This window comes from Pteropus vampyrus, unplaced genomic scaffold (genome assembly GCF_000151845.1).
Source record: "Pteropus vampyrus isolate Shadow unplaced genomic scaffold, Pvam_2.0 Scaffold326, whole genome shotgun sequence".
Lineage (NCBI taxonomy): Eukaryota > Metazoa > Chordata > Mammalia > Chiroptera > Pteropodidae > Pteropus > Pteropus vampyrus.
In genome coordinates, this window is record NW_011889107.1 from 2133927 (window position 1) to 2257509 (window position 123583).

At 36.2% G+C, this 123583-nt stretch overlaps 3 protein-coding genes and 4 pseudogenes across 5 annotated transcripts in view; 3 read left to right on the top strand and 4 right to left on the bottom strand.

Annotated features, from left to right (window-relative positions):
* ZMPSTE24 (zinc metallopeptidase STE24) overlaps positions 1-31465 on the bottom strand; it is a 34829-nt gene extending 3364 nt beyond the window's left edge. The window contains exons 1-9 of the mRNA XM_011377974.2: positions 31220-31465; positions 29263-29409; positions 21505-21591; positions 18992-19108; positions 18444-18596; positions 16935-17076; positions 11635-11819; positions 5107-5211; positions 2292-2435 (exon numbers count right to left, since the gene is read on the bottom strand). Of these exons, the coding sequence (XP_011376276.1) occupies positions 2292-2435; positions 5107-5211; positions 11635-11819; positions 16935-17076; positions 18444-18596; positions 18992-19108; positions 21505-21591; positions 29263-29409; positions 31220-31342 (1203 nt within the window). The 5' untranslated portion in view covers positions 31343-31465. The remainder of the gene's footprint in view (positions 1-2291; positions 2436-5106; positions 5212-11634; positions 11820-16934; positions 17077-18443; positions 18597-18991; positions 19109-21504; positions 21592-29262; positions 29410-31219) is intronic.
* A 5200-nt stretch (positions 31466-36665) lies between these two features.
* Positions 36666-39365, bottom strand: TMCO2 (transmembrane and coiled-coil domains 2). The gene is made up of 2 exons (XM_011377975.1): positions 39046-39365; positions 36666-37066 (listed from the first exon to the last, which is right to left on the bottom strand). Exons 1-2 carry the CDS (start codon positions 39280-39282, stop codon positions 36749-36751), a joined length of 555 nt encoding a protein of 184 aa, XP_011376277.1. The 5' UTR covers positions 39283-39365; the 3' UTR covers positions 36666-36748.
* Positions 39366-43876: 4511 nt separating this feature from the next.
* On the top strand, positions 43877-43995 carry LOC111730649 (annotated as a pseudogene).
* A 1360-nt stretch (positions 43996-45355) lies between these two features.
* On the bottom strand, positions 45356-111939 carry RLF (rearranged L-myc fusion). Of its 3 annotated transcripts, XM_023521971.1 has the most exons (9): positions 111670-111792; positions 102463-102510; positions 91658-91812; positions 90060-90141; positions 85756-85888; positions 79745-79947; positions 60635-60771; positions 55245-55386; positions 45356-50473 (listed from the first exon to the last, which is right to left on the bottom strand). In XM_023521971.1, the coding sequence occupies exons 2-9, from the start codon at positions 102472-102474 to the stop codon at positions 45824-45826; spliced, it is 5514 nt and encodes a 1837-aa protein (XP_023377739.1). In that variant the 5' UTR covers positions 102475-102510; positions 111670-111792; the 3' UTR covers positions 45356-45823. The 3 variants fall into 3 exon arrangements, with proteins under 3 accessions (XP_023377739.1, XP_011376278.1, XP_023377740.1); XM_011377976.2 differs by lacking the exon at positions 102463-102510 and having other exon boundaries at positions 111670-111939; XM_023521972.1 differs by lacking the exons at positions 85756-85888; positions 90060-90141; positions 91658-91812; positions 102463-102510; positions 111670-111792 and adding an exon at positions 80471-80561.
* On the top strand, positions 58146-58263 carry LOC111730667 (annotated as a pseudogene).
* On the bottom strand, positions 90332-90450 carry LOC111730673 (annotated as a pseudogene).
* Positions 111940-115589: 3650 nt separating the features above from the next.
* On the top strand, positions 115590-117887 carry LOC111730645 (annotated as a pseudogene).
* Positions 117888-123583: the final 5696 nt, after the last annotated feature.

Below are 123583 nucleotides of genomic sequence, written 5' to 3' on the forward strand. Positions count from 1 at the left end.
CTTGCTTGAGGTCACACAGCCAGGTGGTAGTGCTGAAATTTTCAGGGACTCCAAAGCCCATGCACATCACCTTCCTCAAGAGTCAGAGTGAAGTCGTGGTAATTTATATTCAGACTCTTTTTCTTTTTAAAAAAATATTCATGATCATTTATCTACCTTTAAAGGATAATGACAGCCTTTACTGAGCATATTCTAAAAAATATGCTATAGCTTTTAATGACAATCTCAAAATTAAATTTTCTAAAATGTTCTGAGCTCTGCAGCATTGCCAGAATAAAGATCCAGTCTCCAAAAGAATAATTTCTTTGCATACTGAAGTACTGTAGGTTGAATGATAGATATTATCTTAAAATACTTAAGTATTAAAACAAAAAAAGGTTAAAAAGTCTCTCATTTGTACTTCTTATTGCCGCTAGCAAATATAAGAGTTTCAAAGCAAAGTTTGAGAGTTCTTGCTACCTTCTAAGATATGTTCAAACTCAGTAACTGAATTCTGCCTGAAATTTCTTTTCAAATCTTGAATATACTTTTAGGGATAGAATCATTAACTGGTATGTGTTTGTGTCTCTCTTTCTTGCTTGCTCTCTCAATACTAAGGCAAATTGTTTTTTGAATCTCACTATAACAAATAAAGACATAAGCAGATACTAATATGCACCTACTGCTCTTATATAGTTTTCCAAACTCTTCTTAGTAATTTTCCCCATAAAATCTCTTTCCTATCATGCCCTCTTCAACACTGACATTAAACATAAGATTTTCTTTTTATATATCCAATCTTTTTAAAACAAATCTTAAGGGCTCTCTAAGGTTTTAAAAATTATCTCTGTGGATTAATCACATTTCAAATTACTCTAATGCTCCACATTTATTTAGACATGTTTTGAAGTGAACTCAACTACTCAACATAAGGAAACAAACAAAACAAAAAACCCTGAATAGCCCAGTTAGATGCCACAAAGAGTAATGACTAAGACTAATACTACTTACAAGAGGACCCTTCTACTCAGAATCTAGTGACTTTTACTTAATAAGGAGGATTATCTGATTTTCCTGTCTATGGTAGATTAAAGAAGAAAATTAGAAAGGAATAGTGGAGTAATGGAAAGTCACGTTAATAGTAGCGAGGATTATCAGCCTGACTGTGAGGGAAGAGACAAGAAAATTAGTCAAACAAACAAACAAACAAATAAGTAAGTAAGTAAGTAAATAAATAAATAAATAAATAAATAGTACAATCGCTGAAAAAGTAGAGCAGTCTGGATTCAATAGTACACCTAGCTCAGTATCCTTAAGGCATTACTGAACTATGACAGAAGACAGAAATGACAATATTTTAAAGTGGTCTGTAGTCTCTAAGCAGTAATAAACTGTGTAAGGCATTTTACAAATATTTTCAATAAGTTAAAATACAAAATTAAAATATTAGAGTTTAAAGATCTATCTCAGTTCTTGGAAAAATCTGTTTAGTTTATGGGACAATGCTATACAAGTATGATCTATTCCTCTCTATTTTTCTTTTCTGGTGCCTTATCCTTCTCTCTCTTTTTATGAACAAATAGGATTCATTCAATTTATCTTAAAACCTTAACTCTACAATCTGTTCCAAGAAATAATTCCGAATGGCGATATCTCAAGCTCCCCAATATTATTTCTTGGCTTAATTTGGAAGTCGTATCAAATATTACAACATGTTGTCATCATCGGATTTGTTAATAGTCTCATTAATCCATGTCTTATCATATGTATGAAGCCCCACTACTAAGCAATTCCAAAGCAGTGGTTCTTAAACTTCACTTATCATAAAGTACCCAAAATTCTGATTTAGAGGGTCTGGAGTGGGATCTTAAGGCAATTTTGAAGCAGGTGGTCAGAGAACACAGTCAGAGGAACACTGTCATACAGTCTCCCTTATCTAGCCATACATATACTCAATTATTATTTGTCTTGCTCTCTCACACACAGATTTTGAGCATTGGTGAGTATGTGGTCTAGGCCATAGCATTCCAACAGTTAATCTCCATCACCAAGTCTCTGAGGTATGTGTTATTTCAAAGTTTATACTACTAAAGTCTAATTCTTCACTTTTTTTTCCCCCAAACAAGTTTTTCTTTATTTGGGCTTGGGTTTTTCTGCTCCTGTCTTACACTGGCCAGTAAATCAAGGGACTAAAAGACTTTGTTTCATCTCCTTGTTAAAACTATAGTTCTGTTTATTTCTTTTCTCACTACCCTAGGGGTTCTAGATTTGAAACAAGACATATGTGAATAACTTGAAAGATTATACATTACCTCATTGTAAGGTGAAAATATAAACTGGAAAATGATCAATAATCCAATTAGAGTGGGCTGGCTGTCATAAAAACCAAATGCAGCAAAAAGCTCCTTTCGACCAATCAACACAGCAAACAAGAAGAAACACAGGAATGAATTCATCTAGAAAGAAGGACACAAAATTTCTAAGTTATTACTGAGCTGATTTCACTGCAGTACCAAAAAATTAGAATAAGACATTATGGCGTTAATATGGGGGCCAAAAAAAAGTTTAGGTAGTTTCATAGTTTTTAGTCTAGAAAGAAAAATAAAATTTCCCCAAAGGTATAAACTATATAGTTTTCTCTAAGGACAAGCTTAAGTAGAACCTCCTATAATTGACAGTTTAAAGTAATCAACAGCTATAGAATATTTTCTTCTTGTAAAAAGTTAAAGAGCTAGAATGGATTCGGGCATTGTTTGCACTAGACCATAATCAGACACAAGGCCTCCCACTTGACGTTGATTGGCAGGCTCCAAAGAAAACAGGCATCCCTTGAATTCCCTTTAAGACCACTGGAGCTTTACTGAATAGTTACAAAGGCCCAAGAAAAAAGTAGGTCTATCTTTAATAATACATAAAAGAGAAAAATTATCAAAAGTCTGTGCCAAAATACTAGTAAAGGGGTACTGGAATAAAGCTGGAGAACAAATACTATTCTTTTTCCTTAGCAGATGAGGATCTCAGAGGTATACCACATTTAGGTGTGTTGCTCCAAACCATTTATCAGGTGACTCAAAAAGCTGCCAGCTTACAGTGGGGCTCAGAGAATAAAAAGGCTCACCAGCTGGCCCAGGATGAAATGCAAGCAGCTCTGCCACTCAGCCTGTATAACTCAGTGGATCCAATATGACAAGCTCCAAGAGAAAACTTCACTCACAGTGAAGGCCCCTAGAATCACAAGCTTTGATGCCTTTTCCATCAAATAACCACTGTCCTTTTGAAAAACAACTTTCAGTTTGCTCCTGGGACCTACTAGAGACTGATTCTTGGCCACAGGACATCATTATCTCACAATCTGGGCTGCTCCTCCTGAACTGGATGCTATTTTGATCCATCTAGCAAGGAAAGTGGTATGCTTAGAACTCCAACATCAGGTGTAAGTGGTAAATATAGGAGTGGGAATGAAAAAAGTCTTGAAGGCAGAAGTTTAATGAGCAGGTGGCTTACACTCTTGGTATGCCAGCTCCTGATACTCTGCCACCCTTCAATGACCTTTACTCATGAGACGTTCCCTATAATTATTTAATTAAGGAGGAAACATTTAAGGCTATTTTACAAATCACTTAATATGCTGGCACTAGCTAAAAGTAGACTGCTGTGGCATTACAGTACCATCCTGGAAGACAGTGGTGAAAAGAAATACTCTCAGTAAGAAACTTTAAGCAGTTTACCTCATCGTGCACTCAGACTGGTAGGAGAGAGGGCCTGAGATGATTATATACTAACTAATTATTATATACTAATTAATTGGCAGTGGACAACTAATGGTTTGGCTGGATGATCAGGGCCTTGGAATAAACTAGAGTATGACTAACAGGGAGATCTGGAAAAGAGAGATGAGAAAAACTTCCAAAATTAGCCCTGAGAATGATAATATTTTGGTCTAATGTGAATGTTCACCAAGAGTCCCTAGCAGAGGAGGCTCTCAGGGATCAGGTGGAGAAGATGTCTGCTCTGTGGATGTTAGCCAGCCTCTTTCCCCAGGCACTCGAGGACTTGGTCACGAACCAAGTGGCCAAGGTGACAGGGATGGAGTCAATGCATTAATCAATAACACAGACATCCCCCCACTGGCTCCTACCAGGTGCTCAAGCTATCAGAATTGGCAATCAACCCCAGCCCTGATGAGGTAGCACACCTCAGGGACCAGGCCAGCAGCTCATGGTAGGCTGACTTCATTGGACTCCCACCTTCATGAAAGGGTCAGTGATTTCCTTGTTTGATACAATATTTACTTTGAACTTAGATATGGACTTGTTTAATGTTTCATTCACTGCCGTGTACCCATACAACATAGCTTCAAGCCAAGGAACTCATTTTTATACCTACAGATGTAAACCACCAGAAAATGCCTATAGGGGTTCACAAGTCTACCCATGTAATCCAGCACCCAGAATCAGCTGGTCTTTTAGAAGGGTATAAAGTCTCACTTAAGACTCAGTTAAAGCTACATATGCTCAGAACCAGTCAACAAGATAATAGTGCTATTTCACCCAAAGCCTGCAACCTGTGGTCACTCTGTAGGTTTAGAGCTATTAATGCCCAGAGGAGGAATGTTATGGCAACTGTTATTTTCTTCTTTATATTTAGTACATTTTCCAATTTCTTTTCAAAAGATGTATGATGACTTTTAAGAGAGAAAAAGATGTTTTTTAAAAAGCATTTTAATGTCCAAATTATCTAGGCTCATGCCTTTTGACCTTACAGCTCCCATAGCTGAGTAACCCAGGTGGTAATGATGATAGTGGTAACAATAATAAATTTTATAGTACCTACCACATTCCAGGTACTACTACAAACTCTTTACATGTATTAATTCATTTAATTCTTACATCAGTCTTATGAAGTATTATCATTAATTAAGTCATGGAGGCAAAGAGAGGTTCAAGAATTTGCCTGAGGTCAAGTAGGTAGTGAGTCACAGGTAGTAAGTCAAGGAGCCATGGCGTAAAGCCAGGTAGCCTGGCTATAGCATTCGTCTTAAGCTCTCTACTATAAGACCTCTCATGCCTGCCATATTTCTCATTTGACTACCATGCCATAAAAGGAGAAATGTCACTCCAAACTTACCTGGCTAATAATGATATTTTTGACCGTGTGTCCCAACTTCCAATGTCCCAGTTCATGGCCTAGTACAGCAAGCACCTCCTCATTTTTGCATCCTTGTTTCTTATTCTGAATCAAAGAACAAATTAAAAATACATTAACAAGAACTTTTAAAAAGTTTATACCTTTTAACCCAGTAAGAGCCCTTCTTAGATTCTAACTTAAGGAAACAATTAGACTTTTGTGCAAAATTATTCATTCACTTAACAAAACATTCTCTGAACCACTCCATGTTAGACACTGGGTTAATAAGCATTAAACATAGAATCATGTACAAGACAGACATACTCTGACTTCATGAAGCTTACAGTCTAATTTAGATTAGGAAAAAAAGTGGAAAAAATATAAATCTTTGTCAATAGGGCAATAGTTAAATAAATAATGACAGTCATATGAAAGCCATATTATAAACCCACTAGAAATTTTGTTTTCAAAAATTATGTTTTGATATGGGAAACTGCTCATGATAGATAATGTCAAATAATAGTTATGTTATACACCCATTAGAAATGTTTTCAAAGATTACATTCTAACATAATGGTTTATTAGGTGAAGAAAACAGGAAACAAAACTAAAAACATAGAGTATGATTCTAATTACAAAAAAATGTGAATATGTATGCAGAAATACACAAATATAGAAAACAGACTGGAACTATATCAAAATGTTAGCAGTTTTTCTACGTGGTATAATTACAGTGATGTTTATTTTATCTTTCTTATATTCTAAATTATTCACTAATAAGTACATATCACTTATGACCTCCAAAAAATACACCAGGAATTGCCATTTTAAAAATTGTGACTTCCAAGTTAAGATGGCAGAAAGAACATTCACATCTAATTTTATTCCCTCTAAAAACTCCAATCAAACTATAGTCAATGGCTATATATTTTTTAAAGATATAAACTCACAAGGATGGGAGAAACAGTAGAGATGATAACAGTGACATTTTGCAAGCAAAAAAGCAGACGGACAAATGATAAGACTAAGCAGACCAAAGAAGGCTGACTCATAAGCCAGTAGTAGAGAAAACGGAAGCAGCCTGATTTACACCACAGTGTCTTCAAAGGGCTTGGGAAATAACAGCGTCATGTACTTCTGGAACTGGGGGAAAAGAATGAGGTGACTAAAATAAGAATTGGGTGAGAGCTGTTTGAGAAATGGTTAAAACTCCAGATTCCTTCTCCAACTCCACACCAAAAGGCAACTGCTCCTCCCTCATCCTGGCAGAAGCCTGAAAGTTTATTCTCCCTGGAAAGGGTAAAAGAAGAGGACCTTTCAACTGGGGGTTTGCTAAGCTTGTCAATAAAAAAAAAAAAGTGACTGTCAGTTTGGATTTAAAAACAGCCATTACAACGAAATCCATTGCTATGCTATGTACAAGATATCTAAAACATAAGGATGTTAAAAGGTTAAAAGTAAAAGAATGAATGATAGTGGTGATGGTTGCACAACATTATGAATATACTAAAAACCATTAAACTTTACACTTTCAAATGGTTGAAATGGTGAATTTTATCTCAATAATTTTTTTTAAAAATGTAAAATGATGACATGACTTCTAGTAAACACCAATCAAAAGAAGGTGGTATAGCTATATTAATAACAGACAAAATCAACTTAAAGGAAAAAAGTATTATTAAAAGTCACAACAGAATGCTAAAAGGTTCAATTTACCAAGAGGATACATTAACTCTAAATTTGTATGTTCCTAATACTACTTCCACAGAATATATTAGTTAAAAATTTTCAGATTTGGAAAGAAAACCTGACAAACCTATCATAATAAAGGATGTGAAGATACCTCTCTCAATAACTGAAACATCGAGCAAATAAAATATCAATGATTTAAAGATCTCAACAAAATAATATACCAGCTTGATCTACTGGAGACATATTATACTTGTAACATTAGAGAATATAGATCTTAGAAAGTGAAGACTTAAGGTTTTGAAAAAAATTCCAGCTACTTAAAAGGGTGAAGTACAAAAAAACAGACGAACATGGAATTGATTTTGTTTTATACAGTTTAGAAAAATGCAACCTAATGGGAAGCAAAGTTTATTGGAATCTAGATATTCTATTACTTTCCTCTCCTTTACTGATTCCTCATTTTAAAGGAACATGACCACTTAAAGAAAAGCTGGGTAGATACATGAGAAAAAGGGATCAATCAGAGAGATTTACAAGATAGTATGTACATTTATTATCTTTTCCTTTCAAATATTAGAATTTAGGTCAGAGTACATTTGGTAGAGAAAGAAAAAAATGAGATAACTAACCCAGTTCCTTAAATGGCTAAGAGACACACACATGCACCTGTACCTTCAGGACATGGCCGTTAAGAGGGAGTTATGAATTAAAGCACCAACTAATAGACATCTACTTAAGGAGGAAAAGAGGTGCAACTAAATATTTACACACAAAGATATTCACTGCTAGAATATTTTTAACAGAAAAAAATTGGGAAACAACCCATATATCCAAAAACAGGAAAATGATGAAAAAAAAATATTTTAGAAAGACTAGAAATATATATAGTACGATGTTTATGGTTAGTAGGATATAGATGATTTTGTCATAGATATTTTTTAACCCTCTTATCTATCACTTTATGATAAGCAAAAGTATGTCTTTTTGTTTTATAATAATGATGTTAATAGCTCCTACTCATTAATGGCCTACGTACCGGACATTGACTATATTAGGTATTGTACATACAGTTCATGAATCTCCACTTCTATAAGGCAAGTATGATGAACCTCATTCTATATAAATTAACAGTCTTTAGGTTTCCATTTTCACAAGTTATCTGCTTCCCAATATGAACTATAAATTCTTTTATAAAACAACCAGTTCTCTATTAGAGCGCAGAGGCTCCTGTCTTTTGATTGACGTGTGGGTTTAGGAAGCTATTCAGAACTACACTGAAGTCATATTCAAAGATATGGAATGAAGAGAGCTTTCTACAAAAAGGAGACTTGCTTATTTGTGGTAGATTCTTAGGCAGAACTGGATTTTCTTTTCTTCCCACACACATTTCACATGAAAAAAAACAAAAATAAATAAAATACACATCTTTACTTTTCTATAGCAATATTTATAAAAGTCACACACTGATTCACTTGATCCTCACAACACCAAGCTGGGAAGGATGAAAAGTATTATCTTCATTTTAGAGATGAGGAAAAGGAAGCTGAAAAATTAAAATGTCTTGCTTAAGATTATCTTGCTAATAAGTTGTGGGTAAAACCCCAACCCACACCTTTGGAGCGTGTGTCCTTTCTATTATACTTATCAGCTGGGAAAACTTTCACATAACCTGAGCACTTGCTGGGGAAACACTTGTTTTCTTCTACAAAAGGGCAGCTTTTCTATACAGCTTTCATATACTTTTAATTTTCTTTTTACTTAAACTGCTTTTGAGACAGGTTGTCCCAATTATGTTCTCCATTTGTCTCCTCAAGGGTTACTCCAGACAGTAAGTTCCCTAGACATCTTTTAAAGTGTCAATGGCCAGTATAGGGACATTCATCGAAACGTTCATAGTAGTTACCTCTAAGAGGAGGGATTTCAAATAACTTTAGTTTTCTTCCTTGAACTTCTGTTAAAAATGAAACACTTCATCTCTGCATCATGCAGACTTAAAACCATAGTAGGTGGTCAGTAGCAGATGCTGAATAAATCACTGTTTCCTAAACTTTTGCCACATTTGTGTATTCTCTATGTGATTATTTACTTAGTATCTTTCTTTAAACCAATTTACTTTTTAAAACTTAACCTTATCCTAAATGATAACATTCATGAAACGTTCTTATCTTTTTCCTCATATACATTAATATATAGCTATTCAAATCTAAAATACTGATAAACTATCTAAAATCATCTCACCAGTGGTACATGCACTGGAAAGTAATACAGTTAATGAGTGCTGCTGAGTCAATCTTTGACCTTCTCCTTCACTCCCCATAATAGTGATGACCAAATGCTTTAAATCCATCTTTTATCGTGACTCTTCCATTTATTCTGACCTCTCACTCTAGTACATGCCTTCATTATTTCATGTTTATCTTGGATATCTTAATGCAATAGGCCCTATTAGCTTCCCTGCCTCCAATCTTTGCTCTATCCTATATGCTGCCACCAAATTTTAGCCTTCCTAAAACAAGCTTTGGCCTCTAACCAAGTCAATCTAAACTTTCCAGGCCACTGGAAACAACTACTCGAAGTCTTCAGAAAGAAGTATTTACAAACTAGTCCTGGCCTACCTTTATATCCCCATCTATAAGAATCTACTTAATCAGTCTCAGAATAGCCAGTATGTAATTTTTCTATAGCTTTATTCATTCATATCTTCAACATGAAAAAGCCCATCCCCAAGTCAAAATTCTGTCTAGTTCAAGTATCTTCTCTCTTAAGAAATCTGTCTGACCATTAAGATCTGCATTAACTTACTAATTTCTAAAAGCCACATTATTTCAGCCACTCACGATCTTTACCACACTGTGCCTTAAACAATGGGCTATTTGTGTACATATTTAGTCTCCTTTACTATAGGTTCTTTAGGGTAGGACTATGTCTAATACATTTTCATCATGTAACTTATACATAGATGCTAAAATATTTGTAGTTATCAACAAAATAAAGCAGGCTCTTCAAGACACCAGGAAAATAACTTAAACTCCATTCAGCTCAATCTTTTTAAAGATTTAAGCCAAAGAATACTGCTCTCATAGATACTAAGGTAGGTAATTTCATTCCATTGCTTGAAATTAGTGGACCACTATCTAATGTCTAGGTTTGGCTATAATGTAATCCACGCTGTACGTGGATACCTCTTAAGCAAGTTGACTTACTGAACTTGTTTGATTCCCCAGTGTTGTCTGTCACTTGTTTACCCTTTCTAGACTTCAGTTTTCCTAGCTATAGAATGATCTTAAGATCTCTTACTAGCTTTAAATCCTGATTCTTGGTAAGACCAAAGTGACTTTTATTCCAATATCCTAACTGGCAGAATAACCTCATTAAAAAAAAAAAAAAAAAAAAAAAACAAAAAACAAAAAACAAAATCAAAGGAGTTAAGCCTCTCCCAATGCTATTTAACCTCATCAGAGAATTTTGTTCCATCTACATATTTATAACAGGTTAGGCACTGTACTAGACCATCTTTTTAGGGTCAAAACAGATGCTCAAATGATGAGTTATTTTCTAGTACTCAGAATATATAAAATGAACTACAAAGTACTTCACATGTATTATTCCGTTTAATCTTCACGACTCTAAAAGGTTGGCATCTCTTAGCCCAGTGTTTCTCAACTAGCAGTGATCTTGCCCCATATGTCCCTGCCCCAGGGATATCTGGCAAATTCTAGAGACAATTTTGGTTGTAAATTGTTGGGTAGGGGAGCTGATGCTGGTATCTAGTGAGGAGAGCCAGGGATGCGACTTAACATCCTATGATGCACAAGATACCCTCTCACAACAAAAAGTTATCTGGCCCAAATGTCAACAGTGCTGAGGTGAAAAATCCTGCTGGCATCATCTTTTAGTTAAGAAACCAAAGATTTGGAAAACCTTACTTGCCCAGAGTTGCACAGATCCAAAATCATCTCTGAATGATACCGAAGCCAATGGCACATCACACACATACATACTGGTGACTTTTCTGATTAAATTTGTGCCATTTATTATCATTGTTCCCTCTTCCCCATGTAGTCTTGATACTTTAGATTTTGCTCATCAGCACCAGCTGACCTCATCCAGCAACGGATTCAGGAAAAGCCTTCTCAGACTCTCAGGTCAGATTTAAGAAATGTCTTTTCTAGTGCTCTCACTGCATCCAGTTTATATAGCTTCCTTCTGGCAATTACCATATTCTCCTCTTTTAACTATGAGTTCCTTGAGAGCAATGTATGCCTCTTTATTTTTGTATTCCTAGTGCCAATCAAAATATCTCAGAACAGATTATATGTTTCATAAATATCTATTAAACAAACAAAAGAAAACTAACCAAATTATATAACGTACCCAAGGACACAAAGCTACTAAATGACAGAACCATGATTCAAATCCAAGTCTCTCCATTGCCAAAGCCTATAATTACTATGTCTCAACGAAGCTAAAAATTACATGTTTATCTCTTCTTTATTCTGTCTGTGGGAATTCTCTGATCATAAAGGCATCAGGAATACATATAAAGTCCCTGTTTTAAAGATAGTTTATATTCATAGGAATTTTCCTATCTTATGCTTCCAATTTTAATGTGTACATTATGGAAAAGGTTATTAGCATGTAATAATAGTGACAATCATTCCCAAATACCAGAATTATAAAGGGGCCATGGTGTTTGTATTTGACAGTCTCAAATTCAAAACTGAATTTGAAATCTGAATTCAAAACTCACTACACAAAAATTGATGTTATTTTGAGTTGTCCCAGGAAATGTTTATAAAAACTAAACCAGAGTCTCTTAGGAAAAGAAGAACTCACTTTAACTTTAGCTTTTATTTCTTCACTGTCCCCTTCTCCATCATTGCGGGGTTCCATGCCAGACTCCTCCTGGATGTCTTTGTTTAAAACAGAATACTCTTCTAGTAGAGTGTCAAACAAAACTATTCGCTTGTTCTTGAAGAAGCCATAAAAATAAGCATTGCTGTGGGAAGAGCGTTTAGATCCTAAGGAAAAGACAGTTCAAAGCATGGAAAATAATTAAAAAGTCTGGGGTCCTTTGGAGAGACTCCTAGAAATTGAATTACTGGAAAGGACATTAACAATTTCAAATTGTTTAATACTTGAAGAAAACGGTATCAACATAAATCACCACCAGCAGTGGAGAATGTCTGTTTACCTGAAGTCTTGCCAACAAGTATTTATGCTCATCACAGCTGTGTAGCAATAAAAGTAAGTAAGTAAAACCTAAATATCCAGCAGTACTGGAATGATTAAATTATGGTAAAGCTATGAAATGGAAATTTAAGCAGCCCCCAAAACTGTACTTTTGAAGAATTTTATCTAGATAGGAAAAAGCTCACCAATATACTGACATAAAACTTCATGTATATAAAGTTCCATTATTGTCATAAAAAAAAGTCCATGTAAATAGAAAAGCATAAACACAAGCTTATTAAGAAATATACCAAAATTTTGAAGTGTTTATCACTAGCTTCTAGAACTATGAGTTTTTGTTTCCTCCTCTATACTTTTCTCTCTTTTCCAAAGCTTTTAAAGTATACTTACTTCTACACTCTGAAAAAAATTAAAGCTATTTTTTAAATGATTGGAAAAAACATACCTAGATTTTTAACAGTGGCTAACAGTAACTGAGCTGTGGTTGATTTTTATTTTCTTCTTTATAAATTTTTTTTTTTACTTTCTAAAGGTTATACAATGTGCAGTGAATTTCATGGTTAAGAGCAGACTTTGGGTTCAAATCTTGGCTCTGCCATGTATTAGTTGTGTAAATGGGAGAAACTTTCTTAATTTCTTTAGGTTTTATTTTCTGTTTATATTGTGAGGCTAGTATCTATCTCATTGGACTAGATGAAGGATTATAAGAAAAGTTATAAGTAAATCATATAAACTACACTATTACTCATATGTTTGTAAAAAAAGAATGATAAAACATTTGTTTCTCTTGAAAATTTAAGATCTCTCACAGAAAATATGAATTTTGTTTTTACTCGAATTTCTAATAGAAGGTATGTTTAGAGATACATTTAAAATATTGCATATTTTATGCATATAGCAGTATGTTTGGCAGTACCTTTAGAATATAGTTAAGACTTTGATAAATAGTGGCATTTATTTATTTATTTAATATTTTTTTCACTTTTTGGTTGGGTTGCCTGGAAGTTAAGAGCCAAACATGTGGTCCAGTTTTGCCAAAAATATAGGACCTTGGGATCCGGAAAGCTGTGTACCATTTTGAGGTCTTTACTTCTATCTCATTTTTGTCTTCCCTGATTCTAATTTTTTAATTAATTTAAAAATATTTCTTAGAAGCTACCTGAAGTTATTTATGGAAGTAGGCAGACTGTATACATATAAATAAAATAAAATGACCTGTCTTCCACTGGTCCAAGTACCTCAGAGTGTGACCCAAGGAACACTTACACCAAAATCACCTAGGGGTGCTTCTTAGAAGTAGATACTAGAAATCCTATGGGGTCAGAATCTCTGGGAACGGAGCCCAGGAAATTGTCGTTTAACAAACTCTCCAGGGAATACTTATGTAGTACTCACTAAAGTTAAGAGTACCTGCACTAGATTGATCTACAAGCTTTTTGTATCCCTGTGCCTAGTATGTAGTGTATATTCAATAATGCTTATTTGCCAAACGGATTAAGGATACCACCTGAAGTATGAGGCAATGTATTTGAGAACTCTGAAAATCAAAATGTCCTATGCAAATGTAAGGCATTGCCATCTGTGTCTTCATCTTTTGTTTGATATTTGATCTTAATCAACTTTCAGCAACATCTGCAACAGTTGACCACTCTTTCTTTGAAACATTTTCTCCTCCTATCTCAAAAGAAAACAATATTTTCTCCTGTTTTTCTTCCCTGAATGGTCTCTCCTCAGTTTCCTATGCTGGCTCTTCTCCCACTGCCAACTCTGACCTGAGCCCTTCTCTTCTCTAAGTGCCATCATCCATGGCATCGAAAATCATCTATGTGCCAGATACTTCCACATCGATATTCTTGGCCCTGACCTCTTCCTAGAACACCAGATTCATACATACATCTACCTATTTGACATCCTACATCTCCACATGGATGTCTATAGTGCATATTTGTTATTTCTATTCCTTTCAGAGTTTAGGGAATTCACACCATGTAAGTCTTGTGAGAGAGTGCTTCTTATTTGAAAACTATAAAAAGCCAGATATTTGCTTCCCCAGCACTTCTGGCAGCTAGCCCCATGCCCTGGCTCAGTCAACCAGATGCACCTACTGGGGACTCTGAATAGTTAGCTAATCTGCAAAGAAGCAGGGCAGTGAGGAACTAATTCTGTAGATGCTAGTGGCAGGGAAGTTAGGGGTGCAAACTGCCGCATCCAACGGTAGGAGGCAATAGCAGTGACCTCACCAGACTGGTTCTGCAGTGAGATTCTTCCTTGTCTCCCCATGGAATAGCCCATTTTCTAAGCTTGGTAAACTTAACTTTCCTGGTGATTTTGTAAGCTATCAAATATTTTTTCAATAAGCAATTTTTTCCTGCTTAAATCAACCACAGTTGGTTTATACTGCTTGTTTGCAACTAACTACTGCCTGCAGAACTCTAATTCAATGTTCAATAGATAAGTCAATATGCGACACATCCAACAGAACTTAAGTCCTCACAAACCTACTGTCCTCTGTTTTTCCATCTAGGTAAACTACTATTTATCCAACTGCTCAGGTAAAAAATCTAGATTGTTATTCTTCATGTCTCCTGTTCTCCCTTTTTCCTTTATATTATGTCAACACTATCTCTAAAGCATATCCCCAATGCATCCACTTCTCTCCCATCAATTCCTACCATCTTTGTTTAAGCTACCATAATTTCCTCCCTGGACTGCTGCAACAGCCTCCTAACTCCTCTCCCTGCTTCTGCTCTTGCCATCCCTACAATCTATTCTCCATACAGCAACCGAAATATTTAAAAATTACAAACCAGACCATGTCACCTTCCTGCCTAAAACCTTCAATGGCCTTTCTCTCTGAATTTAAAATAAAATCCAAGCTCCTTTCCCTGATTTACAAAGGCCGACATGGTCTGACTCTTGCCTGTGTCTCAGATTTCACATGCTTACTCTCTCCTGGTATGTGGCAGCCACACTGGACTTTTTTTTTTTTGATAGTAAATTCTACAAGGTTTTCCCCACTGATCTCAGCATGGATGGCTCCTTCCTTCAGCTTTCGGCTTAAATTCATTTGTTCAGAGAGGTCCTGCCTGATGACCCAATCTAAAGTATCTACTCAGTCATTCTTCATCACATCGCACTAGTTTAATTCTCTGCACAGTACCTGCTGTCGGATATTTTTTGAGAGCAGAAATCTTGGCTTCTCACTATAATATCCCTATTAATTTACAAATCTGTATTGTGTGTTGTTATTGTTAGTAACAATATTCATTTATTCAAAATATTTTTGAGAATTGTTACCATTATTAACAATAAAAACAAACATTACAGATTTATACTGTACATTCTGTTTAGCAAAGTTAAGTTGCCCAAAGTCACACAGGTAACTATGATAGAGCTGAGATTCAAACCCAACACTATTGACTACACAGCCTGACCCCTGAAAATCTACCTCTCCACTTACTCAAATCTTGATTTTCCATAAAGTTCCAGCTCATGTTATAGCCTTCCATAAAGCCTATTTCATCTAAAATCATATAGCACTGATGGGTATGTATTGCACATCAATTACCTCTGTTATATAATTAGCTCTCATTTCATGTTATCTCATTATAACTTAAATGATCAGCAACTTAGGTTGCACCTTCTGCAAAAGTCTCTCATACACTATTCTACTGTACTGATTAGTGTGCTAGTAGTTTAATATTAACTAAAAAAGTAGTGATCTCAGAGGCTAAAGAAATAGTATGAATCAGCTTATTCTTCTACCATTTCCCCGTAAAAATGTTTCAGTTTTATGCCTTCAGTTGGGCTGTATAACCTCAGAAGCAACCAAATGTTTGAGATTTCTATACTCTTCTAGATTCTGTTAATTTATTCTTTCCAGTGTGACCATTTCTGTTTCCCCCTGATGCTGCAATTACGTACTTCTGTTTCTACTCCATCCAATATAACTGCTTCTTGCTGTGATATTTTTTAGTTTAGGGGAGGGGTGGGCAAACTATGGCTTGCAGGCCCAATCCAACCTGCCACTTATTTTTATAAATAAAGTTTTATTAGGACACAGCTATGCTCATTTATGTATTATCTATGACTGTTTTTGTACCATAATGGCAGAGATGAATAGTTGTAACAGAGAACATGTGGCCTGCAAAGCCTAAAATATTTACTCTCTATGCCTTTATAGAAAATGTCTGCCAAACCGTAATTTACGGGAAACAAAACTGAAACCTAGGTGGATGAAGTGATTTGTTCAAGATCCCACAGCTGGTAAGTGGCAGAGGCAGAACTAGTCTCATTCATTTACATGGATTTTAATTTACAGATTCTGAAGTCATGGTACCATACAACAATTCTACTCTACGTCTTAGCAAGCTTCCTTGAGACTTCAGTACTTTTACGTAAACTAATAGTTTAACTCTCAAAGCAGAGTATAACTAATCGGAAGTATCCAATGGTACTACAGTTTTTGGTAATCTGTAGGTGAAATCAGAGTACTCCAGACAATGGAAGTTCTGTTAGAGGAGACAAAATCAATAACACTGGTTTTTGTTTATGAGCCCTCAAACTAGTGCTAAATGAAATTTGACTATGCAAGAGTCCAACTCAATTAACTAAAGAAGCCAGGCAGTTAACAGAAGGATATAAATCAGTCTAATATACATGATATAACAGGAAGTGATAAAAAGTCTTCGCTCAAAATTAAAAACAATACTGTAAAGCCAACCAAACATAGCTGCAGGCAAGAGCAGGATCTGGCATCAGGCCACCCCCTGAACTATGTCATCAATTCCCATAAATCTTAAAAAGCAAAAATGTAAAATCCTAACCTTTCGATGACAAATTTTAAAAAACTAATTTGTTCTTTTATTAAAAAGTTTTAAGAATAAAGTACTCAAATAAAACAAACCACCCAGATAAAATCTTCTTACCCATAGTAGCCTTACCTTCAACAACATACACTTTAGTCAAAGGAAAGTCAATACTCTTCGCCATTACTTCAATCTCTTGTTTAAGCTTTCCCTCGGGCAGAGGTGTGAATTTGTCAAATAAAGGGGCAATATAATCAGCATAGATTGTGACAAGTACCTGAAAAGTAAATGTCAGAACAACTTATGAATATGTTCTTACAGAAAAACTACTCTTTATATAGATCCAATTACATTAAAACAACTATGTGATCCCGGCCTTGGGAACAGGGACTTTACTTATTTGCTCTGGTATTCCCAGCCCCAAACAGTACCAGATAGTAAGTGTTCAATCTGTTTGATGAATTAATTCAAAGTGAGTAGTCTCTAGGTGGTAACAGTTGCAAAGTCAAATAGTACATTCAAAACTATTGTGCGTATTTCTGATACTTCATAAGCTCATAATAACTTGGAATTCTGCCTTTCAAAGTAATCAAGAAAGACCTGAAGTCTTTGCTAAAAAAGGATTACTAGAGCTTGACAGTGGCTGTTATTTGGTTGGTCTGCTAAAATTAATTACCTGTAGTTCACAATTGTACACTTTGGTTGAGAGGGCACTTCCTTAAGCATTTTTAGAGTATTTCTTCTGCTCTCTTTCCTCTTGCTTCAATTTGCCATATAACAGATATTTGTCAATTCAACTACTGCCTATTTTCTGACCTGATCTTGATCCCACTAGTGGGAAGTGAAGCGATGGGCATCATGGTTAATTCAGACTAAAATAAACCTCCTCATCATTTGAGTTAAGAGATGATAGATGATATTTTCTGAGGGCTGTGAACAGACCACTTTGATTGTGTAGTGTTTGTGCTGTGAAGCAGTTTAGAATATGGGAAAGAGAAGAAGAAAAGAAGATGTGAGGGAGGAAAAATGAGGGAGGAAAAACAGTGAGAGAAAAAGGAAGGAAGAAGGAAGACAGGAATGGAGAAGTGACAGTGGAGGAGAAAAAGAGAAGGGAATGCAGGAGGAAGGCGGAGAAGGGAAGGGAACAGAAAAGAAGGGGTAGAGAAGGGAGAGTAGGAAAAGGGAGAAAAAAGGAAAAGAAAGACAAGGGAAGAAGGACAGAGGAAAACTAGGTAAGTTTATGCTTTCTTCTTGTCCCTCTTAAATCTATTCTCTTCAAAACACCCACAATTTTTAAGCATTAGAGCTTAAAGCATCAAGAGTCATTAAATTATCAAACTTTACCACTTATTCTGGTGGCAACTCATAAATACACAGCCCAAATGTGCCTGACAACTGGATCATTAAAAGTAACTAACAACTAGCTTCTAGGTTCTCTAAGAGTCAACGTAAGAAGAAAATCTATGGTCAGAGTCAACCCTCCTATTTCTATACTCAAAAGCAGAAACCAAGAGGGGAACTTAGGAATACTTATTTATATTTCATCTGCTTCTTAAGAACTATTTACATGCTAATGAAGATTAAATTAGAGTTATCACACCAAGGAACTTTTGTAAAAGAAAATAAAACAAAGATTTTACTCACCAGAGAAACAACTAATGTGAACAGCCAGGCATAAATAAAAAAATAGTCACCCCCAATTTTAATAATGTAAAGTAGAAGCGAAGACACAGGCAATAAAATGCACTGAGTCACAATAAATTTTTTGATTGCATCTTTCATGAAGAATCCCAAAGTCTGAAAAAAGAAAACATCATCACAAGAAAGTGAGAAACTGCTTTTTAAGTAACTAATAAATGAATACAAATAGTATATTATTAAAGTAATTTTAAAAATTAAAAAGTAGGGAGACTATTTGACACTAGGTGGCCTAAGACAATATGTAAACGTCTTGTATTTTACAGTTTAAAATAAACTCATTTAAATGTTATTAGCTGAAAAACACTAGACATTCGTGCTAGAAGAGTTTATGGCAAGATTTTAATTATGATCTTTACCATATCTGCAGTTCCTTTTTTGTCCATAAGTTCATGCTTTAAAATAGCAAATTGTGTTTTAATTATTACTAGGAGAGGACAAGAGCACAGAAGATCTTCACATTTAAAAGACAACATTTGCATTCTCTATTATACCTGCTGATTGAAACCATGTTTTTCTTCTATCACAAAAGTATTATAAAGACTCCATGGCAAGCCAGTCAATGCACTGAAAAGTGTAGCCATCAGTAGAAACACCAAGGACTGAGTGATCTAAATACAAAGAAAAAAATGGCAGTTTTTATAGTGTAATATTCAATCATTCCTAAAATGAATTCTTAGTGAACAAATCGACAAGTAAATGCTGAGTACTTACTATATCTCAAGCAATGTGCTGATTTTATGGGTAATACATGGTCTAAAACATCATCTATACCCTCAAAAGTTTGCTTCCTAGGGAAGGAAGCAATAAAACAATTCCTCTTTTATTATGCAGGCACTGTATGAAAGTTACCTGAAGTCGTGTAGACAAAATAGTTAAAAGATTTGAAAATCTAGATATTTGTAAATTTGTAATCTTCTGAAACATCCCCCATTCTGTTACCTAGTTTATCAACATATGCCATTGCAGAGCAATCTTAATAATCAATAAAAAGTGATCTTTCAAAATTTTGGCTAATATACTAAAGACTTTCCTACTGTCAGATCTAAATAATAGTGACATGGAAAAATAACAAAACTAATACTTATTTAGTACACTGTAATTTAAAAGATTAAAATCATTGAAAATTAGTGTTTTATTTCACTATAAAAAACTTAGGACTAGTTTGAATAATGCTTGCCTTCTCATTTTGTAACTTATAATATGAAGAGGGCATCTTTTCTCTGCCTTGGTGAACTGTCACACTCCTCTGAAAGGTTACATCAGCTTCAAACGTTTCACCCTTTGAGCTTTCGATATCATGAAATATCTTCAAGAGGTCTTTTAATGTGAGGGTTTTTGCCTGTAACACTACTTCTGGGACATCTTAAGCCACTTTCCTCATTTATTGCCAATAAGGTCACCTTCACTAAGTTCCTTTGGCTGCATATAGAGTCTCTCTAACGGCAGGAGGGTCAGCATTCCCAGGGTCAGCTATTTCTTCTGTAACTGTAAGTACATTAGGTTTGAATTTCACTGCTGGTGTTATCATTTTTCATTTCTTTGCTACGCTTTCATCTTTATTGGCCAATTCCCTTTCAATTATCCGTTTTTGTAAAATGTCATATGGATATTTAGCTGGGAGACCAGGAGGCAACACAACGCATACTCTGAGTAACCGAATAACAGATGTGCAGTGACCAATCACTGACAGACTTTGAAAAAAGTGACGTGGTTGGTCTTTGATGACTATGATCATCTGTTATGTGCAATGATTTGTGGATTGAAGAGCTAGCAGGGAAGTTTGTACTTCATGAAATTACTCACATAATATACTATGGCAACTGAAATTTGAACCGTGTTGTTAAGGGACTGGTGTTATTTAACTAAACCATAGTAACTGAAATTTGTGTATACTAGAACTGTGCAAAGCAAGGATGCCAATACCATATAGCCATTTAAGAAAACAAAGATCTATATAAATGGATAGGAGGAGATCCCTACAACATTGTTAAATGCAAAAATAATGTCTCAGAACATTATATAAAATATGTCCCATTAAGGTAAGGATATTTTTAATATGCATATGTATGCAGATTGTGTTCATTCATTCAACAAGTATTATGGAATACCTACTCTGTAACTAGCATTATTCTAGGCACTCGTGACAAAGCAGTGAAGAAAATATATAAGGTCTCTGTCCCTTAGAGCTTAAAATTCTTGTCAGAGAGAGATAAAAAGTAAATAAACAAGGTAAGTGCTTTTATAAAGAAAAGAAAATAAGGTGATGTGCTTCACCAAAGAGTGACAGGGAATTCCATTTTAGATGGAGTGGTCTGGGAAAGTCTGAGAAATTTAAGATGAGAACTGAGTAAGGAGCCAATCATGATGATTATATGAAGCCACATTACATCCTTTTTTAAACAATGCAGAGAATATGTAAGTAAACTGCAATACCGTATTTTGACAGGTCAGGAGCAAGAGTCTGTGAAGATAGACATCGCAAGAAGTCTTAAAAGAATTTGGCTGCTTCAGAAAAAGGTATACAGCAAAGGGACACAGGTGAGCTGACTTAAGGCCTAAGGTACCTATACATGCAGATGAGATTCATCATTTCAAATAAGAAATCAGAAAGGAGACAGACTTGGCAATTTCTAAGTATGAATCAGAAAGCAGTGTCCCAGCATCCATTATGGGTGGGAAGTCTCAGGTTTAAGGTTTTGCCCAGTATCTGGAGTTCCTGGAAGAGTAGGTAGTCAACTCAAACAGCTCAATGAAGATTCTACAAGACACTGTCTCTGAAATATCTGCTAAGTATGTGTGGCACAGAGTACCTGCTTAATGTAGGTTAAACAAAATTCCTGCTTTCCCTTTCATTTCATAGAGCTGTTCCCGAGAAGCAGCTGCCTAACCAGAGACTACACTACTCTTGCGTCTGAGACTAAATGACTGGCTCACCAACGAAATGTGCATGCAAAGAACAAGTATCAATTTGGAGCCAAAGGAGTTAAAAACAGGATGTACATACCTCATATTCTGGTCCAAAGCCAGCAGAGCCACAGAACCGTCCAGAAAGTCTCCAGAGATAAGGGATTCCTCCAAAGAGAAGAATAAGCTATAAAACAAAGTATACTTTGGTTATATTTGAGCAGTACTAGAAACTATCATATGAGTGCATGTTATAAAGAAAAAAAGACCTATCTCATTTAGGACAAACTATGCATTTAGACAAATACAAACCAACTGAGATACTAAATTTAGAATGTAAAAAGGTTTTTACCTATACATTTTATACGGATGATTACATGATGAATTATATCTCAATAAAGCTGTTTAAAGGAAAACAAACTTTTGCCAAAGACTACAACAAGACCTCAACAAAGACTTTATGAATCAGGAAATAAGCTTAGAAAAGCTAAGCAACTTGTCCAAAATCCCATAGCTAATGAGTGACAGAAATGGAATTTGAACCAGGTTTTATGGCTCCGTAACTGGCTTTTCTTTGAAAGAAAATAGCTCTCTTTTTTCGTCAGGACAAAGTATTATTATCAGTATAGGTGGAGTCATGGCCACTTACCAAACTGGGAACAAAATGAGCTAGCATGCTTTCTCTGAGTAAAGAAAAAAGGTGAAGCCTGAGATAGGAGTCAGGGTTTTGTGGAAATAGGCCTCTTCCTCAGCACACCCTTTGTCTAGGGCAGATAAAGTAAACACAGATATTCACCAAATCACCAGGACATTTGAATGAGGAAGCAGTTCTTAAAATTTGAGAAACATGATTTCTCACAACAGATACCAAGTTTGTGAAACTCATTTTGTCAAGAGGAATCAATTTATTGTTTCACTCTGTGGAGCCTCAGGAACACAATTAGCAATCACACTCCTCAGTTAGAAGCACAATATTCCCACCAGTTCAGACATGACTCCTTGGGCTTTGAGGGTCTGGGACACTATAATATAGTTCATGGGTACCCTCCCAATCTATTTTCCACTTTTATATATGTATTCATATAATATAGTGGTTAATATATGTTTTTAAGAATATATATAAAATGATATCATGTTGTACTTATCATTCTACAACTTGTTTTTTACACTCTACATTTTTTTAGATCCGTCCACAGTGTTTTAACTTTATTCAGTATTATCAGCTTGTTCCTAAGCAGAGTTTCCCAATCCTCCAGGGCCATGGACGGGTACTAGTTAGGAACCAGGCCGCGCAGTAGGAGGTGAGTGGCAGGCGAGGGAGTGAAACTTTATCTGTATTTGCAGCCTCTTCCCAGCACTAGCATCACCGCCTCATCTCCACCTCAGATCATTAGATATTAGATTCTCATAGGAGCACTGGTTCCTGGTGCCAAAAAGGTTGGGGATCACTGCTCTAGAGTGTTTATACTAAATTACACTCCCATCAGCAGCACTTGAGTGCTCTTGTTCCTCCACAATCTCATCCACTTGATGCGGTCCATCTTTTAGATTTTGACCAGTATACTGGATTGGTTTAATAGCATGGGTCTCAAATACTGTCTCTGGACAGCAGCATCAACATCACCTAGGAAATGCATTAGAAATGCAAATTCTCAGGCTCCACCCTGGAACTACTGAATCAGAAACTGAAGTTGGGCCCAGCAGTCTCTAGGTAAATCTGCTGTACACTAAAGTTTGAAAATCACTGTGTCAATAAAGTGCTTTTATAAAGACTCCCTTAGCTCTATGTCCAGCTATTTTCACTTTACTACAACTAACTCAATCTTGGATGTCAATCCTGTTTTCCCAAAAGACATGCTTTGGCATCTTCGTATGGTATAACTTCCATTTGTTGAACTAATTGATTTGGGATGACATTTCTTTCACCCTATTCCCAATGCTAATAAATTATGCAGAATTAAGGATTTATAACGCTTTTCGTGAAAGGTGGGAACACCTATTGTTAAAAGCCCAGCTTTTAAGTAAGTATCAAGGGTAGCTTTAAGGAGAACTTTATGCATTTATGAATGCATTTGGAAACTACTGTTGCAACTTTGTTTAGTATACTTTGGGGAATGAAAAACAAAGCACGGTGAAAATAAAGTTTCTCTATACTGACAATCTCACTGAGCATGCTCCTGGGACACCCTATAAAAAGAACTAGTGATCTCAGCAAAAACAAGTCTAATGCTTTTACGTACATTATTTCACTAAAGTCTTGAAAGGCAGGCAGGGCAGGAGCATAGTCATCTCTAATTTATAGATGAGGCAACTCAGAGAGGGTAACTTGCCCAAAGAAGCCCAATGACCAAGTAATTACGATGTGTTCAGCACTGTACTAAGTGCTTCATTTACAATCTCTTACTCAGTCCTTGCCGCAAAACATGTGAGGTATGATTTAATATCTATTTACTTCTATTCTTAAAGGGGGAAAATGAGGCTCAAAGAGGCTAAACTGCATACTTAGAAACACGCAGAAATTGAAGAAGCAACAATTTGAACTTTTCTACTCTGTTATGCTCTATTCTCCATCCTTTCCATTTCTTGAGAGGGCTCTTCATTGACATCTATGAGATATCAGGAAAGTCTGTTTCAGAGAGGCTGGACATTTTCTCTCTGGGTGCTCTGTCACATTTGTGTGAACAGTGGCACCTGTTGTCACACAAGGCCTCTGTTTATGTTCCCTTAGGTAAAAAGTACCAAGGCAAAAAAAAGTCTAAATTAACTTTTTGTACTTGTTCTTTGTGACCAAAGCATACAAACCTACTAATTTTAATCTACCCAAAATAGGAATTGATGAACTTATTTTCAATAGAACAGGATTTCAAAGTAACACATAATGTTTCCTATCTAATGATAAACATAGCTACTAATTCCCTAAGGTAAATTAAGGACATTCATGTTGTGGTCCCCAGAGTTTCAAGAATGGTTTATTCAACATAATTTTAAAGACTCAGAAGAGCAGAGTTGGAAACCCGGCTCTGCCATTTATTAGTGTCACCTGGCCATTAAATGGGCAAGCCATTTAATTTCTCTGAGCTATCGCTTTCTCACCCATAAAAAGAGAATAATAATGCCTCTACTTTCTACTTTAGAGCACTGTTGTAAACATCAAACAAAACAATAAATATAAAAACAATATATGAAGTGAAAATCACTACCCATACAATTACCATGATGATGACTATTACGGTTCCCAGCTTCTGCCCATCAGTACTACTTCTAGTTTGAGCCACAGCACATTACAAAGCTCTCATTCTATTAATGTATTCTCCCTACCTCCATCACCTCCTAGAACAAACTGAACCATTACCACGGTCGCCAACTGTAACAACCAAGCTATTGCCCACTTTTCCTGGAACTATTTACTAATGACGACCAAGGAGACTGAAAATATTTTTCCTGTCATTTTATAATGGCCCTGTCGGGGTAAGTCAAAGAACTTCAAAGAATCAAACATCAATGAAGAAAGATGACAGTATCTAAATTTACCACCTCTACTTCCATCTCTCTCTGAAGGCTGATTTCCTACTTAGGCCCTGTCCCTGACAAAAGAAATGCTTCAGACAAATTAACCAAAGTCAAATATAATCCACAATAATGCTCTCTTTCCAGGCTTGGTTGGAAGGCATCAAGTTTCTTTCTTTCTTTCTTTTAATTTATTTATTTTAATTAGTTTCAAGTATACGGTACATTGGTTAGACATCTATATAGTTCATAAAACGATCCCCCCAATTGCTCCCTCCCTCTCCTGACCCTACACTTAGCGAACGTATTGTTAACTGCATTCCCTATGCTGTGCTCCCCATCCCCATGACCATCCATCAGCTACTAATTTGTACTTCTTTAACCCTTCACCCCATTCTCCCAGCCCCTCAAACACCCCTCCTCTCTGTTACCAAATTGTCCATTATATTTGTGAATCTGTTTTTGATTAGTTTGTTCTTTTTATTCCTTAGATTCCACGTACAAGTGAAATCATATAGTGTTTATCTTTCTCTGTCTGACTTAAATACCTTCTAGGTCCATCAAAGCAATAACTTTTTCCATCCCCTTCCTTTTCATATGTAGGGGTCTTGTTTTCTTATCCTTTCAGCCACTCTATCTTTTGGTTGGAGCACTTAATTCTTTTCCACTTAAGGTACTTATTGATAGGAATATAGTTGTTATCATTCTTTATTCCTGTTTTTGATACATGGGAAGCTCTTTATCTGTCCTTCAACTCTAAATGATAACTTTGCTGGATAAAGTATCCTTGGTTGTAGATCCTGGGTCTTCATCTTGTCAAATGTTTTTTGCCAAACCCTTCTGTCCTATAGAGTTTCTTTTGAAAAATCAGCTGCCAGTCTTATGAGTGTTCCCTTATGAGTAATTATCTGTTTTTCTCTTGCTGCTTTTAATATTCTTTCTCTGCATTTAACCTTTGGCATTTTAATTCTAATGTGTCTTAGTGTGGGCCTCTTTGGATCCCTGATTTTTGGAATTCTCTGAGCTACCTGAGGTTTTATGTCCATTTCCTTCACCAGGTTAGGGAAATTTTCCATCATTATTTCTTCAAACAGCTGTTCAACGTCTTGATTTTCTTCAGTTACACCAACCAGATGGATATTTGGACCCTTAATAGTGTCCCATACACTCCTTAAATTATTTTTATGGTCTTGGCATCTCATCTCTTGCCATTCTGATTGTGTGTCCTTTGCTTTCCTGTCCTCTAGACAGGGCATTTAATCCTTTTCTTCATTCACTTTGTTTATTTCTTTGTTTATTCCATTTAATATACTTCTCATCTCAGATAATGTGTTCTTCATTTCAAACTGGTTCCCTTTTATAACTGCCACTTCCATTTTTATGTTTTTATCTCTTTGTTGAAGTTCCCTACACTTCCCAAAAGTTCACTGAGCATCTTTATAGCCAGTGTTTTGAACTATGCATCTGTTAGATCACTTGACTCCATTTTATCAAGGATCTCTGTTCTGTTCTCTCATATGGTTTCTGCTTCTTTGTCTTCCCATTTTGGCTGCCTTTCTGTGTCTGTTTCTATGTACTAAGCAAAGCTCTTAAGTCTCCCGGTCTTATTAGTGTGGATTTCTGAAGTAGGTGTCCAGTGGCACAGTCTTGAGAGGGGTTCAGCTGCAGGCCAAACTTAGCCCAAGCCTCTACCCCTCCGGGGCCACCTGGTAAGAGTCAGCAAGTAATCCACAGATGCAGTGCTTATAGTTGCCTCAAAAGGCTGCACCAGAAACCAAGGCCAGCTGCCTCCAGTGCGAGTCCAGACACTGCTCAGCAAGGAGCACCTGACTCACTGAGGACACACCTGGATGTGGCTTGGGTGGGGCTGCGAGTTGGGGAGGTGGAGTTTCAGGAAATCCTCTGGGCGGAGCGACCTCTGTTATCCAGTTTGATGACATCCAGCTATGGGAGTGGGGGAGGGCTCAACAAGGAACAATGGATACTCCCGGCACTTCTTTACCGAGAGAATTTCATCTTGGCCCTCACTCCGACAATGTCTCCCTGTAAGTCTCTGGTATCCCCTGCATGCAGCCGAATTGGCACTGGTGCTCAGAGCAAGCAGGTCCATCACCGCGAAAATCTATTTGTGGACACGGCCCCTTTAAGAGGCTTCTGCTGCTGCCACAGCCTCTGTCTCACTCAGCCGCTGGAGATCAGGCAGCCCCGTGTCCTCACCCCATCCTACCTTCGGCTGTTGCAGAGTGATTTCGTGGATTTTTCCCTAGTTGTATGGTTTGTTCATCCCAGGCGATTTTTCCTTGCTGTTGCTCCATGTTTCCATTACAACTTTGATTTGGTCGCCAGAGGGATGAACAGAGCCTCCATCATCTACGATATTTTTTTTCTCTCCCGGAAAGCATCAAGTTTTAATACTAATCCTCATTATCTCAGTAACTAAACTTGGCTTCTACTAGTAAAAATTTAAAAATCAATACTGAAAAGATTAATTACTAGCATTCACTGTTACCCCAAAAGCCAATGCTACTTTATTTTTTAGATCATTTATTGATTTATCTATAAATCAAGATATAACTCTTTCAGAAGTTTTGTCATTTTCCATTATCTTGAGGAAATGGGAGAGGTTTCTAATAAGTTGGTTCTAAACACACTAGTCTTACTATTCCATATTTATCAAGGCAAATTTTGTTACTAGCTAGACAATTTTGTCATCATTTAACAAAGCTACTAACATCCAGTTTCTTTTCTTTAACTAATGAAACAATTATAATAGCCGATCTCAACTATTTCCAATTTAAGAATCTTCCTTTTTGTGGTATTGGAGAATCTAAACGAATTCTAGAGAAATAGTGATGATAATCATGACCACAATGATAAAAATAATAATAGCCAACACTTATGGAGTACTTATAATGGGTCAGGCATTGTTCTAAGCATCTTCCATATACTAACTCACTAAATCCTCTCAACAATAGTATGAATGTGGAACTATTATTACCATATAGTTTTAACAGATGAGAAAACTGAGCCATAGAAATGTTGAGCGACTTGCTTGAGGTTACAAAGCTGGTATGACAGACCTGAGATTCAAACTGAAGCCACCTGAGTTCAGAGTCTGCTCTTAACCTCTAACACCACGCACTTTCAATTGTTCCTAGGGATGGAAAACCAAGAATTGGTTTTTGGATGTGGAAAAAAATCTTACTCATTTTATGTATAAAGCACAGATATAGATACTTAGAGTATGAAAACAGGTATACAGTGTTTCTGTGGTATTAAAATTTCATAGAGGGGCGATTAGGAAAAGATGTCTAAAAAGGTACGTGATCACGGACCCAGGGAGATCATGAAACAAAGACTGAGAAACACTGCTCTACACTATAGAGCCTCTCTTAGCATGAGAGTAAGACCGACCCTGTTTTGCTAAGTAAAAATGATCTGTCACTCATTGTTTCATTCAGTAAATATGAATCGTGGTCTTATTACACTCCAGGCACTAAGTATAATATGATGAACAAGACTTTAAAGTACCCTTTCTTTAAGGAACTAGCAGTCTGTCATCTAAAGCGGCAAATTCAATACAATGTGATAAGCACTGGTAGGAATAATGACAGGATGCTAACTTATGCAGACTTGAGGGACAGAGAAAGTTTCAAACCATTTCTTAGGAGAGATAATGTCTCAGTTGGATCCTAATGTTAGAGTTGGGATTAATTAGCCTCCAGTGAAGGAGTGGAGTTGAAGAGGGAGTGGAAGGGCGCTCCAGACAGAGATACCAGCACGTGAAAAGACTCAAAGTCACAAGAAACCATGTACGGTATGAAATGGACAATAAAGAAGGGGAAAGAATTTGGGGGAAAAAATAAAAAGATGATGCTCAAGTGAGCAATAGCCAGATCAAAAAGGACCTCATAAACCAAGCCAAGAAATTTGGACTTCATTCTGAAGGATACAAAAAGCCAGTGAAAGGTTTTCTGTAGGAGAATGACATGATCAAAACTGTTCTTCAGAATTCCTTTGGCTACAATGTGGAAGACAAGTTGTAGAATTAAGATAGAGGAATGAAGACAAGTAGGGACTGCAACAAGAATAACTTACAACATAAGGTTCTTTTTCACACCTGTCCTCAGGGTAAGTGACCATATTCTACAATTTTCAACTGACTAAACAGTTATGTTTCTACCTCTTTTGCTCTATACACATTACTGTCAATAGCAAAGGTTAGGAAAGCATTCTGGGATTTATAGATGTGGTATCCTCTTTTGTGTCACAAAAATACAAAAAGGAAAACAAACATAACAAATTATTAAACAATATGATAGATTGTCTCTTCAAGAAGTAAATTACTCACAGTTCCTTCAATCTCTGAATAGAGTCCTGACCAAAAGCTGAAGGTACTTTTATCCAGCTGATACAGTCGCGATTTCTCAAATGTTTCTGAATCCATAATCTGTCCTAACTCCAGTGGTACATGAGTTGTTGTTTTATATATCCGTCTCTGAAATATTTTGAAGAAAACACTTTAATGAAACAGTCTAACCAAATCCTTATTTATTACTGTAGTCATTTATTATCAAATATCGAATGGTTTATAGCATTAACTTGCTGCTTAAGCCTGTTGAATCCAGTTTATACATACACAAATAGTGCATTTGATCAAGCACACTGACTACTAAAACAGCTGATGTAGGAAAGTAAAAGGAGAACAAGAGAATCTGAGGCTAGTTGACTAGGTAAAATTAAAATCAGGGTTGTCATCACATTTCAGTTTGCATATGTAAACCAATATTGTAACATCACTAACGGTATCACTCATCCCAGGTATATCATACATTCTATAATATAGAAAATAAATTCATGGAGAGGAGGAGGAAACGAATATGCTAACCATGAATATTAATAGGCTAGTCATTAAATTTGATCCTAGAGGCCAAATTAAGGGAAATTTAAGGAATGACAGACAAACATATCAAATCTTCGAGAAAGACAAACTTTCTCATTATACCATATTCCAAAAGGTAATTTCAGCCCACAGGACATAATACAGAGAGCAGATACCAAAAATATAATGGACAGCATCTTCTACAACGGTTTTACAACAAATAGCTTTATTTGTTGTTGTGCATCTTACCAAACTCTCAATAAAACACATTACATGAAAGCATAACTGAGTAAAGAAGACAGTAGAGAAAAGTAGTTACTGTAACTAGGCTTATTATTAAAGTAAGACAAACAGATGTTCAATACCCCATCCCCAATTTACACGCTACATATTGTGTTTACTTTATGTAAAATATCATCTGTAGGCCTACAAGATTCTGTACTAATGGAGCTATCTAAAGAGATATGTCAGAGAACATAGTGCTATACAGCTTAACACCTCTTTGAATATTCTGAACTAAAAGAAGAGATCAAGATATAACCAAGACATTGACAGATATAGAAAAGTTAAAAATTTCAATTTAAAGATTCATGCAGAATGTAAACTGAGAGAAGAAATTTGCAGAGGAAATTTCCAGCAGTTAAAAAGAAAGGTTTTCATAACCATCATGGTTGACATAATTCAGCAGCAACATAGAATGTAGGTAAAACAAACCAGCAGTGAGAGACTGCAATAAAGTGGTCAGTTAAACTTAAAATCTATCTCATTTAAAAGTTCAGCTCTCTACTCCATCAAGCTGTTATGATAATCTCCAGGGAATAGTTATTAGGTAACTTTCACTTTCTACTTGTTTGGTTTAAGCAAAAATAATAAAGACCCTTTTAAAACAAGAAAATATTCTTTAGGCAAAAACAATATACTGTATACTTTTTTTCTTTTTTTAAGGAAATAGAGTTCAAGTCCTTGGAACAACTGAGAAGTCTTTATTTTCAGAAAATGGTTTCCTAATCTTATGGCTGCGCATGATTACCACAAATGTCATGAGGAGGCTGTGATTCTAAAATGTTAGCATCTTCCTTTTGAAGGCTTATGAGTCAAAATAAAAAAGGGAAGCCTGGCAGGATCTTAAGGAAGCTGTGGGAGAGGTACAAGAGCTAAAGCCTGACAAGGCGGCAGCCCTGCTTTCCCTTTCACCAGGCCTTAAATGGCCTAGGTCCCACGATCACTTAAATGAAAACGTCCCTGAGGCACCAGATCCTCTCAAAGGCAATCCCGCCATCGGGCCAAGTTAGGAGGCTCAGTAGGGACTCTTAGGGTCGAGGCTGGTGCTGAGGCCACAGCATACATCCAGGGACTTGGGGTTGAAACCCGGGCTGGCCTAGGGCTGGCCGGGTGTCGGAGTTGGATGGACCTTGTCTAAGCTCACCTGCCGCTGTGCTAGGAAGGTCTCCCAGAGATACACTGCCCAGGAGAACAGCAGCACGGCCCCGAAAATACGCTTCTCGGCTGGCATCTCCCACATCGGGTCCAGCGACGCCCACATCCCCATGGCCACCTGGTTACGCCGGCTCCCTTAGCATGCCCTGGTGCCACACCAACACAGTCCCTTCAGAGAGTCCCGACAGTGTTACAGCGATATCCGTCCCTTCCGAGAGCCCCTATACCGACACCCGCCCCCAACCCACCGCGCCGCTTGCAGTGTTACATAAACAGTCTTCCCCATGCCGACGCCCTCTAGAGTCGCCTAGTTTCTGCCCGAAAAGGGCCAGCTCAGCCTTCCTCACTTCCGGCCCAAGGAGGCTGAGAGCCCACGTGCCGAGTTCCGGCCTCCGCTAGCGAGAGCTCCGGCTCCGAACCTGGTCACACTGAGCTGTGTCGCACCAACATTCTTCCCCTTCCCCTCTACGCCAGGTTCCTGCGGAGGATTCCGGCCTAACTGTGGAGCCCGCCACGGAGCTCTCCGCTTTCTAACTTCCAGAGCGGCAACTGCATCTCTTCGATTCGGGGATTGCCTAGCTGGGCTGCGGCCTGTGCCGTACTTTCCCCGTCCAGGACAAGCCCACTGGTAGTTAGCACTGCGCAGGAACTGACGCAAAGTGGGCCGCCACTCCCGCCCTGAGGTAGCTGGAAAGGACCGGAGAGAAGCCGACTTTCCAGGCTCTAAACTCTATTCCTGTGAATAGTGTTATTCAGATTGTGGTATGGTTCAGCCCTAGGATATCTTAAGACCAGAGATAGTTATAAGTGAGACTAGGTATTATAAGAGCAGTATTTTGGCCTCTATAGGAGTGTTCTGAATTCAGGCGTGTTAGAGAGTGGGAGGTAGTGATGAAATTTCATTAATCTCGCCTCTTCCACCCCCAGGGAAGTCAGAGGCAGCATTTTGCCTGAGAGTGTGCCGTGGAGGAAAGCAAGGATAGTGTTGGTTAGAAATACCTGAACTGAAAGGGCTTTACTTGATCTAAGGCCAAACTCAGAGAACAGTGCCATGTCTCTCTTGGAATTCAGAAGTGAAACGTGATCACAGGCACGCCTGTTAACATATTTATTTGAATTGAAAAGCTATTTTTTTTGACATAAGTTTCACTTGGTTAATTGGTTTGACGAAGACACTGGGGTTGCTAATTTGCATAATTATTATTTACAATCAATTGAGCCAAATCTACAGCTGCAGCTAAAATTTCAGTAATATTGTCATGCTAACGATATGTTGAAATTAACAATATCTTGACTTTCCCAACCCTTCCTAAAAGCTTCTAGTGAGAGTAATCATAATTAAAAGTCACTTGAGAAAGCGATGGACACTAACGACAAAATAAATTCTTTTGCATGTCAGATTGTTCCCAGCTTTCAACAGTTGGTGGTGGACCTAATAACTTCGTTTAGCTAACGAAGGAACACTTTGATTTTTGGCATATAATTTGGAAAAGGATTCACATTACTATAACAAATCTACTAGCATTCCCATCTATTTTTGTGAGTAATATTTCTTGGCACTGTATCTGTGAAGAGAAAAAATTAATCTAGCAGTAAGAAAAAGTCATTCAGACAGATGAATTAATTGGTGGGAAACCCCATCCATCTCACTGAAACATGTATTCCCAGTAGAATTTTACCTTTTTCTATATTATCGAAATTTGTAATCGTATCATTTTGAGCAGATTTTAAATCATTAATTGTAATTGTAGTGATTGGTCAATTCAAAGAATTCTTTCTAATGCATAGACCCATATAATTACAGGAATTTTTTAAAAATTTACTTTAATACATACAAATTTATCGCAAAGAAGTGATCAATAAAAGCTTTTCAAACATAAAAAGTATTGCATTTGGTTGACATTTTATCGGAAAGTAGAACAAAATGTAAATTAGAGATGATAAAAGAACAATGTAGAATTAATGGAAGTTAAAGAGCTTATTTGTAATTTTTAAATGGATGATGGTAGTTATGCAATTGTTATGTAGATTCTATTGGATACATTATAACAAGTGATTTTACAGATTTATCTTAAATTGTCATTATTTACAATTTGCCAGAATTTAAATCTATTGCAACTATTTAATGATGAAAACTTAAATATCAGCTTTAAAATATAAGGGATAAACACTTTTTCAGAATTCTCTTTCCCTGAGCTATCATTGGTATGCCCACTTCAGTCTTGTCTTCATTTGTCAGGGTCCATCCAGCCTACTGCAGTTAGTCCAAAGCTTCACCAAAGCTCCTGCCACTTAAACTTTGTGGTTAAGAGCACAGGTTTAGTCAGGCTGTGTGAGTGCCAGTCACAGCTACACCACAACACATTATTAGCAAGTTACTTAACCTCTCTGTGCATCAGTTTCTCATCAGTAAAATGAGAATAATAGTATTTACCTCCTCGTATTCTGAAGATCAAATGAGAAAAATCATATAAAACTGTTAGCAATGTATCTGGCTGTCCCAATAAAGATATACTTGGAAGAATCGCATCATAGTGTTGATCTGTCACTGTGTGTCTGAAAAGATAGGGGAACAGGAATCCAGTATGAGGTTTCTAAAAATCAAGACTGTAATTCACTCATTTATTCAACAAATATTGAGTGTCTACTAAGTATCAGGTATTGTTCTAGGTGCTGGGATATAACAATGGACCAGAGTCTTTTCCTCTCCTATGCTTACATTTTTTGTGGGGTGGGATGGATGGAGGAGTTGATAAATAATAAGCAAATATGTAACAGTAAAAGTGGAGGAGGTGACACATGCTATGAAGAAAAAGCAGGGAAAAGGGGATGTAGCATATTGGCACGAGGGCTGCTACATTATTTAAGATGGTCAAAGAGACTTCTCAGATTCGCTGACATTTGAGCACAGATCCAAAGAAAGAGAAGAAGCCATGTAGTATTTGGGAAAAGTATGCCATGCACAGTGAATAGCAAGTGCAAAGGCCCTGAGGTGGGACAATGCATTTTAGCACATTTTAGGAATAGTAAAAGAGTCTAGAAAGAATGGAGAGAATAAGAAGTAGAGAGAGTGCGGATCATGCCATTATGCACAATCTTTTAGTTAAGAACTTGACTTTTACTCAGAGTGAAAGAATAAGCCATTGGAAGATTTTGAGCAGAGTAGTAACATGATCTCTTTGACTACTGTGTAGAGAACAAAATGAATGAGGACCCAGATGGAAGAAGGGAGTCCAGTTAGGAGACCATTTCCAGAATTCAACTGAGAGATAATGGTGGCTTGGGCTAGGGTAATAGTAGTGAAGGGAGAAGTGAATTGTGGAAAGGGAATAATCACTTGTTCCACTTTTGCAGAAAGAGTGTTAATAGAGGGGCTTATCTGTCTGGAGTCTGAATTGAGAGCCTCAAAACAAGCTATTGTCAGTGTTTTGCCAAAGAAGAGAGACTGAATTTGGAGGATAAGGATTCTTTTTCCTAGAGTAGACACCAATATAGAGTAGTTCATCTACCCTATCTAACCTGAATGATAAAATAGCTCTCAAGCCCTTTTCCTATCTTGCCATGATTCTCTGCTTGCCAAGCATCCAAGTTCCCTTAATTGATGCCCTGGTCATAAATGCTCTGATCTCAAGAAAAGAATGACCCATACAGGGAATGAATACTTGGTATCAACCTCTTATGACTGTGGTGTGAATCACACATTCCTTCTGGGGAGCTGAGAGCCAGGAACAAGGTGAACCCATCAGTTTCTACCCTACTTTGTATCTAGCTCATTCTGTTTCCACAGGGACTACCAAATCTTTGTTACTCCCCTGTTTAAAAAGCTATCATGGTCCATTTCCAACAGTATGGTATGACCTTTAAAGGCCCTTCAAAATGAAATGAAATAAAATGAAATAAAATATATAAATAAAATAAAAGCCCTTCATTACCTGATGTCAGTCTACTCTTCTAGGCCCTTCTTCAAACACTTTTCCTTTGATATACCTGAGTGGTAATCAAGACAAAATGACTGGAACTATGCAGGAAGACACTGAAATTTAGATAGCACCAAAAAATTGAGACATTGACTTTAAAAGATTGCATGGTACTCTTTCAGCAGCATAGTTAACAAACTTCTCACTTACACTGTCAGAGAATGCATATTGTTGATAACTCCCATCTGTTCTGTTTGCCACATCATGAATTAAAGCTGATTCGAGGATGAGGTTAGTATGTCTTGTTGTAAAGCCAAAATCCTTCATTGCCGCTCTGGAAATAGCCAGTTTTTCAGCCATCCTGAAACACTCCTTGTTCTCTAGTCAAGCCATCCTCATTTTTATACGATTCCATGATGAGCCCACCAGCAGTATCATCATTTCACTGTCGACCTATGTTACTCTTTATGTGACAACTCAATGTCACCTCTGCAAAGTCTTTCCTGGCCCCACCCTATATTCACCAACCCATTTTTGCACTGAGTACACTATACAGTGAAGTCTCATCTTATACAGGTATTATATGTTAACACCAGTGCCTGGACAAAAATTATGATCGAAATTATCCTTGGAAATCCTTTGGAAGACTGCTATATTATCTCCTATTGGACAGCATAGCTAGTTTTTATTCAGAACAATGATAAGTAACTGTTTGCACACCAAATGAAATATTTCATTAAGGTGTCAGGTAGTTAGTGTTTTAATGAATGTAATCATTTATTGTGGCAAAAATGCACACACTATAAACTTGTTGACCATCTACTATCTTTTCCCCATTAGGCCATCTTTCTTGTCAGGGTACACACTCAAATTGGTGTAATGGCAGGTAGGTGCCTCCTCCCTTTTTTTCCCTCCCTGTCAAGCTGGGATTCACATAAAGAGAATCCCTCTAAGTTGAAGATGCTATGACCCCACCGTATTAGAATTCCTTGTTCTGAAATTACCTGTCCAACCAGCCAAATGGAGTGCTCTTAAGCACTCAGGACAGATTCTCAAGGATTATCACAATGCTCAGCACAGAGGGAAGTATCAGTAAAAGTTGTATAAAATTAAACAGTCCCCTTTATGTCCACCCCACCCTCGCACACCTCTGAATATTTAATGTAGGGCCAAATATATACCTTTAGGCCAAAGACCAACACAAGGGCCAGCCTACCCCTACAGGACAGTCGGCGGCATTGCCCTTAAATAGCACTTTCTTGCTGTTTTTATTATATCCAATCCAACCTCTTCAGTGTGGAGCTCAAGGCCATCTCTCTAATACCCTCCCTTTCCCCACTCCCATGGATTCCTGTTTGGCTGTCCTCTTCTACATGGCTGCTTATCGTCTCCAGCCTGCCAAGCAGGCACCACAATCTCAGAGACATTTTTAACCACCATTATACCCCACATTATCCAAACCCACATACAAGTCAATGCTGGGTCTTACTGAATAGAGAGCCAGTCCTTGCAGGATAATTTCAATATAGTTCTCTATCTTTATTGACACACCACTGCACACATGAGGGAAACAGTGCTTTTCTGGAAAAGATTGGAGTCCATCACATTTCAGATGTGGAAGTAAACCCAGATGTTAGCAAGGGACTCTGGCAGTCGGAGCAACTGCAGTAGGGCTCAGAGGAGCAATCCTTCTTCATGGAAGGTTTTTGGGATATGATCATCCCCTCCAGGTCCTTCACTTTGTTTTCCACCGTCTGAAGTTTTTTCAAAATTTTCTCTTGCAGACCCAAGGACAGGAAAAAATTATTATTGTCTTGACCTGGGAGACCACTCCCTTCTGGGTTGACCAGCAAAGCCTGAAAAAAATCTGAGCCCTTCTTGTAAAGTTTGTAGAGTGTGATTACAAACAACAATATTTTCTAAAATAAAACAACAGAAGTTGAATGTTACTTGTTTATTCATGTGAAATGCCAGTTTACTATAGATGTAAAACAAAACAAAAACCTAATAGCAACAATAATTCCTCATTCTTTTGCAAAGCTTTCTGTTTAACAAAACATCTTCACATCTATTTCATCTTTTGATCTTCACCACAAAATGGAGTGGAAGGCAGATCAGGGATTATTATTTGCATTTAATTAATAAAGATTATCATAATAAATACTATTTGTTGAAAGTCTGCCACATGCAGGGTTCTGTGTTAGGAATTTCCTTGCCTATGCATGACCTATCTATGTAGAAACAAAATAGAACTGAATATCCATTGAGATACTTTCCAGTTTGGACTCAGTCATTATCCAAGGTTATATACTTGAAAATGGTAGATCCGGTACTGGAATAAAAGAATTCTGAAAAACTGGATTTCCTGATCATGAAAAAATTTTTTAACATACCAAGGCAGATTCCTGCCAGGGTAAGAAAAAAGCAAACCAAATCATCTTTATTCCTTAATATAATACTAGCACTGCTTATTGAGTACTTATTTATATGCTAAGCTTTATATATACAGTATCTCCTTTAATCCTCACAATCACCCTGAGAGAGGCACTGTTAGCAAGCCCATCTTACAGATAAGGAAGCTGGGATTTAGAGGCTAAGTGATTGCTCAGTTCACACAGCAAGTGGTGGTACCAAGACTTAAGCCCCAGCAGTGACTCCAGAGCCTGTGCTACTTACCAATGTTACACTACCTCTCTTTTTGGCTGAGGTGTCTGGAGGGCTGTGAATTCATCTCTCTGATTGAGCTAAGCATTAACCATAGAAGAGCAGAAACCAGAATTATAGATAAGAGTTTAAGGGGTTTTGCCTTATATTCTTGTATTAGCTAATTAAAATGCATGTATGTGAAAATGTATACACACATATCCCTACTGGGGATGATTTGGGTCTGTTAGATTATATTAAATGAGATTTTGGAGAGGAATTGCATTTAAAATCCTAAAACTTGGGTTCAAATCTCAGCTTTTCCAGCTCTTCCAATCTATGTCAACTTGAGTAGGTGATAAGCAAGTTCCCTCACCTACAAAATGTAGATAATCCCTGCCCTGCCTACAATACAGGGTTTTGAGAAATTAAGAGAACGCATGTGACCACGATACCTCAACAGTAGTGATATATGAAAATACGTGAATGCTATAAAATGATCTGGTAATAACAGCATTTGCCAAGCAAGCCAGTCACTCTTTAAGAAAGCCCTTTTTTAAATCCTACCTCCTTAAATTTCCACTGAACCTCACTTCACCTCAGGTTCCTTGTCATATGAAAATAACTTCTATCCATTCCATTGAATTGGTGAGATTCTCATAGCATTTTTACTATATTGTAAATATAGCTATTATTGATTAAACAAAAGTATGTAAAGAACTATATGTTTCCCATAATCTCAATTATATTCCTCTTCCCCCAAAGAGCCCCTGTATATTCATAGAACCTCATCTTATTAAAACAAGGAAATAATGAAAACATCATAAGTAAATGAATATATGTGCCTCCTCATCAGTTACAGAGCAATGGCACAGTAAGAACAGAAAGGCCAAACCCAGTTATAGTTGTGGTGCCTAGTCTATAAAGGCACTCCACGTGGTGTCTAGCACACAGTAGATACTCAAAGATGAAAAAGTGATCAAATAAATTTTGGGCTGCCTTCTCAGGTTATGAACTTGTTTGATCTATTTTATTACAAGATGAGCCAAAGACCATTGTGAGAAAGAGCATTTTTATGCTCAAAACCTAATCAGTAGAAGTTTTTAAGGATAACTTAATTTCAATCAACTTCAGAGACAAGGTTTACCCTTGCACATCTGCATGGTCTTAAAACTGGGTGGCAGCAATACGGTAGAGAACCAATCAAATTTCATTTTATAACTATTGAAATTTCTCTGTAACAAAAGAGTATAACCTGAATTGACCGAATACTTCGTTTCCATAAGGCATATAGTCCTGCTGCCAACAAAATCAAAAAGAAAATCCCCAGGATAACTTGCACAGCCGGAGGAAAATTATCTAGTAGACCCAAATTTGTTTGTTGAGGTGCACTAGTCTCTCCCAGAGTTGCTTGTAGCCAATTCCATATCGAGCTCAGAGAAATATAATCTATGATGTTGTCCCAGGCAGATGAAGATGAAAATGTTGACATTTTAATAAGATAGCAGCCCCAGGAGCTACATTTGCAGAGGCTTCCGGAACTTAGATATGAGTTAGGGAGAGTGGCCTGGGAGCCCAGGTGTCCTGGAGCCATTGTGAGCTGTGCTCTGTGATGTCACCGTTCCAAAGGTCAGCTTGCTTCTAACTCAACCAGTGAACCTTCTCATTCAAAACCAACCAGGGACTGGCCTGGGTTTCCAGTTCAGTCATATTGCTTTCTCTGATCTTTGGCGAGTCCTAGCTCTAACACGACACTGCCCAATAGAACTTTCTGTAAAGATAGAAATGTTTATCTGCTCTATCCAACATGAGAGCCACTAATGACTTGCAATGCGGATAGTGTGTCTGAGGAACTGAGTTTTACATTTAATTTTAATGAAATTTAAGTAGCCACATGTGGCTAGTGGTTACCTTCCTGGACAGTGTAGATATAGACTATTTCCAACAATCCAAGGAATGGATAGGAATTATTTTCACATGACAAATAAGAAAATTGAGGCTATGTGGAGATTTGAGGAGACAGGATTTAGAGAGGGTGTTACTAAAGAGTGAATAGCTGGTAAATGTGGAGGGAGGTTATTATTGGATCATTTTGTAGCATAGTTTTTTATATGTCACTATTGTTTAGAAATGGTGATCTTTGGAAGGCTTTTAATATATTTGATTCCCATTCTGCTCATCTGTTAACAGAGGGGGATTCCACCTTCTTCACAAGGTTTATTTTAGGAACAAATGGCATAATTTTCTAAGCACTTTGTAAAAAGTAGCATGTTGCACTGAAACCTATATGACATTATCAAATCAATTATTTACCGAGTAGTACCTATCTACTCAGGAAGGAGGGGAGGTATGAAAATATAAAATAAATGAATATATAAAATAGAAAAGCTTACATGAAAATAGTTCACACACAAGTATATAATTTAAATTGTGAGATTGATTACAAAGATAGCAAGAATCCAAAAGGTTTGCACCAAGAGGAAAAGGAGGGGAACAATAAAGGTGAAAAAGGGTCAGTTATGACAAATGATTTTTAGAAAATATTGTCTGATGCTATTCCAAGTTGTTCATTCTGGTTGACTGAAAGTATAGTAGTGAGGAAGACTGGTGAGGAAGGAATAACTGTTTTGTTTTTACAGGAAGGAGAGGTATGTTAAGTTGCTTGTGGTGTCAGAGACACATCCAGAAAATGGAGTCTAGAATGCTGTTGGAAATATAGTACTTACGTCAGGGTGAAATGGTTTAGGAGTTACTGTTATTGATGTTAAACCAGGTCTGCTAGTGACTGACCACAGCCAGAATCCTTTCTAGCAAGGACTGAAAGTTAACTTAGGATTCGACTGTAACAGGTTAAACATCGGTCAGAAACCACTGAAGAATGGTAACCAGAAACTTTGTGAAGATAGGGTTGTGACTACTGAATCATTACCTGAGACTCCCTACACTAGATTAGATCCTTGTTACATGGCACCTTATACTTTACATGCAATTTTTGTTATTTGTGCAATTTTTGGTCTAATATCTGTCTTTCCTGACTACTATAAACTCAAAGACAGGGACCATGTCCATTTTATTGATGACTATATCTCTAGTGCTTGGCACATAGTAGGCATTAAAATGTTTTTAAGTGAATGCAAAGTCCCCTAGAAGAATTCCAAGTATCTTTATAGCTTAAATTGTTCATTCATCAAGTGCCCATTACCATATTTGTGTATTAGTTTGAATAGAAGCTTTATAGAGTAGCTGTTATGATAGGCCTTTAGGGGTATAATGGTTCTGGGTTCAAATTTTGGCTCTAATATTCACTAACCTTGTTATCTTGGGCAGATTACTTAATCTGGGGCTCAATTCTTCATTTGTAAAGTGAGAGTAATTTCTACCTTGTAGAGCTGTAATGAGAATGTGATAATTTGTGTAAAAGAGCCATGAACGCTGCACATCTAGATAAGGGAACTGTTATTTGTAGTGATGTTTATGACCAAATACAAGGTATTATAAATCTCAATAATATAAGGTGTCTCAAAGAGAAACTAGGCTGAAAAACTCATTTGTTTCCCCACTTAGACACCTGAACATCTCCAACGACCAGGAATTTTTCACTATGGAAGGCATCTCAACCTACCTTTAGTGTTATCCATCCACCTACCCATCCGGCCAGCCATCAGTCTGTCATGTCCACACAGCAGTCTTCCACATCATGCCCTATTAGGGCTTTTTGTCTTGGACACTGCAATTTATGACATATGGAACACTTGCTTTCGAGTTTTTTTTTTTTTGCATAAGTTTTAATAGAAAGGAAAGTACACTTCCAGAAGTGGAAGCAGGCCCGAGCAAAAGAAGCGTGGCTCAAAAGGCCTGCTTTCAAGCTTTTAATAGATTCTTTGCTGCTTTTCAAACACAACTCAAAATCTAGAACATGGTTACAAGGCCCTGAAATAACTCGTTTCTGCCTACTTACCCAACCCTCTCTCTTTTCCGTTTCTCATTTATTCTTTCAACTTGAGCTATATTAGACTTGCCAATGTCACTACCATACCAAGCTGTTGCACCACAAAGCCTATGCACACAATTGGATTGTCCTCTCTGGCTAATTCCTATTGATTCCTCTAATTTCAGTTTCAACATTGCCTCCTCAAGGAAACCTTTCGTCCTCTCTTTGGTTCCCATCACAGTCAGAGCTTCTATTGCAGCACTTTATTTTTAGTGTTTCATTTAATGTTTATCTTCCTTACCAGACTCTAATGTCCATGATGCAGAAAACTTACTGTGTCATGTTCAACACTCTGATCCCCAGGAGCTAGCAGGTGGTTATAAATATTTGGCTATAGCTTTCCTGTGCCTCCTGTCTTTTCCATGCTAAACGTACCATAGGTTGACAGGTTAAATTTGACTATCTTGGTTACCTTCTCCAAAGTGGTTCGTATCTCCAAATGCAGGTTCACAGAATCTATTCTCTCAGGTGTAGACTCAGCAGGTCAGAGTGGGCCACTCCTTTTAGACTCGGTTTTACATAATAGGAGGCTCTGCCTCTGAATCAGTAGTACAAAACAAGGAGGCATTAGTCTACTGTGGGGATGGGAGGTGGAGAGTAAAGGAGATTGAACAATTTTTCTTTTAGAAGCTTTTAAGAAAAAACTGACCTTTTCACAAGTTACATGTTACTAAAACAATATGCACCAGTTTTCCATCTCTTCCTCACATGAGGAGATGTCATACTGGATGTATGACTGGAGATGGATCTGCATGTCCTGGCTTTTACCTACACTTCAAACTTATTTCCCACTATTTGCTTTCACAAATAATACACTCAATTACAGGACTGTGGTATTTTGGGTACTTTAAATAACCACCTGCAACTTTTTATCTTCCTGCACATTAAGTTCTCCTCCCTGATATTCTTTCAGTCAGAAGAGATTGGAAACAAGTTCCACCTATTCCTAGCTTTTATCAGCTAGGCAAGACACTTCATATCCATCTTTTTATCTGTCAAATAAGGATAACAGTACCAGCTTCATGGAATTATGAAAATTCAACAAGATAATTTTATGTAAAGGGCTAAAAAAAGTATAATTACCCTCAATTCTCACATAACTTCCAACTTTGTATTCTAGGCCATTGCTTCTAGAACTTTTCTGTGCCTATGAGTCATCTGGAGATCTTATTAAAATGCAGATTTTGGTCCAGAATGTCTGGAATAGGGCCTGACATTCTACATTTCTAACAAGCTCCTTGGTGATGGCCATGCCACTGGTACACTGCCACGCTTTGATTAACAATGTTTAAGTTACCCCAGCACTCACATTAAAGTTCCACAATGGTAGATTCCTTAACAAATTTACTTTGGTATCTTAATATCCTAAAGCACCTGGAACTCTCTTTAAAAATGTATGTAAATATTTGGTTAATGACTAACTGTCCTCCAACAACTATGTCCTTGACAGTGCGGCTCTGAAGTTGGCAACCTGGGACTGAGAAAGGATAGGTTGGAGATAGAATCCCTAGGAGGGCTAATCAAAAATTTTCTTCCCTATCATTCCCCACACTCTTTCACACATGTGCTCATGAACATGAGGAGACAATGAAGTTAAGAGAATTCTGGATAAAAAGCAAGAATAAAAGTGTCTGGCACTTTCTATCACTACCCATTATTTTATGAGGCATTCTTGTATCGAAAAGGCTTTGAAAACATAGTCAATGTTTCCAGGTCTGGGACAAACCCCCGAGACATCAATAAATGGTACTAAAAGCTACAAAAACAACCCTCTGACCTTTTGTATTATCATCACATAATCAGTCATCCATGCTGCTTTTAACATAAACATTGTCTCCATTAACGATCAAATGAAGCAAGCTGCTTCAACTGGAATTGAAAATGTTAGGAGCAACCATATGATCCTAAGTACTTAAAGCAAACTTTCAGCTGGGTTCTGAAAATTAGGGTTTGGTTCCACTGCAAACAGACTCACTTGGTCTTTCCAAGGGGTTACGAGTTAGGAGTGGTTGAATGGATATAGTTCAGTCTTAAGGAAATTAGTAGCTCTTATTTGGGGCTAAAATACAAAGAATTTTTTTTTTTTTTTAAAGCAGTTTATGGCCATGCCATCCTGAACACGCCTGATCTCGTCTGATCTCGGAAGGTAAGCAGGGGCGGGCCTGATTAGTACTTGGATGGGAGACCGCCTAGGAATACCAGGTGCTATAGGTGATAGAAAAAAGTAAATAAAAATAAAAAATCTCCCTAAATGTAAATGATTAAAAATAAATAAAAATTTAAAAAGATTAAAAAAATAAAGGGGAGGCCATCAGTTGTTTCTCATGATCAGATCACAGAGAGACTTTTCAAGATACTCACCCTTATCTTCTCACTCCATAGTGAGGACACGGAAGCCTGCAGAAGAAATTAGCTCAAGATCCCAAGGAGTCAGCAGTGGTCTCAGCCTCTAAGATGTCCCAGTTTCAATCACTTTTTCTTTCAATAGATTCTTATTTGACAATCCTCTGTTACCTACTGGGATAAGAGCTAAGCAACGACATAGGCAAGGGGGTGCTTTAGACTTAGGGTGAGAAGGCAGAAGGATGGAATTTCTAGAGATGACAAAACAAGGCAACAAGTTTAAGGGTCAGAGAAAAGGTCTTAAAATCTTAACCACAGGCATAATACAGGGATGGTAAAAATGTTTGAGTCATTTCATAGCTAACTGGTCAAAGTGGATGAAAACTTCATAAGAGTATTAAGAACACACTGCTTCCCTTGTCAGTAGACACCGATGTCCCACAACACACTGAATCTCAGCATATCTTGAGACCAAGATCATCTTGGCTTTCTATTCTCTTCTCCAAAATCCCTTCTTTCCCTTTAGTCCCACTGCAACTGGATGCATCACTATTGAATCCTTATGTTTTCCTCAAAACATTTTCTTCACTCTCCAAGGCCCACCAATCCTCTTTAAATTTCTCAATTTCATTTACTCTTCCCTCTACTGCAAATGTCAGTACTCTCACTACCTCTGCCTCAATTACTTCATCTTATTACCTATTGTTTCCATTCTCAGCCCCTCAAATCACACTCATTTGAAGTGATTTATAAATTACTGTTTTGTTTAAAATCCTTCAAAGGCTCTCAGCTGCCTAAGGACTCAAGTCCAAACTCTTTAAGTGTTCATATGGTTTGGTTCCTGCTTATCTATCTCGAGAAGAAATCTCACTCATGCTGGTACTCCTGCTCTGTTTACTCCTGTCAAATTATCTGTAGTTCCCTGGACACACGACTTCATACCTCTGAATTTGCTATGCCCTTCATGTTCTGCTTGGCATACCCTCTCCTTTCTATCTGGACAACCCCGGTCATCTTCTTCTGGGAGCTATTTTGACTCCCAAAGCTAATTACTCAATGTGAGAATTTTCTTCCCACAAAAATATTTTAGGACAATAGTAATTCAAAACGTGAATGGTTTGGTTAATACGAAATGGAAAACTCTGGTAAAATATAAGTGCACATTCTAGAAAATACAAGTGCAATTCAAGTTTATGTGTGGCATGAACATTCTTTATGAGTAAACAAGGAATGGGTGAAAAATTGTAATTTATTGAAACTCAACTCAAAAAATATAAGATGCTGTAGTGTACAATATATTACACAAAGCACCCTCAGGTGCACATTCAAGTCAAGTAAGAACTCCATATCCCTTTCCCTAGCCCTCCCACCCTGGGATTTTAGTATTTGTTCCATATACAATCATGCACACTTAATTTGAAAAAGGAAGCCCCAATATATTTTGATGTATTAATTAGCACCAAACAAGAGTACAGTTCCATTTCTTTTTTTTAATTAACAAAAAACCCAATCAATAAACCAACTGGAGAGCTAATGGACTCAGCCAATAGTGCTGACATAGATATTATACATTCATGTAAATACACAGCCTATTCTACCCTAAACAATGGTATAGCTGGTTCTCAGCCTTTGTTCGAGTTGGCAATTGTCCCCATGTTGCAGTGTTGGAGCCAGTCTGTTTCAAAAACAAAATTGCAATTTAGGAACTTCCTACGCAAAGCTCATCTGTCTTTTTTGTTGGAAACAAGTCTAAAATTGGTGTGGAAAACTTAGATCTTTCAAGGACAACAACTGGCCGAAGATAATGAAGCTGTTTTAAGGCAAGCTCTCCACAGTCTGTTAATGCTTTGTCCAATACGACCCTCAAGTTTTCCAAGGAAGGAACTGTTGTCGTTGTCTCAGCTACTATTAAAGGTGGGATTGTAGTCAAGTTCTCATGAATTGCAGAGTCACTGGAAGAATGAGGTATGTCAACTTCAGGGTCGTTGTCATTCACCATATTATTTCCCATAACATTCCCTGTTAAGTCATTACTGGGTTGTGAAGAATTACTTAAGTGCTCTGAAGGCTCCCAATCGTCAAAATCATCTTCTTTCTCTTCACTTTCTTGAATAAATTTCAGAAATGAAGATTCAAATCCCATAGGTTTATAAGTCTTCAAATCAAATGATCTGGGCTGTGAGTGCTTCCTAAAATTCTCTTTTGGGACATGGGCTGAATTTTTTACAGTGTTTTCTTGCCCTGAACTTTGCTGCCCAGTTTCTGAGTCTTTGATCCTTGGTAAAGGCAGCTGGAAACTTGTGAAGTAAGTCCCATTTTCAGTCCCATCAGGATTAGGTATGGAATTTTCTATTTTACAAGGAGGAGGTTGAACTATATTACACTGCTCCAAGGAAGTGGTTTCTGAACTGTGGTTGCATTTCAACGTTCCTCTGTAGAGAAGAGGATCTGCCTCAAATACTTGTTTGCTTTCTGTACATCCTTTCTGACCTCCATCCCTTTCACCTGGATGAAGGGAATCAGTGTTCTGGACAGATATGCTATGGTCGCCTGTGGAATGACTGTGCTTTGTGTACTCTGATTCACAGCTTCCTTCTTCTTCTTTCTTTATATAGGGCTCTATTTCAGAAGGGGGCTCCTCCTTAATTTTGGTACCATACTTAACACAAATGACAAGATTTTCCATCTGTTGCTCTAAGTAGGCACTACTCATCTGATGGGTACGTTTGTAATGCCTCACTATGCTGCTCTCCAACTTCACCACAGATAAGCATCCTTGAACCATACAGGGGTACTGTGTGTGCTCAGAATGCTCCACACACATATGGAGGGCTTCAGCTCTTGTTTTAAAAGTAATTGGAGCTTTCTTTTCTTTGATTAAGCCACATTTTTTAGCCTTAGCATTAAATGACCTCCTAGTAGTCTGCTGTTCATGCCCCTGAGTGAGAGCTGTTTGACATACCTTTTCACTCCTTAGTAGCCTTTCATTTGCCACTTTCTGGCTTCTAAACAGATCATCATAATAGTCCTTATGTCGGTAATAGACATGTTGAGAATAATTACTGCGATGGGTGAAAATCTGGCCACAGCCATTAAGATCACAATGAATTTCATAATCCGAATGTATTTCTCCTTCAATATTATGCTGTTCCATCAAGTGGTGCTTCAACTTGCTGAATGTAAAAAAAACAGCAGGGCACTGAGGCTGGTTACAGGAAAACCTTGCTGCAGATTCAGCTTCAGAAAGCACTTTAGGCTCTTCAATATGGTCTAGATTATGAGAGTCACTACAGTGCTTAGCAAGAGCTTTGGAACACAGGAAACGTTTGTTACATTCTTTATATTTGCAAGCAAATATCTTTTTACATTTGACAAGTTCCCTTTTGGTTCTTGCTTTGTCTTTCTCTAAACATAACTGTTCTTTGTTGTACTGATGTACAGTTCGGTAATGGCGAATCAAGCCTTTTAGATTGGTGAATGAGGAGTTGCAAGTTTTATGAATACAATGGAATGGTTTGTGGTACTTATTCAAAATATAGCACAGATTTCCTTTAGCAACAGTTCTCCTGCTACCTCTCCCCTCTCTTCCTTCTTGTTCTTCTCTGTGGCTACCTATTGGTGATGAAATATCAGATGTTTTACTTTCTGTTTCTTCACAAGATGACTCCAAATCTGTTTCTGAACTGCATTCATCTTTTTTAGAATGACAGTGTGGCTTCTCAGCGTTACTGCTGGGATCACCTCCAAGTTCAGCAGAACAATCATTTTTCAAAATGTCTACTGAGCATGGGCCTTCATGATCACATTTTTCATTATCTAACAGTTTGTGAGTTACTCTGTCACTGCCAATTTGATGTTTATTTTTATAATGAATCCTAAGGTGTGTTTTTCTTGTAAATGACCTTTGGCAAATATGACATTGGAATGGGGAATATCGATGCTGAAACATGGTTAACTGGAGGACTTTTTCTTTTGAATAATTATGCTTTTTAAGATAATGCATTAATAAAGCCTCTCTGGTCACAAATTCATATTTGCATCCTTGAAGCTCACAGAAAAAAGGTTTAGCTGCCAATTGTGCAAGGTACTGACTTGGCATATTTTCATCTTGATTCTGAAAATTAAGGTCTGTGATAGTAGGTGAAACCGACTGAAGAGATTTAGCACCACTGGATGGGTACCCCTGCAATGACCCTGAGAAAGATCCATGTGTTATTGAGTTTTTCAAGCTTAAATGTTTCAAGCGTAATAGAAGTTCCAACATGGTATCCTCTGTACAAGGCCTTTTAGAAGCACAAATAGAGGCTTCAGAAGAATAACCTTGGTGTTCTCGTTTACATTTAGTATGAATTCTGTGATCTAGACCTTCATCTGGGGAGTCACTGTTTGTGTCTGAGCTGGGTTTAGGTTCTGCATCAAACTTTACAGTTGTTTGATTATGTTCATTATCCAAACAGGGAAAGAGATCTTTTGTCTTTATCTTTTTGGGTTTCAAATGGTATGGATGAACCTTTCGTAGATGTTTCTGCATCCCTCTTGCATTTTTGTACGTGGAACCACAGCCATCAAAACCACAGGTAAACTTAGTCCCATCAAAACAGACTGCCACATTGGAACATTTTTCCTTTAAATTGGGGGACGCAAAGACTTTCTCATGAGATAACAATATATCCTGCATGTTTTCAGAGTGATCCAGTGTGTCAATTAACTCTTCATTCATAGAAGCTGAAGAGCTATGACTTAACTGATCACTAGAATTACTGTCACTGTTTTCTTTCAGATTTTCTGCAGTTTCTATTTGAGAACTAGCTGGTCCTGCACAAAAAAGAAGATCCTCAGGTAAATGTGATTTATCAGTTTGGTCAAGTAGATGGGGCTGATCAATACCCTCTTGCTTTTCACCTGCTATAGGTTCCTCAAGTTTCACTGATTTCTTCACATCTCCATTTGAACTTTCAACATTATGCATTGAGAGGTGATTCTGGTATTCAATTTTGGAATAATAGAATTTTTTACAGCCAACGAAGTTGCATGTGTAAGATGCATCCCTAAAGTGTTGTGCTTCATGGTGGTAAAGCTGTCCCAAGTCACTGAAAACAATATTACAGCCATTTAATTCACATTTATAACGCAGATCGTCATGTTTTTGTTTATGATTAAGTAGTTCATTCACTGACCCAAACCTAGCATAGCAATCTATAGATACACACATATAAGGTTGAGGACCACAATGCACTTGTTCATGCTCCCGCAGGTGAAAAGCAGACATGAAATGTCGTCGACAGTAAGTACACTTCTCTCTTCTATTTTTCATATCCAAGTAATGCTTGGCATTTTCATCATTATTTTGGTGTTCAGCTTTAAGATGCACACTTAAGTATTTAAATTGCTTAAACACACGGGAACAGTCTGTGCCAGGACATGGGTACAAATCTCTGTCTTGCAGGTGGCAATCTTCTAATTTGCTGAATGTGACGTATTCGTGAGACTCTCCTTTGGCTTGCTCATTCAATGATTGATTTTGCTCCACGGCTACAGAGGGGCTCTTGGGACAAATTCCCTTTTGAGAGCCTTTCAATAGTAATTTCTTTTTAGAGCGGTCCCTTCTGCTTGGTGGCATTTTAACATGTTCCATCACATGAGGAACAAATATTTCTTTTCTCTTGAACTTTTTAATGCAAACTGGACAAGTGTAAATTCCATCTTCCATATGCATCTTAGAATGATGAAGAATTCTGGCCTCTATACATTCCCGTTTACATAACAAACAGAAGAATTTATACTGAAGCCACCTCTGGTATCTTTCAGAAGAACCAATGGGTTTTTTATCTCTTTTCTCCTTGTGCTGATCTGTCAAATCTCTTCTTCTATATTGTTTATCTTCTTTACTTTCCTCATAGTCACTGAGAAATGACTCTAAAACATCTGTGTCATTTATTGACATTTCATAGCCGCTTAGATCATCATCAGAATCTGATGCTTCTTGTCCTAGGAGTTGGTGGCAATGTCGTTTTAAAGTTTTCCAGTCCCAAAATTCAGGATCAAAAGGCCAGTGGGCTTTTAAAGCTAATAAGAGCTCACATCGAAGAGAATTTGGAACTGGTGCATTTTCTTCATCAAATTTTTGATCTGGTTGCAAATACAGTTCTTCCAACATATTAAACCCATCCAAACTGGGTTCAATTAAGAATTCTGTAAGTTGACAGGCTCGTCTAACTTCTAAATCTTCTGGTAAAAGACAAGCAATTGTTTTACAAACTGATGCCTTCATTTCTTCATCCTCACTTGATCTCAGTTGAAGAGCTCTGACACACAGTAAAATCGACACTCCAAGACCGACATCTTGTGCCTATAAGATAAGCAGGGAAGTAATTAATTTTTTTATAGAAACATTACATAACTTTCACTGATGAAATATATACCTTGTACATATATGTATGTGTATATATATTTCTCAAAATTTTTAGAGTTCTTAAATTTTTTAAAATTTATTTATTTATTTTTATGGTGACATTGGTTAACTGGAGTTCTTAAATTTTATCTTAACTCTCTCTTCCTGCAAGTTACATTTAGATGCTTGTCTCAACATGCAAAGGACTGGATTAGATGTTACAAACATTAACAACAATGTACTTTCATATATAAAGTATCCGACTTTATAAGGAACTGCATATTAGAGCAGTCCTAACCCTCAAGGAATTTACCTACGCGCCAAACATGTAAACAATAAAGGCACATGAATTCAGGACAAATAAGGACACCAAAGAATTCAAAAGAGGATTTGTCTTAAGTTAGGCTAGGAGAACAGGACTTAAATAAATAGGTGCAATAAGAAACACACATATAAATTGAGTCTAAGATAGAATTCAATTTAAGAAACTTATGTGTCATCAACACTTCGGTGTTTTTAAAACCTCAAGGCTAAAACAAATGACTTGCTTCATTTCCTCCTAAAAAAGTTACAGGTGTATTGAATCTCAACATGGAAAAATAACAGAAATTAGAAAATCTCTCTCTAGCAGCAGGCTCTCAGGAACTAGTCAAAAATCAGGAAAAAGACCTGGTCATTTGTGATACAAGGCTAGTGCATACGAGATGATTTTTTTTTTTAATGAGAGGCTGAAATGGAATGTGAAAATAACATGAGCAAAGAAAAGCGGGATCATATGGCAGAATAGCTTAAAATGCATTACTTAAGAGCACAGGATTTCAAGTCAGACTTTGACTGCCTTTGAACCCCAGCTTCACTACAGTGACAAGTTCTTAACTCCTCTATGCCTCAGTTTCTTCATCTGTAAAATGATAATAATGGTAGTATTAGGTTTTCCTCCTAAAGTTGTTATAAAAACAAAATAAGATAATATAAAGTGATTACTACAATGTTGGCACATAGTAAATATTCAACAGAATACCATGTAAAATAACTGAGGATAAATTCCACTGTTCAAATCAGTAATCAGTTTGCTAAACAATTATTCCATGTTGGGCACCATTCAAAATGCTGGGAACACAAAATAATTGCCATCAATTTATAAAACGTTTACTACATCCTAGGCACTATTCTAAACAAACTCTTTGCATACATTATCCTTATTTTATAGATGAAGAAACCAAGGCTCAGAAGGTTAGTTGCCCAGTGTCACTAGATAGTGAGCAGAGGAGCAAGGATTTAAATGTAAAGCAATCTTTTTCCAGAGCCTGAGTTCTTAATCACTTTATAGCCTACACTGACTCCAAAGCTTAACTAACTGGACCATATCCCATGTGTCCTTGATATTATATGCCAAACCACTCTGTTCCTTGAGCTAAAAAATCCACCAACTTATGCATGTCCATAAATTTCTTCAGAATTCAGCTCCATGTTCAATATCCTAATTCTAATATATTAACTCCTTTAACAACTGCTTGGTATATCTGTCCAGAATGTATAATGGTATTTTTAGCTTTTTCTTTTTTTGAAAAGTGTTTTTATTGATTTCACAAATTTTTTCATTTCAACCAGATTAAGCTGTTTAAGAAAAAATAGACATTCTTAGCTATTTATCTCATAGTCTTACAAAAAAGTTAAGTATTAATAACTTGTTGAGAACCTATGAATTATTTTAAAATGTACATGGCTTTCTCCAAGTCCTCTGTGCTCTGACTGACAAATCACAACCTTATATCACATTATGCAATTTGTCAAGATAACTATGGTCTAGTTCTGACTTTGCTGTGAACTAGGTGTATGATCCTTACAGATCGCACATCTCTAATTTTTAGCTTTATTACTAAAGAGAGGGGATTAAACTAGACAATCATGTTTTACAAAAATGGTAGTACCATATGTTCCATCAGTGTCCCATAGGCAAATGAAATGGATTCAAGATGATCCCTCTTCTTATACTTTCCATTTCAAAGTATAACCACATCTACATTCATTCTGTCATACTGTTTTGAAAGTCTTGAGAGAGACTCTGGATTCTCTCAAGTCATCCCTTCTACTTATGACTTTCTCGTCAGAATCCAAGTTTAACAACTCTAAGCACCTTAAAGAGATGATCTAATTTAAGCTCCTTATTTATAGAAAACTGAAGCCCAGAAAACGAAAGAGGCACTATTACAGGGCCCTCCCTTTATACACTGTACCTTCTGCAGGAGACTTAATGCCCTCATGCCCACAAAAGCTTTTTAGCATAATTAACCTTTTCCATCCCATGGGCTTTGTAACTGGTTGCTAGCTGTCTCCCAATATCCTTTCCGCTCTTCTACAAAAACAGAACACCTGATTTTTATCTGTTTACAAAGTCACCTGGATTAATGAATATATCTCCTAGCCTCACTGCAGCTAGATGTGGCCACATGTATGTGTTTATATGTATTGGAGGGAGTGGGGAAAGGTCTGCCAGAGTGTGTTTTACACCCACCACCTCCCTTCTTGCTCTCTGGAACGGAGACATTATAGCTGAGATTTGAAAAGTTTTAGAACATGAGATGGAAGCTATGTGTTGACAGGAGACAAAAAGATACATGGAGCCACTAATGCAACGCTGGCCGGTCTATCTGGATTATCCACCTATGTGAAAAAGAGAGAAAATTCTAACTTCTTTAGACCAGTACTATTATGGGATTTCTATAATTCAAAGCAGAACTAGATCCAAATTGATACAGGTTAGATCACTTCTCTTTTAAAAAGCTAGAGGTGAGTCTCTCAATTTAAAAGAAATTCTACATTCACTCCCCTTCTATCCAGTCTCTATCTTTTTTGCTGTTAAAGCCAAATATCATAAGTAAGGATTATAATGGAAAGTATCCTAGACTAGAATTAAAGGGAAATGGGTTCTGGTTTTCCTATATAGATGTGTAGGAAATTCCTTGGTCTGTGTCAGAAACCCACTTTCCCTAGTCCTCCAGCAGTTTTCTCATGTTCTTTGGTTCTTTGCGGTGAGCAGAATTCGAAGATGGCCCCCAGCAACCCTCACCTTTGTATAATCTTCCCTTGAGTGTAAGTAGAACCTGTAAATATGAGATATTATTCCTATGATTATGTTATGTGGCAAAAGGGACTGTGCAGATTAAGACCCCAATTCAGTTGATTTTAAGATAGGCATTATACCTAAGTGGGACTGACCTAATCATTTGAGCTCTTAAAATCTAAGTCTGGAAGCTGGAGGAGGTCAGATTCAAAGGAGGATTCCTTGTGCCTTACCTGGCTTCAAAATAAAGGCATGGAATGAGGGAGGTTTCCAGGAGCTGAAAACAGATTGTGGCTGATAGCCATCAAGAAAATTAGGACCTTAGTTCTGTAACTAAAAGGAACTGAATATTCTCAACAATAAGAATGAGCTTAAAGTGGATTTCCTAGTGCCGCCAGATAAAAACTCTGCCTGGCCAACACCTCAATTTCAGCTTTGTGATACTCTAAGCAGCAAACATTGCCACACTGTGCTAGACACTTCTGTCCTACAAAATTGTAAGCTAATACATGGCTGTTGTTTAAAGTACTTTGTGGTAATTTGTTATGCAGCAATGAAAATTAATAACTTTCCTTAAAGATTAAAAAACAAAACTTTTTAAGGCCACTTGTATCACTAATTTTTTTAAACAAGGCAAGTTCTATAATTGATTTAACATGTTTTTTCTGTGATAGATACAACTTCATTCAGTGATTCAAATAATTATCACCTAACTTATCTGACCATGGATTTGCTTCTGATAACTGTTTTTACCTTTTCCTATCTTCATTAGAGAAAACTAGATCAACATATTTCAAATAAAGTATAGGATACAGACTATTACATTAAAGAAGGTAAGGAATATCAAAGATAAAACTGTACCTTGACTTTAGTATAAAAACAATCCTTGGGGAAAAAAATAAAAATTAAAACAATCCTTGGATGCTGTCAAAGTAGTAACCCACAAAACACATCTATGAGCCATTATAGCTATGGGTATATAGAGAGACCAGTCATGAGTAGATACCAAAATCAAAACAAAATAAATATGGAGCATAGCATAGGATTTATCCCAAATCTCTAGGCTGGTAGTCTTAGCATATCTATAAGGGCTGAACTCAAAAAACAAGGCCCTTCATTTCATTTTAGGAAATACTTATTTCCTAAAAATTCCTTATTTATTTCCTGTTTGCGCAGAAGTTTGCAATTTGTGTAGCTGATTCTGGAATTGTTCTATTTCTCCAAAACCCAGAAAACTGTATCATTCCATCCTCAAGAAGCTGAAAAATACAATTATATTTTCTTCATTTGTAATTATGTTAATTTGCAAATAAATCTGTCTGTATAAAATACAGAACATTGTTCTAGGAAAAGGAGACATAGGGTGGTTGAGAAGACAGCCAAGAAACGCAATCTTCCCTTCTTCTAGTGGTTTGTCACTTTATTTTTTTATTTTTATTTTTTTAAATTTTGGTTTGTCACTTTAAATCACTATTTTCTACTAAGAAAAATTCTGGACTCCTAGGAAGTCAATCTGCAGAAAAGCTACATATGTCTGATTCCATAACTGTAGTAAACCCCATTATTTCTCATTTTTTCTTATCTAAAATGAATAGTCTGAAAAGTTAACTCCCCCTGCATTTCTTTCCTCCAGGATAATCAGCATAAAAAGCATAAATTACTCACTTCAGTTTGTATAACTCTAATGAGGCAAAATAAATGCTGCTGTGTTTTAGCTATGACACCAAACTGACGACAGCGCTCCAAAAAAGTATCTAAAGAAGGGTCGATTCTTCTTTGCAGTTTACTCCAAAAGAGTGTCAATTCCCTATAAAAAGAAAGATTAAGTAAAACATTTAAAGCAACTGGAATTTGTATTCAGCTTCCCAACCCATTTTTTTTGGTTTACGAAAATAAATTGACAGTAAACAAAAACTAGAAGAAAAACCTGTCTATGTTTCCTATTGCTTCTTCCCAAACTGTTAAAATTGTTAAGAATCCTCCCTGAAAATTTCCCCGATTCTTTTCTTCTTTGTGTCCGGGTAAAAACAAAAACAACAAAAGACTACTTTCTTTATGTTGACATTTTCAAGGACTTTCGATCCCACCCTATTCCAAAAGGTTTTACCCCTTACATTGGTAACTGCATTGACTATCCTAGTGGGCAGGGATCATCATACATCGCTACATTGCCAACAAAATGTATACGACCAATAAGTACTCTAATGACACACTTTCCTCCACATTAATCTCCTGCCTTTTCCAGTTCTAAAATGTCATGATGCTACTTAAAGCCTGTATTTTGAAATGTTTAAAGTTTAGTAATAAAATGGCGCTCTTGGAAAAGGCTACAATACAAGAATCTCACAAATATTCTCTATGGAAACAAATAAAAGCTTTTAAAAGAATAAGTTAAATAAAAGCTTGAATGGGTTAAGAGAAAACTCTCAAGGAAAAACACTAGAAACTCGAAGATGCGCAGGATAGAAATGCTAGTATATATGGGAAATGTGAATGCAAGGAAAGTTACTTAGCAAAACTGAAGAGAATATTACCATTTTTAAAAAGTGGCTCTTTTCTGTACAATTTCATTGCATACTGTGTATTTAAGTGATTTTCATTAAAAAATAACCATATTATGTTCATAAACGAGTTTTAGAACACTAACGTCTTATTATTCCTATTAATACAGACTATTCCAAGAAGCTGGTTACAAATCCAAAGTTTAAGAAATCAATATAACATACCTCTTTTTATAATAGATGGAAAATAAACATTTACAGAACTTATATTTTCTTATATTTTTTAAAAGGTGAAATTCTTACACTTGCTTCAAAGATTGAAATGAATTTCTGTCTCAAAAGATACATGAAAGCTTATATTTAATGATAGCAAATTTGGGCTCTAAGGAATAAAGTTAACATTAAATAGTTGTCTTTGGTAACTAGTGTTGCTTTCCAAGTAGAAAAAGTAAAAATCTGAGATAGGTCAGCTTTGCAAATAGCTACTAGCCAGGCAAGTAATTGGGATGACTGTTCATTTTTAAATTCACAAGATCGCTTTATTCAGATGTAAGCACATTAGTAATAAAAACTTTTGAGAATACTGCAAAATTCTGAAAAAGAAAGGAAATGGAAGAATTTCATATGTTCAGAGATAAAAAGGAGTATCTATCAAAATATATGTGAAATCTATCCTACTTAAAAAGAGCAAAATTATCAAAGTCAGTGAAACCCCATTATGAAAATAAAAGGGTCAAGAGTATCTGCTACCTAAAATTCATTAACTAGTTAGAAGTTTAAAGTTAGGCAAATCTGATAATTGATATAAGGCAGGCTGAGAATTAAGGTCTCTCAAATAATTTTTTAAAAAAATCAGAATGTCTAGGGCTTAATTTATTCCAAATTAAATATTTCAAGCTTTAGTTATCTTAACTCCAAATAACCATGATGGAAAAAAGGTATTTGATGCTTGTATACATATTTGCACATTACAATTCAAAGATTTAAAATTACTATTACCTGCCTGAACATGTAAACGTGCCTGAAACCATGACAACCAGTATATTACTAGTGAGAATGCCAATATGTGACTTTAATCATCCATTCAAACCTATAAACTGGAACGATGAATTTACCAATGAATCATAACATGTAGCCTGCTAGAACATCCAAGCACTAGAACAAATATTTCTTCAATGAGTACAATGATATGATTTTTAAAAATGGACAACCATTTAATATATGAAAAATGATTCCACTGTATAGGGGCTTCCAATGTTCAGACAACTAACTGCACCCTCAAATTATCCCACTGCCTACCTCAAATCAATAAATTATAAATTCATAAAAACTGGAAAGGAAATTTATCTATAAATGGCAGGAAATGCATTTTGGCAGAAATCTATTTACCAAGCAAAAACTTTAAATTACACTGTGTTTCTGAATAATAGCAGGAGGCCCATGGCGTCCAGTTAATATGTCACAAAGATTCAGAATTTAGGCACTTTAGAAATGGGGTAAAAACAAAACAAAACAAAACAAAACTGTGGAATTAAGGAATGACCATGCCCTAGAGAATACTTCTACAAATATAGTTCATGTGACCTCTTTTTTATTCTTCCAAAATTCAGCTAAATAGAACACATATGGGTATCTGGTCTTCACCAGGTGCAGGGGACTCAACTGTAAATTAGACAACATACGTGATGACCGCAGAATATTTGGTCTAGTTAAGAGAGAACAGACAGATAATTACATCTGAAGACACAAACATACAACATACAAGATTTAAACCCAGAGATGTTACAGAAAGCAAAAGTCAACCTATCAAATACTGAAAGCTTAGTGTACAGGTTTTAAGGTTCAACTGCATGATTTTGTTTTTAAAGTAGTAGTGATAATTACACATCTATATGTAGACTGTCCCATTCCAAATGGTTATCTTTCTCACTAGAATGACTACTCTAATTATGTGACCATTGCCAGACATCCATAGGGAATGCATTCCTTTAGCACTTCTTTAATTTTTGCGGACAGCCAAAAATTTTGAAGGGGCAAAGTTAATAAAAAAAAAACAACTAAGCAGGTCTACAGCGATGCTACTCTGAACAAGTCTGATCCCATCTGATCTTGGAAGCTAAGCAGGGTCGGTCCTGGTTAGTACTTGGATGGGAGACACCTAGGAACACCAGGTGCTGTAGGTGTAAAAAAAACCAAAATAAACAAACAAAAAACTAAGCAATATATCTTTTGAGATCAATACTATAATCACTGCAATAAAGTAATAAGATGTATGATAATGTGGTTTGAAAAATATCTCTGAAGGAAATTTTTAAAAGAATAAAAAACTGTTTAGAGTGATAGTTACATAATTTACATTTCGCTTCCTTAGTGACCACATTTAAGAATGACATTTCCAACAAATAAATGTCTAGTACATATATGTGTTTGAAAATAAGTTACTGCTTTCATTATCATATACCAACTTTACTGTCATATTTTTACAAATATCTCTCCTAGACAAACACTCCATAAAGTCCACTATCTTCAACTCAGTAAATTTCCAGTACAATGAGAGGATCTATTCTATTTGATCACAATTCCTGGGATTCATTTTCCTTTGTAAAATTACTGTGTTTATGTTATGGCTACTCTAACTCAAATATCCCACTACTAAAAAAAAAAAAGCCTTTGAAAACAATAGAAGGGTAAAAAAAGTTTGAAAATTCTGAAATTTTAGATTCTATTTCTCTCTGAATTTCTTGGAAGGGGCTTATTTTTTAAGAAAGTATGAAGCAACTTAAGATTTTCTTTATTCATTATAGCTCCTCAGGAGGCCAACAAGAGGGAAATCCTTTTTAATCCCTTCCTGGTACAGGGGCACAGCATTAATCTTAGAGCCACTAACATCCTTGGAAAGGCTAATGGTTGCTGAGTGAAGAAGGGGAGAAAGAGAGTATGAGTCCTATAAAAGGCAAGCTGGACAAGGATTACTAAAAAAACTGTGTGACTACAGTTTTTAAAACACTTTATAACACATCCCATATGTGACTTAATGTATTCTCTGCACTGAAAACCTAGCTATAACTAGTAGATATTTTTTTATTATAGGCAAAGAAGTTAACTGTAACAAGAAAAATTTGTTCCTCCAGTGAACACATCTGTTTTACTGAAGCTAAAATCTATAATCTCTTAACGCATGAAAAAAACCTCTTCTAGTTGATTTAGTAATCAAAAACCTCACTGCTACTTAACCATTCTTTTTATTTATATCACCTCTTTTTTGGGTTTCCCCACAAAATGTCCAATGATTATTATGAAATATATTTAAGTCTCTATCCCACTATCTCCTTTTCTCATAGGAGGTAACACTCTGGCATAGTAGACTTGGTGGTAGAAGACTGCAATTTGAATTCTGGCTGTGCGCCAAGAAAGCAACTGTATGGAGGAAAAGCACTGATTAGGAAAAACCCTGGGCTTCCACTTTAACCTTGAGACTTCGAGCAATCACAATATTTCTCTGATCTTCCACTGACTCATATGTACAATGATTATTATGAGAACTGGGTGGAATACACAAATAATATTTCTATATAAAACAGTAAAAAAAGAAATGTAGTAATATACAAAACACTAATAACATAAAACTATACAAATACACACAAATGGTCCAGAGGGAGAGGAATGAAGGCTAAAGTGTATGAAAGTGTTTACTAGGTTTTCCTATAAACAAAATGCTTATTTTTAATTTCAAGTCATTCTTAGGTCCTGAAATACTCAAAGCTTCTCTAAGATTATGCAAATCCAATCCATTTCTGAATTAAAGCTCAAATACTACCTCCTCCCTGACACCTTTTTTAAACAGTGGTGTATAGTAAGCACCTTTCTCTAATCTCCTCTAGCATTATCCACACCATTAATCTGATTTCTTACTGACAGAATCTTGCATTTTGGAGTTTTCCTGTGTATCACAGTTTGTCTCTGGCCTAAATAGATTCAATACAGTTAGAATGAAAGAACCATGGATACACTGTTTCCTTTTTAACAATAAGTACTCAGTAACAAGGAAGATATAAACTGAATTAAAACCTAAATAATACAATTCTGCTATACAGTACCAAAGTTGCAAAAGAAATTACTATTCAAATGGATTTTCTTCTCTAATGTAAGTTTGACCTAGAAACCTAATTAATGGGTTTCCAAATGAGAGGGGGAAAGTGACTATTAGAAGATGTAATAAATGTAAGGAAAAACAACCTAACTCCAATTTGTTTCATACTGCCATAATTTTATCTTCAAAGAAAAAAGGGCATATATTGGAGTTAACAAACAACCCTTTATGGGATGATCAAGATGAGCTCAAACATTTTACCCTTTATTTTTGGACTTTTCCAGAAAAGAATAAACCAGTGATATCACTAATTAAATGGGTTAGCTTATAAACGAGACTTTATTCACAAGTCATCATTTAATTTGCTGACACTTTAAATTTGAAACAAACCAATGTTTTATATAGACCCTGAATGCTACACAATGCACTAACAAATACAGGGGATAAAAAGTAAATATACTCACCAGGAACAATATACACTTGCAGTTTGGAGCTGCTGGGTAAGGTAAGTCGTACAAAGAACAAATGCTGTGTTATCCTGACCCTCGGATTCCAGATTACATATGATGTCTAGTACTTCCTTGCAGTCGACCTTTGCAATCTATCAAAAATGAGATGACCAAGTAAAAAAGAAAACGGTGACTTTCCTGTACACTTTGTTATATAATGTAAAACTTCTCTTCTATTTTTTGATAACCAATGAAGCAAAAATTAAAGAGATACAATTTTCTTCTATAACCTGATGGCTGAGACTTCTGGAGTGAAATATTTCATATAAGAAAGTATTAAACAGAGAAGCAAACAGATGCTATAAGAAGGTTCTACTGCAGTCCGAGCACAGAAAAAAAACATTTTAGTACAGTTTAAAAAATTACTCATGAACATTGCTATCATATAAATGAGTCAAACTATGTAGATTAACTTCAGGTTATTTTCACCTTAAGTACCATCACTTTTTTCCTGTTTTTTTTTTTCTTCTTACTTTCATTTTCAATTTTTTTCAAGTCATTCAAGTTATAGACAGAAAGATACAAGGCTTACCCTTGCTGTCAGTTAGGGTTACAGGAAGACAACTGAGAAACTTTTAAATACAAATGCTATATTAACACATCATTTTCTCATATAATTAAGAAAAAAATATTATGTGAGTTTTTCAAACAACTAAAATACTTTTAGAAATATATCTTTTTCATTTACACTATTTATGAGAATTTTTTTAAAAACCTCTGGGAAAATAAGAATTTTCTGGGGCTTTTTTTGGTATACTGGTAAACCGGAGAATAAGACCTCTATAGATTCTCACTCTATTTTATCACTTTCCTGTCTTAACAAACAGAAAAAAGAACATAATCATTTTGTGACTATGTCAGCATTATAAATGTAAATTATACCAGGCAGCAAATATACAGGGCAAATGAGGTGTGTATCAGGGCATCTCTTCCAGAGTGCTATGCAGTTCCAAGTGATGGTTCTAAGTCTCTAATTTTAGTCATACCCTCAGGTAGGTATAGAAAGGCTTCTTTCAAAGCTTAGCTCAAATGCAATTTTCTCATCAGATCCTTCTCTAAGAATATATTAGAATCCCCATCAAAAACTCTACTCTCAAATTCCTCCTTTGTAGCATTTATCACAATTGCAATTCAATCATTAGTTGGACAACTTATTAGCAACTGTCTTCTCTGCTAGAATATAAAATCTATGAGGTCGGGGGCTATGTACATCTTGTTCAAAATGTAGCACTTATCAGTGTCTGGAACAGAGAAGATGCTCAGTAAATAGGTGCTGATGAAGGGAAAAAATCAAGTTTTTTTTTTTTATCAGGTAAAAAGCTCATGTTTACAAACTGAACCTTATACAATTCTGTGTTTTCTAATCTTTTCAAAGACAATCCGATGACATAATAAACAGTATACTGTAGTGGTTAAAAGTAATTATTCTAGAACCAAATTGTGTATTCTCTTCCTGGCTCTATAGCTATTAGCTGTAAGACCTTGGATAAGTTAAATAATTTCTCAGTAACTTAGTTCCTCAGTTTCCTCATCTGTAAAATGGGAATAGACCCTTCCTCAGAGAGTTACTATATGAATTAATATGCTTGAGTACAACACAGTGACTACAGTTAATTCTGTACTACGTATCTGAAAATTGCTAAGAGAGCAAATCTTAAAAGTTCTCATCACAAGAAAAATGTAATTGTATATGGTAACGAATGTTAACTAGACTTATTGTGGTGATCATTTGGCAATATATACAAATACTGAATCATGTTGTACACTTGAAACTAACATAATGTTACATGTCAATTATACCTTAATAAAAGAAATATGGTATATGTACCTATTAAAGTTACAGTTAAGCTTCAAATGGGAATGGCAAATAGGGAGCACTTTAAAAGTACTGTTAAAAATTGTTTTCATGAAATATAAATTTTTAAAAGGGGAGGGGGAAGAAAGTGAACCTTAAGAGTACTAGAAAGCATTTAGAAAGATCATTCTCAGATATAAGATCACTCGACGCAAATTTGTACTAGGGGACAAAGTTAAGTTATTAAAGACTAAAACATAATTAGATTCAGTTTTCGGGGAGTGGGGGGTGACTTCATCATACATTATAAAGATGAAATTTTATCGATGCCCAAAACAACCATGTCCTCATCCACAGCTGAATTAATCAGAAGGGTCACCCAGAGAAAGAAACGCCCACAACACGGTCACTTAAAATTGCATTGAGTGAAGGACCAAAATAACAATTCCAAAGTAAGTACAAACAGCTGTTCTAGAGCGAACACCATCTACCATCCACGCCATGTTAAAGCTCCCATAAAAAATCAAGAATTCTAAAATTCAATTTTGGTAGCAATTTAACATCTTCAAGCTGAGGAATAGTACGGAAAATTCTCTAAGCCAAATACATAAATTAGAATGGAAATTACATATAACTGCATTTCTAGAACATTTTTATCCCTTTCAAATAACTTTATTGTATTATCTCATTTTATCAATATGATAAATCTGTAATATTGGCAAGGCAGGCCAGAAATATTATTTCTGCTTCACAAATAAAAAATGAGCCTGAGATTGCTTCTTGTCTCAAGTCAACTGTAGCAAATAATCAGAATAATAAACAAAAAACTAATGTCATGTCATTTTATTCCTACAAGGAAGCCCTTAATTTTAAATTTTAAAGGAGTACATTTCAGAGATATCTTATAGGCTTTCATCTTACGGAACCAAAATGTTAGGAAAAAAGGGACAAAAGTGAAGAAAGAAGGAAATACAATTTAAGTAAAAATTCATTAACCTAAAATGATGAGGGAGGAGGAAATGATATGAAAAATATGGATTAATAGCTCATAAGGCATATATAGTTTTATTACTTTTATTTATCACAAATATTCTAAAGATGAACACTGTCTAACAGTTAGTACAGAATAAGCCTAACAGTCCCTCCTCCTCTTGCCTGCCTAGCCAATTCTTCTCATCCTTCAATATCCAATTAAAAATCATTATGAAGTATTCCTTCATAAACTACTCTAGCATACAATGATCTCCTCCTCTGCTCTGAATTCACAAGATCTTGTCAACATTTTTAATTGGGCTATTTTTTATTCTACTTTGGGACAACTTTTAAACGAGTGACTCACATCGGCCTTTACCTTTTATGATTTTACTTTTTTTATGTGCATTTACTTTGGCTCTCCTTGAAGATACGAGCATAGTCTTATGACTGATATCCAAAATCCTCTGTGCATAAAATTCCATAAGAAGGGAAGCAGACACGTTAAAATGTATGTGTCTATCAAAGCTATTTATTACCTGTAGTGTGCTAAAGTACTGGAAATAACAAAACAATTTGATTTTTGCCCTCATGGAACTCACAATCTAATCAGGAATAATGAATGAAGCAGCAGGGAATTACTAAGAATATAATGTATGTTAAATGCTGCAATGGGGGCATACAGAATATTTTCCAAATACCTTTGGTAAGAAAAATCTAATACAAATTTGGAGGATCAAAAACAACTTCCTGTATGAAGTCACAATTAAGATGAGAATTAAAGAATTAGTAGGAATACTCCATGGGAAGAGTAGAGTGAAATAATAAAATTGTTCCAAACAGGGAGATAAACACATAAAAGGGCCTAAAGAGTAAGAGTGGGCATGGTATTGGAGGAACAGAAATAAATTACTTCAATACAGGTAAGGGTATCCCCTCTTACTACCTGCTTCAGAATCTTTGCGTGACAAATAAGCACGTGGTTAACATTATTTTTTTTAGTTGAAGAGAATCTTAGTATTTTGCCCCAAATACCTGTATTTTCTTGCATATAGAGGAAAACAAGGTATGATAAAGAAATTAATAGTAAATTCCAGGTAAATTAAAATGACCTAATAAAAATAACCTAACTAATAATACAATACGGTTAACTACTCGTCCTCAACCTTTTGCAATAAATAGCTTAACATCATACTAAAAACCAAATACATGCCACAAAATCCTTTTTAGCTAAAGTCAATTAAAATGAAGATTAAAGACAAGCTTTTGAGAATTTCAGTGATTATCTTGTACCTGGATAGGTACTGAAATAACTTTTTTGTTCTTAAATATGATTTCTATCCCTGGAGTTTACATTCTATACCTTTTAAGACAAGTAGGACATGCATCCAATAATTAAACCTTTGTTTACTATCCACCTTATTAGAGTATATGTTCCAAGAGAGCAAAAGTTTGTTTTATTCATCACTGTATCTTCAGTGTCTACAATAGTGCCAGGCACATGGAACATCAATAAATATTTGTTAAAATGAAAGGTTACAAGATAAATAACTTAGTGGCCATAAAAAGGCAGGATGAATAAATTGGTCAGATTGAAGACAGGAATAATGCGGACTGGAGTAAGGAAAGAAGGCTTCAAGGCAAATAGCTCTAGGGGGGATATCAGGGTCTAGATGTATAGGGCAGGATGGCCCGAATAAAGATGCCAGAATGAGCAGATTATTAAATGTGACAGTAATCATAGCATATGAGGAGAAAAAGGTTATCTGATGTAAAGAGATATTTACTACTTAACTGGCATTTAGTGAGTGAAAGGTTGAATTAAATAAGGTTAGAGATAGAGCTAATTTGCACAATGGAAGATATCCTTCATAGGCCATGTCAAAGAGTGGTGCAGTTTCACACTATACACAAACGTAACCTCCTAAGGAGGTTAGTGGTGGGAGCGGGGGTGGGGGAGGGGGGAGGTCGAAATTCAGTCTGCTTACCAAGCCCTAAGTTTTGGAATAGAGTTCTTCCTCTGAGAAGAAGAAAGACCTCTGAAAGGCAACGATGTGAAGGAGGGCATAGTGGAACATGATGCTTTTTGCTGATTTCCATAAACGTACCATAGAGGATAATGACTACTGACAGACTGCAAAAGATGGAATTTATCATTTGGGTTTTACATAGAATCAGAGGATTTTGCTGTTGTTGTCTCTTTTGGATATATAACCAAAAGGGATGACTTGAAATCAGTATGGTTTTTAGATTAACTTCTATTTATTAGATTTCTCCTGATTATAAAAATGTTTATTATAGAAAACCAGAAAAATACAGAAAACAAAAATTATCCTTAGATATTACAATTCAATAACCAATGTCAACAATGTGATGAATTTTATTCCAGTATTTTGTCTATACACACTAACTGCACAGCTTGGATTCAATATATAACTACTGCAAATATGTCCCATTTTAAAGAAGGGTGGGACTGTGCAGGTCATATATCCTTTCTTTTACCCTAATGTTCTGTTGTGATTTAATAATATCTCTAACCTTTACACAGTATTAATATATGCCAGGCTCTTTTCTATAAGTTTACACAAACCAAATTATTAAATTTTCACAACAACCCAACAATACAGGTACACTACTGTTATTCCCATTTACAGATTCAAAAGCACAGTCAGGTTAAGCCACTTGTCAAACGTTATATACAGATAGTAAGAGTCCCAGGATCTACCCCAGACAGTCTGGCTCCAGAGTTCACTCTTAGCCAATATGCTATATTAAGATGTTTAAACTGTAGAATGGGCAATACATTATTATTGAAAAGAAAGGAAACTGTACACCTTTAGTTTTCCCCAACTGTGTGCTCTTTGAAGACAAGAAATATGTTGATTGTTTTATTTCTAATGGTGGTAAATATTTACTCAATTGAAATGAATGGACTGTGAGCAGAACTAGCCGAAAACTTATAAGGATCTCAAAGACTATTCAGGATCATTCATTCCACAATATGTTCTCGCCTTGAGCCTCTTGCAAATCCTAACCAGTTCCCTCAGATCCTTCCTTATCAAAATCTACTTCATAACAAAAGTCTGAAAAGGCTGCATACTGAATGATTCCAACTATAGTAAAAAAGTGGTTGCTAGGGGCTTGGAGGGAGGGAGAAATGATTAGGCAGAGTACAGAAATTTTTTTATGGCAGTGAAACTATTCTATATGATACTGTGATGGTAGATACATGTCATTTATATGTTTGTCAAAACCCATAGAATATACAACACAGAGTGAACCCTAATGTAAACTACAGATTTTAGTTAATAATAATGTATTGGTTTTCACCAATTGTAAGAAATGTTTAAGACACTAATGGCGAGATGTTAATAGGTGAAACTGGGCGGGGGCGGGGGAGATATGGCAACTGTACTTTCCACTCAATTTTCCTGTAAACCTAAAACTGCTAAAAGATAATCTATTAAAAAAAATCATTTAACCATTTAAAAAAAAATGAATTATCTTTTTCATTGTTAGCTTGTAAGAATTCTTCATATATTCTGGATTTAAGTCTTTTATAAGATATATAGTTTACAAATATTTTCTTCCATTCTGTGAATCAACTAACTTTTTACTTTCTTGATTGTGTCCTCTGATGCACAAAGTTGAATGAAGTCCTACTTATTTTTTCTTTAGCCACTTGTTTTTGGTCTCAGATGTAAGAAACAATTGTCTAATCTGAGGTCTTCACAATTTATTCCTATATTTTCTTCTACTTTGTTACAGTTTTAGCTATGACATTTAAGTCTATGATCCATTTGGAGTTAATATATGACCCAGTTTCAATTTTTTGAAGAGGATATCCACTTGTTAAAAGAACCATTCACTGAAAAGACTATTCTTTCTCCCATTGAATTGTCTTGACATCTGTGTAGAAAATCAACTGACTGTATGATTCAAGTCCATTGATCTTTCTATCTTTTTGCCAGTAATGAACCATACTGTCTTGATTAGTGTAACTTTTTGGTAAACTCTGAAATTAGGAAATGTGAATCCTCTAACTTTGTTTTTTTACAAGATTGTTTTGGCTATCCTGGGTTCCTTGAATTTCCACATGAATTTTAGGATCAGCTTGTCGATTTCTACAAAAAAAGAACATGGGATTTTGACAGAGATAGCATTGGATCTGTAGATCAATTTGGGGAATACTGCTACGTTTATAATATTAAGTCTTCTGCTCCATGACCATAGGATGTTGTTCCATTTAAGATTTTCTTCCAACATTTTATAGTCTTCAGTGTACGAGCCTTACACTTTTATTTTCAAATCGGTTCCTAAATCCCTTCTTTTTGATGCTATCGTACATGGGTTTAAGTTCATTTTTACACTGTTCATTGTTAGATGTATATAAGTGATTTCTGTATATTAACCCTTATAGGATTGTTTTATATAAAAGATCACGATATATGCAAATAGACAGTTGTTCATCCTCTTTCTAATCTAAATGCCTTTTATTTCTTTTCTTGCCTAACTGCCCTGATTAAATAAAACTTCCAGTACAGTATCAAATGAGAGTGGCAAGAGCAACATTCTTGTCTTCTCCCTCCCTGACCTTAGAGGAAAACCACTCAATCTTTCATCATTTTATATTTATAATGTCAGCCATGGGTTTTCACAGATGCCCTTTATCAGGCTGAGAAGTTCCCTGCCATTCCTAGTTTGAGTGTTTTTACGTGAAAGGGTATAGGATCCTATCAAATGCTTTTTGTTTTTCTTGTGATGAACATATGGCTTTCGTCCTTTATTCTTGCAACACGGTGTTATTATATTCATTGGTTTAAAACAACCCTATGTTCATTCCTGTGATCTCACTTTGTCAAGTTGTATATTCCTTTCTATATGTTACTGAATTTGTTTTGTTGTTTTTTGTTGAGGATTTTTACATCTATATTCATCAGTGATAGTGGTCTGTAGCTTTCTTTCTTCTGATGTCTTTGGTTATCGAGATAATAATGGCCTCCAGGAAAGAGTTCGAAAGTATTCTCTCCCATTTTTTTGATGATTTTGAGAAAGACTGTTATAAATTCTTTTGTATATATTTTGTATAATTCACCAGTGCAGCCATGTGAGTATAGGCTTTTCTTTGTAAAGTTTTTAAATTACCAATTCAATCTCTTGTCAGATTTACTTGTAAGTCAGTTTTAGTTGTTTGTATCATTCTAACAATTTGTCCCCTTTATCTAAGTAAGTGTAATTTTTTGGCATACTGTTGTTCATAGTATTCCCTTATAACGCTTTTTTATTCCTGTAATGTTGATAGTGATGTCTCATTTCTGATTTTATTAATTTTAATAATCTCTTTTTCTTGTTCAGTCTAAATTTATCACTTTTGTTGATCTTTTCAAAGAACCAACTTTATTACTTTTCTCTATTTTGCAGTGCTGATTTCATTTATTTACAGTCTTTGGGTTTAGTTTGCCCTTCTTTATCTAGTTTTTTAAGGTAGATGTTTAGGTCACTAAGACCTTTTTTAAGACTGACATATTGCAACTGTAAATGTCCCTTTAAGCACTGCTTTATCTACATCCCGTAAGTTTTGTTTTGTTGTATTTTCATCACATCTCAACGTATTTTCTAATTTTTTTCTTTGATCCATTGCTTATTTGGGAAGGTATTAATTTTCACACATTTGTGAATTTCCCAAATTTCCTTCTATTACTGACTTCTACTTTCATTCCATTGTGGCTCAAGAACATATTTCATATGACTTTAATCCTTTTAAATTTATCAAGGTTTGTTTTGTGGCTTAATATGTGGTCTATCCTAGAGAATACTCCATGTGCATTTGAGAAGAAAGTATATTCTGTTGCTGTTGGGTAAAGAATTCTACAGAGATCTGCTAGCTAGTTTAGTGTTGCTCAAGCCTTCCATTTCTATGCCGTCTACTTCATTTATCCATTATTGAAAGTGGGGTATTAAAGTCTCCAACTATTATATTGAAATTGTCTATTTCTCTAATCAATTTGGCAGCCCATATATTTAGGGGCTCTGTTGTTTCTCAGACTGGATAATCTCAACTGACTCCTTCATTCGAGTTTACTGATTGTTTCTCCTGCTAATTTCAAATCTGATATTGAGCCTCTCTAGAGAAGTAATTTCAATTATTGTACTTTTCCACTCCAAAATCTCTATATTTTTTTAAAAATAATTTCCATTTCTTTATTGCTACTCTCTACTTATTGAGACATTGTTCTCATAATTTCCTTTAATTTTGTAGACATGGTTCAACTGGTTCTTTGAATATACATTTGGTCTTCATTATTTGTAGATTCTATATTTACAAATTAGCTTACTTGCTAAAATTTCTTTTTAGCCCCAAAATTCAATACTCACGATGCTTTTGCAGTCATTCATGAACATGAAGAGTGGCAAAAAATTTAAGTCTCCTGGGGTGCATGTTCCCAGCTAAGGTCAAACAAGGTGATACTCTCTTGTTTCAGTTCTCATACTGCAATAAGTGTTTTTTTCACATTCTAGTGTTTTGGTTTTTTTTGCATTCTTGTGGTTTTCACTGGTGATTTCACTGTTTAAAATTGCTCCCAAGTGTAGTACTGAAGTGCTATCTAGTGTTCTTATGTGCAAGAGGCTGTGTGTGATGCACCTTACAAAGAAAATCTATGTATCAGATAAGCTTCATTCAGGCATGAGTTACAGTGAGTGTTGTTGGCTGTCAGTTCAGTGTTAATGAATCAACAATATATATTAAATATAGTATCCCCACATAAAAACACACATACAAAAAACAAGGTTATATACTCATCAATTGACAAAAACTTTGCGATCAGAGGACTGCAGGAATCTAGCCTTGTATATCCCCTGGGAGCAATGGTTTCAATATTTGCTAATTCACTGTTTGCATTGACTATATAGAACATAACCACCATGAATGATAAAAGTTGATTGTATTTGTAACAAGTGGTTTAAAGTCCTTTGTTTATTAAGTCCAGCATCTGGGTGTCCTTAGAAACGGTTTCTATTGGCTGCTTTTTTCATGTTTCTTTATAATGATAATGTGGATATTTAAAATATCATATTGTGGCAACTCTGGAAATCTGATTCCCCCACCTCTTTAGGGTTTGTTACTGTTACTATTTATTTGTTTCGTGACTTTCCTGGAATAATTCTGTAAAGTCTGTATTCTTTGTCATGTGTGGCCACTATAGTCTTTGCCCAGTTTGCTTAACAGTCAGCTAATTACATATTCAACATATTTAGATTTGTTTAAATGCCTTGAAAAAATAAGTCTGTCTGCTTTCGCCAAGCGGCTCTGTGTTTATGTTGGGGCATGCTTTCAATATTTCATTAGGCAATTTACAACTCTGCCCTGCCTTTCATTTCCTACTTGTGCAGAAACTCAAGGCAATAAGAGGTGAGGGATTAGAGTCTTCTCAGGTTATTCATAACTTGGCAGACACGCAGCCCTGTATATGCGTGTTACTTTCCAGAGTTCTAGGAATGTATCAGAGGTTTTCAAAGTCCCCTATGGACATCCCATATCCCAGTTTTTTTTCAATTTTTGCACAGTCTCTTGTTAGCCTGACTGGTAATGCTTCCTCAGACAACTATCATGTTAAATAAACAATTACCACTGACAGCTTTTGGAAGAGTAAACTCTTAGTCAAATATAAGACAAGTCCTGAGAATGGAGCTTTTTGGAAACTTGCCAGATAGGTTAAATAGTGACAATTCTCTGGGCATGGGCTTTTGCAGAGTTCCAAATCCCCTCTGCTTCCTGAGGTGCCTGCTAGGCTGCTGGTTTTCATAGCTACTGCAGTTTTAAGGCTATTTTCAAGGTTACTGTGAAGCTGGTAAGGGTGATGGGAAGTTGGGAAAGTTAAAATGCCACCAAGCTCACTGTTCTTATTGAACTTCACCTTTTTCTTCAATAAAACCTCCCTAGATTCTGGTAAGCCTTTAGGTAATTTCTAGAGTTCTGAAAAAGTTAATCTCATTCACTCTGGTTTCAAATGCCGATGACCTGGAACTCTTAATTTCTAGACCTCTCCCCTAAGTTTCATATTGTTTGGCTACTGTCTGCTGTTCCTCTCCTTCTGTAGTTCATCTTTGTATCCTTAGTGCTTAGTAAAGTCTTTCAATGAACATACGTTAAATGACTGGAAAGCATGTCTATATCATTTCTTACAACAACATGTGAATCTAAAATTACCTCAAAATAAAATGTCTAATTTTATTTTAAAAAGAAAAAAAAAGATCACCTTGGATATTGTAGAAAATGAACTGTGGGAAAAAAAAATAAATGCAATTACAAGACTTTACTAATAATCAGCCAACTAAACACCAATGGCATGACAGGCGCCAAGTGGCAGAAGAGAAGGTAGGCAGAAATATATCTGTCTTCCTAAGTTATTTTCATGTTTAGGCTATCAAGGTAAACTAGTATTCTAGCCAGTGCCATTGCTGGAATATTTTATCATTTACCTTTCTCTAGAATATTGGTTTTCAATCTAGTATTTTCCTGATCCATTCTGAGGTAGAATGCCAACCAATTCTTTCCTAGTAATAAATTTTAAAAACTGAAACTAGTAAAGGTCTTTTCAAAAAGGAATCAAAGTGGATTTAAGGTTATCCATAGATTTCTCTCAATTGCACCCTTCAGTAGGAGAAGGGAAGTTAAAGTTAGCAAGCCTACATTTCATGTAAAACTGGGTTTACCTTTAGGAAAATCATCCCTGATAGGTTCATAGACAACAACTGGAAAAAAGACTGATTCTAAAAATCTAACTTCTTTAAATCTGCAGCAATAGCACTATGCTATGTGGTCGCATGTAGGTTTCTTAAAGAAATAAATGGTCATAGATGCTTCTAATTAAACCCTATGACTGTGTATCTAAGAGAAGCCTAAAGTGTCCTACTGAATTCTTTAAATGATGTGTCTGACTAACTCCATAAGACCTCTCCAGTATAATCATACAATATCCACACATTACCCATGAAAGTGAGATTAAAAGATCCAGATACATACTAAGCCATGGGAAGATGTCTCTTCAAAGCTATTTAAAAGAACCCTGCTTCAGGAGATAAATATTTAAATAGGCAAATCCTCAGTTTCTTCACGTGGCCTTTCTACCTTCAGTGTATTTTTTGAGTATATGTCTCATAAGGATAAAGTAAAATTATTCAGACTTTAATTTTAAATTTAATTATATACTTTGCTGTTATTCCTTGTTCCAGATCCATTTTAATCTTATTTAAGCTACACCTGGAATTTCTATGTTGTTTACTTTTTCTTACTCCCAAACTGAATTCCCTATGGGTCCTGTTTAAATGTATTTGCTCTGTTTATCATTTATACCTAGTGACTGTGTCAATTCCCAACAGTGTTAGACTGGTGAGTAAATTAGGTCCTGTTTGTCTTTTCCTTTTCCCACCAAGAAACAAGCCTCTGCTGACTATTTCTACTAACTACATTAGACACTGAAGATGTAGTTCATTCAGGGATCAAGGCTGAAATGGACCCCCTACCTTGACTGTGTCAAGAACTCTGCTGACAGATTTCTTGGTTCTTCATAATAAAAGAGAAATGCTTCGTGTTTAAAACATCATTATCCTTTGTATTATATGTGGAAAACTTGATCTTTGCAAAGATTTCATCTTTCAGTAGTAAAAAAAAATATATAGGAAAATGTCTACTTGGGACACTGGGACATGGCCAAGTCTGTAACTTTCACTGAAATCTTTTCATATGTAAAATTAATAAATATGTCATCTCATTTAATTCTAAATGAAGTATTTACAAACTAGAACTTGATGATTCCATGGAGTTCAGAATTTTGGCTTTCAAACTGACCCTGTCAATTAACCTTAATTGTATGTGTCTGGCTAAATCTTCCCCAGCAGAGGTTTCCCATTACACACACCTATTACTGTGATACCCACAGGTGTCAACATACAAGTGCTTTTATTCCCAGCTGTTGCTCAAGTTAATTTGACTCTTCTCCTAAACTCAACTGAAATAGATGGCAAAATGTGTGTATAACTCTGCTACTGTAGAGCATATGCTGATTTTAAATTAATGAACATCCAGTGATTCATTAGTACTCCTCCAAAGCAAATTTTAAAGATTCTTTTTAATTCTGTTGTTACTTGCAAAAGAAAGCATCACTGGATAAGAGACTAATTTATGATGGTACCAGTGTTCCTTTTAAAATAATTTTATGATGAGTACTAAATGTTTTTTGCATTGATTTAACAAATTAATCCAAATTATTATAAAATATTTTAAGTCATACTTATATATAAATGTATAAATATGAATGGAATGATATACCACCAAGATGTTTCCTATTAGAACATGGTTCATCAATGCTAACTAAAAACAAGTTGTACAGTGGAAAGAGGGCTGGCCAGGGAGTTAGATCTGTGTTCTAGCCTGGGCTTGGACTCAAACTATCTTACTGCAAGTAGTCTTGGAAACATTATCATCTTGGCTTCAATTTCATCACTGATAAAACATGGAGGGTTAGACTAAATGATATTTAATGGTTGTAATACACTGGAAAATCTGATTCTTGTAGAACAAGGGTCAGCAAACATTTTTTGTAAAGGGCCACATATAAAATACTTTCAGTTTTGCAGAGCATATGGTATCTGTTACAGCTACTCAACTCTGCCACTGCAGAGCAAAAACTGCCACAGATAATAAACAATGGGTGTGACTGTGTTCCAGTATAACTTTATTTACAAAAACAGGTAGTAGATGGATTTGGCCCATAGGTCTTAGGTTGCCAACTCCTCTATTTTTGTCCTGTCAGCAAGTCTTGTCCTTTCTCTTCTTGCTAATTAACTCCAATCTCTTTTAACCTAAAATATGCTTTCTGACTAAGCTTCCTAAAACACTGTTTCAGTCATTTCACTTCCTACCCTCAAAACCTTCCTAATGTCTACTACATCAAATCTAAGCTCAAATGCACTGGATTTTCCAAGGCCTTCCTTTCCCCCACTCAACAGGTCTTATTTCTCACAAGATGTCAACACCCACTCTCTGCCCCAGGTAAGGTGTTCTCTAGTGGGTCCCTGCAAAGTACACATTCATTTCTGTGCATTACCACAGTCAGTTTTCCCAAAACCATTCTTTCTATCTATCCAAACCCCACCATTATTTCAAGGTCCAATTCAAGGATCAATTTTTATAAAGCACTGTATGCCAGTCTGCAAAGATATTCTCTATCTCTACACTTCAAGTGAATTTAGGGACGGTACCATATGTCTTAATAGTTATCTTCCTGTAATTGTTTCTGGCAACCAAACTTGGCCATACACAGTCTTTTGTATTTGCCAATGCTTAATACAATGCTAAGAACAAACTAGGTTTTAAATAAACAAAGGCTGAGAGATTAAAGAAAAAGTTGTTATTATAGGATGAAGAGGAATCAAATCCAAGGTCTAGCATTTATGGTTCTTCTGAATTCTTTTGGCATATACCAGGTGCTGAGAATAACCATTACTACATTTTACTCTGGTTAAGTTTCCTGAACACAAAATTCTGCAGCTGTTATTAGAAGTAAGCAGTCTCCCATCTCCTTACCCTTCCCAACGCTGCAAATACATACATTAGCATACAGGCTTATAGTTAGTCCTTTATGAGTGCCTACTATGTGGCTAAATAGTCTTCTAGGATGTAGGGATTTGGCAAACAAACCTATGTCCCTATCCTTACAAAGTTTTTAATTTAGTGAGAAGAAACAGAGAATAAGCAAATATGATGACTAAAAGAAATAGTAATATATACTATAAAGAAAAAAACAGGTGGGTAAGGGGAGAGTGATGGGGGCCATTTTAGATGAATTTATATATAATGATAGCAGATATTTATTGGAGAAAAATATGACAGAGTAGGGGGACAGGGTATTATTTTAAATAGGATAGTGAGGAAGGCCTCTCTGCTATGGCAATATTGGGGAAAGGTGTGACTGATGTAAGGGAAATGAGCTATCCAAATTATCTTGTGGAAGGGCATTCCAGGCAGAGGAAACAGTAAGTACAAAGTTCTAAAGCAGGAATATATTTGGCTTGTTCAAAGAACAGCAAAAACAAGGTAGATGGAGAACAGGAGCATTAAGTTGTACAAGATACATTCACAACACAAGCCTATGAAACAGAACTGAGCCCAGAAATAAATTATTTATATGGGCAAATAATTTTTGACAAAGGAGCCAAAAACATACAATGGAGACAAGAAAGCCTCTTTAATCAATGGTGCTGGGGAAAATTGGAAAGCCACATGCAAAAGAATGAAACTAGGCTGATATCTGTCACTATACACCAAAATTAACTCAAAATGGATAAAAGACCTAAACAGAAGACCTGAAACAACAAATTGCATAGAAGAAAACATAGGTACTAAACTTACAGGCTTTGGTCTTAAGAGAAGATTTTATGAATCTGACCCCAAAGACAAGGGAAGTAAAAGCAAAGTAAATAAATGGAACTATAACAAAGTAAAAAGCTTCTGCACAACAAAAAACACCATCAACAAAACAAAGATGCAACTAACTGAATGGGAGAAGATATTTGCAGACAACACCTCTGATAAGGGGCTAATATCCAAAATACATGAAGAACTCATACAACTCAGAAACAAAAACAAAAATACATAAACAACATAAAATGCTAAAAAAAATAAAAGCAAACAATTCAGAGGACTTGAACAGACACTTCTCCCAAGAAATACCAATGGCCAAAAGATACATGAAAAGACACTCAACTTTGCTAGCTATTAGGGAAATGAAAATCAAAACCACAGTGAGATACCACCTCACACCTGTTAGAATGGTTCTTACCAACAAGATGAATAAAAACAAGTGTTGGAGAGGTTGTGGGGAAAAAGGAACCCACATATACTGCTGGTGGGAATGTAAACTGGTACAGCCACCATGGAAAAACAGTATGGAGGTTCTTCAAAAAATTAAGAATATAATGACCATATGACTCAGCAATTCCTCTTCTGAGTATCTACCCAAAAAGTTTGAAAACATTTACCTGTAAAAATATATGCATTCCGATATTCAATGCAGCATTATTCATGGTAGCCAAGACATGGAAACAACCGAAGTGTCCTTCGACAGATGACTGGATAAAGATGATGTGGTACATATATACAATGATATTACCCAGCCATAAGAAAAGATGAAATACTGCCATTTGCGACAACACGGATGAATCCTGAAATTATCATGCTAGGCAAAATAAGTCAGATAGAAAAAGCTGGGAACCATATGATTTCACTCATATGTAGGATATAAAACTGAAAGCAACAAACGAACAAGACAAAAACTCATAGACACAGACAACAGTTTAGCAGTTACCAGAGGGGAGAAATAGAAAGGGTAAAGGAGGGTCAAATATATGGTGATAGAAGATTTGACTTTGGGTGGTGAACACGATGCAATAAACGGATTATAGAACTGAACATCAGAAACCTATATAATTTTATTATATAATTTTATTAACCAATGTTGCCCCAATAAATCTAATAATAAAAAAAAAGATAAAATAGAGATTGTTAGATAAGTAGCCAGGGGCCACTGAACAAAAAATAAAGACTTTAGATTTATTCTGAAAAAGCTGGAAAGGTGTTGAATGGTTATGACCAAGTAAGTGACATGGCCTGATTTAATTAAGAGATTATTCCGGTTACTTTTGAGAAAAAATGTAGGAGGCAAGAGTGAAAGCAAGTACATCAATTCGGAGTCTTCTGAATTCATCTTTGCATCCCGAAATGTCCAAGAGAGCACTTGGTATATAAATCCTTAGGTATATAATACTTAGGACAAAATTTATTATCTCATATCTTTAATATACCAAACTCAAGTATGAATCTCAGCATAACCACTTTAACCTTTGTAACCATGACATATTACTTAATCTTAGCCTTATTCTTAGCTCACCAATAAAATGGAGCTACCTAAAGGTTGTTGTGAGGATTAAATGTGACAATGTATATAAAGCACTTAGCCTAATGCCTAGTACATAGTAAGGACTCAAAAAAATGGTAGCTGGTTATTTATTGGCCTCTCCATCCCACCTAACACTGAGAATATACTTGGAAGGCAACTGACTTCACTGAGAAGAAAGTTCGTTAAAACAAAGCCCTAATATCAGAAATATCAGAGGCTTAGTTATGGACATGTTAAATTTGCCATGCTATTAGCCATACAAGTAAAGATAGTAATTAGGCAGTTGGATATATGAGTATGGAGTTCAGAGGAGAGGAGTGAGCTGGAAATAAAATGTCTGAGATTCAGACTATAGTTGGTATTTACAGTCATGAGTCTAGATGAGATCACTGAAGGATTAAATATAGATTTAAAAAAGAGAGCACTCAAAAACAGAGTCCTAGAGTACAGACAGAAATGAGAAAGGGGAATCAATCAAGTAGAAAGAAAACCAAGAAAGTGTTGTACCCTAGAAGCAAGTAGAAAAACTCTTAAAAGTTTAAAGATAAAGTTAAGAAGTCAGATTAAGTAAGATAAAAACAAATCTTCATTGGACCTAGTGATGTAAACTGGCAGGGGTGAACACCATATTAGACTGTGTTCAAGGAGAAAAATGTTAAAAAGTAAATGCAGACAATTTGTTCAAGAAATTACCCTGAACAAAAACACATAGTAGGAAAAGAAAAAACAAATTACCCTGAAAGGCCAGGAGAGAAATGAGGTGGCAGCTAGAAGTAGTAGTAGTAGTAGTAGTAGAATCTAAAGATTTATTTTTAAAATGGAAGAAATAACATAAATCCTGACGTGATGGTTATAGCAGAGGTGGACACTGATTATGCTATAGCAGCATTACCCTTGATGGGGCAAGAGCAGATGGGATCTAATAAAGAAGGCAAAGGGATTGGCTTAAGCTAGGAAAACAGATATAGTTTACCCTTAATAACAAAAGAGAAACTGTATATGCATAGATGCAGGCAGGAAACTCTCTTCCAACTGCCTCAGTTTCCTCAGAGAAATATAAGGTTCATCAACAGAGAGTGAGATGGGGTAGAAGATATTCTAGTATAGGTTAGATGAGAAAGAAAAAGTATGAAATAGTGACCTAAGAGAAGGGAGAGTGAATAGATGAAAAAAATATAGTGTGAATGATTTAAAGTAAAATCAGTCGGCAGGTTTTTCTCTACAGAAGTATGACCTCACTTCTGGTGTAGGTAAAGATATGGAGTTGGTGGAAATTTAGGGATAATTGGGATACTAGTTAGTCAAGTAAGTACAATTAAGGGAGAGACCAGCAGAGGAATTGAGAGTGTATGCAAGGGAATGATAACAATGACTATGGAAGAGTAGAATAAGAAGAGAAATAGGAACATAGGAAAAGGTGACAGGATTAATAGATGTTTGGTCCTGGTGGTCTTTACATTAAAAGGAATGAGGTGAAAAGATAGTTACCTCTGAAGAGCAGAATGTTTATAGTTCAAATTGTCATAAAAATGTAAGAATTACTACAACATAGATCCAGATTCTTAGAATTCCTAAATTTAATTAAAAAGTTCAGTGTAAAGGTAAACTTTTGGGTAAAGGTAAAATTTAATAAAAAAGTTCAGTGTAAAGATAAAAGAAGAATCCATGTCAGATGTGAATGGAAGATAAGAGAAGTAAATGGAGGTGATGGAATACAACCTAGGAATTCCTTATTTTTCCTCTGTATAATTTATCAAAAACTATTAGAGAAAACTAATTTCAGTTTTTCTAAGGAAAACAGTGATTCGAGGTGAAAAAAAATTCAATCTAACTAATAAAATAGTTTAAGAAAGGACTCAATCACTTTACTCTTTTCCATGGCATCTAGTTTGTCCACTTTACCTGTTTAAATGCACTCACGGGTTCTAAAGTCCTACATTTCTGTTTAGTTATATGTATAAAGTAACTTATGCTAAAGTTAAATGCCATTCTCTTTAGTTTATCCCTTGATGCCAGTATTAATTATTTCTGCATTTTCCAAAAATAGAGAAATCATTACTTTAAGAAAAAACTTTCACATGTAAAAATTTCAAAGCAAACCATCATCCAAACACAAACACCCATCTGTATATTCTTTAATTATCTACTTTACAAATCCACCTACGACATACCTTTATATTCAATCTGTTGGAACATTTAAATATACAATTAAAATATCACTTTTCAGAAGCCTGGGGAAAAAATCAGTCTTGGTTTTCATCTTGCCATGCAACATTTATCAAATTCCATTAAAATTCATAGTAAGTGTGAATGACAACAGCAGTCATTTGCTTTACTCACCTCCTTAATAGCCTCCTCATTAGGAAGAATGGAACATAGGCATGTGATATAGGCTTGCTGAAATGATGATACATTTGAAATTTCTTTAGATTCTGCACATAGTTTTGATAAAGCAGTAGCCTGGGGGATGCAGTTAGATTTCAACAAATGTTTTATTCGCATTTGGAGAAAGAAAGGTCCTTCTTGTGCAATCAATTTATTGACTAAAAAAAAAAAAAGGGAAAATAAAACAGTTTGATAACATATCACATAAGAGGTTGTTAGGAAAGTCTGATCTTTTGTTGTTGGCTGGTTGGTTTTTACTGAATAAAAATTCAGTTGATGTAACTGGGAAGTTGATTCTGGTCTCAATACTCATTTAATAGAGCAGAAAGTAAAACTAATTTTGCTAATAACTCCCACATTACTTAGTAGTTTTATTTGGAACACCAAAACTTTTAATAAAGCTAATAACATTGCACCAAAACTAATTTGATCTTCTCCTTCAATTTCTGATAAGGATAGTAAGGATTAGTGAAATTAACTATAAGCATAGATGCAAGAAAAAGAAGCAGGTAACCTATGTAATATTAACAACTACAACTTGAACAGTTATGAGGTATCAAGCTTTAAGCTAAGTGTCTTTATGTACCTTTCATTTATTCTTCACACCACCACCAAGGCAAGTATTATCATCCCCAGTTTAAGGTTAGGAAAATTAACATTCAGAGAAATTAGGTAACTTGCCAAGGATTCCAAAGTCAGTGGTGCTCTTTCCTCTAAATCAGGCATTTCTCAAAGTGTGTTCCACCGACCAAAAGACCTGAGAGATAGTCCTAGAAAAAAAAAGGATTCCTTGGTCAAATCTTGGAACAGTCCTGCAATAAAGAAAACTGTTCACTTTTATTTAACTCAATTTTTCCCAAACTGATTTGACCAGAGAACCCTTTTACACATATTATTAGTACAATGTAAAATATATGTTCCTGGTTCAGTACACACTTTGGAAAATGCTGCTGAGCAGTACTGAATATTAAGCACTTGAGTACTGATTTGTACAGTGTTCTGGACAATCCCTCAATTTATGAATAGTAGATACTCAACAAGAGTGTGGCACAATTTTACAATAGTATTACTTATAGACGTGAGTCTGACGCATGTCAAGACGAGTGGGGAATGATCAAACTGCTTTAGGTTGCTCATCTAAAATAGTGTTTCTTAAATTTAAAAGTACTTTCTGAATCACCTGGGGAATCTTATTAAAATGCAGATTCTAATTCCGTAGGTCTGGTATGGGACCTGAGATTTTGCTTGTCTAACAAGACTCTCAGGTGATATCCATGATGCTATATCTATATGGACGCATATGGAGTAGAAATCATTAACATTAACGATAAACCACTGGTGTGGGGTGGTGGTAGAGATAAACCACTGGCCCAATCTTAACTGTATATCAGAATCAACTGTAGAGTTTTTAAAGTTCTTTTATTAGGTAATACATATTACACATGACAAAAAACTCAAAAGGCTTACAAAAAGGTATACAATTAAAATTGTCTCCCTTTCTACCCTCCTTCTATAGCCTCCTTCCCCAAGACACAATAACTGTTTCCAGTTTCTTATTTATACTTCCAGAGATATTCTGAGTACAAAAGATGTATTTTTTCCCACTTAATATATCATACAGGTCATTTTATAATTACTGTACACTTAGAGCTAACTCAATACTTTCAACAACTGAATAGTATTCTACTGTGTGGATCTATTAATTTAGCCAATCTCCTACTGATACATTTGCAAATTGTTTCCAATCTTTGGCAACAGCCAATAATGCTACAATTTACAACCTTGTACACAGATCTATTCACATACGTCTGACTATATTTAAAGAAAAAATTCCTAGAAGTAGAAATGCTGCCAAATTGATCTCCAGAGTTTGTACCAATTTATATTCCCACCACTTATCCATGGAAGGTACTCATTTCCTATGGCATTTCAAAAAGGTCTGGATGCCAAAGCTCCAACTCTGGAGATTTTGGTTTAGTAGGTGGAGAATGGACCTCGGGATGCGTGTGTGCTTGCGTGTATATGTTGGTTTTAAATTCTGTAGATACACTGAAATGTAGTTAAGATCAAAAAGCATGGAGAGGAAACAGATCACTTTCACATGGACTTTTTCATGTTAGTCCCATGGGCACTAAACTCCACAAAATGAACTCATAACCATATTTCTCACTCAAATAGTTCCTCATTTCTTCTATTTTCCGTAATGGTATTCTCTCAATCCTACAGAAATGAAATTCTGGCATTATTCTTCTTGCTGACTCCTTACCTCAAGGAAATCAATTTAGTTATGTCCTATCAATTCTTTTTAAAACTGTCTCCAATCTCATTCTTGCCACATCTGTCAGCCCTATATCCTAATCTGCCAAACATCTGACTCTACTGCTTATCAGCCCTATCAGGTTTTAAGCATTTTCATAAATCCCATACCTGAAAACAAGTACATTATTTACACAACCCACCCCCTTCTATATTCCCACATTTACTTTCACCACACTTAGTTTTCTCTTAAAGTACAGTAATAAAGGATTACAGTGTATAAACGTTAAGATCTGGAGTTTTGGAATTACCAATCTGAGGCTGAGTCATGACTCTGACACATATTATGAGACCTTTGGACAAACTGACCTCTCTGAGCCTCAAGTTTCTTCCTATATAAAAAGATTAGTAATATCCACCTCATAGAGTGGAAAGAATCATAAATGAAATACTAGTAAGGCAGATAAGACACTTAGCACAGAGCCAGACTCAGAGTAAATGCTCAGTACTCAATACTAGTTATTATTTGTCTATGACATCCTCCTTATTATAGTATCAGAAATTTGTGAACAAATATCAAGTCTTGTTAATTTTTCTATTCCCCACAGTACTACACACGTCTTCTATATAAAAGATACTTAATAAAACCACGTATTTAGCAACTAAATGATTATCACTCAATCAAAAACCTTTAGTATCTTCTAACCTGAGCTTAAATTCTGCCTCCACAATTTTAACTACGTGGCCTGGGGCATGTGTGTAATCTCTCACCTGTTTAATGAATTAAATGATATGGAAAGCACTAATACAGTGCCTATCACATAACAAGTACTGTATAAATCATAGCTATTATTAAGGTAAAACTATTATTGAGATAAAACTATTTTATTCAATATATTACAACCACAGTTAAATTGTTATATCAATTTTTAACACAGATCAACCTTGCATTTTAAAAATCATTTATGTTGAAATCAATCTTTATTTTTTGAAAGAAAATCTATCCATACACTTCAATATTTAAAGTGAACACTGAGAAGTCTCACTCTCAATCATGATCCTTTCTGTATTTTTTCCCAAACACTTTAATACAAAAAAATTTTTAATCATATATCCTCTCCTCCATCCAGATTCAACAACTGAACTGTTTTGGCATATTTCTTTACCTATATTTTCTCTTTCTGAACCATTTAAAAGTAAGTTGAAAACATCATGACAGTTTACCTGGTATATACTTCATTATGTAAAAAATGATAACATTTAAGGTCCAGTTAAAAAATGAAGTTTTTTTTTTTTATTAAACAGGAAAGTTTTTTTTGTTGTTGTTGTTGTTTTTTTTAATAGAGACTCAGGTGGCACATGAGAATTCATAAAATGACTTCAGTGGTAAGGGGTAAAGGGAAACAAAAATCAAACAACCAAGGGGTGGGGTAAAAGCTGGCTGGTTCCTTCTCAGACTTATTTAGAGAAGGGAGCTGGTGACTCTGAACAGTAAGAATGGATCCCTTCAAACCTCTGGTAGCGGGGAAAGAGAGAAAAATGCAAAAGGCTACTGCTTTGGTCCTTCTGAGTCTCAATGAGAAGGGGGAAAAGCTTGTGTTTTGGTATCATAAACTATGGAGGCAGGTGCCAGGTAGGGTACAAGTCCGTTGGAAAATTGGCAGATACTAGATAGTAGTTCTGGATGACCTTTGTGCTGGAATCATTCCAGTGTGGTGGTAGAAGGGTCCCCACTGTTGATGGGGGTTGATGTCTCTGTACGGGGCTGCACCTATTTCCAACTGCTCCACCACCCTGAGAGTAGAGGTTTTATGGGTGCTAGGCCTCAATATTCCATGGTGCTTGGCTTGGCCTTCTGTGGTAGGCTGCTGAAATGGCCTGGGGTGGAAAAGCCTTTGGTACCTGGGCTAGAATCTGGGTATGAGAAACCCCCTCATTTCCCTGCTTATCATGCCAGGCAGAAGTGTCAACAACTGGTACTTAGTATGTATTTCAGTAATAAACTTTTTTGGGGGGTGGGGGATGGGGGAAGACACAAAATTCAAGAATTCAAGGTAGGAAAAATAAAAATCTTATGGATTTTTCCCCCCAAAAAACTAAACTGAAAAGCATTTATTAAGTTCTTTGGAGGTTAAAAAATGCACACTTTTATGCTTCTATATTATAGACCAGAAGACAATCAATGAGATGACAGTCAATATTTCTAACCATAAAATATGTTAATATCTGGGCTGCAAGAGCAGTTGAGCTATAGAGGAAGCTTTCTAATCTGTTTTTGACCTGAAATCAGCGTAACGGTAAACTGAGAATATAGGCAGGACACAGGCTGCCCACCACTTATATTGTGGATCTCAGAATAATTCCTTAGATTTGTGGGTAGCCTATACCCAGTGAATCTTATAGACAGTAGGTGTTTAATAAATCTTTATTGAACAGATGGGATAGTATGGGGATGTTACATAAACAGTGCTTCTCCCTGCTTTTGATTTATTTCTATGTGAAAAGAAATTAAGTACTGTTAACTCCTGAGGTGAGGTGGTATATTTGATTAGTACATCAGGGGAAAATAAATCGGGGATATTTAACTCAACTCCACCTTGGGCCTGCCTACAGAGAGCATGAGTTGTTTTTCACCCTAGTCAAGCCTTATGTAAAATGGGAACTGCCAAATTCTAGGATCCTTTTAAAACAATTTGGTTCTCTCCTTTAACTTTTATTAATAATAAAGGTGACATTTTAGCTTCCATCTGCCTATATTTATAAATGGAAGCCATTTACTGGGGACCTCAAAAGAAAACAATAACCACCAATTTCTTTTTTAATAGCTTTTTTCCTTAACTCTTTTTCTTTTGTTGTCAGTATTAACTGATAAGCAGTAGAATTATCAGAGGAAAAGGACCAAAGGAAAATCTAAGTACCCTTACTGCTAATCTTCTCACTATGCAGAAGAAATCAAATAGCATAAATACAGTAGATTGTCAAATTTGGTGAATGAATAAGCTAACTGGGATAGTTTAAGGCATTAACATTCAAATGGCCTGCTGTAAGACCTATACTAGCTACATATCAAAAGTGTAAATAAAAACTGTTCTGGAAAAAAACTGTTCTGAAACTCATTTTTATTCCAGAATCATACTTAACAGAATGTGATATTTTTAATTTATCATTAACTCAAAGCAAATGAAATCACAATTGTTGGCAATACCAAATGAGATACTATTGTGTTTAAAATGCAAATATCAACTCAAATACATAAATCTTAAACTGCCGATTTTGCAAATAAAAATGTTCATTCTTTTCATTTCTCTGCAAAACACAAAATTTCAGTATTTCATAAGTTTAAAATAAAATAGCAATTTTTTTCATGGTCCTCAGCTGTAATAACCAGTGAACAAAATATGAGCAAAGCTCAACTATAAATCAAGGACTAAAATCAGATTATTCATTTCTATCTCAGGAACTCTGTATAAATATTGTTACTCAAAGCAACATTTCAAAATAAGTACAAAGGGACACTTAAAACTACCTAAAAATACATTAAGTGCTAAAAACATTAAGTACTAAAGGTTAGTTTTTACTGTTCTAAGGAGAATAGAATGACTGGGTATATCAATATACAGGTGAAATTCACAATAACTGTAACCCATAAATCAATTTTAATTCTCTTAGAACTAAGTCCTCCTTCAACATAGTAAAGTTTTAAGGCTTACCTTCTTCAGTTTCTACTGGCTGCTGAGACAGAATTTTAAGAAGAACTGGATTTTTCCACACCCCTTCCTTGGTAACATGAACCAATATTTGTAGGTTATTATTCCCAAATTCCAATAACGCATCATGTGACTCCTAAAACAAAAACAGCATATCCAGAAAACAGGCTAATAAGCAATACAGACAGTAGTTTTGCCTCTTCGATATATGTGAATGTCTATGAAAGGACCTATATTCTTAGATTTCCTTAAAAAAAAAAAAAAAAAAGGGGCAGGAAAAAAACTAGTCTCAAAGTTTTGTGAAATTCTGTTGCTGCTCTTTTTAAATGAAACTAAGATGTTTTCACTAACTTAAAGGGTATCTTTAAAATGTTTTTCTTGCTTTCCTTTAGGTAAAATTATCACCACAATTCAATTTACATAATTGCATTACTAAATTATTTTAGGGCCAATGGTACAGTTTCTTTAAAAAAGATTCTGCAGTATCCACACAGGCAACTTGTTCCTTTGAACAGAAATATTACTTAATGATACCAACTGTTACATATTTTTTAAATTAAATTCTTCAAATCAAATGACTTTTTAAATGAGAGATGACTGACTATAAAATGCCGTGGAAAGTCTAGGTTACTAGTTATTATTCTGTCTCCTTGAAAACAAACATAATTGCCAATAGTTGTTCTTTAAAATATTTATATACACAAAGGATAGGAGGAAGAAGTTAGAAATTTAATGTGACATAAATTAAGTATATGTCTCACTGTCCTCTATTACTAGTAGGAATTATTGGTGGTTCCCACATCTAAAATCTTAACTTGTTTTCCCTTAGACTGCTAAAATTCTCAAGAAACATAAGATTCCTTTTACAGCAATATATTCCTTTAGAAAATATAATGTGGTGAACACACTATGTAAATATATATATGACATACTGTTAAAATGTACATCTGTAACTTATCAGATTCCATTAACCAATGTCACCATAAAAAATAAAAAAATATATAATGTTCATTTTCTCCACTTAATTTTCATGTAAAAATAGGTTTTTAAAACGTGTGCTCTCTTTCTCTCTCTTCCCCCCCACGCCCAATATGCTCAGTTACATTCTACTGGGAAAGGGTGTAAGATATAATATTGACACAGAAAGTGATATTTCTAATTTATAGTTTACTAATAGCAATATTTTACTAATGCTGCAATTTTTCTTTAATAGCTTGACATGTCCTCAGGCTTCTTTCTCTTTAACTTAGGACATCAGGCATTTACTTTGCAGTGAAGATGAAGATTTCATATTAAAATTTAAGAATTTACAGTGTCTGGTTACTTTATCTGTAATACCTAAACAAAGGTGTACCATTACACTTAGCAACAAATACTATCACCCACTATGACACACAGCAACTAAAATAAAAGGCCATAGTTTAGGTTAAGAACAAAAAGTTTTATTTTTTATTTGTTCAAAATACAGTTTATTCTAAGTAAGAATGATGCGTGTATAATAATCCTTAGTTGCCAATGGATATACATTTATTATGGTAAAGTTACTTTTAAAAAGTAATATATAGAATCTTTAAACACTATGGTAGAATTTTAAAAATAATTTTAAAACTTAAATCTTTCTTTTTTTAAGGTAAAAATTTCAGTCCACATCTTGAAGTCTATAATACAGACATACTAGCATAAGATGTTCACTCTAGCATTATTTACAATAAATAGCAAAGAGATTTGGTCAAATAATTTATGGTACAACCACATAACAGAATCCCAAGTAATCGCCACAAAGGAAGTTGGTTCTATATATGCAATCTTAGACATATGTCCAGGATTGCAATATTGTGATTTATATTTGGACTTTATCCATAGTTCCTGGCTCCCCAAACCCTTAAAATTTCCTTAAAAAGTAAAGGAGTCTTTTGTTATGTTAATGAGGTGACCTGTGGACTCCACCTAAGGGTGGGGGCTGGTTGCCAGGAGAACCATATGGTTAGAGGTTGGAACTTTCAGTTTCCCCACTCCCACCTCCAGGAAGGAGAAAGGGGCTAGAAGTTAAGTTCAACTGTCAAAGGCCAATGACTTAGTCAATTATGACTATGTAAAGAAGCCTCCATAAAAACTCAGGAGGACAGCTTCTTGGTCCTTTTTAAGAGAGCTTCCAGGTTGATGAACACATGGAGGTGCTAGGAAAATGTTGCACCCCAGCGTGTGTGGAAGCTCCGTGCCCCATCCCACGTACCTTGCCCTATGCATCTATTCCATCTGGCTGTTCCTGAATTACATGCTTTCATAATAAATTGGTGATCTAGTAAGTAAAATGTTTCTCTTAAGTTCTGTGAGCTACTTTAGCAAATTAATGGAACCCGAGGAGAAAGTTGTGGGAACTTCTGATTTATAGCGGTCGGTCAGAAGTACAGATAACAACCTGGATTTGCACGTGGCATTTTTAGTTAGAAGAGGTCATCGGTCCAGCCAGTCAGTCAGAAGTCTAGGTAACAAACTAGGTTTGCGGCTGTTGTGTGTGGGGGGGGAGGGTTAGGAGGGCACTCTTGTGGGACTGAACTTGTAAAATCTAATGCTATCTCCAGGTAGATTGTGTCAAAATTGAGTTGAATCAATTCTTTGACACCCTGCTGGCGTCCTAGAATTGCTTGTGGTATGAAGAATGACCCCCCCCATATTGAAATGGGGGTCTAGGGAACCCCATTTTATACTAAAATTAAGTGTTTAAAAAGTTACGAAAAAAGGATCTCATTTTTGTTTATTAAAAAATCCGTTTCAGAGTGTATTTTTATACCTATAGGGAAAAGGTGTGGAAAGGTTACAAAGTGGTAAACTGAGTGTTGTATCTGTGGCTTGCCTGCTCTGATAAAACTATTCTCCTACCAAAAGTATCCTCAAAACCATCTGTGGCCTTGTCCACTTATCACTTAAAATAAGAAAATTTCAGGGTTTTACCTTTTAGATTTCAACCGACACCACATCTTACATTTATGTGTACCTCTGCTGCATTTATTTTATTGAACACATTTAAAAATATATTCTAAACTTCTGATAAAAAAAACTTACACAGATGGGAAGGAAAGGGAAATATTTTATTCAGACAAACAATCTAAGAAAGAATGAAGAAATGAGAGTAATCTCTCTGCAAAGGATACTAATAAAAATAATAGCAACAGCCCTAATAAGAATAAGTAGATTTGCCCTTCTAGAATGTTGTACACTAGGACAAAACTACTGGCAGGCCTCAAAACGAAGAGTGACAAAATCAATGTGCTATGTATGTATGAAAGATAATTTTAGCAGCTGTATGATATGTGAGGAATTAGTACTGCACTACAGAGATTAAAACAGGCCAAGAACATGACAAAGAAACCTCTTCTCCGCAAAGAGAAAAAGATAATATTGTATCATTTCATATAGGGTTACATATCTCAGAGGAAAGAAATACCAGATAATAAGGTGTGCCTGATAATATGGAAATTTTTACTTGTACCTATAGGATACAGGTCCAACCTAATACGGAGTTTGGGTCTTTGAGGAAGCAGTTAACAGGGAAAGTTCTGGGGCAAGCTGATTAACCTGATTAACGAGCCTGTCTTCTCGAGATGCAAATGATTATGAGGTTTGTAATTTGATTAAAAGATACAAAACATGTAAAATATAAGTAGTGTTTGGTACATAATCAGTAATAATAAATAAATTATAGCTATTATTGCTTATATTATGTATATTTTTTTAAAAATAGTTTTTGTCTCTACTAGTGAAAGGCATATTTGCCTACTGTCACTGGCAATGACTTGCTTTTCTTCCTACCCTACTCTCCCCACCCGCAACTACTTTCTAATCTGCTCACCCTAAGAAAGCTGATAATCAAGCCAATATGAAAGCCAACATAGTTTTCCTGTAACTAAAATGCATAAATAAAATCTATGACTATCTTGACTTACAATGCTTGACACAATCCCTGAAGCATTAGGGAGAAATTACTAGATAAGTATACTAAAAATGATCCAAATACAGCTACCTTATAACAATATTTGATTTTACATATTTAATAGTTTTATTCTGTCTAAAGCTGTGAATAATGAAAACTTTTTTGTTGATTTCTAAGCTGTGTAAAGGCTAATAAAATGAAAGAAAAAAATTTTAACATATCCTTTCCATCTGAAAGGCCTCTCATTTAATGAACTTAATACCAATTATATAATGAACTTTTTGTTCTAAGTTTCTAATTTTAGTTTGCTGGAAGAAATTAATTAGGTGTCTTAGATACCTAAGCAGAGACATTTTTTGAGCCCAAATCAACTTACCTGTAGAGACTGAAGAAAGAGTACCCAGACTTCACATGGCAGTTCACTTTCAGACACTGAAAGTAGTAATTCAAAACAACTCCTACAATATAAATAACTAAGTCAGTATATCAGTCAATAGTTATAATCAAATACAGTATGACAGTGATATTGGATATATATTTTACATTTGTTTAAACTATTTTAAATTTGTTTTCTACTCTTCACAATTTTCTTCAACATTGTTACCTTGGAATTTCATTTTTATATTCTTTTTATATATATATTTTTTACACCTACAGCTCCTGGTATTCCTAGGTGATCTCCCATCCAAGTACTAACCAGGCCCGACCCTGCTTAGCTTCCGAGATCAGACCAGATCGGGCACATTCAGGGTGGCATGGCTGTAGACAGCATTTCAACTTTAAAAAAGAAAAATCATAGGGCTTTATAATTACATTGTTGTTTTAATACTTTTAGTAAGACTATAAGTCTTTTATAAATCATATTCCAAGCAGTTTTATTTAGTTTATTAGGGTGTGGAGAGAGTACCCATATAGGAACCATACTGACTGCAGAAGAAAAAAAACAGGAGCTCATGCTATTGTCAATTCACCTGATCAAGTAATAAATATATGTAACTCATCTATACAGGTTCTTGTCACTTGCTGAGGTAGCAGAAATATTGGCAAGGTCATTTCTTTACCTAACGAATCAAGAGAGTAGAAAAAGTTTTCTTTTTTCTACCCTAACCAATACCCAGAAAAAATAACGGAGAATTTTTAAAGGAAATGCACTGACAATCTGAATAACCGATGCCTCTCTAAAATCTTGCAGAATGCTACTTTATCCCTTAGGGATTAGCACAGGTAGTGGAGAAATTGGGATTTAGAAGGAATAATGGGATTATAAAACCAGAAATGTTTGTGTTCTATGAAAAGTATAGTATTAGAGATTTTGGGTTTTGGAGACTAGAAAGGAAAACAGGTGAAGCCAGAGAAACATAAAACGGATGGCCCAGACTAGAAGTTATCCCAGTAAACAATGTGTAAGCTGAACCAAGGTGATTCCCCAGATAAAAATTGAATAGCTGCTGTGTTTTTTCAATCTGCAGCTGAAAACTGCATTAGAAGTGTAATTTTGTCTGCTACTAGGCAGCCAAATATTAAAACAGTAGCTAAATTTTCATGGACTCTTAGGGTGGTAATCTTACACTGTGCCCTGATATTTTCTGCTAGTAAAATTCTTAGTTCCAATAATATAACTGAATTGCAGAATTTCATAGTGTTTCCCCTCAGAGTGTTCCTCAAAGAACACAAAAGTTTCCAGATCTATAACTTGAATTGATCTTTACTAAGGACAGAGAGAAAATGTATCATTCTTGGATTCTAAGCCTGAGTAGGAAAAGAGACTCTAGAGGCAATTAAAGATTATGTTGCTTGGCTTGTACTTTGTCTCCTGGGAACCTGAGTATGAAGGCTCAGAGCAAAGGAAATTTCATTCAATAGTATGACTATAATGGTGCTTTGAATAACATGATGCCATAGTAAACAGAAGTCGAGCAAACATTACAACCAAAAGTACTCAGCTTTAAGAATGATTTAAGTTCTTAAACTTACAATACTAATCTGCCAAGTACTAATAGGACATCTTCACATTCAGTAGTTAAATATGGACGAGCACTGGCAAAGCTTTGGATGGCAAGTCGATATACCTCCAGAAGATAGACCATATGTTCTGATGCATTCTTGTTGCTTGCATATTGCAAAAGGGTCTAAAAAACAAAAGTTTTAATTATTTAAAAAATAAAAACAATGAAACATTGTCTTTGTTTCTCTTTTTCTACGACACATACACCTTTTATTTGCCTTTACAGGTTCTGGGTTGTTAAGAGTATTCTATTTTCATCATTTAATGAGTTGTTTCTGCTGCGTTAAAGAAAAGGCACACTGCTCTTTTGACATGAAAATAATCTATAAGTAAAGCCATAAAATGCTTATAGTGGTTCTCTCTAGAAGTTTGGAGTTACCACCTCTGAAATTTAATAATGAGTTTCATTAATACATTAAATCGAGCACTGACCACGTGCCAGGCACTGGGTATACAAGAATAAGACTGATCTCTGCCTTCTATAAGACGACTTATTCCTGAGTATGGCCCTCAACTCTACAGCTCCATAAAATCTATTTTTTTTCTGCATACATGGAATTGATTAGGCTTAATTTATACAAACCAATTTTTAGAAGCTTGAGATTATATTTTTATTTTTAATGAAGTTTATTTTAAAAAATTAACATATAAGACAAATGTTAACTTGTTTACAGTGGGGAAATGGTCATCAGAGTACCACATAGGTGAGTACAAAATCCAAAACAAAGAAAAATGGAGCCACAATAAGGCCTGATAAATTACATGTCTGACACTAAGAAGTTGTTCAAATGATAGTGAAAAGCTAGCTTATGTTCTCTTGGACAGTGCTGGAAAATCACTGCCAAATTCTCATCTGGGACTCTCTAGGTTCCATGGAGTTGCTCTATTAACATATTTCTTCTAACAACTGATCAGGTTTTGCTTATGATGAACTGATATATCTAGTTAGGTTAAGACAGGCGGGATACAAGCTTTTCCCGCCTAGAATACACATTCTGACTGGGCTAGGGAGTTCCTAATACTCTTAGTTCAGTACTACTTCTATAGGCAAGTCTTGTTTTGAGAGGGTAGCTTTATCTTGAGTTAATTACATTATGATGTGAATTCATTACCCCCAGAATAATCTCCAGATTCCTGACTTCTTATCTCTACTTTTTCTGCTTAAAGAACTACATATAGCTGCAGTGGCATTTTAAGATTACACTGAATTTTCTGCAGCTTTAATTTCCACACTAACAGTACCTATATTGGTTCTGATAATTTAGAACAGACTGGTCTTGATTACTTTAAAAAAAACTTAACCAAGACATATATGATAAACCACTATACAGTTAAAGCTCTCTTAACACACTGAATTATTTGATCTTTGCATACCTGAATGATCAAACTAGTTAAGCTATTTTAGTATGTCCATTCAATTATCTTGCTGTTTTACCCATCTAATCAAATTCTAAATTTTAATAAAATAAGGAAAAAAAACCCTGAATAACAGGATCATAAAACCGACCTCTTAACAATCTTCTTCCCAGCTAAATGAGAAAAGGAACATAAAATATGTGCTTATCTATTATGTAAATAAGATTACACCGACTTTCTCTTAAGAAATTTATTAAAATGTAAGAAGATTCTGTTTTAGGTCAACAAATTACTTAATGTCTGCTTTGGTTAATCTAAAAACTAGAGAACTTTACAAATTTATATTCACTACCAGACTTTATGCTCCCTGAGGTCAGATATTGTATTTTATCAATCTTTATAGGTCTACCACTCTTCCACCGCTACAGGACATTTTCAAGTCTTGCTAAATGTTTGCTGAATACATTCACTATTTTCTTCATTTGAAAAATATGTATTGATAGCCTACTTTACATATAGTGCTGAGTGCTGGGGAAAAAGACGTGGGGGCCCATCCTCGTGGAGCTTTCAGAATGAGTCAACACAACATGATAGTAGAAACCACATTGCAAATTAACCAACTGCTAGCTAATGTATGCAAAGGGAAGGGCAGAGTAGAATGCTCCTGCCACCAATCTAATTATTTTCTGACACAGTCATTCCATTAAGACTTCTGCAAGTTACATCACTTCAAAGATTCGATACCCCATGGGTATTTATGTTTACAGTTTGCCCTATACTCCTATTTTTTAAATATTTCTAAATCTTTTCCCCGTCATGTGTTAGTTCAGTTAAATAGTGAGGTCTCCTTAACATACAACCGGCATACTCTGGACATCTGAATGATCACTGGAACAATCTTCGCTATCATCTTTTTTAAAAATGAAGATTAAGATTAATGAATTTATAGCAATCCAAATAATATTTTAACATGTAACAAAATGTAAAACTTCCATCAGAAGCAGTAAAGAAAATGAAAGTCTCTTCAGAAATTTAAATTTTAGACACCAACAAAACTGAAATAAAAAGAGGAAAATGATAAATATGACTCCCTCTAGTTCACTGGCATTCCAAAGAGAGCACATCAATGGCCTCTCCTCTTTGTTTCAGTAAACCAATTTATTCTACAAATGCCATTATATGGCAGTACTGTGCTGGGTACTAAGAATGGACTCTATTCTTGCTCTTAAAAAGCTAGGTATGCTGAGAGGTCAGATACACAATATGCAAAAAATCAGTCCAATTAGGCACCATCTTTGACAATTTCAAACATTCTTAATGGGAGCTCCCATTCATATTCCAGGTATATTCTCTCTCAAGTCCTTGCTATATACATCAACTGCCCTCTTAGACATTTCCACGAGATGTCTTATTTAAATCTCGAACTGAAAACGTCTAAAACAAACATCTTCCCCAGCAAATATATTCTTTCTATGTCCCATCTGCCTCTTTTCAGGAGGCAGTGCTAAAAAAAATTATCTTTGAAACCACCACACCAAAATGTGTAGATTCAATGTCTTTGTCTCCTGCCCTAAGCTTTATTTCTATAGCCACTGACCTAGACCCAGTCCCCAACATCCTTCACTTCGACTGCTACAACAGTCTACTTCCCTAGGCTAAATATCTTCCATTTCTTTATATGTTTTATCACAGTATATTTGCACATTAAAAAAATTAAAGCACCGGAGGGGGAAAAAAGGACCAGAAAAAACTCAACTAAAATGCTAATATGGCTATTAGAACTCAGTAGTAGAATTATGAACAATTTTTTTGTCTTCATATTTTTCTGAACTTCCCAGATTTTCTTTAATAAGCAAAATTATGTTTCCAATGAAGGAAAAAATATCTCCCCTCATCTCAATTCTATCTACATACCTCACTCCATTGTTTCAAAGAGCCTATTCTCTGAAACTATCAAGAAGGGAGAATTTCAAGGTGGTCATATTTTATGCAGGGATGCATTCCAATTTAAAACTCAAATGGTCTAAATTTCCCATGGAATAACCATAGTTAATGTTTTTGAGTACACAGTATGGGTTAGGCATTTTCTTAAGAGCTTTATGTGCTACTATCATTTAATACAGCAATCCTATGAGCTAGTGATTTATCGTCACCCATTTAAAAAATGAGGAAATGAAGGCATAGAGAGATTAAGTTATTTGCCCAAAGTCACCCAGAAGATAAGTGCTAAATTCAGGATTTGAACTAGGGTCAAACGGCTCCAGAGGCCACACTTAAATCACGTTACTTCATGTCCTTTCAGAATGCACAATTCTAGAACTATTTTAAGTGTGTTTTTAAATTCTGCTCCCTGCCCCCACCGCCATGCGTTAACTTTAATATTTTGCAGCAAGTAGTATCATGGTCATCATCTGACTTTCTTCCTAAGAGCTTATGACATCTAATTTCCATTTAAAGTGACTGCTTCCAGGTAAAATTTTCCTGTAGTGGTGCTGACTGACACCCCACACTTTAGAATGCTGGTGGTTCACAAAATGACAAAAGGTATCTGGTATTTATTGTTAAAACTACACATCCTATGGCAATAGAAAATAATATGACTTTTAATAGAGGATTTGCATTATTTCAAATTTTGCACATAAAGCAAGAAGCCTTATTTTGATTTTAATTTCTCAAGTGAAATTCCCCAAATTAAATAAATATGAGTAAAATGTGATTGCATTATGATAAACAGACTTCCAGCAGGCGGTGGCACCTGAGCTGGGTTTCTGAAGTATGGATCTAGTCTGAAAATGCAAAATTCAGGGGAATAGGAGGACTTCAAGTAGACAGCAATTTGAACAACCTCAGAAAAGACAACGAGAACAGATGGTGACAAGACTTAAACGTCAGTTGGTGAGGAAGCACTGGAGGTTTCCCATGAAGAGACTAAGCCTGGTTAAGATGAAATGGATGAATGGGAAGAGAAGAGCTGGCTGCTTACATTGAGAAAGAGGCTAGAGAAAATTAAAACCTTTAGGTCTTTTATATGTGTTGCTACTAGGCCCCAATTTGCACTTTCTATATTAGTTACAGTTGGGTTTTTTAATCCAGAAATATAACTGGCTTATTTATCTATCTATTCATCCAACCATTATTAAATTTCACTGGATTCAGTCCATCATCCCAGCCTACCAAGATTATTTTTAGCTATTGATTCTGTCATGGGATTTTAACTATACTTTCTAGCTTCATTTCAAATATTAAAAAATACCTTTTACTGTTTTGTCATAAAAATAATATCATTTATCATTTAAAAAATAGAAATGGAAAAGTAAAAAGTAAAATGTCAACCAGCCACACTACCACCACCCAGAAACAGACCACTATTAACAGACAATATTAAGTTTGAGGGGTTTTTATGCCTAAATAAAGGCATTTTAATGGAATCGTACTATACATTGTTTAGTAAAAATTTCTTCAACAACAGTATTTCTATAGCTGCACAGCCTTGTATGTGTACCACAATTTAGTACCCAATTCTCTATTTCTGGACATTGTGGTTTCTAACTTTGCATTATTATACATAATGTTGAGAGCACCCCTCTATCTAACTTTTTCCATGTATCCATGACAATTTTCTTAGGATAATGTCCTATAAATGAAATTGCTGGGTCAAAGAATGCTTAATTTTTAAGGCTTTACATACTGCCAAATTCTGTTCCAGAAAATTTGTTCTAATTTACATGTCTATTATTAGTGTAAGATAGTGACAGACTGAGGAGCTGTCACAATTATTATACATTACAATTTAAATACAATGTTTGAGGGTGAGCTAGATAGGGGAAATACAATGTTTTCTTTATTCAATTTACAATTCTTTCATTAGTGTGGTAGGAGAATAAAATGTATATGTTTCTATTATGATATAATCTTAAAATTTAATTACTACAGCACGTGTATGGTATCTTCATCTGGGTTATCAGTAGCAGTAAGGAAGACAGTTTAGATGAGAATAGCATCCACAGTTAATTTTTATCTTGCAAAAAATCAAAGAGAAGGGAATAATTCCAATTCATTCTATGAGGGCAGCATCATCCTGATACCAAAGCTAGACAAAGACTACAAGAAAACTACAGAATATTCCTTATGAACAATGACACATGAACAAAAATCATGAACAAAAATACTAGCAAACTGAATCCCACAGCTTATTAAAACATGATACACCACAACCAAGTAGGATTTATTCCTGGAATACAAAGATGGTTCAGCATATGAAAATCAATGTAATACAGTCATGTGCCACTTAATGACAGGGATACTGTCATTAAGTGGCACATGACTGTAGAAATGTGTCCTTAGGCAATTTTGTCATTGTGTGAACACCACAAAGTAACTTACACAAACCTAGATGGTATAACCTACAAACCTAGATGGTATAACCTACTACACACCTAGGCTATATTGCATAGCCTACTGCTCCTAGGCTACAAACCTGCACAGCATATTACTGCACTGAATACTGTAGGCAACTATAACACAATGTAAGTATTTGTGTATCTAAACTTATCTAAACATTGAAAAGGTACAAGAAAAACTGGTATAAAAGATAATAAATGGCACATCTGTAAAGGCACTTACCATGAACAGAGCTTCCAGAATGGAAGTTGCTCTGGGTGAGTCAATGAGTGGTGAGGGAATGTGAAGGCCTTGGACATTACTGAACACTACTGTAGACTTTATAAACACTATACATGCAAGCTACACTAAATCTATACAAAATATTTTTCTTTCTTAAGTAATAAATTACCCTTAGCTTATATAAAATGGAATAAAACCATGCATACAGTATGCCCTCTGCATCCATGGATTCCCTTAAAGATAAAAATACTATTTACAGAGAACATTTTGATGGTTGACAGATGGAAGGGGGTTGAGGGGATGCATGAAAAAGGAGAAGGAATTAAGCTGTATGAATTGGCAGTTATAAAAACAATCACAGGGATGTAAAGTATAGTATAGGGTAGGAGTCGCCAAACCCCAGGCCACAGACTGGTAGTGGTCTGTGGCCTGTTTAGGAACCGGGTCGCACAGCAGGAGGCAAGCGGTGGGCAAGCAAGCAAAGCTTTATCTGTATTTGCAGCCGCTCCCCAGCGCTAGCATCACCACCTCAGCTCCACCTCAGACCACTGGGCATTAGATTCTCACAGAAGCACTGGTCCCTGGTGCCAAAAAGCTTGGGGACCACTGGCATAGGGAATATAGTTAATAATATTGTAATAACTATGTACAGTGTCAGATAAGTACTAGACTTACTGGAGTGATGACTCCATAAATTATATAAATGTCTAATCAGTACGTTGTACACCTGAAACTAATATAATATTGTATGTCAACTGTAATAAAAATTTTAAAAATAAGCAACAATGAGAAAACACAGTTTCGAGCCAAGGTTGGCTGAATCTTCGGATGTGAAACCTGGGGATATAGAAGCCCAACTGTGTATTTACTGAAAAAAATCTGCATGTAAGTGGGCCCATGCTGTTCAAGCCTGTGTTGTTCAAGGGCCACCTGGACACTATTGTGCTACCATCACCAACATCCATCTACAGAACTCTTTTCTTCTTGCAAAGCTATAATTGAACCTATTAAACAATAACTTCCCATTACCCCCTCCATCCATTCCCTGGCAACCACCATTCTACTTCCTGTCTCTATGTGCAATATAGCTTTCATAACATTATATTTTCAATTTAAAAAAGCAAAACAAGAGTGTGGTAATGGCATCAGGATAGACAAATAGATCAGTGGAACAAAACAGAGTCCAGAAATAGACCCACATACTTATAGCTAATTGATTTTCAACAAGGTGCAAAGGCAATTTCTCAATTCAGTGAGAAAGTAGTCTTTTCAACAAATGATGCCAGAACATTTAGGTATTAAATGTTAATACTAAAAAAAAAAGAAAAGAAAAGAAAAAAAAGAAAGAAAAAAAGAACTTCCATCCATCCTTTATCCCAGAGGTTTTCAACCTTTTTGGCACCAGGGACTGGTTCTCCTATGAGAATCTAATGCCTGATGATCTGAGATGGAGTTGAGATGGTGATGCTAGTGCTGGGGAGCAGCTGAAAATTCAGATGAAGCTTTGCTTGCTTGCCTGCTTACCTTCTGCTGTGTGGCCTGGTTCCTAACATGCAACTGACCGGTACCGGTCTGCATCCTGAGAGTTGGGGACTCCTGCTTTTATGCAATATACAAAAATTAACTCCAAATGGATCATAGATCTAAATGTAAAACCTAAAACAATAAAATTTCTAGAGGAGAACATAGGAAAAAATCTTTGTGGTTTTGGGTTAGGCAGATTTCTTAGACAGTAAAGCTGATAAATAGAACTTTATCAAAATTAAAAACTGTTCTGTCAAAGACACTGTTAAGAGAATAAAAAGACAAGCCACAGCCTAGGAGAATATCTCTGCAAAGAATATATTTGATTCTATTTCCCCTAACTCCATTAGCTCTGTGGTTATAGAAGGAATCAATTTAATAGAACTTAATCATGGCTTGGCTGCTCTTATGCCCACCTAGTAACGTAGAACTTTTCTTTCTTGTTAACATCTCACCCAGTTTTTCCTGGAAGTTCTTTGATAGTATCTCACATGAGTTCATCAACAAATCTGACTAGAATGTGTGACATCTACCATATTCTGAGACAGTTGTTCTACTTCAGCTCATCCTTTTTAGGATATGCTCCCTTTAGGCTGGTGGAGAACACCTTAGCCGCTCCCCTTCCCACATCACCACAATGGAATCTGTGCCATGGCCAAGAGTGTTCCCTCCAGAGAGACCCAAGTGAACTGAAGGCAGAATGTGTATAAGTTACAAGTGATACAAATCACCGTGCCCAATCTCTCCACCCTTTGCCATCTAAACCTCAACGTTTTTAAAAAAGGAATATATTTGATGAAGGGTTTATGTTCACACCCACATATATGCACATACACACACACACACACACACATCCCGCCTCTCAAAACTCAAAAATAAAAAACAAACAATCCAATCTTTTCTAATATGTAAAAGACTTGAAGATACTTCATCAAAGAAGATATAAGGGTGCTAAATAAGCACATGAAAACATAAACAACATAATGGCATTAGGGAAATGCAGATTAGAACCACAATGAACTATCACTAATTTTAGAACACCTAAACTTAAAAAGACTGAACACACCAAATATTGACCAGGAGCTGGAAAACTAAGAACTCTTATGCATTGTTGGTTGAAACGTAAAATGATACAGCTAACTCTAAAAAACTTGTCATGTGATCCAAACATGCTACCTAGGTATTTACCAGAGAAAGAGGAAGCATTTGTCCACACAAAGGCTTATACAGGAAGGTTCACAGCAGCTTTGTCTGGAAACAAGCCAAATGTCTATCAACAGGTGAATGAATAAACAAATAATAATACATCTATACAATGAATACTAAGCAATAAAAGGAATTAACTATTAATATAGACAACATGAATTTCAAAATAATTATACTGATGAAAAAAGCCAAACAAAAAGAGACTATGTAATTGTATTTATATAAAATTCTAAAAAATGCAATCTAATCTATAAACAGAAAGCAGATCAATAGTAGCAATAGTAGAGTGAGGATGGAAGGATATATAAAGGAACAAGATAATAGGAAATGCAAAGAGGTAGAAGAAACTTCTAGGAGTAATGAACATACTCATTATCTTGATTACAGTAATGGTTTCATGGAACATAGGTATGCCAAAGCTTATCGACTGCATATTTTAAATATGAGCAGTTTATTGCTTATCAATTATACTTCAAGAAAGCTGTTTTTTAGAAAAAGACAAATAGGCATGAAATGCACAAAATCATAAAATGAATTTAAATGAATTTTACATTTCAACTGTCAGATTTATGATTGTTACTGCAATAAAATGTAAAACTTCTATGCCTAAGATAAATTGGAGAGAAGACAATTCCAAAGCATATGACCAACAAAAGATTCATGTTTAGAACATATAATTTCATAAAAACTGTTAAGAAAAAAGACAATAAAATTGAAAAATAAGCAAAAAAATAAGAAAAGGCAATTCACAGGAAATCTGAATGGTAATAAATATACACTAAAAAGATAAAACAACTCACAATTAAGCAGAAAAAAAAATTAAAACCACAATGAGATACTACAGTCCACCCCCAGAATGGCTAAAATTAAACTGTCTGACTATATCAAGTATTTGCAAGAATGTGGGGTAATGGTAACTTTCGTACACTGAAACTGTTATAAACTACTACAAATACTTTGGAGAATAACTTGGTGGTATTTATTACAGTTGATGATAGGCCTATATATAAACTTGGCAATTCCCCTGTAAACATATGTCTTAAAGAAATTTTCACACCCACGTATTAAGATATTTGGAAAGATGTCTACTCCACCAGTTAATGTAAATGTCTCTAAATCCATCAATAAAAAAAAAAAATAGACAAATGAACCGTGATATATTTACACAATAAAATACTACACACCAGTGAAAAATGTGTCAAAGCTATACATACCAATAAGTCTTAGAAACATTACATTAAATTTTAAAAGCTTTAGAATAAACATATAGTACATCATTTAAGTACTGCTGAAAAACAAAATACTACACATTGTATCAAAATGCACAAATAAATTTTAAAAAGTAAAGAGATGCAGGAAATGATTAAATTAATAAGGATGGTGGTGGGAGGCAGATGATATCTGTGAAAAGATACATAGGTAGCTTCAATCGATTTCAGGTTGTGTTAATTTTAGTGCCCTTTACTACTTTGTATGTTAGAGATATTTGATTTTTTAAGAAGTATCATATCCTTCAAAGTTTAAACAAAACCGATTTCAATCTAGATTCTTATACCCAGTCAGACTAACACAATCAAGATAAAGGAGAGACCTCAGTAAGCTACTGAAGGGTATCTCCCCACATTCAAAACAAGAAAAAGACATGAAGGCCAGCAAACAGAGTATTTAACAAGGGAGAGAAGCAAAGACAAATATTAAAACTACAGCTGATTAATTGAAAATTAATTCAAAAGGGTAACATGTAAGTATAAACTGTATAAAAACACAAGACATAAAGTGAATATCTCACTAATTCTTCACTGAAATGCAACAAATGACAGTACTTTAGTAATTCTTTCAAAACTTTTTCTATACATCGTTGCTTTATAAAATGGGATTATATAGTTTTCTTTTTAAATAATAGATCTTGAATATCCTTTCATATCAATACACAGAGTACTATTTTTGCCTGTTTAAATTTTATTTGAAAAAATACTGAAATACACAGTAATTCACAAAAATAAAATTCGCACACAATCTCACCACTTTAAAATTACGTATGCAATAAAGATGCGAAGGATCACACCTGTGGTTCCATCTAATTCCACTCCTGCTCCCCATCTCCAAATAACACCTATAAACAAGTTAATACATGTTTACATATTACACAAGTTAATACTTATTTACATAGACAAAAGTTTTCCCATTCTTTGTGATAATCTCCTGTGCTCGAATGTTTTATGGCTGTGGAATATTCAAAGAGTACTTATTTTTTGGCATTTCCAAACCTAAAATATCTTATAAAAGCCCTCATCCAGTCCGAAATGGATTCCTGGCATTCCTGCTCTCCCTTAAATTAACTGGGTCTTCTCTTCTTAATCACACACTTGCTTCGAATTTTAGTCTGGCAACCAACACCAATGAAGATGGTTATAGAAAAGTGCACGGAAAATCATGTCTTTAAAATCGATATCAAGTGGTAAAGAGCAATAATATTATTGCCTATTAAAAACCATTTATATTAGACTTCCAAATGTTATGCGATATTCAGACATTGGGAATTGTTTTACTTATGCTTCTATTACCTAAAAATTTAGTTGGAAGATGGATAAATACACACGATCATCAAACAATGACTACTAATTATTGTATCATAAGCAAATGTAATATGAAAAATTTTTTAATATTTATCTTCACTAGACAATAAACTCAGAGAACAAGAACCACATGTTTTTATCTCACTGTAGACCAGAACCCAGCATAGTGAATATCACATAAAAGATTATTCTGAAATTACTTGCTTTTGATGCTTTGCACTATTAAAATATTTTCTAACTTATAAGTTTAATTAAAAGTTTTTCAGGTACGCATCTTTAGCATGACATATGCCTGTATAGTACTAAAACAAATTCAACTAAGTAGATTTGATTCCAAATTCTCACCGCTTCATTCAAACCCTAGGAGCAGAAGACAGTAGAATGTTGACCAAACTGTGCTTGTGGATATTTTTAAAAGGGAATGCTTAGATTATATTTTTTAGAAGACTGCACATATCAAATCATAATGATAAACTAGTTCTGACATAAACAGATATGTCAAAGTTCAAAATTTTATTGAAATCATAACCTATTCTGATCCTCAGCTAACATCCTAGTTTTCCCCTTAAAAGTTTGAAATTAGAAAGGGAATGGGCTAGATAATCTCTAAAATTCTTCTCTGAAACATAAGATTCCATGATTCATGAAAATATGGCTAACTTTTCCCCAGGGACTCAAATCCAATGTGTTATAAATTCAAATCACTTTTGATATATGCATCTTTCAACAAAATGAACTACATAATTTAAATCCCAAACAATAAATCAAGTTAAAACCAATAGCCAAATGAATAAAAAATATTTCATATAGGACGATCTGTTGGTTGCTACAGGTCACATCCATTATATCCACTATAAATCCCAAAGGGTCCCCATATTGCTTCAAAATGTAATAGAAATTCACTGTAAATTACATTTCCAGTCTACAAAGCTCAGCATAGGCTCTCTGAATCTAACACCATGCTAGCAAATGCTGTGTAAACATCTAGGAAACTTTTTTCTATCAATGGGCTGTATACTAACAGGAAAGTGGAGGAAAGGTGCTCTACATGAAATACCTCTTTAAAACAATATTCAAGACAGAAAGGAAATAAAGAAACTGACACCCCGTGTACCTATCTGCTAACAAAAGCTATGCTAAGGGCAGTGTTACACTGTCCCATTTGATCCTCACAATAACCTATGGGGTAGCTTTCTATTACCCCAAATTTTATAAACAAGAAAACTGATCCAAGGCAAGGTTTAAGGTCACAAGAATGACTTTATTAAATGAGGATTTAAAGTGAACTCTCCTAGCTTCAAATCTACTTTCTATTGCATACGTTACCCATTTTATGAACAAACATGAGGCTGACCAAATATGTTTTATCCACATTTACTGTTAAACTTTATGGTACTTTCACTTTCTGCTTTAATTTTTTAAACATCTTGTTTTAAGCTTTTAGAATGAGCATGTATGAATTGGAGTCAAAAGAAATAAAATACATATATTTAGTTTATTACTTTAAGATACCTTAGTATTTAAAATACATATACAAAAGAAGCAAATTAATGAAAATGAAGTCACAAATAAAAACATGTCTTTTTTATACAATCGTATATTAAAAAATGTAATTCCCAAGCTAGGCCATTCATACTATCACATCTGGTAATAACTCTTATAAGTGCGCATGTAAATAAAGCATTATTGTACTGGGTAATGTGACACTCAGGTTATTTCCTCAAAAGTAAAAATACAATGAATACTCAAATGTCAGTACAGTAACCTATTAAACACCCCCCCAAAAAAGGTACTAAAAAAAAAACATATGAGAGAAATCAGAAAACACAAAAGCAAAGAGAAATAGACAAATACATTACTAGTTCCCAAGCTAGCTATGTTGCAGAAATATTGGTAAACCCTGAAATAACCTTGAAATCAAGATATATCTGAAATATAATTCATTATCAACTTCTAAAAATTATGATACATTGAAATATTTTTCATATGGGACGATAACTTAAAACCTATAAAAACTTTGGAGGAAACTTCTTCATAGAAAGCTCAGTCATATTTTACGCTGAAACTAGGGAATCAAAACTCAGTAGTATATAGAAACATAAAGAATCAACTCTTCACCGCAGCGTTTTACTTTACTAAAATGAAAGAAAAGCATGTGACTTTTGGTCTGGTTTAGAGTTTAGAACATGGTAAAATGTTAAATGTTTTGAACCTGCTAAATCTGGCTAATGCTGTCCGACTCTTAATGTCTCTCTAGAAGATTCACAATGCATCTAACCATACAAAAGACGCATTAAAAAAACATTTATCCACTATTATTTCAACTTATATGAACCCAGAATCCTTATTAAAAGAAGTACTTACATATATATGTATTACATATATAACATATATAAACAAAACACAATTTAGGAAATGCTGACATAGGCAAAACAACATGGGCTCTGGAGTCTAAAGACTTTGCCACAGCTTACTAGCTGTGTGACCCAAGGAAAGTTACTTAACTTCCCTAGACCTCAGTTTCTATCTGAAAAATGAAAATAATACCACCTATCCAAGTGCTTGGCACGTAAAAAATGCTCAGTAACTTAAATAGCTCCTCTAATTTTTCATATAATGGTTTGGATATTGGCTTTATGTCAGCAATGAAAGTTTTAGGAATCTATTTTTTATATCTTCTCGCTCAATCCCTTATCTATATATGTTTAGGTTTTTCAGTATGATGTCAAGCATATCCAAAATAAATGCTTCAATCTGGCAAAGCAAACTTTGTGGAAAAAGTCATTACTTTAAATATTTGTGGAATACAGGCAACCATGGGAAGTTCTTAGAAAACAAAATAAAAATGAGGTTCTACTCTTAGGTAATCAAGATACAAAGAACAACAAGGTCTGATCCCTGCTGGGAAGCAGCATAATCTGGTTGCCAAAAATGTCCCTATCTCTTGATAAAGACATGTAAAACTTGCCTGTTACCCTCAAGAAGTCTAGTCAGGAATTTAAGGAATGGAGGAGGTAAAAGATCAATAAATATTGTTGAATGCCCATTAAGTGCTAAGGATTATTCTGGGCACTGGGTAAACAAAAGTCAAAAGCCTCGTGATGCTTACATTCCAGGTAGGGAGACAAATATACACATCAGATAGTATAAAGCAGTGAAGAAGGGTAAAGCAGTGCTAAGGAGGTGGAAGAAGATGGGAAAGTGCTATTTTAGATATGATAGTCAAGGAAGACCTCTGGGAGAGGTGACAGGTGTCTAGAACTGAATGAAAACAAAGCACATTATAGTTTACCAATGCCTTTGCAGTCTTGAAATAAGTTGGTGCTTTCTACTTAACCTTTTAAAATTAACATTGGTCAGAAGAGCATGATCCACAGGTAGAAATCACTAGGGGTCACAGTATACAGCAAGAGACTAGGTGGTACCACAGTAAATGACAGCACCCAAAGTTCCCACTGCTTCATAGGTCAAATTTATAATGTTTTGGTCATATGCACTGCAAAGCTAATTTTTGCTACTATAACTACCTGTCATTTAGTTTCTATTTAGACATCTTCCAAGAGACAGCGGCACAAGAAGAAAAGTTAATGCATTAAATTATTTAAAATAAATGAAAAAGGTAAACCTCAAGAGTCTTCATGGCCACCAACTGCAAGGAGTTAGGAAGACTGATTCTTCCCATCTCAACATTTCTAAACTGTTGTCCTATTAGACTCCTAACTCTTCCTCAATACTATAATTCCTCCCATTTTCTCCTCAACACTAACCTTCATTCTACGCATGTAAATGTGTACATCATTATGTGAATGTAGATTAAACTGATGAGTAATGTCTCCAAGAAATCTATCCTGTTCCTTCACAGTAATTTCTTATGGTAAAATTGATTTTTAACATACCAGATTTTACATTAGGTGTTCCTCTTAAAATACTCATCTTGAGTATATCATGAAGTCCCTATAATTAATTAATTCAACAATTACTGTGCCTAGCATTGTATTAATTGCTAGATACCAAGAATACAAAAATGAAAACAACAAAACAAAAACAAACAACGACAAAAAAAAAACAAGACCCACACATTCCTGCTGGCTTACTAGACGGTATGAGACAAAATGGAAACAAATATTCAGGCATCACGCTTATGTTTGAGATGCTACTGTAGTATACTTAATGAAAGAACCACCTCTTTCTGTCTGCTGAAATTTAAAAAATGGTTCTTAAAGATTGTTAATATTTGAGCCAGGTTTTAAAAGGATAATTGGCAGATGGGGGAAGGAGGACCCTGAGGTTAATCAAGCAGACTGAGTGACACCCCTGGTGAAATGGACCAAAAAAAAAAAAAAAAGAGGCTTGAAAGGTGGGAGCTGGGGAAGGAGGGTCCAGATTCCAAAAGACCTTGTACACTGAGCAACTGGGTCTGAATTTTACCTTGCCTTTGAGGCAAGAAACCACTGAAGAATTTTAGGGAACAAAGTGACTAACGAGATTATATTTACGATTTAAAAAGAAAACCAAAATGGATTGTAGATAAGTCCAGTCAGAAGGCAAGGGAGATAAGTAAAGAGGTTCCTGCACTAGGATACTATGAAAACTAAATTAAGACAATGACAAGAAAAACAAGAGTTAAAACCCTAGGTATGTACAAAATATCAAAAGAACACAAACAACTAGGAGGAAATCTATTTAGTGAAATCAGAAAAATTCAGAGGAAGTGACATTTGCACTGGGCGCTAAAGAAGGAAAATTCACCATGCAGAGAGAGATAGAACATGAGAGAAAAGGATAGAACACCACAATGAAAAAGAAAGACAAAAGAATGCTTGATGACCTATAATCTTGTTAAAGTAGTAATTCTATCCTTTTGGAGATCGGTAAGTTGGTTGATAAATACTTACTGAAAGCCTAATATGTCTTGGATCTTAAATAATCAAATGAAAATTAAGATCATCTTTCCCAAGACAATGCTCTTGGAAATTCACAAACAAAATTTTATTCACAGGAGAAACTGAGATCACACTTTGAAGTGGCCCTGAATAAGAGTCGGATTAGGTTAATGAAACTGGCTAGGTATGAGCTGAAAAGTAAACTAAGGGCAAGGTTGTAAAGGCTTTTTATTCCAAAACTAAGAAATCCGGATAACTCAGGCAATTCCAAGGGTGCTGTTTTCTACAGAGATTGTCTTATTTAGTCCACACAACAATGCATTTACACAGAGAACAATAAGTACTATTATTGTTCCATTTGCAAATGAGAAAACTAAGGCTTAAAAAAAATATAACATGCCCAAGGTCAGACAGCTAGTTTAAATGAAGAAGCCTGTATGTCTATCTAATTTAGACCCTTTGTATCCAATCCGTAATCTAGAAACTGGAATACATATATGCAGTACTTATTTTAACCATTAAATATTTACAATGTCACTGTGAATCTAGAACCTAAAAGTATCTCATAAAAACAAGGTTTACTTATGAAACTATTTTGCCTTGGAGTCTCAAAGTATAATCATTCACCCAATAACCTCATGTTAATGACAACCTTAAAAGTCTTCAAAATTTGTGTTACAAATAGAACAATTGGTTGTAAAACTGCTAATCCCAAAATATAGCAAAAATCTGAGATATCATCAATTTTTCAGCAAAACAAAGGAAGACTGTTTTCTGGAGTTAATCTTATCCACACTGGTAGATGATGTTTTCAGAAAAGGAACTGAGGGAAAGAAGAAACACACACACACAACCACATCCCATAGTCACTGAATACGAATTTTCACGGAATACAATTTGATCTAAGTACCATTTTCTTAGTAACTATTACTTCTAAAGTTTTGTTTTTATCATCTTCACAAACTTCAGAAAATTGAAAATATGCCCAGAATGAGACAAGTTTCTCTATCCTTTCATATGTTAGTTTATTTCTTGATTTGGTGCAATTCCAAAGATAAAGCCATTTCTTTTTAAGTGCTACAAGAAAGGGAGAGAATATGGTCCCAGTCTATTGCAGGAGGAATCTACCTGACAAAATCTAAGTCTCTAGGATAATATTATAAACTAAACGCCTGATGAAGATATATTTGTGGCAATTAAGCATCCCAGAGAACACAGGTCAAGCCTTTATGATATAATGTAATGCTATTACTTATCTTTACACATTATGTGCTCCAAGAGGGCAAGTTCTCATCTCCAGTACTTAGTGCAATTTCAGGCATACACATAAGCAATGTTTCTTATTTTGCCTTTCAAATGTGAAACCAAGACCTATTAAGCCAAATTTGGATGGTGGAATTTTTCCAGTTCCATCATAAAATTAAAAACAACAACAACAGTCACTCTAAGTTGACTTTATCTGAGCTACTGGAAAAAAAAGTGACAAATTTATTGCATTAAGCATGGTAAAGAGTTGTATGTAAACTTTCTATTCTGTCTGTATAAAGCATTACAAGGAGATAAAGATCAGAAAATAGAATTTCAGTCTTAGTTTGCCTAAGATTATTAGCTAATAAGCGGTAGTCACAATTAAGATCCAACTCTCAACCCTATGTGCCTTCTATTTCTACTACAACAACCTCACAGGAACATCTTTTCGTATTTCATTTATTAATCCAAAAAACGTTTGGGGAAAAATTTTAAGCCAAAAAAAAAAATTCATAGAAAAGACAAAGCACAAAAGTACTTTCTTTTAAAATTTCTTCTGTGCCCTCACATTTCTAGGTGTGACCAAGACTCAAGACATTAAAACATTCACTTAAAATAAAATCGAAGCTGCAAGCACTAAGCACAAAGAATATATATACATATGTGTGTGTGTGTGTGTGTGTGTGTGTGTGTGAGAGAGAGAGAGAGAGAGAGAGAGAGAGAGAGAGAGAGATCCTCCAACAAGTTTCAATCTGATTGGGTACATCCATTCTAGGAAGACAACTTCAGCTTAAGAAGCCTTACCCCAAATCCACAATTCTCCTGCCCTCCTCCCCACTACTCCTTGTCCAATTAAGCTCCCCCTTCTCTCCAAGCATTCTGTGTTCCTTTTCATCTCCACCTTTGGCACTGGAATGCCACACACACACACACACACACCATTCACATGGCTCATTTTCATCCTTCAGACAGAGAGAGTTCCTTGATCACCCTATCATCTAAAGTGACGTCTCCCGGTTACTTCTAAGCACATATTGCAATCTATAGTTAATCTTTTTATTTACTTTTACTAGCTAATTATTGTTACCATTAGGAGGTCCCATGAGGGCTCTTTCCTCACCACTATCTCTACAACACCTCCTTTCTCATCATTACCAAAACTGCATTGGAAATCATGTTACTTCTACCAGCTCCCCCCGAATGTAAGCTCATTAGGGGTAAATATCTTATTCACATTTCCTCAGAACTTTGTAAAGTGCTTGGCACCATCTTATGGAGTCAGTAAAAGTTTATAGAACAGAAGTGTGTATTAAGTATAAATGATCATTATTAGTGAAGAAGTCAAAGAATGATTACACTTTAACATTTCAAAATGCAGGGAAATGCTGCAGGTTGTAGACATAAAAACTGGAGTGAAACAATGTATGGAAAAGATTAACAAGGACAAAATTCCATTCAAAGATGAGGCACGTCTGGCTCAGCAGAATGAAGGTTGAGAAAAACAATCAAGCAAGTCGATTTTTGATTCTCCTCTGGACCCAAAGAGCAAACTGTCCCCTAAAATTATAAGTTTGGAGCACCACAATTTATTCAACATAGTCAACTACTCATTAAGAGACCAAGAGCCAATATACTACGATTATTCTGCATTCTCTAAGGCATACCAGGTGAGGAACAGAGGAGTAGCTCTAAAACCTGACATAATAGAAGTAGAAATAGTAATCGTATATATCTTTAAATCTATTAAGAACTCGAAAACATTGAGACAAACCTCGGAGTGATCATGGAGACTAAATAAACATAACAATAAATACGTAATCATAGGTTAGAACCCACTATGGCACAGAAATGGTCATACGACTGCCAAGAGACCACACTCCACATCTTTCTCGATTCCCTTCTACTCAAGAGATCCTAACAGTCACTACAGGCTCACCAGCTTCATTCCTGGTAGCACAATTCTTAAAGGAACACATAAGAATAGAAAGAAAAGCTTAAATGTCAAAGGAAGAAAAAAAAAAAAAAAGCAAAAACCAAACAACCAACCGGCTCCGCAATTCCTAACCAGAAAGCCCTAGACGCCTTTCAAAGCCAACTGTCATACCTTTTAGGGACCCAGCAGACTCTGACTCTAAGGATAAGTGTCTGGGCCCAACACCTATCTTCGGATTATTCAGGAAAAAACAGGTTTTCCAGTTTGGAGATCTGCATTCTACTCAAAAAAGGATCTCCTGGCAGGAACGCGCAATCAATCCCTCAGCGGGCAATGGCGCTCCAACCACCCGGCCAGGGCACAGACAACGGCGACAGGGCACGGCCCTTCCAGGGAGCCGCTGGCGCCCTCGGAGCTCTTAGTCTGGCCCAGCGCAACCCGCCCTGACGGTGGCTAAAGTCGGGCAGTGGCGGAGGGGGGCTAGCGGTTCAGCTTCCGAGCTGGGCCTCCCCGGCCCGGGGGCGCGGCGAGACACGGAGGTAACGCCTTTCAGTCCGGCCCCGGCTGCGGCAACGGATCCAGGGCCTCGTCCCCTGGCCTCCTCGCCCCGCTGCCCTCAGCCAGTCCCTCACCTGGCAGAAGCTCCGACAATATTTCAAAGATGAGACCTCCGACACCTCTTGCTCCCTCAGCTCTGTCTCTAGCTGCCACAGACACGGTCGCAGTCCCGGGGCTCCTGGCGCCGGAGACGTAGGGCGCTGACCCCGAGCCATGGACTCGGTCTCAGTTCCGTCCCCAGCCCCGGCCCCAGCCGGAGCCTCAGCCCCAGCCCCAGCGGCGGTGGCGGCGTCTCCCTTTCCGTCCGCCATCTTCCCACGGCCCAGCAGCGCGTAGGCAACCAACCCACGTGACTCAGCTCTGACCCCGCCCCCATTCGACCGCGCGTGGTGACGCACTCCCTGGCGACGCCGGCGCCCGCCAGATTCCGTCACTGGGACTCCCGACGCTCCTCCTCTTGGCGGCCACCCCAACAGCCGCCTTGGCAACAACCTGGCAACAGCTGGCCACGGAGGCTCCTTCCCACCTCAATCCTTTCAGATCATTTATTGTAATGGGGTCACCGAGCCGGACATACCTGTAGACTTAATCTAAATGTGAGGGGGATGACATTTGAGCTGAGATCTGAAGAACGAAAGAAAGGTAGCCCTGAGAATAGCCTTAGAGAAAAGCATCGCTAAAAGAAAATAAGCAAAGGTTGTGAGGCTAAAATGAAGACTAGCTCCATGGGAACGTGATTTATAACAGAGAGGCCATTACAAGTCAGTAAGGAAAGCATGAACTCAAATAAATGGCGCTGAAACATTTTTTCCAAAATGGAAAAAAAAATAAAAATAGAGTTCTACTTAAAACCGTATCCAAAAATAAATCCCAGATTAGTTAAATACCTCAAAATATTTGTCAGAAAATATAAAATACCTTTATGATATCAAAGTAGGGAAGAATTTCTTAAATAAGATCCAAAAACTATAAGGGGAAATGTTAGATCTGACTGCATTAAAATGTGTTACTTCGGCAATAACAGAAATTTAAAAAGATGGCACACAAAGACAAGCCAAAGACTAGACGATATTTACTATACACACAAACACATCCACACACATACACACATATCCATCAAAGAATTAAGATCCAGAAGTTACCAAAATCAAAAGTCAAAAGAAAAGCAAACAATCCAATATGAAAGTAGATAAAGGATATACAGAGTTCACCAAAAAAGGAAGCTGGCCCATAAATGCATGAAAAGATATTTAACTTCACTATATCAAAGTACAAATTAAAACGAGATGTGATTCCATACCTATCAGATTGGCAGAAATTTTAAATTTGTATCATATTTTAGGATTGAGGAAAATTGAATTTACATATTGCCAGTGGAAGTATAAATTGGTACATCACTTAGGAGAAGAATGTGTATTATTTAATAAAATCGAAGATGTACATGTCCTGGGACTCAGCAATTCCTAATAATAATAATCAATATTCATTGAGATTTAATATATACCAGACATTTTTCTAAGTTCTTTACATATATTAACTCACTTAATCCTACTAACAATACCTTCATTTTACAATTCTGGAAACAGAGGCACAGAGAATTTAGGTAACTTGCCAAAAGTGACAACTAGTAAGTGATGTGCCTGGAATTCAATCCCAAGTAGTCTTCTCCAGAATCTGACCTCTTAACCACTACATTGTGATATTCACTGAAGTGCTATTTAAACAACCTAAATGTTCAACAGTAGAAAGACGAATAAACAAATTATTGTATATTCACACTGAAATGTTGTACAGCCTGTAAGTGAATAAATTAAAACTGCATACATCAACATAGTAAATATGGAAAACATAAAGCATGATAAAATGAAAATTTCAAAGAACGTATCATTCTATACTAATTTTAAAAACATACAAATTTTAAAAACATACAAAACAAATGTTCAAGTGGTAAAAAATATTAAAACAAGGGAATGTATAGGAATGGCATATATTACCTTTAGAATGGCAGTGCCATGGGGAAGGAGGGAGGGAGGTGTAAGAGGCATTTATTGCACCTGTAATGTTTTATTTATTTTTTTAATCTGAAGCAAATATTCAATCACACCAGGAGCATTGAGCAGCTATTATGTTTTGGGCACTTTCCCAGGTAATAAAGATTCAGAGAAGCATGCATTTTAATGCACAAATGGTGCTAAGTATTAATGTGTTAGATATGAGTAATGAGTATATGTCTGTAATATTATTCTCTGTACTTTAAACAAAATACCAATAATATTTTCAATACAAATAATTAGGTTTAAAAAAAGGAAAAGAGGTCAGTGTGCCTGGAGTATGGTACAAGAGAGAAAATGGCAGAGATGAGATTGGAGAGGGAGAAAAGGGCCAGATCGCATAGATTTTATAGCTCAAGGTAAGCAGTGATGATTTCAAGTGTGATAAGTAACCACTGGAAAGCGTTAAGTGGTGGTGCGATGTTACCTGATTTACACTCTTGCTGCTGTATGCAGAATAGGTAGTAGAGGCAAGAATAAAAACAGAGAAGCTATTGCAGCAGTCCAGATGATTAAAATGAACAGATTAAGGATACATTTTTGGAAGTAGAACCAACAAACTGAAGCATTGGTTATGAAGGAAAGGGAGGAATCTGGAAGGGCTATATCACTTCTGGTTTGAATGGTTGACAACGATGGTTACTGAGAAAAATTAAGACTTAGAAAAGATGAGATTTGGGAGAGGGAGAGAGAATGAAGAATTCTGTTTAGGACAGGTTAAATATGATTTTCCTGAGACATCCAAATGGAGATTCCAGATAGACACTCGAATATATGATTGTAGAGCTCCAGAGAAGGCAGGTCTGGAGATGCAGAGTCATCAGTTGTTATGTCCCCTGTTATTAGACCAAAAAAAAAAAAAAATCTTCCTTGACTCTAAGGAATTTTAGGGATTTTCATTAAAAGTTAATCAGCTTTTGTTCTGCTTCTGTAAATATGCTTGCTGCACGTAAGAGCTCACTTGTACTTTGTCCTACTTGTCCGAGCAGTGACTATAACTGTTTGTACTCCTTAGCGGCTCCTGCTTCCTGTAACAATTTGTAACCATCAGTACTCTCGCCTTTCTACCAATGTTACTATTCACAACAATAGCAATTCCTGCCATTTGTAATGGGCTGAGTTCATACTAACCAATCAGCATGTGTAAAAATCCTGTATATAAGGAATGTTGCAACTGAGCTCGGGGTCCCAGACCTTCAGAGCACCAGCTCCTCTGGGACCATGGTAATAAATGTGAGTTAGCCTTCTCTCCGAGTTACTGCTTGGTTTTTCACTGGTCTGATTTGGGAGCTTTTCTGCAACATTTTTGGAGGCCCCAGCGAGATTCCAACCACGCTGGCCCCTTGAGCTACTGGACCTGTGGCTTGGCCTGACTGAGGCGGAGGAGAACCAAGACAACTGAGGAGGTGTGCCACCTGAGTATTTCAGGTTCTCTTTTGGATCAGCACCCTGACTTGCGGGAAAGCTGAGTCACCAACCAGATTCATAGAAGGAAAAGACCAACTCACCAGAAACAACTTCACGAAAAGGTACCAAAGTAAGATCAATCCCAGGATTAGCCCCCCATTCAGGTCCCGCCTGTCAGGCTGAAGAAGAGTAGTCTTAGTAGTCCTAGTCTTCAGTAAGAAGACATTGGTTTGGGTCTTCCTAGTTGGGGAAGACACCAAGGTCTCCAAAAGCGGGGGCGGAGACAGGAGTCTCACCACTGGGGGAGGTATCAGGTTGAGGCAGGCACCCACTAGCCAAGGGTAAAACTTATTGTATATACTGATGGGGAGGGACAATGTTTTAACCTGATGTGTGAATGAGTGAGTGAATAAGTGTCTTGGCCCACTTGATCGATCATGTACGAGTTTGTAGGTCCATGGCTAGGCACCCTTAAGGTCCCCTAATGACTACAGAGTTCGTGTGGGCTTATTCTGTGTTTCCGTGGTGAATGGCATATGGTCCAGGATGGCATTGGACTAGTGTCCAATTGTAAGTCACAAAGCTGAGTCCGCTACAGCTAAGCATCACCTAAATTCCTTTGGGACGCAGCCAGATGAGCATCTGAATGGTCTCCTCTGTGGAGGGGGCACACACCTTTTTTGTCTTTGCATCACCGTTGCAGGGTGCAATGAGTTTGGTCAACACTAAGAAAAGGGAGGAGCACAATCACCCTCCAGAGGGTAACCAAGTACCCTCCACAAGTTAGGGGGAGTGACTGCTTGCTCTCCAGTGGACAGGTTAAGGAATGGTGGGACGTTGTATGAAAGAGAGTGAGTGCTGAATGACTGAGACGTGGCTTTGTCATGAAGTGAGAGTTGAGCCTCAATCCGCAGTTCCGTGGTGAATCTCATACAGCTTACGGTGGCCTCACTGGATCTCCGTGAGGAGTCTACTCCAGTGATCCAGGTCGGGGGTTTATACCGACCCATCAATGCTAAGAGGCACCCAAAATCCCTGTGAGGGGAGTGGCCGGAGACGGATGAATCGACTGGCATCCCCTCCAAACTTTCCCCAAACCTATTCCCTGACCCTCCATGTAGCCTGATTGTTGTCTGTCGTGGGAAATACGGGAAGTACTCCTGATATATATATGGTGGAAAAGAAAGTGTTTTTGATAACAGAAAGTATAAGGTCTAGAGAGTTATTTTGAAGGAAATTTAAGGAAAGGTATTTGCCTCAGAGTTGGTTATTTCTGAGAGTGAAAAGAGGCAAACTGAAGGAATAAAGGAAGTATGAAAGAAGGTTTGTGGAGGGAAATCCTGAGAGGAATTTTATGAGAGAAAAGTGTGGAAGAAGGTTGGTGAAAGAGATCTTGAGGAGAAATTTTATGTAATTAAGCGAAATGAGGTTGGAAATTTAAATGCCGAAAGTAAGCCAATGGAAAAATTAGAATTGTGTTTAATGTTTCTTGGTCCGATGCTAATGTTATGAAAAGGTTTTCTGAGTAGAAAATAAGGATTCTGTACTTCATCGAAATAATTTCAGTGTTTTATGCCGCCTTAACCAGGTTTCTGGGACTCTAGAGAATATACTAAAACTGGCCTCTGTGCCCAATTTTTAAAGAAAACTCCCTGCAAATATGGGGGGAGGTTCTGCTAAGCCAACTATCTTAGATTGTATGTTGAAAAATTTTAAGGAAGGGTTCTCAGAAAATTACAGGGTCAAGCTGATCCTGGGAAAGCTTCATACTCTTTGTGAGCTCAAATGTCCCGCCTTCGGGGTAGGTTGGTCCTCAGAAGGGACTCTAGACCTTTCCACTGTGAGAGCCATGTACCAGGTAGTGACAGGGAACCCTGGACATCCAGACCAGTTTCTGTACATAGACTCATGGTTGCAAATCACTACTATAGTGCCCCCTTGTATCCGGTTCTGCACAAATAGGCAGGGAGAGAGCAAGGTACTTGTGGCCCGACCAGCTAGGTGGAAGGACAAGGTGCCGGCAAAAATAATCCACCAAGAGGACCCTGCGGAAGAACTTGTCTTCCCACCGCTGTACATCTCAGCAGCATCACCAGTCCCCATGCAGCCGCTTTACTCACAATTGCCAAACAGGCCTCCACCATCAGTGTTATCACCACCCTGAGCCCTCTGTCAGGTTCAAGTTCGACTCTTCAAATCATTCCACTTGGTATAAGGGGCCAATGTCTCACCAGGGGGCGCAGATCCAGCTCCAGGGCCAGCTCCATGGCATGTTCCTAGTCTGTGATTCCTCTACCTACTTCGGGGACTATGTGCTGTCCATGTCCGAGAATTTGCAAGTCTCCCACAACATAATCAACTCACTATCCAACCATTGTTTTAAGATTGGGGACCTAAAATTTGGCCACTTGCCGGCCCTGCTAGAGTTTTACAAGACTCACCACCTGAACACCGCCACCCTGATGGAGCCCACACCCAGGTATTATGTATGGACTCTCTATGACTTTCCTGGAAATGATGCTGAAGACCTGCCTTTTAAGGCGAGTGAGATCCTGGTGATAATCGAGAAGCCAGAAGAACAGCGGTGGAGTGCCTGGAACAAGGACGGCTGGGTTGGGATGATTCCTGTCCCTTTTGTTAGAAAGCTTTTGAGATCTCTACCACATGGAAAACATAAGAAATCCAAATTAGAGGTGAAAGTTGGGGCTAGGAAGCCAACAAATATGTCAAATATGGCAGAAGTATGGCAGAGGCCAGAGGAGTCACCCACAGAGTTCTATGAGAGACTATGTGAGGCGTTCCGGGTGTATACTCCTTTTGACCCTGAAGCATGAGAGAACCAGAGCATGGTCAATGTGGCATTTGTGATCCAGTCCTTCACTGACATCTGCTGCAAGCTTCAAAAATTAGAGGGCTTTGCTGGGATGAACAGCACCCAGCTACTAGAAGTCTCAAACAAAGCGTTTGTAAGCCGCAGTCAGAAGTCCCGATTGGGGAACCCAAGTCAAGTACAACAGATTTTCTTCCCACACGGAAGAAAAAACTAAAAGAAATCCCCACTTCATAGTGACCAATGCTCCAACTGTAAAGAGATCGGCCATTGGAGAAACGAGTGCCCCCATCATAGGGGAATACCTGAAAGGCCAAAGAATTTAAGATACTAACTTGAGCCAGTCATCCAAGAGCTCATCAGCCAGGCCAAGGAATAATCAGAGTAGGAATGATCAATCCCCGTGATCCTAGGCGACCAGGAGCCTACGGTCACAATAGAAGTGGGCGGCGGGGGTGGGCAATCAATGACTTTTATAATGGACACTCAATACCACAGCCAAACACCAAGAAAGGACTCCATGAGTTTTTAGGGGCAGCTGGATTCTGTCGAATCTGGATGCCAGGTTTCTCTGAGATTACCAAGCCACCATATGAGGTCACGGCTGAGTCTGGTAAAGAAAGACCCCCTACTTTGAGGCTTCAAACAAGAAAAAGTGTTCACAGAAACAAAAGAGACTCTTAACCAGCATCCCAGTATTAGGACTACCAGATGTGACACAGGACTAACCTTTTAGGTCAGGCTAAGGCAACGCTCAATTGTATGTTTGTCAAAACAGCTAGGTCCAGTAGTTCCAGATGGCTGCCATACCTCCAGGCCTTAGCCGCTATGGTAATCCTGGTCAGAGAAGTAGACAGGCTTGCACTGGTACAGAATGTAAATGTAAAGTTTCCCCATCTGTAGCTGCATTAATGAATAATCAAGAACATAAGTGGCTGACCAATGCCAGAATAACTCCCTGTCAGGGAAAGTTGAACACATGAACTGGACTCTCATAACCACACTAACTAAGCTTTATATGTACATCAAGGCCTTCAGGCTACTTCCCTTTAGACCTCCCCCCAGTGATAAGGAAGTTAAAAGGAGACCCTAGATTAATAACTGACCTAGAGATGTCCCAATACCTTTAGACCTTAAGGAAAATCCTCCGTCACATCGCTCAGTTAATTTTAGAAATAGCCTCTATCCTTTTAGGGAATTGGATCCACCTCTTTCAGCCAGGAGAAGAAATATGGGTTAAAGATTGGAAGAAAGAGCCACTCCAGCCAAGATGGACACGCTCTCACATTGTTATATTAACAACTCTCACTGCCATTAAAGTTACAGGTATCACCCCATAGATCCACCACACCTGGGTGAAGAAAGCAGCGTCTCCAGAAAAACCGGGAGACTTTGGCTATAGAACTTCTTCCAAATTGCATTCCGGAGGCAGCAGAAATCCACCTGAAATCGTTGGCCCTGCTCTGGCCACCCCCGGAAGCTGGCCAGTCAACGCATGAGAAGCTTGAGGATCAACCACCGGCTCCTGCAGAAACTCCATGGACAGCATAGATGGATCCCACCAACCCTTGTAAGTTGACCGTGAGAAAGACAACATGCCCCGCTGCAGCCACAAACCAGAAGCTGGCTGGTCCACACATGGCTGAAGACTGAGGAATTTCATGGTGGGGCTCCTAATAATTGGACACTGGAGAGGGGGCGAAATTAGGGCAGAGGACTGTGAGCTATGTATCCATGTCACCAAAAGGGGTCAAAGAATTTCCACTACCTTGATTTTCTCTAGCTACTATAAATGTCAAGAAACTCCGAAAGGGACCTGTACCTATAACCAGACTCAATATTCAAAATGCAACCCAGAGAGTAATCAACCTTATGCATGTTACAACCCAAATGACCCTCCCACTGAAACAGTTTTTGAAATAAGGGTAGCTTTGAAGGACTATGGGGGAGGGTGGACAGATGGACCTGTGTTGGCCCAAACTAGAGTAAAAGAAAATCCCAGTCAGATAACCCTAAAGTTTGATGCTTGTGCTGCTATGAGTCAGGGCCAATGGGAGGAAAGGAGATCCTACGGATCTTTCAGCTGGGAAGAAAGCTACAGAACAGAAGAAAAGTATATATGTCCCCACAGTTTCACATGTGGAACAAGCTGTGCCTATTGGTCATGTATCCTACAGCATACTTGGAAAGAAGACACTACCAACGAGAAAGAGGTGCATTTAAGAAAAGGGGTAGCTTTATCAAACTGTACCACACATATGTGCAATCCGTGAGAATTAGAATTAATTATGATTAATCCATTAGAATTAATCATAACCAACCTCTTGAACCCCATTGGAATTCCAAAGAATTATTAACACTTGGCAGTGATGGGATAGGACTAAATCCCTATGTTCAGATTCATATTAGAGGTCAAGTACTAGACCATCCAGCTCAAGTCTATCAGGTTTGTAAGTCCTTCTACAAGGAAGTAACTGAGCCCCTACTTCCACAGCCACAATCAATCAAAAACTTATTTCTCAGAATGGCAGAAGGAATAGCTCACTCCCTGAATGTCACTTCCTGCTATGTATATGGAGGAACTCTGGTGGGGGATAGGTGGCCATAGGAAGCTACTGAATTAGTTCCCTCCCAGGCAATGGCAGATATAACAGCCCCACATACCTCTGATGATGGTCAATGGATTTTAGAACATACTATTATAGGACAATACTGCCTGGCCAGAGGTGGAGGGAATCTCATAAAGTCAGACGGCAACTTGATTTGCTTAGGCCAATGATATTATAATGCCACCTCTAAACGAAATGTGTGGTAGGGAGGCAGAAAAGAGAGAAATCTGTTGGCCAGATTCCCGAGTTGAGTAAAGCCTGGCATAACCCAGGCACGGTTCAAAACTGGGCTTTACTGGATTTGTGGAAGCACGGCCTATATCCGCCTCCCCAAAAAGTGGGAGGGGAGCTGTGTAATTGGCATCATAAAACCCTCCTTTTTCTTCTTACCTCTGAAAACAGGGGAACTGCTTGGTCACCCGGTCCCACGACCTTCACAACATGTAAAAAGAGAACTTCAAATAGGGGACTGAAAGGATGATGAGTGGCCCCCAGAATGAATAATCCAATACTATCAGCCTCCCACTTGGGCAAAAGATGGATCCTGGGGATACTGTACCCCATTTACATGTTAAACCAAATTATCCGACTGCAAGCAGTTTTAGAGATCATTACTAACGAGACTGGGAGAGCCCTGACCCTCCTTGCACATCAACAGACTCAGATGAGAAATGCCATCTACCAGAACAGATTGGCACTAGATTATCTATTAGCAGCAGAAGGAGGCATGGGTGGGAAATTCGATCTCACCAACTGTTGTATACAGATAGATGCCCGGGGCCAGGCAGTTGAGGACCTTGTTGAACAAATGACAAAACTGGCACATATGCCTGTGCAAGTATGGCATGGATGGGACCCTGATAACCTCTTTTGGAGGTTGGTTCTCTGCCTTTGGGGGCTTTAAAACCTTAGTTGGAATAGTACTTCTCCTCCTAGGTGCCTGCCTCCTTCTGCCTTGCCTGTTGCCTCTTGTTGTCCAGTCAATTACCTCCCTCGTAGAGGCTATCGTGGAAAGAAAGACTGTAGCAAAGATCTTAATGCAGTGGAATTACCAGTCTCTAGCTCAGGGAGATCAAGAAGGAAATCATGAAATTGATGTCTTATGAAAAATTTAATAGGGCATCAAAAAGAGTGAACTAAGAAGAATTTTAGGGATTTTCATTAAAAGTTAATCAGCTTTTGTTCTGCTTCTGTAAATATGCTTGCTGCATGTAAGAGCTCACTTGCACTTTGTCCTACTTGTCTGAGCAGTGACTATAACTGTTTGTACCCTTTAGCAGCTCCTGCTTCCTGTAATAATTTGTAACTATCAGTACTCTCGCCCTTCTACCAGTATTACTACTTGCAACCATAGCAACTCCTGCCATTTGTAACGGTCTGAGTTCATACTAACCAATCAGCATGTGTAAAAATCCTGTATATAAGGGATGTTGCAAATAAGCTCAGGGCTCAGACCTTTAGAACACTAGCTCCTCCCGGACCGTGTGTTATAAATGTGAGTTCTCCTTCTCTCCAAGTTACTGCTTGGTTTTTCGCTGGTCTGATTTGGGAGCTTTTCCACAACAACTCCATCACATGCTTCTTTAGTTTCCATTCCACTTATTTGTTTGCTTTCATAGAAAAACTCCTCTAAAGAGCTGGCCAAATCCTCTATTTTCCACTTATTTTCTTCTCATTCCCTCTTGCACACTTTTCAGCCAGGTTTTTATCCCCATCCCTTACTGAAACTGTTCTCTTTAATGCCACAAGTAATTTCCACTTTTGCTGTATCAAATGGTGAGCTCTCAGTCCTCCTTTATCCAATCTTTTGGCAGTATTTGGCATTGTTGATCATTCCACGACATTGGATTTCACCTGGTCTCCAAGTCTCCACATTCTTCTGGTATTCTTGGTTTCTTTTCTTGTTCTTCCTTCTCTTTCTGATTTCTAAATGCCCAGGCACACATACACACACAATACAAATATATTAAAGAACATACCTCTATTATTTGAAATCCAGCACTTACCACACAGTACGACCATAAATATTTGCTTTTACAACTGCCACTATTCAGGCTCCAGGAGACTTCTCTAAATCTCTTTTCTGTGGCCTAAAATTGAAAGGCACCAAAATATTTAAAAGCAGGGACTTGAACAGATACCTGTATGCTCATATTCACGACAGTATTATTCATACTAACCAAAAAGTGGAAATGATCAAGTATTCATTGATGAATGAATGGATAAACAAAATGTGGTCTATACATACAATGGAATATTGTTAAGCCTTAAAAAGGAAGGAATTCTGACACATGCTGCACCATACATGAACCTTCAAGACATCATCCTAAGTGAAATAAATACATCGTAAAGAGACAAATACTATATGATTCCACCTATAAAAGGTACTTATAGTGGTTGAAATCATAAAGACAGAAAGTAGAATGGTGGCTTCAAGGGGCTGGGAGGGTAGAATGGGGAGTTTGTGTTTACTAGGTACAGAGTTTCAATTTGAGAAGATAAAAACGTTCTGGAGAAGGATGGTCATGGTTGCACAACAGCGAGAATGTACTTAGTGGCACTGAACTGTAAACTTAAAAATGGTTAATCTTGCAAATTTTACCACAATATAAAAAAACTGAAAGGCAATTGCATCCTAATGCCTTCAAGGTTTTCTGTTGTGCCATTATAGAGAAACAGGAACTGCTTCTAAATGCCAAGAGAATTCAAACAGCAGAAGCACTTAGGTGTAAGAGAAAACACAAATTAACTTGTCAAACCCTTCCTCTCAGATAGTACAAATGCATATGTTCTTGCATAATCAAGTATTGTTTCCCAGCAGTAGTGAATGTTCCTTTTTTAAATTGCCTCCCTTCATGTTCCAATTCATGGTCTGAAACAACATTTCCCATGATGGCCGAATAAAACTTTTAAATATTAAGTGTTTCCTATGACCCTTAAATTTTGTATGCATATATATCTGTCTAGAAGTAACATGAGTGAAGAGTGAGACTAATCCTTTACAATATCAATAGATGAACAATGAATGCTAGCATTAAGAATAATTCTATTTGTATAAAAATCTTTAATAAAACAATTTAATTTTTTAAAA

Coding starts and splice junctions, on each gene's coding strand:
- RLF (XM_011377976.2), bottom strand. CDS start 111,906: ATGGCGGACGGAAAGGGAGACGCCGCCACCGCCGCTGGGGCTGGGGCT. Junction 91,813..111,669: donor ATTGTCGGAGCTTCTGCCAG/GTGAGGGACTGG, acceptor TTTGTTTTTTAG/ACCCTTTTGCAATATGCAAG. Junction 60,772..79,744: donor ATGAGGAGGCTATTAAGGAG/GTGAGTAAAGCA, acceptor CATTTTTGATAG/ATTGCAAAGGTCGACTGCAA.
- TMCO2 (XM_011377975.1), bottom strand. CDS start 39,282: ATGTCAACATTTTCATCTTCATCTGCCTGGGACAACATCATAGATTAT. Junction 37,067..39,045: donor GAAGTATTCGGTCAATTCAG/GTTATACTCTTT, acceptor GTTTTATTTTAG/AAAATATTGTTGTTTGTAAT.